The 144,179-nt window shown below is 47.7% G+C and overlaps 1 protein-coding gene across 1 annotated transcript; it reads right to left on the reverse strand.

The window, feature by feature from the left end:
- Window positions 1-14,829: 14,829 nt before the first annotated feature.
- On the reverse strand, window positions 14,830-76,301 carry EAPP (E2F associated phosphoprotein). The gene is made up of 6 exons (XM_085627427.1): window positions 75,948-76,301; window positions 62,516-62,697; window positions 46,531-46,641; window positions 21,885-22,005; window positions 21,437-21,568; window positions 14,830-15,514 (listed from the first exon to the last, which is right to left on the reverse strand). The coding sequence occupies exons 1-6, from the start codon at window positions 76,046-76,048 to the stop codon at window positions 15,250-15,252; spliced, it is 912 nt and encodes a 303-aa protein (XP_085483553.1). The 5' UTR covers window positions 76,049-76,301; the 3' UTR covers window positions 14,830-15,249.
- Window positions 76,302-144,179: the final 67,878 nt, after the last annotated feature.

The raw sequence follows: 144,179 nt of genomic DNA on the forward strand, positions 1-144,179 counted from the left end.
AAGGATAGGATGAGCAATAGTAAGACCTCATTTATGACAGTGACTGACAGTGGCACTGTCAGAATCTCGCGCTCCACTCAGCCTCACCTCCAGAGCGCGCAGTGCTGCTGTCATGACACCAATCCACTTCCTGAGTACAGCCCCAAACCTAAAGCAACTTACTCACAGTATGCGCTCGCATGAAAAACATAACCGCAGAAACAAAACACCTGGGAAAAGACACTGTTACAAGATAGGCAACATATCCCACACAACAAGAAGTGAAAGTGTGAAATGTGACAGAGAACTAATCACTGACTCGGATTACCTAAATAATTCTCGCATACACGGTCAACAAAGAAATCATTGTCTCTGCCCGAACACTTGTAAGACAGGGTCAATTTCAAAGTCTGTTTTAAAATACCGCTGATGCTAACTACCCACCGCATATAAACCCCTGACACACACAGTCACACTCACATTTGTTCTCTTTCTCTCGTTACTCCTCATTCTCGCATCTCACGGTGCCATAAGAGACAATTAGTGTTGTGTAAACAGGGCAGAGCCAGTCTTGCACTGTTTACACAAAACTAACGGGCTGTCAAAAAGCAGCGGTGGGTGTGTGCGTGGGTGGGGGTGGGGGAGGGGAGATTCGTGAAATGAATTCTAGTCCCCATGCTGGCGCGTCCCACCGCCACACACTGGTACAAATTAACCACTGAATGTACCTCAGTGGTCAACTTGATGATGCGCCTCTGAGGAACACTGAGTGGCGTGCCTCATGACAGCACCTGGTGCTGGACATCAAGGCACTGAATGATGTTCAGGTCCATAGGATGTAGGCATTAGCAACTCTGGGATTTGCAGTGAGGGACAGGGTGACATCAAAAATTGTATGAACAAATGTGCTTGTACATGTGGCTTGGCTTCCCTGGGACACCTGCAGCCTAGGGGTCTGATGGGGGGTGGGTCAGGGGGAGGTGTCCTGGGTGCTGTCTCCGTGCAGGTAGCAGATGAGCAGCTGCATTTCTGTCCCATTTTAGCGGGGCTGAGCAGCCCCACAGCCTCATTCCAGGTCAGAAACAAGCATTTGCAATGTAATAGGTCTCGCATTTACAAGCGTTTAAACCATTGGCATTGTAAATGACAATGCTTTTTATTCAGGTTTTAAAAACCAAAACATAAATAAAAGGCAGTGTCATTTACAATGCCAATAGCTCAAACTCGCGTAAATGCGAGACCTATTGCATTGGAAATGCTTGTCTTTTTAGGTCTGACTTGACAATGCAGCAGTTGCCAGGCCTTATGCAGTCATCCAAAAACAGCTTTAAGGACTGCAGAGAGGAGCTTAGGTCCAAACGTGGGGGGTAGGAGCACATGTTCTGAATGGGCCAAAGTTGTATGCTTCCACTGAAAAGTGCTTGTAATGTACTTTTTGCATTGCGGGGAAGCTTCTGCTCAGCACAGCAGGGATGAGTTGGTCATGACAGCAAACAGATTGTAATGACTGTAGGCCAGACCGGTTTGCTATGAAATATTATGTTAAAGGCAGTAGGCCTGACCTATTTACTATGAAAAGTATTTGACAACATCAAACAATTTAACCCCTTCAGCGCGGCGAGAATTCCCCCGCGGTGCTGAAGGGTTCGAGCGCGGGCGGGGCCATGACGGAACGGTTCCGTCATGAGCACAGCGCAACCGATGCTCATGACGGAACCGTTCCGTCATGGGCATGGAAGGGGTTAAGGGTACATTGTTATTACCTTATATGAAAGACTGCCAAGAAGGGTTTTATTTGGAATTACACAGATTGCTGAAGTAGGTAAGAGCTTTGCTTCTGGTCACCCGCTCTGACAAACTGTGACCACAGATGTGCAAAGTGAGAATGCGTGTTAGACCTTTTAAGAACATATAGAATTCTACTCTAATTTTGTATACATTTGTAATTTTATGACCGTATGCCTGATCGTTGTGCCTTGTGGGAAAGCTTAAACCTAATACAGTAAGCCTGAGTTGGTTACGGTGCCAAGCCAGTGCTAAACACTTTAGGCCCGATTGGTTGACTAGGAAAAGATATTTCATATGCCATAGGTCTGATGTGTTTATTTTAACATGTATAGCGCTTAATTATGAAACGTTACATCGAAAGCAGTAGACCTAATAGATATATTTACTCTGTATAACACTTGTAAGGCCAATAGCTCCGTAGGGTGGATTGTCTCTGCACCATGTTCAAGTCTGCAGTCAGGAATTTTGTTTCATGAAATCACACAGACTATTTTGCTGGCGGAGGATTTTGGTGTTTGTTACTCACTTTAACTAATTCTGGGGGAGAAAGTTTGCATATTCAAACCTGTGCTTAGACTACAACATGTTTTCTTTTATTCTTGCAATTTGTAGTGCATATGATGTTGAATTTGCATGTGTTTTATTGTGGCTGTGTCAGATGGTGAATGCAGGAATGAGTCAGTCAATGAATGAATGGTTGCATGAATGCAAAGATGAGTGACAGAGTGCATGTATGATGACTTGAAGGCCTAACCCCATCAAAAGGCAGTCTCATTAATAAGGCAGGCCTACTGGCATTGCCCTTTTTAGGTCGAGCCGGAGTCAGCGTGCATGCGCTGCTCTGCGAGACTTCTTGAACTGGAGTATGGAGAAGCCCCGCCCACTCTCCGCCCATATTTTTAATTGGCTTGTGTCCTTGTACTTCATAAATGTTGGCTTCTGATTCCTTAGTAGGCATGTTAGTCCCTTCCTAGTACCGCATTGTCTAGAATTGTAACCTCCCATGGTGACTGGCCCCTTTACTTCAGTCTGTTATAAGCTGTCATTTTCAGGGAAGAAAAACGAGACCGTGTCTTTAAGAACAGTGTGACCTCCAATATCCCAGCATGCTCAGCCAGAGGCAGTTACCTCAGTTGTTTTTATAGGCTGTACTAGCTGAGCATGACAATTTCTGTCTAATCCACCTGGGAGGAGGGAGGGTTGCTTATGACTATCATGGAAATACCCCTGCGAGAGAACAGAAGTTACAGGTAAGAAACTATACCTTATCTTGCAAGGGAGTTACAAGTATAGTCATAAGCACTGAATAGAGTAGCAAGCCTATCCCCCTGAAGCGGTGGAGTAGACAGAAACAATAGTTAGTTAAGCAAAGAGATTTCTAGCATCAGTCAAGGAATTAGTGCCTAGTAAATGTGTGGACTGATGCCCATGTAGCAGCGTTGCAAATATCTGCCAAGGGAATATTTCTCATCAAGGCCTTGCCCCAAGTGGGGTGTGCTCTGGGGTTGCCAGCCAGAGTCTTATTAGCCAGCTGACAGCAGAAGAGTATGCAAGAGACAATCCACCTAGAAACGGACTGCTTGGAAGTAGCCAGACCTGTTCGAACTGGGCCATAATTGATTAACAATTGTTGCGGTTTGCGAATAGATTTGGATTTATCGACATAAATCTTTAAAACTCTATTTACATCCAGTGAGTTAAGGGCTCTCTCTGCTGGAGTAGATAGTTTTTGAAAAAATCGGGTAACGATATAGTCTAGTTTACGTGAAAATCAGAAATAACTTTAGGGAGGAATTTGGGATGGGTCCTCATCACAACTTTGGAAGAGTGGTGACTGTGTATGGCTCGTGAGCACAAAGGGCCTGTATCTCACCAACTCCACGCGCAGATATTATTGCCACAAGGAAAGCAGTTTTCCAAGTGAGGTGTTGGAGAGATGTTTTATGTATGGGCTCAAAAGGAGGCAGTTTCAGATGTAAAAGAACCACGTTGAGTTCCCATGGAGAAGAGGGAAGCCTAACAGGAGGAAAGGCCTTCTTTAACCCTTCCAAGAAATCTTTGATAAGAGGAATCTGCAAGAAAGAGGTTTGTGAAGGACGTTTCCTGTATGCAATGAGAGCAGCAAAGTGGAATTTGATGTAAGAAAATTGCAGGCCTGATTTAGCAAGGTGCAAAAGATATGGGAGAATTACATCCTCCTGGCAAGATGTAGGGTCCATCTGCCTGGATGAACACCAGATGCAAAATCTCCTCCACTTGAAGGCATATGCAGACTGTGTGGATGGCCACTTTGCTTCCTTCAGAATCTCCATACAGCCCTGAAGTAGGTTCAGATGGCCACATTGTACTATCTCAGGAGCAATGCTGCCAAATTCAAGGAGGAGAGGTTGGGGTGTAACATTTGTCCCTCGAATTTCATTAAGAGGTCTGGCCTACATGGTAGCCCAAGATGTGGATGCAGCGACCGTGAAGAACGTCCGGGAACCACAATTGTCTCGGCCACTCTGGAGCGATGAGGATCATCTTGACTGTCGTGGATGCAAGCTGGAGCAGGACTGCCATGATCGGGGGAATTGGTGGAAAAGCGTAGAGAAATTTGTTGGACCAGTCGATCCATAGGGCATTCTCAATGATTCTGGATAGTAAACCTCGCAGCGAAGTTGCTGCATTTTTGGTTTTTCACTGTGGTGAAAAGTTTGGTAAAAGGTGTGCCTCACAAGTGGAAGATATCTTGTACGACATCTTTGTTCAACATCCACTCGTGGTTTTCATCAATAGCCCTGAGTGACGTATCTTCAGATTCCTGGCGAGGAGTGAGTGCTAGATCATCTGGGTCTTTTGTGACAGGGCTCTGGACCTTGTTGCCCCTCTGCTTGTTCATGTAGTACATGGTGGTTGCATTGTTCATCTTAACAAGCTGGTTGTCGGTTGTGAACGACGGGTGAAACGCCTTGAGCACCAAGTGGACTGTTAGGAGTTCGAGGAGATTGATGAGGTATGTCCTCTCCTTCGAAGACCATGAGCCTTATATTTGCAGGTGACCCATGTGGGCTCCCCATCCGAGCAGAGGCATCTGTTACGATAGTCTGTGTTGGATCCTGTTGATAAAATGGCATCCCTTGCTGGATGCTCGGAGAACCCCACCCTTTGAGTGACCTGATGGCATGAAGGGGTAGAGTGATCCGGTCTTCTCAGTTTCCTGACAAATGGTTCCACTGGTCCTCAGGACAATCGTGGAGAGGGCACATGTGAAGGCGAGCATTGGGAGTTAGAAAGATGCAGAAGGACATCAAACCGAGAAGTGAAGCGATCATTCTGGAGAATGGTTAAGCGTTGTTCCTCCAAATGACAGACCCTTGCGTGAAGTTTGTCGATGGTAGTGCCAAAGTAGTGCAATTTCTGGACTAGTATTGACATGGAGTTGAGAAAGTTGACATGAAGGCCCAGCGGATGGAAGAAATCACAAGTCCATTTGAAATGTAGCTGGGCTTCTGGAAAGGGTGATACCTTGATTAACCAGTCATCCAGGTAAGGGTAGTCAAAGATTCAGTGTTTTCGAAGATGTGCTGCCACAGCCTTGCCCTCGAAGAACATCCTGAGTGCTGACTTGAGACCAAATTGTGGAATGGCATTTTGCTATTGGTCTTGCCCCACAACAAATCTTAGCAATGTCTGATGCTTCTTTGTGATGGGAATATGAAAATAGGCACTAATTTGGCACTGACCTCACGTAGTGAGGGGCATCTCCCAGTCGCACTCGTGCAAAAGTAATTGACCGTAGATAAGCTTGTATTTCTTCTTCAGAAGTTTTTAATTGAAGTATTCTTAATCTTCTCAATTTTTCAAGGGTTATTTTTTCATAACAGTGTTCATAATTTTTTTAATTCATTTCACATTGACATGTGCCCAATGCATTTCAGGCAATGGTGCCCTTCCTCAGGGGATTACATCTGAAATAAGAGGAGACAGTGGGGTTTCAGTACAGACAAAATATTTCCACTAGTAATGTTCATAAGAAACCTGGTGCAGCAAAAAAAAAAAAAAACACAAAAGAAAATCAATGGAGAAGTTCGAATTCGGTGACATATATAAAAGGAGTGCCCAAAAAATTCAAACCACAAAAGTCAATGAGAGGTGTACGGTGAACAACAAACTGCGTGGATTGCGAATTTAATACATCCGGTGCTGAACTTTAAGAACAAAATCCGAAAATAGTGCGTAAATAAAGTAAAAAGTGCAGGAGTGATGCCGCTCAATTAACACAAGGTGCAACGCAAAATGTTGTTTCTCTTTATACAAGGTGATGTGGCCAGTAATTAACTATACTAACAGTAATTAACCACACTTACTCCTAAATCGAATGGCGGGGTTATGGTGGTGTGACACGACCTTAAGATATTGTATTTGATGACACACGGAGTCGACAAGCTGAGTGATGAAGTCTGTAAACAAAAAGAAAGCCGTAATGTAAGTGTTACCCATCCAGGTAAGGGTGGGTGAAATCAAATTAAGTGAAAGTGCCTGTTAATGCCAAATGCACTCACTTAACTGGCGTGATTCAAATTTATCATGAAGTCACTCAACGTAGTCAAAGTTTATACGGCGTGATCCGAAGTCATGGCGTTGTCACCAGACATGGTGAAAAAAAATGCCTGTGAACGAGACAGTGCATCAATTTTATCGGTGTACACTTATTTCAAACGCGACTACAAAAACTCAATTCACGCACAGTGCAACAAAAAGCTTACCCGTCCGGGAACCATCTTCCTTCCAGTGCCGTGTGTGAGTCAGGAGTCTCCATACTCCGCATATGAATCAAAAGTGACCTGAAGCGCCTTCTCGAGGCGGGAGTAAAAAATGAAAAACGGACAATAGTTCAAGTCGAGTAGTGTGATGGAGGTAAAGGAAAGACTAAGAAGATTGGTGCTGCGATGTAACCCATTGAAACGAGTGAACAACGAGCCATTAGTGGGTCTGTGAATTCCGCGTAAATGAATAAAAAACGAAAAGTTACAAAAGACTGGACGGTAATCAATTGTATCCCTGTGGTATATAAAACTAACAAAGTGAAATGTTACTCTTGTGGAAATGGTCTACCTCTAGTGCGAGTCTACACATGCTATACTGCACAAAAATTATATGGAATATGCTACTTACCAGTATGCATCTGTTCTTGGCATGTAAAGCTGCAGATCTATACACTGCATAGATCGCCATCTGGTGTTGGGCCCGGATGTTTGCAGTTTGTTTTTCTTCTTGGACAGTCTTTGGAAGTCACGAGTTCGGTGACTCCCCCTTCGGTCCTTACTGCGCATGGGCTTCGGCTCCATCCTCAGATTGTTTTTCGCCAGCAGGGAAAAGATGGAGCGTAGTGATAATAGTGAAGAAACCCATGTGTGTTGTATCTAAATAAGATAGCCTGGAACGGATACAGGTAGCCGGGTGGGCGTGTATAGATCTGCAGCTCTACATGCCAAGAACAGATGCATACTGGTAAGTAGCATATTCCGTTCGAGGCATATGAGCTGCAGATTATACACTGTGCATAGATTATATAGCAGCACCCAACCCTTGCGGCGACCACCGGTATCCGTTGCAGTAGTTTGAAAAAGTGTCTTTAGTACAGCCTGGCCCACACTAGCTTGTTGTTTGGAGTGCACATCTACACAGTAATGTTTTGTGAAGGTGTGCGGTGTTGACCATGTGGCTGCCTTGCAGATGTCATCGAAGGGTATGTTCCCTAGAAAAGCCATAGAAGCCCCTATCTTTCTTGTAGAGTGGGCTTTAGGTGGAACAGATGATGTCCTTTTTGCTTTGTGATAGCAAATTTGTATACACTTTACAATCCACCTAGCTATCCCTGATTTTGAAATGGGGTTGCCTTTATGCGGTGGAGAGAAGGAGACGAACAACTGTTTAGTCTTTCTGAAAGGTTGCGTTCTTTGTATGTAGTACAGTAAGGCCCTTTTAACATCAAGTGTATGTAGAGCCCTTTCCGCAACAGATTGAGGTTGCGAGAAAAAAAACGGTAACTCCACCGATTGATTAAGATGGAAGGGGGAAATGACCTTGGGCAGAAATTTTGGATTTGTGCGAAGTATCACCTTGCTGTGATGTACTTGTAAAAAGGGTTCTTGTATAGTGAATGCTTGTATCTCGCTAACCCTTCTAAGGGAAGTGATAGCTACGAGGAAAGCCGTTTTCCAAGTGAGGAACTGTAGCTCACATTTATGCATTGGTTCGAAAGGCGGACCCATTAGTCTTGTAAGAACTACGTTTAGATTCCATACAGGTGAGGGTGGTGCCCTGGGTGGAATTACTCTTTTAAGGCCTTCCATAATTGCTTTAATAGCAGGCACTGTGAACAGTGATAAATGCTGTCTGTTTTGTAGGTAAGCAGCAATTGCTGCTAGGTGTAGACGGATGGATGAGTACGCCAGGTTACACCTTTGAAGATGGAGCAGATAGCATATGATGTGCTGTATGGATACATCTAAAGGGTTGAGTGTATTGTTACGGCAGTAAACAACAAATCTCTTCCACTTTGCGGCATAGCATGCTCGAGTGGTAGGATGTCTGGCTTCCTTGATAATGTTCATGCAATCAGGGGGAAGGTTAAGGTATCCAAATTCTAAGATTTCAGGAGCCAGATCGCAAGGTTGAGCTGAGCTGGGTCTGGGTGCCTGATTTCTCCATGGTTCTGGTTTAGGAGGCATGGGGACAGGTGCAGTTTTTGATGTGGTACCACCGATAGCTGTAGTAGTGTGGTGTACCACGGCTGCCTGGCCCATGTTGGGGCTACCAGAATGAGTGTGAGGGAGTACTGTTGTAGCTTCCTTACTACTAACGGAATTAGTGGGAGAGGTGGAAAGGCGTATGCAAATCTGCCTGACCAGTTCATCCATATCGCATTGCCTTTGGACAATGGGTGTGGATATCTGGCGGCGAAGTTTGGGCATTTTTTGTTTTCGTGGGTGGCGAAGAGGTCTATCTGAGGATGCCCCCACTTGTGAAAGAATGGGTGAAGAACTTGTGGATGCAGTTCCCATTCGTGCATTTGCTGCGTTTGTCTGCTGAGCAGATCTGCCATGGTGTTTTGTATGCCTGGGACGTGTTGTGCCAGGAGAAAGATTTTTTGTGGAATTGCCCATCTCCATATGCTCTGTGCTAAGCGAGAGAGCGTCCCCCCCTGTTTTTGAATAGAATACATTGCAGTCATATTGTCTGTGCGAATGAGGACTGCCTTGGCTGAAATTTGTTTCTGAAACGATTTCAGGGCTAGAAAGATCGCCAATAACTCCAGATGGTTGATGTGGAGTAACCTCTGTTGTGGCGTCCATAGACCTTGCACCGTGAGGTGTAGTAGATGCGCTCCCCAGCCGGAGAGCGATGCGTCCGTTGTCAGAATCACCTGAGGAACCAGGTCCAGGAACGGTCGCCCTTTGGAAAGGTTTGTGGTGTTCCACCACTGCAGAGATCGATGGGTGCGGCCGTCCACCAACACCAGATCCGTTAGCTGTCCCTGGGCCTGGTTCCACTGGCGTGCTAGGCACTCTTGGAGTGGACGCATGTGAAGTCTTGCATGGGGCACTATGAAAATGCAAGACGCCATCATCCCTATTAGTTTCATGAACACTCTTGCTGGGAGAGAGTGCTGAAGAAGGAACTTTTGTCGCAGGGCTTGCATGCTTGCGATTCTGGCTGAGTTGGGATAGGCTATAGCTTTTGAGGTGTCTATAGTGGCACCGAGGTATTGCTTTGTGTGAGACGGTATCAAGTGGGACTTGGTGGTTCACCGTAAAGCCTAGCTGGTGGAGTAGTTGGATGGTAGTGTTTGTATGTTGCATACACTGGTGGTAGGACACAGCTTTTATGAGCCAGTCGTCCAGGTAGGGGGAAGACGTGAATGTTTTGTCTTCTGAGGTGTGCTGCCACTACTGCCAGGCATTTGGTAAACACCCGTGGTGCGGTTGTGACCCCGAAGGGGAGAACCTTGAACTGATAATGTTGGCCGTCCACCAAAAATCGGAGGTACTTTCTGTGAGCAGGGTGTATTGGAATATGAAAGTATGCGTCTTTCAGGTCCAGTGTAGTGAGAAAGTCGCCCTGACGGAGGAGTGGGAGAACTTGCTGAAGAGTTACCATATGAAAATGGTCTGAATGGATATATGCATTTAGAGGCTGGAGGTCTAGAATGGGCCGTAGGGTCTCGTCTTTCTCCGGTATGAGAAAGTACAGAGAGTAGACCCCTAAATTTTGCTGATTGACGGGGACCTGCTCTATAGCTTGTTTTTGCAGGAGGGAGAGTACCTCTTGTTTCAGAAGTGTGGTATGTTCTTGTGACATCGCACGGTGTCTGGGTGGAATATTTGGGGGGGTAGAAGTTAGTTCGAGACAGTACCCTGACCGAATAATTTGGGTCACCCATTTGTCTGACGTTATGGTCTCCCAGGTTTGAAGGAAGTCTTGTAGTCTGCCCCCGACCGGAGTGGAATGGTCTGGGGGGAGCGGGGGAAAGTCATTGTGCGGGCAGTGTGACAGAACGGGCGGTGTTGGTTTTGCCCCTGCCTTTATTATTGTTTCCTCGATATCCACCTCTTTGGTAGCCCTTTGTGAAGGTATTCTGAGGAGGGGACTTATAGGACGTGGAGGCGTTATCGGAAGAGTAACCTCTGCCAGAGCCTCGAAAGGAGGAACGGCGAAAAGAGCGTCTAGGGGAGTGTGATTGTAGGGCTCCCATAGACTTCGCCGTATCTGTATCCTTCTTCATTTTTGGGCCAAATAAGTGTTGTTGGTCAAAAGGGTGGTTTAATATAGATGCTTGGACCTCTGGTTTAAAGCCTGAGATCCTGAGCCAGGCGTGGCGGCGAAGCAGAACACTGGTGTTTATAGCCCTGGACGCCGTGTCTGCTGCGTCAAGTGCACATTTAATAGAGGTGTTGGTAATAATCTTTCCCTCTTGTATCAGTTCATGAGCCTTATTCTTATATTTCTCTGGGAGATGTTGCATGAGAGCCTCCAGCTCATCATAGTGCGCTCTATCGTACCTCGCCAGCAGCGCCTGCGTGTTGGCGATGCGCCACATATTGGCAGCTTGCGAGGCAGTGCGTTTGCCTGACGCATCTAAGAGCTTGGACTCCTTATCAGGCGGTGGAGCCTCACCAGATGACAGAGTTGAAGCGCTTTCTAGCTGTGGAAACCACTGAGTCTAGGGGCGCAGGTCCTTTAATATAGACAGGATCTGTGGGGGCTGCCTTGTACTTCTTTTCTATTCTGGGGTGTAAGACCCTAGCTCTGACGGGGTCTTTGAAAACCTCTGTAGCATGCTTGGTCACCCCTTTAAGCATGGGTAATATAGCGGTGGATTTATCTGCGATGTCAAATGTGTCAAGTAGGAAGTCTTCCTCAACTAGATCACTGTGTAACTCCACCCCATGATAATGTGCCGCCCGTTGCAACAAGTGGTGGAACCCCAGGGAGTCCTCCGGTGGAGATGGCCTGGATGGATAAAGATCATCCTGAGGCACATCTGGGACATCTGGATTGTGATAATCCTCCCATGGGTCAGGTGTTCCCGGAGGAGTGGGGTCCTGCGGGGCATCTGTTGGATCATAGAATGGATCCCCTTGGTCATCAGGGTCTGGAGACGGGGTTGGAGAGCGATGAGGCAAGGGTGGAGAAGGTGGGGGCGGAGATGGAGGGAGTGGAGGAGGTGGAGGAGGTGGGGAGGGTACTCTGAACGGGGATGTGGCAGAGTCCTTCCGTTTTGGTGGTGTAGTTGGCTTGTCCAAAAGTCTTTTCTTGGAAGACAAAATTAAATGTCCAGTCCTTGGATCCTTTGTTAAAGTCTTTTGAAGAGGATCCTGTGTGAAAAGCTCCTCCGGCACCGATTCCTCCGTCGGTGCCGATGTTTTCTGAACCGAAGGCTTCGTTGGTTTATCCGCGCCATGCTTTCTCGGGGTGTCCGATTTTTTGGTCGGCGCCGAGGCAGGCTTTGACACGGAAGCGTCGGTGCCGAGGGATTTGTGTTTGGTCGGCACCGAGAGGCCAGGTTTCGACACCGATGGCTTCGGAACGGAGCTTGTTTTCTTCGGTGCCGAAGAATGTTTTTCGGCGCCGCTAGGAGGCTGGCTTGAGCCCGAGCCGCCAGGAGACTTGTGATGCTTTTTCACCGGGCCCGAAGGTGGGGTGATGGAAGCAGTATGCTTGGCTTTCCCTAGGCCCGGAGGCGAAGGGGTAACCGGAGTCTTTCGGTATGGGCGCGGGAGTGGGAGGGGGTAGAGTACTCACGACCCTCTGCGCCGGTGTGATCTCCTCCACGTCGGAGTCGTCGGCCTCGGAAGCGCTGACGACATCGTCCTCCTGCTCGGTGTGCTGCTGTCCTGAAGCTCCAGTGTCTTCTCCGAAGATGTCAGGTGGAGCCGAGGTTGATGAGTGCGCCATGGTGCGTCGAGCTCGTCGATCCCGAATAGTCTTTTTCGAATGAAAATACTTGCAGGCGGGCCAGTCTCGGGCCTCGTGTTCGGGAGAGAGGCAGAGGTTGCACACCTGATGGAGGTCAGTGTGGGGAAATTTAGACCCACATTTTGGGCACTTCTTGAAGGGAGTCCTTTCCATCGGCCGAGACCGGAGTCGAGATAGGCCCGAGGGCCGCTGCCGATGCCTGGAATCGAAGAAGTGCCGAAGAGAGAGATGAAGAAGTCGATTTCGTCTAAAGAATCTCGATGGACGAGGATTTTCCGTCGAAGGTCGAACTGGAAAGGTTCGAAGCCGGAGCACGAAGTATTACATCAGAGCCCGACGGCGGAAAAAAACTATCTGAGGATGGAGCCGAAGCCCATGCGCAGTACGGACCGAAGGAGGAGTCACCGAACTCGTGACTTCCAAAGACTGTCCAAGAAGAAAAACAAACTGCAAACATCCGGGCCCAACACCAGATGGCGATCTATGCACAGTGTATAATCCGCAGCTCATATGCCTCGAACACATGTTTATATAATCACAATTGTGTAACCCAACAAAATAAAGATCGATATATTCAATTATGACTGGGTCTGAACCCTCTGTAACGAGAAGCAACTGTGGTAGGGTCAGAACAATGGGCACTGGTCCATGGATTTCTCAAACCCTATGGCTTTTAAGGTGTCCATCTCAGTTTTCATCCTCACCATTTCGTTATCAGCATGAGAGCCGAACAGTGTTGACCTCGAAAACGGGTAGTTTTGGATATGCAGCTAAGCGTCAGCTTTTAATGATGTCAGTCGGAGCCATGCATGTCTGCACAAGGACACTCCATAGCAGTAACAGTGAGCAGCTAGAATCCGCCACCACACTAAGGATCTGGTTAGAGACAATGGCACCTTCTTGAACGATTTCTAGAAAATCCTCCTGAAGATCTTTTGGGAGGTGTTCTGCAAAATGTAGAATGGAATCACACAAGGCTCGTATTTGCTCAAGAAGGCAGTTGTACTGGTCGCCTTCATTGAAGTAGCCACAGTATTGCAGACTTTGCGACCCGAAGGATCCAATCTTCTACTCTCCTTATCTGAGGGGGAAGTGGCAGAAGGAGACGTGGCGTGAGACTTGCATGCAGCCAGAATTACCACAGAGTCAGGTGGTGGGTCTGAACGCAGAAATAACTGATCTTGATCCGGAGGCCGATATTTTTTCTGGAGCTCGGAGGGCACCGACTTTGCAACAGCTGGGGTAAGAAACAAAAAGTCCATGGCTGGCTCAAGAAGACCAGGCACTAATGGGAGCACAGGACTCGAGGCCATGCGTTGGTGGAGTGTCTCGAAGATCACCGAGGTAGATGGTGTTGGAACAGCCATTGGTATGTTCAGCTTAGCTGCACCTCTCAACAGAACTTCTTGAAAGGTGGTTATGTTGTCAATCAGTGAGGAGCGAGGTTGAGGAGAATCCAACAAGGTGGGCGAATAGTCTCTGGTAGAAGAGGATGTATCCCCATGGTGAACATGACCTTGATGTATGGCGTGATCTGCGATGTACACAGGGTTCGCTTGGAGAAAGTCTTGCAGATTTCACAGGAGGCAAATAGATGTGAAGATGGCCGGCAGATGATACAGACCTCATGAGGGTCTGTTTTGGCCTTTTCCTACCACTGCGAGGACATTTGTCAAATGAAAAAGGCATTTTAATGCAGAAAAATACCTCCTTTTTTGTCAGAAAAACACAAAAATCACTAGAGGAAGACCAACGACGTTGAGTGAAACAGTAGTGTCTGATTTTTAAAGCCAAAGTTTGAAGAAAAAACCTAAAACAGTTGACTTCAATGCTCCAAGGGTCCTGTCAGCAGGAGCTGGAGAAAAGAACTGATGTAACTGCCTCTGGCTGAGCATGATGGGATATTGGCGGTCACAGTTCTTAAAGGCTCAGTGTACTTTTTCTTCCTTGATAGGCTCTGGACTACACTGTCCTGCAGTTCTTCACCCTGCTCTCACATAACAAAAGCGTTTTTGAAGGACTTTTTCTGTTACTTTACACAGTTTTTCATGCATTGGTTGCATGTTTCATTGGATTTTCACCTTTGTTGCAACAAGATGAAGAATTTTGTTCACTGTTGCCTAATTATGTAGGCTGCATAATGACTTTAAGTGACTATTCAAGGCTTTCCTGAAGAAAGGCGAACTTAATCACTTAAGAAGATATGTTGGAAAAAGTACTCTGGGGTCCCCGCAGGCAGTGGGACTATTCAATGCTTATGACTATACATGGCAATTCCCTGCAAGAGAATTAATTTTAAGTCTCACTTCAGTACTGGCCAGACCAGCTGCCTTGCCTACCGTGTGCCTTGAAACATTATTGTGCTTTTCACAGACATTTAGCAGTATCCAGTCATTTCAAAGTTCAAGATGCAACCCTCTGAAAACCTTGCTGAAGTTCACAAAAAAGCTTAAAATAGGTCTCTAAAGAAGATTTTTAGCTGCCTATTGATTTTATGCACCATAGTTTCTCTAAACCCACGATACCTCTTCGGCAGTGTATGTCTGTGCTTTATAAGTGCATATTTAGTAAAAACTCAAGCAATTAATACACACTGACTTTTGTAGGACTATAAAACCTATTTAATTGCAGACACAAGCAACCTGGTTTGATGGCAAGACCGAACCAGTGTTAAAGGACTTTATTCCTGGCATCAGCCCCCAGCTCTTGTCCCATTACAAAAGCACCTTGCCCTTCATCCAAAGGCCTTTGTTAGTCCCACCCCTCTGCAATGGAATAAGGGCAGAGGGCGGTAAATCTCCAGGTTTTCTCCACAGCAGAGTGACCAGTTTGTGGGTGCGGGTTACACATATTTTCAACCGTCCTTCTCGTGTCACAAAACGATGAGCAAAGCTCCCAACTCAATGCCATATACACAAGTCTCTTGATAGAGGGATACAGACTTTTTACAATATTAGCACGAAAAGGTGCAGAAGGTCCATGGAAGTGCGGAGCATTTCTCCCAGCAAACTGCTCCACTCAACAGTGGCTGGCAATCACATTGAAGAAATGATAGACCTCTTCCTTATCATAGACTGCAACTTCGGTGGAGCACTCGGAACATTTCACAGGGTGATACAGCTCCTGCACTGCTGGCTTCTCAGCGGTTTCAGCCATGCTCTTCTTTTTCGGCCTGCGCCGCTTTCGTCGGTCCAAGGCGTCTTGGTATTTTAGGACTTCCTCTTTGTTGATGGTGCAATTCATCACAAACATGGCTCGGTACTGAGTTCTATATGATTCATGCCTAAGGAAAGAGAAACAATCATTGGCAACTCTAACAGGTCTGGCTTGTAAATGAAAGATTCTTCAGTAAATAGTGAGTTTAGGCGCTATTATAACTCAATTCATTCACTCCTCCATCCATTTATTCATTCATCCACCCAATGACTCGTACTGGCATTCATCCACAATAAACAAATTGGATGAGAATATGCAAGATAAATTAAAAGAATGAGTAGAAAGAAGGAAAAATGCCACAACCTGAAAAGGAAACAATGCTACGGCCTAAATGTGGTGGGAATTTGCTTGCAATAAAGGCCAAAATGCATTTAGCCACAGTGTGTCACCCGGTGAACAGCAGATATCACATTGAGGTGGAAACCCCTACACACAGTTGTTTTTCAGCTTGTGTTGGAAGTTCTGCACCCTTCAAGTCCATTAATGTTTTGCATCCTCTAGCCTTTGTTTTTGTTTTCTGAAGAGAGCAAAAGAAGTCTCTTACTCAATAACTGCTCCAAGCCCTTCTTTACGGCAAGTGCCACCCCAGAGTTTACAGGCAGTAGCGAGTGGAAAGCCCTGCACACCCTCCAAGCCCGACCCCACACTCACAGAAAGTTTTGTATGTTGGAAGGTCTGCAATAAAAAATAAATAACACAAACACAGCAGGTCTAATGTCCCAATATGGCCACCACTTTTAGAAGTAATGTGTCAGCCATCTTGGAAAAGAAAAACAATGATAGTGCGCACAATGCCATTGAAAGAAGTCAGCTATGGAAATATTGCAAAGGCAGCCATCACTTGTAATGGTATTGTGCCTATTGTGTCATCGTTGCCCCTATCCAAGATAACAGGCATGTTGCTTCTGAGTATCACTTCTAATCAGTGTGGGTACTTGTTCCTATGTGGAGAGGGTATAGAAAACGTTAAAGAAAAGGTTTGGTTGGAATATATAGTTCCAGGGGGATCTACCTTATTTGGAAGTGTTGCCCTCACACAGGCAGGCAGGACGAGGGGTAGGTGACGGCTGCTGACCGTGCATGGAACTAAACCGCAATAATCTTGCGTCCCCTGCCTTGAGCTAGGGCACATTATGGCCTATGAATAGGGGTTGATGTATGGATTCATACTGGGGTGAGTATGACAGATACCTAGGATCTACTGTCTCACTACCAGGGATTGAGTATAAGAAGACTCTAGATACCCACCCGAATTCAGAGGTAGGGAACATTTTTTTGGGTCCAGAAGAAACGCTAGGGATCCAGTACTGGACCATCATAGCGTGAAACATGTCGACCTGAATAGTGAAACCTCGATAGCTCACTACAAAACACACACTGAGCAGTGGTGTATCATAACCTTGCGCACACCACTGCATCTCTGTTTTTAACCTTACCAAAGGGTCTCAGAATAGATCACACTCTCCACCTTAAACATTATACCCCACACACTCGAAAGCAGTAACGTCGGATGCAAGAAAAGATCTCTGACAAAGAGCCCTCTTGCGGGGACGTGGGGCATTGCAGCGTCAGCCCCACGAGGAGCAAAACGCCTGATGACGAAGCATGACACCCACAAGGGTGTGTGAGGGCAACACTTCCAAATAAGGAAGATCCCCCTGGACCAATATATTCCAACCACACCTTTTCTTTAACGTTTTCTATACCCTCTCCCGTAGGAACAAGTACCTACACCGATTAGACGAGTCCATTATAGTGAGGACCACGGGTACTGGACCTTAATCTGGCTCCTATTCCCCCTCTTTTTGATTCATGTTCTAAATATCACTGCCATCTTAAAACAGTAAAGATATGATACAGTCTTGTCACTAGCATTCCAAGATGCCACCTGGTTTAAAAGCAGTGGACATGGCACACTGCAGATGGTGTGGCAAGAGAATGCTCTAGCAGTATCAGCTGGGAAGCTGCTAGGCACACAAAACACATTATGAAAAGGGTTCCATCAAAGGAGAAAATGAACAAGCATTTGCAATGCAACAGGTCTCGCATTTACACGAGTTTGAGCTATTGGCATTGTAAATGACAATGCCTTTTATTTATGTTTTTGTTTTTGAAACATAAATAAAAAGCATTGTCATTTACAATGCCAATAGCTTAAACTCGCGTAAATGCGAGACCTATTGCATTGCAAATGCTTGTTTTGTATACTGTGCCGCAGTCCAGAAAGTTTTTAGTCCTTTTGTTTTGTGCATTTGCTCTCAGTAAAAATCCCAATGGGGCAACTAAGGGCCTTGTGGAGTTGGGGAGGGGGCAGGCGGGTGGCTAAAGAATGTGGTCTACTTCTTGGGCGAGTAATGCACGATTGTTTCTAGAAGTTTGGAGGTCTGGTTACATCAGTCTCGGGGGGGGGGGGGGGTTATCTGGTAAATGGGGTCCAATAAGGCCTTTTTGTGGGCTGTGGGGAGACGCTAATTTGAATAATCATTGCACTGTTCCTGGCTGTAGACAAATTCAGATTTGTTGAGCAAGTTTCAGCTTCCCGTGCTACTTCAGTTAAAACAACGACTTCCATCTTCTTGCAGCTTACTCGTATGTCCTGCATGAGCAAAATCCTTAACATTTGTAAATGTATGGCTCACCGCTGGATACACTCCAGTGAATGTTTCAATACAGAAAACACAAGAGAGGTAGTGGTGGATACAGGGTCGCACCTCAAAGTCGCTGGATAAATGGGCTTGCAGAGTGGGTGTTACAAAGTAACCTACACACAGACAAGTAGGATTGGTGCCACTCGGGCTAAGACACCCCACTATCTAAGGTATCGATGACACTAGAAACAACAGTAACTTGTTTCTTTGCAACCATCTTGTAACAGTAAGTGACCATTAGTGGAACAGCCGTTACTGATTTAAGATGTGACATACTTATCCCTCTCCTAAAGAAGGCATATGACTTTTCCCGCAGGTCTGTTGCGCAACAGACGAGTTGCAAATTTCTCATGTATGAATAAATCCCTAAGAGCTCAGTTCAGACCTACTCTGAGTTTATCTACTTATCGGATGATTATTAAGCAGGTGTTCAGCTTTCTCACAAAGCTTAAGTTATATCTATTCCTATAATAGGTGATCTCTCGTTGATCGCAAATAGTGGTGTAGTGGAAGCCTTGATCGTGCTGCGCTATTCAATACAGCCAGCCCATGCTACCCTCTATTGTTGATTGACTGCACGCGGAGAGACAACCATGGATTGGTGGGAGTGCGAGTAAGACTTTGAATCAATACCTCTTGATGGAGCCCATCAGCGAGTGTTACTGTGCCTTGAAGTGCCTACCTTTTCTTTCGGACTTAATTTTTTTAAAAATTTTATGAAAACATGGGGCATAGTGTACATCCTTGTTGATTAATCTTGGCTTATTCATTTTTGCCTTCCACCTCTGGTGGAACAGGGAGCTTTAGGAGTAATCTTTCTCTAAATAGAAGTCGTGTTAAACACAACCAACATTTAATCCTAGCAAAACTGAAATCATGCTGCTGAGAGCCTGCTCTACAGTTTGACAGTGAAAGTCTGCCCTGCTGCTGCAAATGCCAGTCCCATGCTTACCCCCGACACTGTGGTTTGGGAGGTCCTTGGTCGGCCTTGATCTTGTTGTGCTGCTTCATAATGATCACAGAAACCAATCAGAAGGTGAGATGTTCGAGAACAGTTTTTCTACAGTCGGTGATTTAGTCTTTCGGAAAAGGACGTTGCTTGCCCAGCAACGTAACATATGCACAGTCATCAGGTTCAATCGATCTGATAGTACTCTATCCTAAGATCAGACAGGCCAGGCAAAATTGGGGGAGGAGTAGCAATAATCTTCAGAGAATCTCTTTTCTGCCACACATCAGACACATCCCTGCACCGCTCATTCGAATGCATGAAAATAGCCCGGGTTGTCAATCCTTCCTTGACGATCTACCTCCATATAATCTACAACCAACGAAACCCTCCAATAACTTTGTGGAACACTTCTCTGAAAAGTCACCGACAAACAGATGCTATTCCCAAAACCATTCACATGGGAGACTTCAACAGACTGGGGGAACCCAAAATCATACATATACCAGGAACAAGATAATAGCATGCGTCTGTCCAACCCCATTCAAAAGATCCACAATACCGATTCAGAACCGGAGGAAAAGAAAAACAGACCTCTCATTCACATTCATCGAAGGCTGCGTTTTACTTGCCTTCCCCCTACTGAAGTAGATGAGACCAATCCTTTCCCACTACAGCTCAGCTTCTCAATACAACTTTACACATAAGAAACTTCCCAAAATCAAACCATGGGTCAGGAACTGCAAATTAATCAAAGCTGAGTCTCTGAAGAAACAAACTACCTAAGCTCAACAAGACTAAAACATTTGACCACATAGATACTATCTGCGCCCAATACATGAAAATTATTTATGAATTTGCCAAATATACAGACCCAGCAAAACTAAAAGCTCTGAATAATTACCAGCAATCCACAGTCTGTAAATATCGCCATAATGGAAGTTAAATGCCCGAAGTCTGTAGGTGAGAGCTGTCAAAAGCCTATACAAATCTTCTAGATAGCGCAACAAAGAGGTGTTTATTGAAGGTGGAGAGAGGAACCAGGTCATGTTGAAGTATGAATATAGGGACACAAACCAAGGCCAAACAGGGAATTGGTCATGGCCAATGGGGGGGGACTTATGCACAACACAATGTACTGAGGAGATTACACTCAAGAGTGAGGGACATTAAGGTTAAATTTAGGAGCGCAATCAAGCGAAAGGTCACAACAAAAAGGGGGAAAGCAGAGAAGGCAGCAATGCCTAAGAATAGAGACAGAGGCAAGATGTGAACACAGGTACCGGGCAAGGGAGAGAGCTGCACACAAAGGCAAAGTCATGGCTGAGAGGACGGTAAGGGCTCGACCTCTACAAAGCTAATAGCGAGATTATGGAAAATGTTTTCAGGTCAAAGATCTTGACGTATGGCAGGGGATGGGGAAATTGCGCACTTACGGAATAGGGGGGTGAAGTAGGTGCATCTGATGGTTTAGGGAAAGCTAATCCTATGATAAGTGGCCTTTAGAGAAAATCATCCGTGAATGACAAAAAAAAGGTTCCCACTAGGAGTTAATTGAGAGTTATGTTATGCTAATATATTTTCTACAGCACTCAATTACCGTAGGGTGTCTTAGCACTGGCTTTGATACAGGAGAAGAGACGTGAAGGAGTAACAGCAGGCCTAGAAAGTACTGAAAAGCAGATTTTTAAGAGATTCATGAAGGTAATAAGATTAGGTGCACTCTTAACATGGAGGCAGGGTATTCCAGGTTGCTGTCGCTCCAAAAAAGAAGCTCCTGCCTCCCCAGGTGGAGCGTTTAAATTTGGAAACAATTACGTGTTTGGCCGTGGTGGAGCGTAGAGTTCGACTTGGGGTGTACCATTTAAAGATTTGCTGTAAAAAGTCGGGACCTGAGCAATGGAGTGCTTTAGGCAATGCAGAGTGTCTTGAACGTGATGTGCTGTCTGATAGGGAGCCAATGGAAGTTCCTAATTCCAGAGGCTACAGAGTGATGTCTTAGACTTTTTAGGAGAAGTCTTGCTGCAGTATTTTGTAGTATCTACAGTCTGTTAATAATGTATTGGTGTGCATGCAGTAAGTAAGGCTATTGCAACAGTTCAATTTGGTCATTATAAGAGTTGCTATAAGAGTTTTCTGAAGATGGATTTGAATAAATGGAATACTCTTTTGGAGCATTTTCAAGATGAAAAAAGTGGAGAAGGATAGGGCGCTGATATCCTTGCTCAAAGCTATATTCCATACAGCTTCTGCAATTTGTTAGACAGCTCCCTTAACCCACTGATTACTTAGGAAAACTCAAACTATACTGGTTGTAAATGATAAAACATAGTGAGCGGTCTGCACTGGTTCAGCAGCAGGCACACATAAGAACCACATAAACAAATGTCACCTCTGGCAGTCCAAGCACAGTGTAGTCATGCAGGCGGGACAATTCAAGATGGCGTCACTGTTGGGAAGGGTCTGAGGCAAAAGCTGTGAATTCTGAGGCTGGCCAGGAATTTGTCTTCTTGAGTTAAAGTACCTATGAAATGAGACATTCAAGTACACTGTGAGAAAGAATCCTCTTCTACAGAACAGTCAACCCTTTACCACCGATAACACATCAAGATTTAAGTTTCTGCAGTGGTTTATTAACGACAGCCAGTGCTATGGACCCCCACTCTTCTGCACCTTCAATGTGCACTGTTGCAGATTGAAAGGACAATGTTTTGACTAATAGCACTACATAATACAAAAAAATTAAACAAAAGCTATGCTTCCATTTTACCAGGTCACATCACTGAAAGGCCGGAGGTTAATGAAAAACACCCTTATTTGAACCATTTAGTGCCTCTCACCCTCTCCGCTGCGCATCCACCCAAGCTTGGTCCCGATCATCCTTGTGGGGGTCGTACAACAGCTCATCATTAGTAAGGATCCGATGCTTGTGCTTCCGTCTTTTCTTGGTCCTCGTCTGACCTGGGGGGGGTGAGAGAAGACTACAATGACACCCAGCACATCAGCATTCCACACAGAAACCCAAGACTGAGACGCAAAGTGAAGTGACTGGATTAATACAGAAGACACGAGTCCTACAGAACCTTAGTACGGAAAGGAGAAATAGTTAACACTTTAAAAATATAGAAAACAAGTAAAATTACAGAGCAAAGGGCAAAAATTCAACAAAAATGATAGAGAGGACAACAAGCATGTAAAATATAGGCTGCAGAGAGCAACAAAGCAGATGGAACAATCTTGGGCATAAAAGTGACCTGAGGCGAGGAAAAGGAAATTTGGTCTGAGCGTGACATGTAATGTATGAAGCACTTTTTGAATGACTGAAATTGTTAAAACGCAATTGAGAGATTAAGAAAACAAAGCTCTGGAACAACAGAAGACATAATACTAAGGACATGGACGATCTAGAACCTATGGGTAGAGTGCGCAGATATGTGAAGGAACTGAAAGAAGACGCAAATCCTGCAGACCCTTCGGATACAGACGGAGACTCAACAGTAATGATACTGAACATAAACATGCAGAGCACACAAATCTAACACACCATCAGGGAGCAGGGCATCTTTTGAAGAATTCTTGTCATCACAAGGCAAACCACTCATTGTTAAACTCGCTCAAACATCACTTCACATCCATAAGTCAGATGACATACAGAAGAGGAAGGCACTCTTATCAATTTTTTCAAATTATTCGTGTAGAAATGCTGCTAGAATTTTCAGAATAAACAATTCATCTAGAAGGAATGAAAGGGTGCATAAACGTTGCACCATCTGGCAGGGAGAAAGCTAGTTTGGGCATTCCCCGAAAACCTTGGACAGGCTGTGATGAATTTACGCCTCCCATGTATGGTCCAGTGCACGGCCCAGTAATACTTTAACAAGGATATTTTTTGTCTAAAGACCAGTATTTGTACCACGCCAGGTGGACGCAAGGCACAAAACTCTGCATGCTGGACCTAGTCTCTCCTCTGTAGCAGTACGCAAAATGCAAACAGTAATCACAGAAATGCACTGCAGCACCTGTGGATAAAGGAGAGCAGAAATGACAAGGAATAAAAGTTCAAACATCCTGCAATTTAAAAAGCAGGACGAAGAGACTGAAAATCTCTAGCCTTTCCAGAATCTTAAGGGGTTGCCTCACATGAGAAAACAAGCAGACAATGAGCCCGTTTTTATACATTCAGGTAAATCAAGACTTCTCCCCTGTAACTCGACATGTTTTCTCATAGCAGAGCAACAAATTCACCATTTGACCCAAGGCACTTACTAAGACTCTCCGTATTTTCTGCATGTTTGCAAAACTTTCAGCGAGCTTTAAAGAGGCTGAAAATCAATATAATGGTGCACTAGGCAACACTTCCACAGGCAATAATGGTATTCCAAGTGCAGAAAAGAGAAGTCCTAATTGATACAAAGAATAACACTTAACTCTACAAAACATAAGGGTGTAAAGGATACTGAATCCATATAGAGGCCAACAGTCTACAGAACATGTGTAGAGAGAAGGGACTGATTCACTTTTCAGAACAGAAACTGCACAGAACATTCAAACAGAAGAGAAGCGATAGGAGGGTTGGGTGGTGGGTACAAAAGTGTTGTGTTGAGATAGTGTGAAACCGTTTGCTATGTTATGATTCTAATGCGTTTTTGCAGTGGGACAGCTCGATGCTGATCATATAGGAACATAGTCCATGTGTACAAATATAGTAACAGCGTCTGGATTGATGACAGCGATTGTCAAATAAATTATATACACACACACACACAGAAATGTCAATAAAGATTTATTTAAAATAAAATTTAAAAATAATGAAGGGAAGCGACAGAACAAAAGTGCAGAGAAAAACGATTGTGCACCTAATTGTGACCAATGCAAAGAATGAACAAAGTGCAGCAAGGGCTAAGGTGCAGAGGGGAAGTTACAGCTTCAGGGTGGCTAATGGGAGGTCAGGGATGTTTAAGATCCCCCAGACAGGTGATCTCTCTTCTCTCCACCATAGGCTGATCGCTAAACCAATGCCCCCCCCCCTGCACTGCATCGGTCAGTGGTTAATTACAACCCTGTCTTCCACAGCACAGCTGCATGCAGCCTCATGTTACAAATGTTCACACCATCTTGCTATCCAGTTTTAGAGGTTCACTGACACTGCATCTTTTTAGTCATATCCTTCCGAACCCTTTGTTCTAGAAGTTCCTTGACTGTTTGTAAAGTTTCATCTTGTGGAATATTTGTATATATCAATTCCACATCGTGGGAAACCAGACAATGTTGCTCAGAATCAAAGGGGATGTCAGATAGTACAGTGAGTATATGTTTGGTGTCCTGCAGGTACAAGGGCATTTTGGTGACCATCGGTCCTGAGAACCAGTAAACAAACTGGGAAAGTGGCTTGAGCGAGGACCCAATCCCGGAGACAACGGGTCTACCTGGGCGTGGTCGTCCTGGTTTGTGGATCATCGGCAGGATGTAGAAATAAGGGATCTTAGGGTGAGTGTTCAACAGAAACTCTGACTCAACTATGATCCACCCGGCATCTTTACCCCTCTCTACCAAGATCTTGATTGTCTTCTGTGGTCTAGGAGTAGGGTTCCCTCCAATCGTCTGCAGTATTTAATATTGTTCAGTTGGCGATGACATTCTTGTTGGTCAATGATAACCGTAGCTCCCCCTTTGTCTGCTGGTTTTATCACAGTCACACTGTCACTTCCCAATGACTTCAGACACTCCCTACTAATATCTGCTCCTCATTTTTCATAACACATCAGCTCCTCCCCCTTGGGGATTTGTAGCCCACACCAGGTACCTTGCGGTCCTGGTGCGAGGAGGGAAACCAATGATGAAGCATGTCACCCATGGGTGAGTGGAGGTTCTCGTCCTTGAAGTGACTCACTTGTAAGTCCTTACAAGATGGTATAAGAGGTAGCCAGGGCTCGTACATTAAAAGTCACTAGTGGACTGCAGCACTGAATTGTGCCACCACAGCTGTGAAACACTGAAATAATAACTCTAGGCCTGCCACTGCAGCCTGGTTGGGCAACTTAAGCCTGCCAACTCTACATGGCCAAATAAACCCGGTCGTTAGGCCAATACCTTCCTCTTTAGGTCTCGCCTGCGACAGCGCATGCACTGCATGCGCTCCTGCTTGCATGAGATATTGTGTTCAAGGGGCTTGCAGCCCACCCATTGTTTAACATTGCCACTCTTATTTGCGGTCTTCTAACTAGCCAGACCGTGCTGGCTTCACTTCCTCTTCTCTCGGATGGAGCAAGGAGAAAGTACTGCCTCCTTCTGCTTGATTGTGCTCTTTCCGCTGTTCCTGCTGTGATTGAGGCACTGCTTTCAGTTTTTTCTTCTTCCCTGCCGTTCTTGTCTAACCTCTTGCCTTTTGTAGCTATGTTTTACTATGCACGTCACAGAAGCCTTTTTCTTCTTTGAAATGGATGTTTCATGTGGCAACAGATGTTGGCTGCTTTTATTCTGACAACATATTCTCTGCTTCCAAATATATTTTCACTAAGACAAGGGTACAATTGCTTTTATCTGATAGAATTTTTTGCCAAATGTCCTTTTTTCCCCCTCTTTTTCACGCATGGGGAGATCGACTGATTTGCTCAGAATCAAAGGTGGGTTATGTCAAGCCCGAAAAAGCATAGGCAAAGCCAACAGGGCTCGCCTTTGATACCATTGGCTCGGACATTGCCTTTTGTTCATTCTGTATAGCATGGGCATTGCCGAGATTGGCAATGATTTGTACACATGCTGTATAGTAATGTGGCTGCTGTGCAGCATTGGCAGTGCCGACTCTGGCAATGATTTGTACCCATGCTGTATAGTAATGTGGCTGCTGTGCAGCATGGGCAGTGCCGACTCTGGCAATGATTTGTACCCATGCCGTATAGTATTGTGGCTGCTGTGCAGCGCAGGCAGTGCCGACTCTGGCAATGATTTGTACCCATGCCGTATAGTATTGTGGCTGCTGTGCAGCATGGGCAGTGCCGACTCTGGCAATGATTTGTACCCATGCTGTATAGTAATGTGGCTGCTGTGCAGCGCGGGCAGTGCCGACTGTGACAATGATTTGTGCCCATGCTGTATAGTAGTGTGGCTGCTGTGCAGCGCGGGCAGTGCCGACTCTGGCAATGATTTGTACCCATGCTGTATAGTAGTGTAGCTGCAGTGCAGCATGGGCAGTGCCGACTCTGGCAATGATTTGTACCCATGCTGTATAGTAGTGTGGGTGCTGCGCAGCATGGGCAGTGCAGACTCTGGCAATGATTTGTACCCATGCTGTATAGTAATGTGGCTGCTGGGCAGCGCGAGCAGTGCCGACTCTGGCAATGATTTGTACCCATGCTGTATAGTAATGTGGCTGCTGTGCAGCGCGGGCAGTGCCGACTCTGGCAATGATTTGTACCCATGCTGTATGGTAATGTGGCTGCTGTGCAGCGCGGGCAGTGCCGACTCTGGCAATGATTTGTACCCATGCTGTATAGTAATGTGGCTGCTGTGCAGCATGGGCAGTGCCGACTCTGGCAATGATTTGTACCCATGCTGTATAGTACTGTGGCTGCTGTGCAGCGCGGGCAGTGCCGACTCTGGCAATGATTTGTACCCATGCTGTATAGTATTGTGGCTGCTGTGCAGCATGGGCAGTGCCGACTGTGGCAATGATTTGTACCCATGCTGTATAGTAATGTGGCTGCTGGGCAGCGCGGGCAGTGCCGACTCTGGCAATGATTTGTACCCATGCCTTATAGTAATGTGGCTGCTGTGCAGCGCGGGCAGTGCCGACTCTGGCAATGATTTGTACCCATGCCGTATAGTAATGTGGCTGCTGTGCAGCGTGGGCAGTGCCGACTCTGGCAATGATTTGTACCCATGCTGTATAGTAATGTGGCTGCTGTGCAGCATGGGCAGTGCCGACTCTGGCAATGATTTGTACCCATGCTGTATAGTAATGTGGCTGCTGTGCAGCGCGGGCAGTGCCGACTCTGGCAATGATTTGTACCCATGCCGTATAGTAATGTGGCTGCTGTGCAGCGCGGGCAGTGCCGACTCTGGCAATGATTTGTACCCATGCTGTATAGTAATGTGGCTGCTGTGCAGCGCGGGCAGTGCCGACTGTGGCAATGATTTGTACCCATGCTGTATAGTAATGTGGCTGCTGGGCAGCGCGGGCAGTGCCGACTGGCAATGATTTGTACCCATGCTGTATAGTTATGTGGCTGCTGCGCAGCGCGGGCAGTGTCGACTCTGGCAATGATTTGTACCCATGCCGTATAGTATTGTGGCTGCTGTGCAGCGTGGGCAGTGCCGACTCTGGCAATGATTTGTACCCATGCTGTATAGTAATGTGGCTGCTGTGCAGCGCGGGCAGTGCCGACTCTGGCAAGGATTTGTACCCATGCTGTATAGTAATGTGGCTGGTGTGCAGCGCGGGTAGTGCCGACTGTGGCAATGATTTGTACCCATGCTGTATAGTAGTGTGGCTGCTGTGCAGCGCGGGCAGTGCCGACTCTGGCAATGATTTGTACCCATGCTGTATAGTAGTGTGGCTGCTGTGCAGCGCGGGCAGTGCCGACTCTGGCAATGATTTGTACCCATGCTGTATAGTAGTGTGGCTGCTGTGCAGCGCGGGCAGTGCCGACTCTGGCAATGATTTGTACCCATGCTGTATAGTAATGTGGCTGCTGTGCAGCATGGGCAGTGCCGACTCTGGCAATGATTTGTACCCATGCTGTATAGTAATGTGGCTGCTGCGCAGCATGGGCAGTGCCGACTCTGGCAATGATTTGTACCCATGCTGTATAGTAATGTGGCTGCTGTGCAGCGCGGGCAGTGCCGACTCTGGCAATGATTTGTACCCATGCTGTATAGTAGTGTGGCTGCTGTGCAGCGCGGGCAGTGCCGACTCTGGCAATGATTTGTACCCATGCTGTATAGTAATGTGGCTGCTGTGCAGCGTGGGCAGTGCCGACTGTGGCAATGATTTGTACCCATGCTGTATAGTAATGTGGCTGCTGCGCAGCGTGGGCAGTGCCGACTCTGGCAATGATTTGTACCCATGCTGTATAGTAGTGTGGCTGCTGTGCAGCATGGGCAGTGCCGACTCTGGCAATGATTTGTACCCATGCTGTATAGTAATGTGGCTGCTGCGCAGCGCGGGCAGTGCCGACTCTGGCAATGATTTGTACCCATGCTGTATAGTAATGTGGCTGCTGTGCAGCGCAGGCAGTGCCGACTCTGGCAAGGATTTGTACCCATGCTGTATAGTAATGTGGCTGGTGTGCAGCGCGGGCAGTGCCGACTGTGGCAATGATTTGTACCCATGCTGTATAGTAGTGTGGCTGCTGTGCAGCGCGGGCAGTGCCGACTCTGGCAAGGATTTGTACCCATGCTGTATAGTAATGTGGCTGCTGTGCAGCGCGGGCAGTGCCGACTCTGCAATGATTTGTACCCATGCTGTATAGTATTGTGGCTGCTGTGCAGCGTGGGCAGTGCCGACTGGCAATGATTTGTACCCATGCTGTATAGTAATGTGGCTGCTGTGCAGCATGGGCAGTGCCGACTGGCAATGATTTGTACCCATGCTGTATAGTAATGTGGCTGCTGTGCAGCGCCGACTCTGGCAATGATTTGTACCCATGCTGTATAGTAATGTGGCTGCTGTGCAGCATGGGCAGTGCCGACTCTGGCAATGATTTGTACCCATGCTGTATAGTAATGTGGCTGCTGTGCAGCATGGGCAGTGCCGACTCTGGCAATGATTTGTACCCATGCTGTATAATAATGTGGCTGCTGTGCAGCGCGGGCCGTGCCGACTGTGGCAATGATTTGTACCCATGCTGTATAGTAGTGTGGCTGCTGTGCAGCGCGGGCAGTGCCGACTCTGGCAATGATTTGTACCCATGCTGTATAGTAGTGTGGCTGCTGTGCAGCATGGGCAGTGCCGACTCTGGCAATGATTTGTACCCATGCTGTATAGTAATGTGGCTGCTGGGCAGCGCGGGCAGTGCCGACTCTGGCAATGATTTGTACCCATGCCGTATAGTAATGTGGCTGCTGTGAAGCGTGTGCAGTGCCGACTCTGGCAATGATTTGTACCCATGCTGTATAGTAATGTGGCTGCTGTGCAGCATGGGCAGTGCCAACTCTGGCAATGATTTGTACCCATGCTGTATAGTAATGTGGCTGCTGTGCAGCATGGGCAGTGCCGACTCTGGCAATGATTTGTACCCATGCTGTATAGTAATGTGGCTGCTGTGCAGCATGGGCAGTGCCGACTCTGGCAATGACTTGTACCCATGCTGTATAGTAATGTGGCTGCTGTGCAGCATGGGCAGTGCCGACTCTGGCAATGATTTGTACCCATGCCGTATAGTATTGTGGCTGCTGTGCAGCGCAGGCAGTGCCGACTCTGGCAATGATTTGTACCCATGCTGTATAGTAATGTGGCTGCTGTGCAGCATGGGCAGTGCCGACTCTGGCAATGATTTGTACCCATGCTGTATAGTAATGTGGCTGCTGCGCAGCGCAGGCAGTGCCGACTCTGGCAATGATTTGTACCCATGCTGTATAGTAGTGTGGCTGCTGTGCAGCGCGGGCAGTGCCGACTCTGGCAATGATTTGTACCCATGCTGTATAGTAATGAGGCTGCTGCGCAGCGCGGGCAGTGCCAACTCCAGCAATGATTTGTACCCATGCTGTATAGTAATGTGCAGCATGGCTAACAATCATAATAAAAAATAATTATGATGCATTCAGCGCTGTTGCACTTAAAATAAATAAATAAATAAATACATTTTAAAAAGCGCATTGGCCCTGGCTGCTTTGTAATGCTTTTAAAAATTAGTTTTGGCCACACTGCAGAGCATACGCGCTGCTGTACAGCATGGCTACAAAACACTGCCTAATATTAGTAAGTCACCCCTAAGGAAGTTCTTGGTATCCCATCAGGCAGGGTGCTTAATATTAAAAAAAGAAAGCCATGATCCTTTGGTGTTTACTGTGAGAAAGTGGGTTTCTGTTGCAGTAACCCCCCCTTTTTTTGCCTAATAGCTGATGCACTTTTCCTTGTTGTGCCCTGGGCTCCTGCCAATCAGGTGCCCAGGGCCTATGTTCCTTCCTTAAAACACACAAACTCCCAATTGGCAAACCCTGGCCACATGTCAGCCCCTGGTAAATGGTACCCTAGGTACCCAGGGCCTTGTGACCAGGGAAGGCCTCTAAGGGCTGCAGCACTCCTTGTGCCACCCTTAGAGGCCCTGTACCCTTACACACACACACTGCCTTTGCAGGCTGAGTGTCTGGGTGCAGGACAAAACAAAGAGTCGACATGGCACACATCTCTGTGTGCCATGCCCATCACCTACACTGCCAAGGAATATGTCAGCCACCCCTCTGGCTGGGTGCCTTATGCCTATGGTGTGGGCACAGGAGCAGGAGCCCTGTGCCCCTACAGTACCCAGGTCCATTCCTGGGCACTGTAAGTACAGTGCTGCCTTTCACAAGTACATGGTGCTGAGAGCTCGTCAAACACGAGCTCCACAGCACCATAATGGCAACACTGAAGACTGGGAAGTTTGGTATCAAACTTCTCAGCACATTAAACCCACACTGATGCCAGTGTGGGATTTAATGTACTAAGCACCCCAGAGGGCATCTTAGAGATGCCCCCTTACAGCTAACCTACAATCCACGTCTGCTCTGAGGCTGCCCAGGCTGCCACACAGCAGACACGTTGCTGGACCCCTGGGTGGGAGAGCCCCTGCTCTCCCAGGCCTGCAACAATGCACATCCTGGGTGAGGTGAGAAATCTCCTCCCCCAGGATGAGCAAAGGGAAGCTTCAAAGGCATGCCGCCAGTTGGAGTTTCCCCAGGCCACTGCAACCCCCCACTCTGGCAGGAAGCTTGGCCGGAAACCCCATACAAGGACAGGGGATGTGCCAGCCTGCCCACCCCACCCCTCAGGTGGGGGAGGCGAGGTGAAGCACATCTCCGGGCTCTCGCCATCTTGAAGATGGGAGGCCCTACCCTATCAGGATTAGGCTACTGACCCCCTCCCACAGGAGAGAGGCAGGATAGGGGGTGTACCCACCCCAGGACAAGGACCCATTGGTCCCTGGCCTTCACCTACCTGTAACGCCCCTAAATCTAGTATTTAGGGGCCCCCTGAACCTTCCTCCCCCAGATCCCAGATTCGAAACTACAAGAAGAGCAAGAAGAACAAAGACCTGCCCTGCAGCTGCTAAAAAGAGGAAGACACCAACTGCTTTGGCCCCAGCCCTACCGGCCTGTCGACCCTCGAACCTGCTCCTGCTCCAGCGCGGCATCTCTTGTGGCCAGCAACCTCAAAAACCCCGGAGGACCTGGCTACCTTTGAACTCTAAAGCCCCTGGGACTCCCATGAGTAGAGGCTCTACTCAGAAACCTATCTCTAACCCCTGGCAGCAGCCCGGAACCGCGAACCCAGCACACTCTGCACCAGCCAAGCCTGGCCAGTGCCGGAGTGAACAAAGACCCTGAGGACGACCCCACGGCGACTGTGACCCCGAGTCCGGCACCCAAGGACCCCCCTCGACATTCCGGAAGAAGCCTGCAGCCTCAGAACAGAGTGCCACCTCAACCGCGATCAACAAGAGGGTAAGATTCCCGACATCAAAAGGCACCCCTGCACCCGGCGCCCTGCGGCCCCCTGTGCCCAATCCCGGGGTACCCACCTAACCTACAACTACCCAACTTACCTCTCGAAGTGGTGGTGGCATCTGAAGCATCCTCGTCCCCGAGCTTGCAGCCTTTTTCCAAACCGGAACATTCCCATTGACTTCCATTGAGCGCCCGAAGGCTCAAAAGCACCCTGCACCCAGCCGCCCGAGTGGCCCTGGCAGTGCACTCTCTACACTAACCTACGTCCCCACTTGCCCTGAGTAAGTGACCAGGAGCCCAGCTCCCACAGCCGCGTGGCTTGCCAGACAGCAGCCACCAACCAAGGCCCCCCTATCCCTCATAGGATAACCTTGGGCCTAACTCTCTCTGCACCTGGCCGTCCTGAAACCGCTGAGGGTGAACCAACTGTACCTACCTGACACTGGGGGACCCCTGAGTCTATGCCCGGAATTTCAACTCTGCCAGTCGGGTACTTACCCTTAAACCGCTAACTTCATTTTCCTCATAGGGTAACATTGACTGGCTTTTTCTTGAAAAATCTTTTAAGTGTGAACTTTTCAAAACTGCAAATATTCACTAAAAATCAGCCAAGTGACAAAAACGAATTTACTCACCTGCTCTTAGGTGAGCTCCCAGTGCTGGATCTTGGTGCCCAGCCCTGACTCTGAAAAGTGTCCACAACTGTACTTACCTCTAACTCATTTTTCTTCCATAGGAAACCATTGTCTGCTTTTCTGTGAAATTTCTTCTAAGTGTCTATTTTTGCAAAATTGAAATATTCTTTTAAAATCGTACCATTTCTGCAAACGAAATTACTTACCTGTTTCTGATAAGGACCCCAGTCCTGGGTCTAGGTACCCAGTCCTGGATTACTAAAGTAACGATAAAGTACTCTACCTGCAATTTGAATTTCTTGCCATAGAGATCCATTGAATGTTTTCTTTGAAATATTTTCTAAGTGCTAACTTTTGAAATAGCTAAATATTATTTAAAAATCATTACAGTTATTAAGTCGACTTTCATCACTTGATTCTGAGTACTGACCCAGAGCTGGATCTAGGAGCCAGACCTGGAATTTCAAAAGTAATCTGAAAAGTAATTTATCACAAGATAACCTGAATTTACCATTGAGCTCAATGCATTGTTATGTTTAGGAAATAGGATTGTTTATTGCAACCAACTGTGACTGTTTACAAAAATCCATTGCTTATTGCAAAAGTATTTATATTCAATCTCTCATTCTGAGAAAAGTATATTTTTATTCCCTTTGTGGTTCTAAAAATAAAACAAGCATATATTTTATATATATAAACCATTGGCCTAGAGTTCAGTTATTGAGTGTGTGAAACCATTTGCTGACTGAGTGTGTACAATAAATGCTTTACACTGTCCTCAGGTACTGCCTTACTGCTCGACCAAGCTACCACTTTTGAGAGTAAGGTCATACCTAACTTTGACCTCTATCAGCCTCTGGGGGACTGTGGACTCTGTACACCCTGTACCTATTAGGGAACAGTATATACAGAGCCACTTTCTCACATTTACCATGCCCCAACAGTAAAAACACAAAATAGCTGTTTTCACTTTAACAAGGCTGATGGTCCTATTGGCTAACATGGAGGTAGGTTCATTAGCCACCGCGCTAAGTGCTAACTTCCAATTGTGACCACCAAAGATATTAAACCAGGTTCAAATTACATTAACTAAAACTCATCGATGAGATCGGATTTAAAGCAACTTTTAATAGCAAGGTGTCTTTAGAAAGTCACCAAACTTCCAGTAGCTTTTTTGGTTTATCTGGAACAGTTGTCAACAGAGACAACATGCTGCTCCCCTGCTAGAAAGTGTGAAGAACTCTCAGGAACAGGGAACAAAAGAGAATAGCTGAAGGGAGGTGGTGTGACCTCCTCCAACAGGATTACTACTGGGCGGTGGCCACAGATGACGCAGCTTCAAAAAGGCTACCACATCAGTGAAGCAAATTACGATCACACCTTCGGCTGTCCGCTCTTCTGTGTAGGCAGACTGGCTGGCATCTTCTCCAGAGGGGGGAAATGTGTTGCTGAACCAGTTTTCCAGGAGGAGTGGCTCAATTATGCTGGGTACACACCCAGGGGTGTGCCCAGAGCTCCTCCCAGTAGAAGAAGGCTGGCGCCATTTTGGTTTAGAGTCGAGGGGTATCCTGAGATTCTTTGAGGGCCACACCCCTAGTAAGTGAAGTAAAGTTGGGAGAGTAGCCTTGTGGGAACCATTGCCCCATTAGATAGCGAGTACTCCCCAACCACAAATGAGAACATGGCATAAAATGGCACACAGACCAGCAGTTCTCAGATCACTGCTGGACTGGCAAGGAGAAGGGCTGCCCTGCTGCTCTCTGGCACACTGACCAGCAGTTCTCAGATCACTGCTGGACTGGCAAGGAGAAGGGCTGCCCTGCTGCTCTCTGGCACACTGACCAGCAGTTCTCAGATCACTGCTGGACTGGCAAGGAGAAGGGCTGCCCTGCTGCTCTCTGGCACACTGACCAGCAGTTCTCAGATCACTGCTGGACTGGCAAGGAGAAGGGCTGCCCTGCTGCTCTCTGGCACACAGACCAGCAGTTCTCAGATCACTGCTGGACTGGCAAGGAGAAGGGCTGCCCTGCTGCTCTCTGTCCCAGCAAAGAGAGGCTGCACCAAGGAAGGACGGCACCTCCTGAACTCAAGGGATTGGCAAAGAGGACGGTGGCAGATGTGCTAACTTTTTTTTCTTCTTTTTTTTTTGGGCCCAAGCTTCCACCCTGGGGGGCAGGAGCTCATCCAGTGTATCGCTATCCTCCTTTTGGCTAGCACTAGTCCCAGTTGTGATTCCAAAACTTCATCCCATCAGGCCTGGATCGGAAGTGGGCGTGCAGTGAGATCCGACCTTAGTGCTCAATAGATATGAGACACCAGTCTATGACCCCCAGCTAGAGTCACAAGGGCTTGAAGAGTGGCGGTTATAGGCAAGTCCTCCGAGAAAATTGGCCAAATCCCCCTAACCACCGCCGAAAGTTTATTGTATTTAAGTTATTGACATCTGCCCAGGTCAAATGCGGATTCCGCCTCCTCCCTGGTTAGGAATTGCTAATTCAGGTATCTAGCACCCATCATCCTACAGCCACCCTCCACCCATCTGGAGACAGACATAACTTTGCCAATTTGTCCAAAGGAGAACCATAGACAGCAGGCTCTCCGGGGCATAGGGCACCCTACATATCGCTACTCTAACTGCAGTGTCCCAGGTGGAGGCCACATGTCTCAATATACTGGAGGTGCTCAGGTACACGAGAGCTTATCATCAAAAGGTCCGGGAGGGGAATATCCACATTGTTTCATATTATGCTCTAAAGTAAGACTCCTGTGTGTGTGTGTCAACCGAACTCCTAGGTATCTTACAGAGTAAGTAATCCAGCTCATCCCCACAATGGGCAACTCATCTGCTGCTCTGTCCCTCAAGTTTCCCATGGGGAAAAGCTTAGACTTCCCCGGGTTAAGGCAAAGACCCGAGATCCCCCCAAAAGTAGTGAACACCCGAAGGAGCTCAGGGACCACCTCCCCTGGACGATGGAGACCTACCAGTGTATCGTCGGCATACATTGACACAACGTGCACTGTGGGACCCAATTGAACACCCCATTGTGTAATCCTGTGCCGCAACGCAATCGCCAACGGCTCAATCGCCAGGGCGAAGATGAGCGGCGACAGGAGGAAACCCTGTCGTGTAGCCCTCTGAAGTGTTAAACAGTCAGACACTTGGTCGGATCCGAGCCGTCTGTGTGTGATAAAGAAGCCTCAACCAGCTCAAATATTTGTCCCCCAATTCCATTTCAGTAAGCACTGTCCAGATATAACCCCATTCAACCGTGTCAAAGGCCTGCTTAATATCTAAAAGACATAAGGCCCAGTCCCATCAACCGTGTCAAAGGCCTGCTTAATATCTAAAAGACATAAGGCCCAGTCCCTATCTCGCAGGCGCGGTGCGTGCCAGATATGTGCAAGTCATCTTAAATTATGCATAGTGTTTCGACCAGGAATGAAGACAGCCTGGTCATGGTGGACCAGTCTGGTCATATAGTGCTGGCAGCACTCCGCTAAGTATTTTCTCGTCGACATTTAAAAGTAAGAAGCTGAGGACAAGGGATCTCTCTCCGGCTTAGAAATCATAGACACCAGAGCCTCCATCATAGTTTGGGAAGTGCCTTCCTCTCAAGAGCCTCGTTGTACACCTCTAGGAGATGATCCACCGACTATGGAGCAAACGTTTTATAAAACTCGGTAGGGAGCCCATCACTACCAGGGCATTTCGCAGACTGCAGGCTCTTAATCTCAGTTAACACCTCCTCCCTAGTAAGTGGTGCTCCCAAGGTCTCAGCGTCCGTCTCCTTTAGGGTAGGAAGAATCACTGCGCCTAGATAGTCCGACAAGGCGCGTGATTGGACCGGGGGGGCCTATGCATATCCGCTGCAAATAAGCCGCAAGGACTGCAAGAATTGCAGTTTGAGTTTGCACCACCGCCCCTTTATCATTACGGAGTTAAGTACTGGGATCTGCTCAGTTTAGGTACGAATCAGTCGCGCCAAAAGTGCCCCTGATCTATCACCCTCCATATAAAGCCACTGCCTATAAGTGCTGTGTTTATGTTTCTCCAAACAGGACCATGCCTCAAGTAATTTCCCCTCAACTCGCATCCATTCAGCCATATCTGCCGGGGTCTTGTGGAGTGTGGACTCTATGGTTTTTAATCGTGTTTCCAGGGAGTCAATATCGCCATTGAGTTGATGTTGGACCCCAGAGGTAGTCTTCATACAGATGTCTCTAATCACAACCTTTAGCGCCTCTCATTCAGTGGCTCTATTGGAGGCAGGACCCCAATTTTCAGCGAAATAGTGTTGAATAGCCTCCGCTACCGTCTGCACATATGGGGGGTCCGTAAGGGCCTCCACCCGCAGTCTCCAGAGTGGAATGGATGGACGACTCGGTCCGCTAGACACTTAACAACAGCGGAGCATGATCAGACATATAACGCGGCAAATAGGAAATGGCTTCATTTGCAGCAGAAAGGCCCGCTGAAAGTCAATAATGGTCAAAACGGGAAAAGGTATTTGTCGCTGGGGTAAAACAAGAGAACTCTCTTCAATTGGGATGGCAGGCTCTCCATTCATCTCTCCAGTGCATACCCTGAAGAATTTCATTGAGGGAGTTCACCATACGAGGTTTAGTACGTGCTTTTGGGGGCTCTCTATCCAAACTTCCATCAAACACACAATTGAAGTCTCTAAAGAGGAGAATCCCAGCACCCATATAGGGAGTTGCCGCCTTTAAAACAGCCGGGTAAAAATTGGGGCAATCCGGATTGGGGGGCATAAACGTTAATAATGCAGATCTCTTTTCCTTCCCAGCTGCCAAACACAATAACAAATCGCCCCTCAGGATCTAGCACATATTGTATATGGGGAAAAGGAACTCCGGGTGCCACCCATACTAGTGCCCCATGTGCAAATCCAGAGTATGATGTAGCATATAACTGCCCCCTCCAACGTTTGCAGAGACTCACTATTGTATTTCCCCAAATATGTGTTTCCAGCAGCCCAGCTAATGCTATTTTAGATCTCTTCAGGAAAGCATATATTTTATGACGTATATCTAGAGTCGCCAACCCCGAACGTTCAGCTAAGAAATCTTAATGTCTGTGCGGTCATGGTAACGTTGAAAAAAGTGTTTAACAAGTAACACACCCCTGATAAAATCTCCCCCCCCCCACATGGTACAAAATATGTGAACTATGACCTAATATGTCGTGACCTAAAAAATCTCCCAGTAAACAAACCAATTTTCAAAAAACAAACATTAAAATCCATTCCCCCCACCCACGGGCAGTAGTAAAGATTCACATGCGCAATGAATAATACACATAGGAAACAGTACGCACCGCCCCACACCACCCCTACCTCGCCCATTCCCAACAATGCTTCAATGGCAGCACGACCGCTCTAGGGTCACGACCAGAGGTAGCCATACCCAAGATAGTAATACGTACATTGAAGTGAACGCTGTGCAAGAGAACAGGTAACGCCAAGGCGCGAGATTGCTCTCAAGCGACCTCGGCGGATCTGGGCTCTAGTGGGGATGTCGCCCTTCCGGCGGCCACATATTGTTCAAATATTAACAATATAAAGCAGAATGGCTCTCAACCTGTACGTGCAAATTGAAGTAAGAGGAGGTGAAAAGGTTAAGTAGTCACCCCTGCAGTTCGGAATACAACCTCCTAGGCATTTCTGAAAGGCAAAAACATTACATTTCACAGGACCCCGTAGTTCAGTTACTCAAGGACAACGTATCTGTACAGTTTAGCAGTCAGTGTTCACTCCGGGCAAGATAATTTGCGACCACTGCCCGGTCCTCTATCTTCCTGCACAAGATCTGGCGTCGGCGAGTCCGGAACCACCTCCGAGTCCGAAGCTTGTAAACGTCCCATCACGACAGACCATGACACGTAACCAGGCTCATTGTTCTCCTTTGCGATTTTTGGCGGGTGGACTGTCTGCGACCTCCCAACAAGGACTGTAAGGACGGTGTCTCCTCAGAGCTCGTAGAAGGGACCAACTGCCGTTTCTCTGGGGCCCTAGTGTCCAACTAGTCTCTCGCCTCCTCTGCTGAAAAGAAGAACAGGGCGCGGCCTTCACTCACAACCCGGAGTTTCGCCGGGAACAGAAGGCTATATTTCAAAGTTAGATCCTGAAGGCGCCGCTTGATCGCCACGAAGGTCTTCCTCTGCTCTTGAACACGTTGTGTGTAAATCGGGATACGCCGTAATGGAGTGGCCTTCAAACAAGAATCGTTGTCCACTGCGCGAGAGCTGGAGCAAAAGGTCCCGATCTCTGAAATTAAATACCTTTGCGATGCTAGACCGAGGGGGCTCTCGGGGGATGGGCCGCCAATGCTTGATGTGCCCTCTCCACACTGAAGAACTTAGATAGCTGTTTAGGGGCCATCTCTCGAGTGACCCAGTCCTCCAAAAACAGGTCTACTGCGGGACCCTCCGCTTTTTCAGGAAAACCCACAAATCGTAGGTTCCCCCTGCGCAACCGCCCCTCAGAATCCTTTCCCCGGTCATCGAGTTTAATTACCCGACGCCTCAGCTCCACCACCATGGCACTAAGACTCCTAACTTCTTCTTTCAATGCGTCAGTATTTTTTTCCGTGATTGTTACTCTGTCCGAGACCTTCCGGAGGTCACAGTGCAGGAGGTTGACATCTATGGCCATGGCATCAAGTTTTTTTTATCATTTCATCCCTGGCGGACTGGACGGCGTGGTGGACATCCATCAGCGCCTGTGTCTCCTCAGCTCCTCTTTCCAGAGGACCTCTGTCCATTACTTGGTTCCCAACGTTATCCTCACGGCTATGGAAAACCGGCTGAGCATAGTTTAATATTTTTTTTAGACAGTCCAAGAGAGGAGTTGTGGTTGTGGTGCTTGCCCGTTGTCTCAGGTAGCACAAGGCCAATTACAAAGACTTATTGGAACTTAAAAGAATTTACTTACATTTAAAACTCATATCTCCCCTTGATAGATTTTTGTTGATTTGGCATCTAATTGAAGTTAAAAATACACTATTTTTATAAATTGGTGGTGGGTTTTTATTGTGCTGCGCTTCTTACTTACCTGTTGTTTTGGTACTTCTAAATGTGTTACACTTGTTCTTTTGACTAAGTCTGACTGCTCTGTGCCGCAAATACCCAGTACTGAACTAAAGGATTTGTGAAAGAAACCTAACTGGACCCGATGGATATTGTGACATTACATGGTGAATCTCAAAACCTCAACACACAATAATACACTTTACTACAATCATCTGCAGAAAATCAAACATCTTCTCTCCTACAGCCAGCTATGAACAGCAGCTTATGCTTCGATTACCTCAAGAATCATCTTTATCATCCCAGGCAATGCCATGCTGGCAGGAATTGCCATATCAACAATGGCTCCACTCAAAGCCATCTTCCATATTTATTTATTTATTTATTTATTTAACTTATATAGCGCGTTATAACCACCGGGGTCTCTAAGCGCTGTTTGTCCAGATTACGTAGTGAGGTATGGCATTCACTTGATCCCAGCAGTGCGCCTAGGGTCTGCTCCATGCTTGCTTAAAAAGTACAGTTTTTAACTTTTTCCTGAAGGATAGCAAATTTCATTCCTTCCTAAGTTCTGGGGCCAGTTTGTTCCACAAAGCTGGGAGTGTGTTGGAGAAAGCACGTCCCCCCACCGTGGCCAGTTTGAAACGGGATTGGGACAAGAGGGTAGCGTCCGACGAGCGCAAAGTCCTGCCCGGTATATATGGGAGTAGGCGGGATTTCAAATATCTTGGTGCTTTACCATACAGCGCCTTGTGTACGATGCACAATCCTTTAAATACAACCCTCTGCCGAATCGGGAGCCAATGTAGCTCCTGCATCAGGGGGGAAGAGTGGACAGTCCTGGGTTTCTTATAGATCAACCTGGCTGCATCATTCATAACCCCCTGTAGTTTATCCAGCAACCGTTGGGGTAAACCTATATACAGGGAGTTCCCGTAGTCCAGCCTAGCCAGGATTGTGGCTGAGACCACGTGTCTCAAAGTAGAGAATGAGAGTAATGCAGAGATCTTCCTTAATTGTCGTATCAGGCCTATACAAGTACCCACTACCGTAGTGACTTGATTTTTCATGGATAGTTTGTCATCCACATATAGGCCCAGACTTTTGACTGCAGTCGCCGGTTTCGGTGGCACACCCAGCTCCACAGGCCAAAATTTCTCGCTCCAGGGGTTGCCCGAGATGGAAATGGGCAACACTTCCGTCTTGTCCGGGTTGATTTTTAAGGAGTTCTCGGACATCCAGTTAACCGTGGCTTTGAGTATGTCCTGTAACCTGGTGGACGCTCCCGGGCCATCATCCAGCCGGATGATTATCTGGGTATCATCGGCGTAGTTGTATACTAGGCAGTCCATCCTATTCAGGAGTGCGATTAATGGCTGCAGGTAAATATTAAAGAGTAGGGGTGACAGGGCAGATCCCTGTGGAACCCCGCAGGTGATGGGAGGAGAGGTGGAAAGTAAGTCCCCCAACTGTACTCTTTGTGTCCTGCCCTGCAGGAATGATGTAAGCCATGCATGTGCTGTACCCCTGATACCAAAAGATCTCAACCGCGACAAAAGCTGTTCATGACACACGGTATCAAAAGCCGCGGAGAGATCCAGTAGTACCAGGGCGCTCGGTGTTTTTACATCAACCCGAGTTCTCAATTCATCCAGGATTGATAGCATGACTAATTCCGTGCTATGGTTAGCACGGAACCCTGCCTGATTGGACTCCAGCAGGTTGTTGCTCTCTAGATGACCTAGGAGTAATGTTAACACATGCTGCTCAATCACCTTAGCCAGGAAAGGCAACTGGGAGATGGGTCGAAAGTTCTTCAAACACTTCGTGTCCGATCCGGGTTTTTTTAGTAGAGGAATCAGGCGAGCCTCTTTAAAAGCTAGAGGGACCTGTCCTGTGTGAAGGGAGGTGTTCAGCAAATGCAAAACCTCATCCTCAATTCCTGGCAATGCCAACTTGAACACCTCAGGAGGGCATGGATCCATCAAGGAACCCGATTTGACTCGGTCCGTGATCGTAAATAATTCTTGTTTTGAAATTGGGGAGAACTCAACTAGTGGTGAAATATCTGGCGGGACAGTGAGGTCCGGTGGGTCAGGACATTCGAGGGGTGTAGTTGCAGCAATTTCTCCCAGAATATCGGAGATCTTATTCACAAAGAAATCCTGAAACCTCTGGCAATCCTCCTGGGTGAACTCAGTACTTTGCTCTTTATTTATCCTGAGCTCCGCCAGGACCCGGAAGATTTCCTTCTGTGGATTTCTAGCTGCAACTATTCTTTCCTCAAAGAAAGCAGCCTTCCTAGTTTGGATGGCTAGTTTGTAATTCGCTAAGGATGAAATGTATTCTTTCTTGGCAATGGCGTCATACTCTTTGCGCCATGCCCGTTCTTTCTTCCTCACCCCCCGTTTCATATCACGTAGGGAGTCATTGTACCAAGGGGCCCCAGCTCCTCTCTCCACCTTCTTCACCCTACGAAGGGGTGCCACCAAATCAATGGCGCTCCCCAGTTTATGCTGAAGGTGACCACAGAGGGCATCAATGTTAGCATCCTGCTCCTTTACTGAAGGAGACTGTTCCAGGAGGTAGACCATTTTTTCCCCATCAAAGTTTCTCCACTTCCGGGCCATTTTCCAACCTTCCCCAGGCTTGGACAAATGGCCACCCAATAAAATTCTGCCCTTTATTAAAAAATGGTCGGACCAGGCACAAGGCGAGATCTCTGTAGAACCCTGGGCAGGCATGGTGGTCCAGACTAAATCAAGCATATGTCCCTTCTCATGTGTCGGTCCCTTCACCTGTTGGGTGAAATCCAAGGAGGAGATAGCCTCCTCGATCTGTAGTGCTTGTCCCTCTTTGGGGGATTTTTCCCAATGGTAGTTGAAGTCCCCAACCACAACCATTTTGTCATATCTCGAGCGCAGATCCTGAACCAATCTAGTAAAAGAACCGGAAAATCAGGCGACGCCCAAGGCGGTCGGTACACCACCAAAAACACCACACATACCGCCCCCCGCCCGAGCTTTACCCCCATAACCTCTGCTCCCCCTAGGGTTTCGGAAAGAAACCTTTCGGCGCGGAGACGTGCCTGATAGAGGAGAGCTACTCCACCTCCTTTCTTAGCTCCCCCCCTATTGAAATGGAGTGCCAGATAATTATCTGGTAAGGCCGCCACTAAGTCCGGCGCCGAGCAATCCTCCAGCCATGTTTCGGTGAGCGCAAGGGCATCTAGCTCCCCGTCTTCCAGAAGTGAAAAGACCTCCAACTTTTGGCCCTGCAAAGAGCGCGTATTCAGCAGGCCATAGTTTAGAGTATGAGTATTAGAGTCGCGCTGCCGCGCTCTTGTGCTCTTGGGTGAAATCAGCAGGCCCTCCTGAGCCAGCAGATGTATACAGTCCTGATCAAGGCGGGACTTACCCATATTAAGCTCCAATAATTCACCTCTGGAGGAGGGCAAATTTGGACCAGGGGTTCTGGCCCCGGGTCCCGGATGGTCACTGATGGGCAAAGATGGGCTCGCCTCTGGCGAGCCTCCGGCGCGCCCGCTGCGCGTCACCGCTGCGCGTCATCATGGGGGCGTTTAAATAGCACCCAATCGTGCTATGTCTGCAGCAGCAGCTAGAGCGCCAACAAAGATGGCGTCTCTTGCCGGCACTTCCCCTCCCAAGATGGCGCCTAACCCCCAGTCCAGCTAACGGGCCGCCAAACAGCGGTGCAGATTACAACAAATTTTAGATGCAGGTATGTCCTAAGAAGCCCCCTAATTGCAGCCAAGCCAAGCCAGAAATGAATTTTGCATTTAAAACGCGCTAAAAATAAAACGCACAGAACCGCGCTTCAAGCGCCGAGCATGTGGTACAATTTAAAAATCAATTTCAAGATCCACGATTGGAATTAATTATAGGCAGGTAAATGGCAGTAATCATGAGATAGCAAGCGCAGCAGCAGGGAGTCAGAGGATGCTTCGCCTACACTAGCGCTTACCTGAACCATATCACTGCAAGACTTATCTCGGACAAAAAAAATATTCAACCATATATGCCAGATTCTGAGAGACTTCCAATGGCTACCTCTTGATGCGCAAATCAAGTTCCAGTTAGGCTGCATCACCTTCAAAGCCTTACACTTCAACAGACCTACATACTTAGCCAACCGCCTGACGCTGTCCGGAGGAATAAGTATCTAAAAATAAGATCTCCTAAATCCAAGTCTGTTTAGCACTGAAGCAATCCATTTCTGGAGAGGCACCAAGTTTTGGAACTCCTGACCTCTTAACCTAACATGCAGATAAGACATCCTAACTTTCCAGGAAGGCCTGAAGACTTACCTCTTCAAATCTTAATTGTGTGGTGATTAAACAAGCATCTCAGCGGCCCACACGGAACACCACTTTTGACCTCACTCGTTTTCTTACTGCCATATGTGAAGAGACTATATGACTTGTAATCAGCTTCTAAATATTGTTGACTTCAACATGTTCCATTCTATTGCCCCTTGCACCTCCCACCTCTCTCCCCTCCTCTTATTTCTTGGTGATCCTTGTCATACCCATGTAAACTGTTTGGCTTTATGTAAAGCACCATAATACCGGTTAAAAAAAGACAAACATTTATAGTGCGGATTCTTGTATGTATCCATTATTCACGGAGAAAGGAGTTTCGTAATAGGTGTTTCGTAATTCTAACAAATAATCGTGCAAGTCTCACAGGATTGATCGTTAGGCAGAAAGCACCATCTTTATGTAATGCGAAGGGTATTTGTGGGCTACAGTTCACCAAATTTCCTGTCTCGAGTTGGTAAACTGGCACTGAGCCTGTACTTGGCCAGAGAGTCCAGAGGGGATCTAAAACTGGCTGTATTTTGCAAAAGATTGTAAAGAATTTATCAGCTGCACCCACACAACGAAGGCCAATGCAAAAGTAGAGTCCAGTGGAGAAGTGGAAGTAGATGCTGGGCTCAACTGCATGACCTGGCTAAAGTTGGTTTCCTGCACCCACAGATTGTATATAAAACTTTTTTTTTCTTTTATATACACAAATCACAACAATCACATCTCTGGAGTGAAAAGAAGGGGAGCACTAGAAGAAAATTCATGCAGCATAATTTTAGGTCCTCTTGCTGTCCTTGCTATTCTGGAGTACAGCCAGTATCCTGTCAATGGGCTGGAATCGGAGGTGGGGAGACAAGAGAATCTGTGGAGGATCACTGGATCGGCTGCAGCTGCTTGTGCTGCTCTTCTTTCTTCCTCTTACTCAAATACAGCAGTGCACCCACGTCTCACCTGAGCAGGGTACCCGCATCTCACCTGAGCAGGGCACCCGCGTCTCACCTGAGCAGGGCACCCGCGTCTCACCTGAGCAGGGCACCCGCGTCCCACCTGAGCAGGGCACCCGCGTCCAACCTGAGCAGGGCACCCGCGTCCCACCTGAGCAGGGCACCCGCGTCCCACCTGAGCAGGGCACCCGCGTCCCACCTGAGCAGGGCACCCGCGTCCCACCTGAGCAGGGCACCCGCGTCCCACCTGAGCAGGGCACCCGCGTCCCACCTGAGCAGGGCACCCGCGTCCCACCTGAGCAGGGCACCCGCGTCCCACCTGAGCAGGGCACCCGCGTCCCACCTGAGCAGGGCACCCGCGTCCCACCTGAGCAGGGCACCCGCGTCCCACCTGAGCAGTGCACCCGCGTCCCACCTGAGCAGTGCACCCGCGTCCCACCTGAGCAGTGCACCCACGTCCCACCTGAGCAGTGCACCCACGTCTCATCTGAGCAGGGCACCCGCGTCCCACCTGAGCAGTGCACCCGCGTCCCACCTGAGCAGTGCACCCACGTCTCATCTGAGCAGGGCACCCGCGTCCCACCTGAGCAGTGCACCCGCGTCCCACCTGAGCAGTGCACCCACGTCTCATCTGAGCAGTGCACCCGCGTCCCACCTGAGCAGTGCACCCACGTCTCATCTGAGCAGTGCACCCGCGTCCCACCTGAGCAGGGTCCTCGCGTCGCAACACATGCATTTGTATGAAATAACATGAGCAATAAAAGCATAACGCCCCGCAGTCTCATTCATGCCCGACTACCTGGGGGTAGGATCCTGAAACAGTACAACAATGTTTTTCAACCAATCCCAAAGTAGGTCTGCCACGGCCCCTGTACCTTGACAAACGCACATGGACATAAATGTTCTCTTATATTACTATTATGCACATTAATCCACCTCTAACATCACTGTACAATCAGAGTCTGTGGTTCTAACACACTCTTTCAATATTTTAGTCAGCAATCCTAAGAACCATTGGAAATAATGTCAAGCCATATCCGGACAGCTCCAAGCACAGCTGACCTGAATATACCCAAAACTGCAATCCCGTGTATTTGTACGGCTTCTCTTATGCCATCAATGATGTCATAGGTGATGTGATATGTGGTATCCCCAGTGCAGTCTTTGTGATGCGATCTGAGGGATGCGGAGGGAAAGTTACGGCTGCAAATCTCACCATAACTATCAAATTTCAGTGGTTTTAAAGTTTGGACCATAACCATTATGTTGCTTCAGCTGAGTTTTATAGACAAGCATAAGTAACATAAGATGCCAACATGAAAAAATATGATTTCAAAGTCCAGTTTAAGAGTAGAAATCAGAGGAGGAGTTCGAGACCTAAGCGAGAATACCATCATTGAAAGACCGGTAGAAGAGGACGTTAAATAGGACACCCAACTGGCGGAATCACTACGACAAGCAGTTGATTTTACTTCTGGTGCCCTCAGTGACGCTAGGAATCCAGGGGCTTTGGGCAAGATAATTAGAGTTGGTCTTTTACGTCAGGCAGCAGAAATGAATCTATTAGCAGAGGGAACTGAAAATCTCAATTAACAAAAATGAGTTTTCACTACTATCAATACCAACTACGATCGAGGTGAGAACTCGTGCTAAAAGGGCCACGGTGAAACCGAGGAGTGTGAGAAAATTCAGTGTGTAATGGGTTCAACACTGAGAAATACAATCCTGCACAATATAAAGATTGTCGCTTACTATATATTCTCAATACTTCACCACTACTATAGTCCCAATCACATTTCTGCAAGAACTGTAAATCCATGTGAGCTCATCTGTGTTAGCACTAGCTTTGCTGAAACATACATATAACAAACCTTCAGATATATTTACCTTGTTCTTCATCCTCTGAGTCGGAGTCAAAGTAAACCTCATCGTAGAATTCAGGCTGCCCACCTCCGGTCAGCCCTGCTCCAGATCCTGGCCCAGCCTCAGAAGAAGCCCCTATAGAAAGAACAGAAAGCAGCGTTAGTGCCCATAAGACCTGCCTCAGCTTTGGCACAGCGGATGGAGGTGCCCATGTATCGCACACGAATGTATGTTACAACAACAAAAGCCTTTAGAACGAAAGCTTCTACAGTGGCAGCGGAAGAACGACAGTACCAGTACCATTACCAAGACTATTTACATAACGAAAGCCATTATCACCCCACATAGGGTATCAAGTAAAATACCGTAATCATGAATGCAAATCTCACCCATCGTTTTCCTATCCATACAGTTAACAGCCAATTATAAGTTAACATTGTAAGCTGTTTTAGTAATCTGAAATATTAAAGTTTTAGAAATTATATTTCCCATATTTAAAGTTTTAATAAATGTCAAATACAGCATCCTTGTTTACCCGTTGATGCTGTAGTCCTACCATTTTGTTTATCATTTCTTTTCCGTGCTTCCCGATTGTAAATATCTTTTATTGTTTGTCCTGCTTCTTGTCAGTTATTATTCTAGAGGCCCACATGCTCCTGTTGCAGTTATTCAGATATGCCCTCTGCCTCAAATCACGTCACGTGGGGTGGAATATTCCAATGGAGGACATTCAAACAAGCGGAAGCTCCGAGCCTCCGTCCTTGCCAGCATGTCAACAGAGGTAATTTGCCCACTTGACACCTAATGCAAGTTCTTATCGGACCCTTTTTCATATTCATTTGTGTTAAAACTTCACTTTTTTTATTGATTTACGAACAGTTTAGGTGGGGGATCTGGAAAGTGATGTGACCCTAGCAAAAGGGCCAGTAGGGCAACACATTATATTTCGTAGTAATGCCATTCATTGTAATGGCAGTCTCGTTGATGAAGCTTGCTTTGTAATGACTCCCTCGTACTTCTGGATTCTTTGTAAAGGCTTCTCGTACTTAAGTCTTCGCAGTAATGGATGTTTCCCACCACATACAAGCAGTTGGCCGAGGTTAAGATAGGAGCATGTGGTCTTCACACCTAGATTTATTACAGAGGGCCAATACACGCAAGGCTGGGAGAGCACTCATACTACCCAATTAGGTGGTCTAGTGAGACAGGTGGCATAAGGGCACCGTACATTTTATTTATTTTGGAGTTTTCTATAGCACACACTTTTGCACGAGGGCAACAGAGCACCTTACAATAGGACAGTGCAAGTTACAAACAAAAAAAGAGCAGATAGACCAGCAATAAAGACTAACATAATGGCTAACATAAGTTACCACAAAAAAAACAAGGTTAATTGGCTATTTATACCATTCCAAAAGCTCATTAAGTGTCGAGAAGGATCAGGTTTAACATAGCACCATGGTGGTCTACAGGAGAAATACCTTATCCAATGGATAAGGAAGGGGGGAGAGAGCGAGACCAATGAGCAACAGTTGGGGAGCGAATCAAAGATGGGAAAGATTAAACTCACAAGGAAGCCAAGAGGAGAGGGCTTACTATATAAAGTATTTCTGGAGCAACAGGGATTTCAGACCATACGATATGTATGGAACAAAAGGGCTTTCAGATCTCTTTTTAAAGATTCAAACAAGGGGATGGACTGAATCTCATTTGGGGGTGGGGGGAGAGTTGGGGGTCTGGTGTTCCATATTTAGGAAGCGCTCCCCAAGCAGGAGCAGGAACCAGTCTTTTGTTTCATGAATCTTAGTGGTTCTAGCAGGAGATAGTTTGAACTATGTGTGGCACGGGAACCACCTGATGGTTTGAGTTTCTTAGCTAGATATTCTGGAGTGCCCTTATGCAGGGCTTTGAGTGTAAAGAAAGCAATTGTGGAGATGACAGGTAGCCATTTAAGGGCAATGAGCATTGAGGACATGGGACTGAAACTCCTTGTCTCCGACATGTCTGGCAGCATAGGATTGCCTTTACAGGAACCAGGTCCCTCTTGGGAATAACCATAAGGAGGGCATGGTCGTAACCCAGCCTAGCGATGACTGGGGTTTCCACTATCTGTTTAAGGCCCAAGTCCAGAATGAAAGGTTTAATGTACTTCAGGACTTTGATTGGCTTGGCACTCTTGGTTATGGAACTCACGTTTGCATTAGGATCCAGGTTCTTCTTGAGGCTGATCTCAAAGTACTCAATGGGGTTGCAGTCAGGCATGTTTAATGAGGTTAGCCATACTTGGATCCAAGTAGATGCATTGGGGTGCGGGTATGGGTCCTGGGGAGGAATTCTATCTTGAAAGGAGTTCGTTTCAGGTGATTTGCAAACAGCAGGCTTTGATGTAGGCAAGGATTTAGTTAAGATAAGGGATATTGTCTAGAGTCGTGGCATTGAGATAAATCGTAATCACATCAGCACAGGGTTTATATGAGATGTTTGTCTGTTTTAGGATGGTGGTTAGAGAGGATCTATGCGCAGACTGAAGAGAAAGGAAGAGACAATGAAGCCCTGAGATACTCCCCGAGGATGTGCGAATATTCCACCACGTTGCAAACACCAACTCTCTCTAGACGCCTGTGATTGCTGTTTTCTTTTATATTTTAATGGGGGTGCCGCTTGCCAACTTGTTGACAGCAATTTTGCAACCTACAATTGTATCACTATTTAATTATACAAAATGTCAGTCGGCAAAAAGAATGTGGCCTGAAGTTTGCATACCCTCTCCAGATGCCGACAGTTGGTTCCAGAAGACACTGGTCTAATTTGATTTGTTTATATCCACTGTCTAAATAACAGGCAAACCTTCTCAGTACTGGATAGTCTATTCCCATTCTTTCTCGAGAGGTAATCAGGATTTTGTGTTTGTCAATGAGACACAGTTTTAGCAAGATATCCCATGACCACATGTATTCTCATTTTTGGATAGTACATGGCTCACTGCTTCGCATACATTTCTACAGTCCTGATGATGACCCATTACACTGTTGGGGTCGAAATGCCTTTGGCATATATGGCAAATGGAACTTACGTTGGCTCATTCATTGGCTGACTTATAATCAAATGTTTATGCAGTATCATTATTTGTCTATTCTTCTGGTTCCATTGCCACACAGTTTTTTGTACACACTGTATTTGCGTACTTGTTATTGATCTCACTCAAAAACACCGAACACCTTTTTATATAGCAGTAAATGTTGGATACTTGCAATGTTCGTGTCTTTTCTCATTAATTGAATACCTAATTTGAATGTGTTCTAAATTGTTCATTGTTTCTCCACATGCAATACTTATTGCATTTATGTCAATTGCCCCTGGTTCCAGGTGACTATGTTGTGGGCAGCCTCAGTTTTTGAAATATCACAGTGCTAAAGGTGGAGGAAAGATCCAACAGTATGAGTAGGCAACAGTCGCCCTCATCCCGGAGGTGCAGTGCATAGTCAAATATTTGAAGAATGGATGCTTCCGTGCTGTAACTCTGTCTGAAGCCCAACTGGAAGTTGTCTAGAAGGCTGTGCTTCTCAATGAGCTACTTCAGTTCAGTAGCAATAAACCGTTCTAGACCTTTTTCTTGGAATGAGAGGTTTGTAACTGGGTGGATGCTGTTCATGTAATCTGTGTCAACTCCTGGTTTCTTTAGGAGCGGAATGACATGACCCAGTTTCACACAGTACAGGACATCTCTGGTGTTAATCAGATCTGGCCAGAGCAGTGAGATGTCCCAGCTGTACTCTTTGATTAATGAAGTGGGAAACAGATCAGCAAAATGAGTGGATGATTTCACGTTCCATGGTCACGGTAACCATCCCCTTCTTGGACTTGGGGGGTGGGTCCTCCAATGCATCACCAATGACACAGTCCACTCAACTTGTCAATGAAAGGGAGGGGTGGGTTCTTCGATATACCGGCAAAGGCATAGTCCACTCAACCTGTCAATGAATGGAGGGACGGGTTCTCCTACGCACATCGATCCAAAACATTAAAAGGTAACGCCAGTTTACGTTAAGGAGGGTACCGTTTGCTGTGGCACTGAGGAACATGCACCTCATTGGTATGCCTTCAGAACATATATATGAATCTAAAACCACCCGAGTTAACAAATGTTAGGACAAGCTTGCAAGGGAATTAAACATCAAAGTTATATCTTACAACTTTTATTGATCACAAAAACACGATTCAAAGACGGTGCAAATGCTATTCAAGAAGTATTTCCACTGTAAATGATGTGGGTGTGTACATGGAATCATTGTTATTTATTATCAAGACAACACAGTCAAGGAATTAACAGCACCCAATTGACTTACAGGTGGTTTGTTTTTTAAGATCTACAGTATTACAACACCTCTCACCATGGCTGAAACTTATATGTTCACCAGTTCATGGTACAGTTGGTATGAAGGTTGGTTTTGTCCCGCTTGTGGTCCTAACTCTTCTGGTGGCTTTAACCCTGCTTGCTGTAGTCTTTGCGGGTGGTTCTGCTCATGGTACAGTTTAATCTGGGGCCTTGTCACATGGTGAGCCTGGCCCTGGTACGGGTGTACAGTGGTAGCTTTTAGCCTCACTGTGGTAGAGTCGATTCTGGGGCCTATCTCAGGATGGAATGTGAAGGCAGCAGTGTTGGGGTAGGTGCATTTAGATCCACCTGCAGCCGTAAATAATTGCTTAGTTAACCTTCCTAATCATCCATCTTAGCATGAGCCGAGACCCTGTCCTGCACTAGGGTGGCTCTTTTTAAAATGGAACTAACCAAACAGTGCCTTCTTGTCAAAGGCAAACAAACTGCGTAGGAGCAGTTAGTGAGGGTCAATGTTAGCCTTTCATGCGACTCATTCGAGTGCAATCTAGGGCTTTAGTTTTCCTAACTATGCCTATGCCGCACTCACTTCATATACCCTTTCATTACAATGAGCAAGCCTTTGTTGAGAAGATTATGGAAAACCAACTACGTTCTTTATATTAAGGTGCAAAATCAGGCACTCATGACAGGCCGAGCTTTCACAGTCCAAACAGTCACTATAAGGCTGTCCTTTGCCATTCAGGGAGACTATCAAAACGTGCCTATGTGATCAACATACTTGCCCTTATTCAAAACGTTAGCTCATTTACCCATCCTTAGTGCCAAGAGGCCACAAACAGTTCACACATGCTTACCTAAAGAAATAACACAAAAGTCTAATACCCAACAACCACTCCAAAGCTTTCCTGGCAAAGTGTCGTAGGTTGAAGCCGTTGCCAAACGGCCAAGATGAGCCACCAAGAATGGAGTATAACAACCATAAAACGTTTTCATGCGTTCAGTGAATTGACTATTGTTCCAGGTTTGCTTTTCATAATTATTAAACTGAAGATTAGCTTCTAATATACTTTTTAAAAGTTGCAAGAAACAGTTACAAAATCAGTCTCTCCAATTTCTCAAACCAAGGTGGTCCATTACACCGTGCATGGGAAGTTACGGTGCTCCTATACTTTTCATAGCACATTCAGCTATTTTACCGACAGCCCAATGAAGTTACAGTTCACACATTTTTCAAAAAAAGGTTACCCATGGGTTTGGTTGAGGAGATGCTGCTGTAGTTTGAGCAGATCAGAGAACCATAACAGCTATGGTACACATTTTGATTACTGTGAAAACATTCTATTGAAAATGGAGTTCTAAAAATTAATATGTCCCAAAATCCTGCACTGGTTCATCCCGGAGACCTGCAAACACAGGGGAATTTTGAAATACAAGATGTGTGTGTTTTACTCCATAAGCTTTAGCACACAAAATAGATCGGACATCAAATGAGCCACTGATGAAAGGGCCTGGATTCATCGCGAAGCCAGTACTGAAATAGAATATGCTGTTTAAGGACTATGCTTTGAAGCTAGCTTTAGAAAGCCAACAGAGGCCCGTGGTGGACTTCCATGAGGAAGTAGGGATGATGACATGTACAGGACATTAACAATTCCGATCAGATAGGTGGTCATGGTCCAGCACTTGAAATTGAAAAGGCCTGCCAAAACATCATCTGCTCCCCAGTACTCAGACGGCTGCTGCCGCGTGGGGTATTTGCAGAACCTTCTGGCGTCATGCAACGTCGTGTAGAATGTTTGGGTCACAATGTAGATCTCCTTGAAGACAGGGTCTGCGCAGCTGGGAGGTCAGTTAAGGCAGCGTTTTTCAACCGCTGTTCCGCGGCACACTAGTGAGCCGCGAGATGTTGCCTGGTGTGCCGTGGGAAAACGTGGGAAAAATGGAAACATTCCCAACATTTAAAAAAAATAATAATAATTTCCCCCACTAGGCCGGGCGGCGGGCACTGGACTGTATCCTGGGTATGGGGGGGGTGGGGTTTTTGGCGCTCCTCGGATGTCTGGGCTGTGATTGGTCCAGACTCCAGCCTGGACCTATCACAGAGCAGTATCTTCGGACTTCCTTCCCGCCCGAGCGCAGTGTGCGCAGCAGCGGAGAGAAGAAGACGTCGCGTCACCAGGAGGACCGGAGCAGGAGGACTGACGGACGGAGACCAGGACTCGGCGGGAGTCGGCACTGAGAGACCGCATCCGGATCCAGACCAGGCCGCAGGTATTTAATGTTTAATTTCCTCCTATCCAGAGTATTCTTATGCTAGTTTGTAGTTGTACAACAGTAATCAATTGGTGGTGCACTGTATCGTTTGTTGGTATACCGGGGCGTATGGCTGAGGCCGGGGGGAGCACTTGTGGTCAGGGTGCAAAATCTGTCACCTAATAGTGTTTCTTGTGTAACTGTATGGTATGCTGTTGTAAACCTTAAATAAAGTTTTAAAAATTCAAGTCCGTCCTCCGCTGCTGTCCCACATTCACAAAGGCCCTATCACTGACGATGCTGTTTCTCTTTAGCTTTATGGCAGACGAGCAATTTGAGAATATGGTAATGGGTTACAAACAATATTATGACGGGAAACTATTGATCCAAAAAGGCCTGCAGTATTATTAAAAACGACTTAATCTATATAGAATTTATAGAGATCACCGTTAACCCATGCACACGCAGCTGTCAACCAAACTATTTCCAAGTCTATAAATAAAACTAAATGACAATTGATACGACAGATTCGATGTTAATGTGGTTATGGCGTAAAGGGGGGGCGTAGATCGTGCCGAAAACGTGATGAAACACAGGATGTGTCTGTGGTGACTGTACAAAATCTAGTGCATGCATACACTGCCGTTTTTTGAAGTCAGTAATATGAGGAGCGTGATCGGTTCTGTGGTAAGTGCGGCGGTGTGCCAAACGTAATGGTGAACTTCGCTAAATCAAGACCGTGATCGTAAAAAAGTGCCGGGTGCATGCTTGTGTTTATTTGATTCCTATTCAAGAGAATTACTTTATATATAGTCAATATATAGGCACAGAGTTAAATTTTTTAACATTTTCTAATGGTGGTGTGCCTCGTGATTTTTTTCATGAAACAAGTGTGCCTTTGCCCAAAAAAGGTTGAAAAACACTGAGTTAAGGAGCCCAGCAGCTAGTCCTACTACATGCCTAGTCGCTAATAAAGTCTTACCACTTGCTTCTGTGTAGCGTCTTCATAACAATTTTGTGGCAACGATTTAGCTACTAGGTGGCAAACACTATGCGTGCTGTGATTCCGGTTACATCCTACGTGCTTCATCTCGATTTTGAAATGCGTTGCTGCGGAGGCTCCGATGCTGGATTTCCTCTTTACGACCAGACGCGGCCTGGATGCACGTGGTCATGAGAGAAAGGGAAACCTCGTTTTCCTCTATTAATTACTGTCTCGGCTGTTAAATACTGTGCGTGCACACCCCGAACACGTTGAAATGCTAGGCTTGTGCATTGCCTAGCACCTAATTGGCTACTCTGTACTGCAAGCTTTTGCCTGATCGATCTTCAAGGTTACCGCTGGTTGCCTGGCAACCACTTACTATAAGTGTTGCTCCCAAGGCAGGTATTTACTATTCTGTGCGAGCCGGTTGCCGAGTTCCACATGCAGGTTGGCCCAGCTTAATTGGGGCAGCAATTCACTACTTCTCCTCCGAGTGCATTTCCTTGCGGTTTTTCCAATGCAGGCTGTTTTCAAGCCTTCTCAAGGTGTTGTGTGCAAACCTGTAGGGCTGTACTTTCACACGCTGATTCACACAGCTTAATTGGGGCAGCATTTCTGCATATTACCTATCGCTGATTCGCACAGCATATGTGCGGTTTATCAGCTTAGATTCTGCCGATTCGCACAGCAGGCTAATGTTGCTTCTCTTTATTTGCCCAGCTACCCACAGCAAATTAATAGCCCATTTAAAGGTGTGCAGTAATAGTATTTCGCTGATTTGCACAGCATAAGTTTCAGCATTCTTCTCAGTCCTACTAACAGCAAGTTCGCTGATTCGCACAGCACGATACAGTATTTTTTAGTACAACCCTGTATTTTATGTTGATGCTGATCCACAGAGCTGATTGGTACATTATAATTTTTTTAGTCGCATATATGCGGTCCAGGAGTATTTTCGCTCTTTCTTTTACTGTTTTGTGCAGCTTAGTGTCGTCATACTATTTAATGTACTTTACTTACTGTAGAGTTTTTTATTGTTTTTTTCCCGAAAATTTCAGTGTTTGCTTTGTTTCATAAGGAAAACCTCTCTAACAATGGCAGCTCTTGCCCATAATAGTATGGTGAATCCACCTAAAGAATTCCTCTGTATTCCAGGGGATCCACCAGTTCCATGGTTACCAGTGGAAGGAATATTTTTATAATTAGATTTCCACTATTGAGCATACCAACAAACTTTCTGCAGAAAGAAAAAGGGATTATTACTACACTCTTTAGGACACAAAATTGCAGCAATTGTGGAAAATGGGGCATTTTGCTTGTGTGTGTAAAACGAAGATCAATTCAAATGTATAGAGGAAGGTGCAACAGCTTACTCCAGTGAAGATGTTGATGATAATTCGGGTGCTTTGAAAAAAAGAGAGGAAGTAGTTCTAAACGCTGAAAATAGGAACGACAAATGTAAACCGATGCATTTTATTAAAGGGGGGAGGGGGAGTAGGTATTCGCAATGATGCAGCCTCGTTGTTCACCATTCACTATCATAAAGGAGTCAGTATGGAAAGATAAATTAGAGGAAAAATAAGATTCCAATCTTCGTGAAACAGACATTGCACCCGAGACTTACACAGGTGAAACCATAGAGATGTTAGGTTAAAAAAAATCTAAACCTTAGATTCAAGAACAGGAAGGCACTGGGTAAAGTGTATATTTCCAAGAAAGGTTCTTCAGTCCTGAGATGGAGGGTCAGAGGAATCTTAACATTTTATAGCCCAATGGAATAGAACAAGTATTGTTGCTTGATGGGGGAGAGGTTTTAGGAAAAAGAATGTGTGATGTATTTCCTAAAGTTTTTGCCGGCAGTTTTGGGAAGATGGAAGGATTCAAACACAAAATAGTTTTGAAGGAGAATGCTTCTCCCAAAATACATAAACTCAGGAATGTTCCCATATCTATAAGGGATGACGCAGAAAAAGAATTGGAATGATTAGTTAAGGATGGTGTGATAAAATCGATTGAGTCAAGGTGTGGATAGCTCAGTTAATGGTTGCAAGGAAAACTAATAGAAATATCAGATTATGTACTGATCTATGCCATCTAAATGCTAATATTTTGGTGGACCAATTTCTGTAACCCAAAATCAATGAGATGGTGACTAAAACTAGGGGCATGGAGATCTTTTCCACCATAGATTTATCCCAAGTGTACCACCAAATTAATCTGTGTTAGGATAGTAAGAAGTACACAGCTTTTTTTTGCATATGGGGACGTTTTCAGTTCACAAGATTGTCAATGTGAGAAAGTGGCTCTGTATATACCGTTCCCTAATAGGTACAGGGTGTACAGAGTCCCCAGACCCCCAGAGGCTGATAGAGGTCAAAGTTAGGTATGACCTTACTCTCAAAAGTGGTAGCTTGGTCGAGCAGTAAGGCAGTACCAGAGGACAGTGTAAAGCATTTATTGTACACACTCAGTCAGCAAATGGTTTCACACACTCAATAACTGAACTCTAGGCCAATGATTTATATATATAAAATATATGATTGTTTTATTTTTAGAACCACAAAGGGGATAAAAATATACTTTCTCAGAATGAGAGGTTGCATATAAATACTTTTTGTCTTAAGCAATGAATTTTTGTAAACAGTCACAGTTGGTTGCAATAAACAATCCTATTTCCTAAACATCACAATGCATTGAGCTCAATGGTACATTCAGGTTATTTGTAATAAATTACTTTTCAGATTACTTTTGGAATTCCAGGTCTGGCTCCTAGAACCAGCCTTGGGTCAGTATTCAGAATCAAGTGATGAAAGTCGACTTAGTAACTGTAATGATTTTTAAATAATATTTAGCTATTTCAAAAGTTAGCACTTAGAAAATATTTCAAAGAAAACATTCAATGGATCTCTATGGCAAGAAATTCACATTGCATGTAGAGTACTTTATCGTTACTTTAGTAATCCAGGACTGGGTGGCTAGACCCAGGACTGGGGTCCTTATCAAAAACAGGTAAGTAATTTCGTTTGCAGAAATGGTACGATTTTAAAAGAATATTTCAAATTTGCAAAAATAGACACTTAGAAGAAATTTCACAGAAAAGCAGACAATGGTTTCCTAAGGGAAAAAAATGAGTTAGAGGTAAGTATAGTTGTGAGTACTTTTCAGGGTCAGGGCTGGGCACCAAGATCCAGCACTGGGAGCTCACCCAGGAACAGGTGAGTAAATTCGTTTTTGTCACTTGGCTGATTTTTGGTGAATTTTTACAGTTTTGAAAAGTTCACACTTAGAAGATTTTTGAAGAAAAAGCCAGTCAATGTTACCCTATGAGGAAAATGAAGTTAGCGGTTTAAGGGTAAGTACTCGACTGGCAGAGTTGAAATTCCGGGCATAGACTCAGGGGTCCCCCAGTGTCAGGTAGGTACAGTTGGTTCACCCTCAGCGGTTTCAGAACGGCCGGGTGCAGAGTGAGTTAGGCCCAATGTTATCCTATGAGGGATAGGGGGGCCTTGGTTGGTGGCTGCTGTCTGGCAAGCCACGCGTCTGTGGGAGCTGGGCTCCTGGTCACTTACTCAGGGCAAGTGGGGAAGTAAGTTAGTGTAGAGAGTGCACTGCCAGGGCGGCTGGGTGCAGGGTGCTTTTGAGCCTTCGGGCGCTCAATGGAAATCAATGGGAATGTTCCGGTTTGGAAAAAGGCTGCAGGCTCGGGGACGAGGATGTTTCCGGTGCCACCACCACTTCGAGGGGTAAGTTGGGTAGTTGTAGGTTAGGTGGGTACCCCGGGATTGGGCACAGGGGGCCGCAGGGCGCCGGGTGCAGGGGTGCCTTTTGACGTCGGGAATCTTACCCTCTGGTTGATAGCGGCTGGGGTGGCACTCGGTTCTGAGGCTGCAGGCTTCGTCCAGGATGTCGAGGGGGGTCCTTGGGTGCCGGACTCGGGGTCACAGTCGCCGTGGGGTCGTCCTCAGGGTCTTTGTCCACTCCGGCACTGGCCAGGCTTGGCTGGTGCAGAGTGTGTTGGGTCCGCGGTTCCGGGCTGCTGCCAGGAGTTAGGAATAGGTTTCTCGAGTAGAGCCTCTACTCATGGGAGTCCCAGGGAATCAGAGTTCAAAGGTAGCCAGGTCCTCCGGGGTTTTTGAGGTTGCTGGCCACAAGAGATGCCGCGCTGGAGCAGGAGCAGGTTCGAGGGTCGACAGGCCGGTAGGGCTGGGGCCAAAGCAGTTGGTGTCTTCCTCTTTTTAGCAGCTGCAGGGCAGGTCTTTTTTCTTCTTGCTCTTCTTGTAGGTTTCTATCTGGAATCTGGGGAAGGAAGGTTCAGGGGGCCCCTAAATACTAGATTTAGGGGCGTTACAGGTAGGTGAAGGCCAGGGACCAATGGGTCCTTGTCCTGGGGTGGGAACACCCCCTATCCTGCCTCTCTCCTGTGGGAGGGGGGCAGTAGCCTAATCCTGATAGGGTAGGGCCTCCCATCTTCAAGATGGCGAGAGCCCGGAGATGTGCTTCACCTCGCCTCCCCCACCTGAGGGGTGGGGTGGGCAGGCTGGCACATCCCCTGTCCTTGAATGGGGTTTCCGGCCAAGCTTCCCGCCAGAGTGGGGGGTTGCAGTGGCCTGGGGAAACTCCAACTGGCGGCATGCCTTTGAAGCTTCCCTTTGCTCATCCTGGGGGAGGAGATTTCTCACCTCACCCAGGATGTGCATTGTTGCAGGCCCAGGAGAGCAGGGGCTCTCCCACCCAGGGGTCCAGCAACGTGTCTGCTGTGTGGCAGCCTGGGCAGCCTCAGAGCAGACGTGGATTGTAGGTTAGCTGTAAGGGGGCATCTCTAAGATGCCCTCTGGGGTGCTTAGTACATTAAATCCCACACTGGCATCAGTGTGGGTTTAATGTGCTGAGAAGTTTGATACCAAACTTCCCAGTCTTCAGTGTTGCCATTATGGTGCTGTGGAGCTCGTGTTTGACGAGCTCTCAGCACCATGTACTTGTAAATGGCAGCACTGTACTTACAGTGCCCATGAATGGACCTGGGTACTGTAGGGGCACAGGGCTCCTGCTCCTGTGCCCACACCATAGGCATAAGGCACCCAGCCAGAGGGGTGGCTGACATATGCCTTGGCAGTGTAGAAGATGGGCATGGCACACAGAGATGTGTGCCATGTCGACTCTTTGTTTTGTCCTGCACCCAGACACTCAGCCTGCAAAGGCAGTGTGTGTGTGTAAGGGTACAGGGCCTCTAAGGGTGGCACAATGAGTGCTGCAGCCCTTAGAGGCCTTCCCTGGTCACAAGGCCCTGGGTACCTAGGGTACCATTTACTAGGGGCTGACATGTGGCCAGGGTTTGCCAATTGGGAGTTTGTATTTTAGGGAAGGAACACAGGTCCTGGGCACCTGATTGGCAGGAGCCCAGGGCACAACAAGGAAAAGTGCATCAGCTATTAGGCAAAAAAGGGGGGGGGGTTACTGCAACAGAAACCCACTTTCTCACAGTCAATCAGATTGACTTTCAAGGCAGCTGTTTTTTAACGGCTAGTGTTCAATATTTTTGGAAAATTGGACCATGTCATAGTTTTTCCAAGATGATATTCTTGTGATGGGAAAGGATAGCAATGACCATGAGGAGAAACTCAAATGTGTTTTATCTTTGTTCAACAAACATGGTTTAACTGTAGAATATGCTAAATGCAGATTTTCTGAAAGCCAGGTGACCTATTTAGGTCATGAGATCAGTGTGGTAGGGATCCAACCTAAGACTAAACTAGTGGAAGCTATTAAAGATGCTCAGAGTCCTAAAATTAAGGAAAAAAGCAAATCTAATCTAGGGCTCAACTAATTTTTTTCCAAATTTGTCAGAAATTTTTCTATGAGAACTTTCCACATTAAGCAGAGTAAGTTTTGAATGGTCTTGGAGAGTGAAACGAAATTTATAGATGCGAAAAATGCAATTGCTGCAGCTCTTGCATTGCAAGGATTTTACCCCATGGGAAAAAGTGTGATCAAAACGGATACTAATAGCATAGGTTTTGGGGCAGTATTATCCCAATACGATAAAAACGGTAAAAAAAGAATCCTAGCTTAGGCTTCAAAATCATTATCAGCAGCTGAAGAAAAGTATGCATTAATTGAAAGGCGCTGGCGAGTGCTGGGCTCTAGGACATTTTCGTTCATTTATTTGGGGAAGAGAGGTTAATATCAAGTGTGACAATAAGCCTTTGGTTACGGTATTGACAACAATGTTTCCTCAAGGTTGGCCAGAATTTCTCTGAGATTACTAGATTTCATTAACAGAATGGAGTATTTACCTGGAAAAAAGAATGAGGTGACTGATTTTCTATCAGGGCTGCCTATTCTGAGTTCAGAAAACCAAGATGTAATTGTTGGATGACATCCAGGTTGCATGGGTATAGGGCAATGGAATGATTGCTTTTACAAAGGAGGAGTGGGATGTTGAATATAACATGGATTCGACACTAAAGAAGGTGACCGAGGGCATAAGTAAGGGTTGGCCACCAAAAGTAGAGGTGAAAGAACTTAGACCATTCTGGGAGGTAAGCAATGAGTTAACATGCAATGCCCGGAATATCGTGAAAGGAGAAATAATTGTTTCCCCTGAATCTTTAAGAAAAAAAACTTCCCTCTGTCATGAAGGGCATTTAGGGATCATTAAGACAAAGATGAATGTGAAAAGTGACTACTGGTAGCCTGGTATTGACACCAAACTGGTGAGAGTAGCGAGAGTGCGGCATATGCATGTCTGCAGACAAAACTCTCAAGACATTAAGGCCCCCTATGGGTGCCTTTATATGTCCCAAATCCCTGTGGGAGCAGTGGACATTATAGGATCAGTACGACGTTCTGGAAAGTACATAAGTTCTATTATGGATGTGTTTTCTAAGTGGCCTATTGTGAAAATCATTAAGAAATTAGAAACTGATACTGTGATAAATTGTTTTGATGAGATTTTCCTAAATTAAGGTACTCCCGCTATTATTATTAGTGACAATGGGGTGCAACTCACGTCAGATCGGATGAAACAGTATTTGAGCAAGTGTGGAATTATACATAGAACAACCTCATTGTACAATCCCAGTTGAAATGGTATGGTGGAGCGATACAATGAAGTATTGAAAGAGGTCATGAAAGAGGACATTCAACTGGCATGCAAAAATAATATTCCCTGGGAAATTCAAGTTTTTAAAACAATGTGGTCATACAGAGTCACGGAGGTTGAAGGAACAAAATTGTCTCCTTTTGAACTTATGAGAGTAAGGAAGCCCAGATCAAAATGGAATCCTCTATGGTTAAACGCTCCAGGTAATGAAATGTTGGTCATCGTTAGAAATTAGAAACAATCTTTTGCAACAACACGACAAATATAAAAAATATCATGATGCTAAGTACAACTCAAAACACACTGATCTTAAGGTAGGACAATGGGTGAGGATTCAAAAACCTGGAATAGTAAAAAAAAATCTAAATACAAGTACATTTTTTTAACCTCTGCATATTCTGGAGGTAATAAAAAATTCAGTGAGACTAGAAAATGGGAGATGCTGGAATCTTAAAAGAGTAGCACTGTGGGGACAAGGACAAGTAGACAACGGGAGCAACAAATGGTTAGAGTTAGAGCCTAATTTAGGACAGCATACGAATCAGGAAAGTCTGGAGGGGACTATTGGTAGGATGTGGCCTAACGGCTACAGAGGTCAACCTCGAAGCTGCAGAACCGGGTTAGAGTCTAGGCAGGGACTCTCAACATCCTATGATTCTGGGCAAAACTCACTCAATCTCCCCTTGCCTAACAAAATTAATGTGTCTGTGTGTAACGCAACTAGTGCTCATATAAAGCGCTCTGATACCTTCGGATCGAAGTCGCGTTAAATAAAACTCCCAAAAAATAAACTAATGGTGTAGTCACAGGAAACAGTGCTGATGAAATTACAAAGGACTGAAAAATTAAGGAGGTCGTTTCTGAAAGCAGTATAGTTGAGAATACTGGGGAAAAGAGTGAGGATGCTACTAGAAGGTCGAGAAGAGTCACCAAGCGACGTGTTGCACTGGATGATTATGTGTGTGATTAAGTCATGGTTTGGTATAGGTACTATTCATGCTGTATCATTCTCGCAAGGATATGTAGTGCTTCAATGGAATATGCAACCTTCAATTGTATGTTCAATGTTATTTTGTTTTTGTTCGTTTGTAAGGGGGGAGAGGTGGGTAGTGTGGGGTATTTGCAGGACCTGGTGGCATCATGCGACGCTGTATAAATTGTTTGGGTCACAATGTAGGTCTGCATGGAGACTGGGTCTGCACTGATGGGAGGATGTCAGGTTGGTTAATCCAGCAGCCGGTTCTACTACATGCCTAGTCGCTAATAAAGAGTTACTACGAACTTCTGTGTAGAGTCTTCACTACAGCTGATCAAGTCAATGCACACTCACCTGTGCCTGGAGGCTTCCAGCTTCCCTCCAGAGCCTTCATGGTGGAATTTAGCTCTGCCGCCATCTCTTTCTCAAACTCGTCATCACTGGAAGATTCACTCTCACCCGTCAGACATTCCCGGATCAGCTTCCTCTTCTGATCAGGCGTGCCATGCAGAAGCACGTCCACCTCATCCTCAGAGCTGCAAACACAGAAGATCAAGCACAGAATTATCAAAGTGCATTCATTGACAGTTAAAAGATTCCGGAAGGGAAAGTAACTTCCTGGCCAGATTCAAAGGAGTGACTCTAGTATGTAGAAGGTCAGTGACTGCAATGAACATTGCATTTGGTGTGAGAATAGTGGTTTACATGGCTGCTGTGCAAGTTATGGAGTGTGCTCCTAACCATAACTTATGAATTTCAGTGTTTTTTTCAGTTTTTAATTTGTAATTCTAATTACATTTTAATTGTGTTTTAGGAGAATTTCTCTGTTTTTATTTTAACATACAGTAAGACAGGGGTCTTCAAACTGGGGGAGCCTCAAGTGATCCCAGAGAGGCGTCAGGCTCTGGCTAAGAGCAGCATTATGCTGATAAGTGTTTTGTTTAAAGCGGCGGGTGAGCGTCAGTAAGCCACTCTGTAATAAGTCATCACTAACATCTTTTGTCATTTATATCCTAGCTGAGCTTATGTGTTAAAAGGGAAGGGACTACAAATATTCTTCAAAACCCCCACCCCCATTTCTTATAATCACACTGTGAATACTTTTACACTTCAGTGATGTCTGCCTGACCAGAATAGTATGTTTGGCAATCAGGTATTCACTGGCTTTTTCAAAACGGTAACAGAATGTAACTGCAATGTTTAAATATGTCTTGTGTTCAAATAAGTCAACACTTATTTAAACATTACCAATTTAATAGAATAATTGTGAAAAGTTCTGAAGGGGGGCCCTAATGAATTTTATGTTTTCACAGGGGAGGGGGGCAGCATTAAAAAGTTTGAAAACCACTGCAGTAAGGAGTTCTAACCATCTCAAACCATAACTTCACTTTAACCTCTTTCCAGTGAATTGTATATGTTTTTTCAATCATATACAACATCCAAGGTTTCCCTGAACCTAACATTCGGCAGGCAGCCGTCCCGAGCTGTGTGCAGGCTTGAGCCATGAACAGTGGGAGGTTGGCTGCAACGCCAGGCCTCGAGCCAGGCCTGTGCCCAACCCTCCCAGACAGCAATCCCCGCCCACCCCAGCACAACTCTTTGGCAGTGAGCAGCAGGGGTTGCCAAGAGGGCCTGGGCAGACGCCCAACATGTGGATGGCCAACCTTCGCTGCACACGGTTGAAGGTTGTGCACAGCGGGACTGGCCTCCTGGCCCTATGCCAAAACCTCTGCAAACAGTCAACCACCCCTGTGCACCAAAACCTGCAGCATATGGCCTTTGGCCCTGTGACAGTGGGTCTTTACCACAGGTCCTTGCCACCAAACAGGCATTGCGCCCAACGCACCACAGGCAGCCAACCCCTTTTCTCACAGCCTTTAGCCATGGGCCTGGAAGGATGGTAGTAGGTCTTTGCTTTCGGCCATCTACTGTGTCAAACTCTTCGTAGGCGGCCAAACACCACAGCACATGTCCTTAAGCTGTGAACAATGGAATCTTGTTAGAGAGCCTGGCCTCGGGCAGGTCCTGTTCCCAACCCACCACAGGTGGCGAACCCCTGCTGCAGAGTGCCTTCAGCCATCTGCAGTGGGGTTGACCCAAGGGCCTTCCCTTGAGCCAGGCCCGAACCTTCTCGCTTTGGACAGCCAACCCCTGCAGCACATGGTCGCAGCCAGGCAGTGCTCAGACCCAGATATGTGCAGTCAACCCATGCGTGTGGCTTTTAGTCAAGATCAGTATTAGTGCTCTAAATATTTCTTTTAAGTTTCGTAGGATTTGCAGTAACCATGCTGGATTTGCAAATCTTGAGGCCCAGGAGGGTCTGCAGGACCCAGGGAAGGTCGGGGAACCGCACATCCCTCAAAAATCATTTTTTTTTTTTTTTTTTTTTTTTTTTAAGGCACCGAAGTTTACTCATAGCACAACCTGGCATCCGTCTACCTCCACGACCCAGCTGCAACTGTCAGCCGTGGAGTGCCGTCAGCCTCACATTCTAGGCACGAGCACAGAGAACACAAAGAGCATGAACGCTCGAAACAAGGTAAGAGTATCCAAAGGGCTCTAACAAAGGTAAGTATACCAAACTACATAAGTATACATCACAACACATCCTCTCCCTTTAATGATAAATAAGAACAGGAAAGAGAAAGAGAAAAGAAGAGGAAGGAAGAAGAGAAAACAACAAATAGATAAAGAAAGAGAGAGACCAAAGAAATAAGATGCACAAAAGTAAATATTCATGATCTAACATAATCCTGTCATGTCTTGAACAAGACGACTGGGAGACAATCCGTTGGCTAAAGCAAGTTGCAAAGTACCTTTGATGAGTCTATTTGCCCTTTCCACAATACCATTACCCATCGGATTGTAAAGAGAAGTACATGAATGTTTCACACCAGACCTTTCCAAAAAACAACGCATTTCACCGGAGGTGAGTTGAGTCCCATTATCCGTAAGGAGAACTTGAGGAATACCTTCACGTAAAAACAAAGTCTCCAACACTGTAATTGTGGACTTCATTGTAACATCCTTCAAAAACTCAAGATGTAACCATCGCGAGTGCACATCCACAACTACAACAGCAAACCGCATATCCAAGGACAATTCCGAAAGAGGCCCAATAAAATCAAGACAAATGGTATGCCATGGTTCACCAGGATCCACAATGTGACCCATACAACTCTGTGGACCAACTTTTAATCTCTTCTCGCTCTCTTTACAGAGAGTACAATTAATCACCCATTCTCTGATTTGATCATCCATGGCAGGCCACCAAAATTCTTGTTTTATGCGCTTGATGGTCATACCTTGGCCCAGATGACCCTCATGGGCAAGTTTAAAGATGTGTAACCTAATGGCACTCGGAGGAACAAATCTCTCACCTCTCATAATCACATCCTTACCACTCAGGGAAAGTTCATCTAGCAACTTACAGTAGGGCCTAAGTGGAGCTGAGACCATACTTTCACGGGGTGAACCTTTCTTAATGAGAATTAAAACATCTTGCAGAACTGAATCTTCAGTCATGGCTTCGGACCACTGTGCCTTTGAAAAAGAACCTAAACTGCATTCACAAACATCAAAAACAAAGGCAACAGCCTCTCCACTTTCCAGCTTGTTGACAATTTCCTTGTCTACAGTTTCCCAATCAAGTGAGATGCATGATAAGCAACCAGCTTGTAAGTTTCTCCAACCCTGAATAAACTCAATATCATATAGGTATTCCTGTAATCTTGCGGAAAACCTAGCTAGACGTGCTGATCCCTTACCCTCACCCCCTGCAGACAAAATTTTCATTAAAGGTTTGTGATGAGTCCTTAACACAAATCGTGAACCCCACAAATATACTCTGAAATATTCCACACCCCAAGCTGCAGCAAGAGCTTCACGCTCTATTACCGAATAATTCCTCTCAGACTGGGTGAGAGTTCTCGAGGCAAATGCGATGGTTCTCTCAACACCTCTCTGAAATTGGGACAAGACCACGGCAATACCAGTTAGACTTGCATCAACCGTAAGAAACGATTTACATGAGGTATTAAAAGGCGCAAGGATTCCTGCATTACAAATCTGCATTTTAATCTTTGAGAAAGCATCAGACTGATCACTGGCCCACTCAAATTTGCACCATTTGCGAAGAAGTCTCCTAAGAGGCTCAGAAATATTTGCAAAGCCACGCACAAATTTGGACTCAACAAGACCTAGAAAGGACCTGAGCTGGTCCTTGTCCCTCAGGGAAGGAGCATTTTTTTTTTTTTTTTTTTTTTTTTCCCCAAAACCTTTATTCGTGCATCGTAAAAGAACAAATACGGGCCTACAACCGTCAGGCCGGCCACGATACAGTAAAGCACTGATACCCACATTACATCCCCCGTGCGTCAACGGTCAGGATTAACAACGAGTTATGAGTCACATACTGGAGATATCTTTGACACCCGGGGAAGGAGAGGTGAAGGTTAAGTTTGAGTTTTTTAGATAATTTTATCAGAGAAAAAAGTCAATGAAGGATAAGAACAAAGGAGATTCGAGTCCGCAAAAAAGCTTCACCACACGGGAGAGCAGCAACATCAGTAAGAACAACAAGGGAAGTAAAATCTCAAACAGTGAGGCGGTGCAGAGATATAACCGGATAGTCACATGAGCAAGTACGCACCCCTCCAGAGCCGCCCCCACTCGATCCACCCCACACCCGGACCCCGAATCGAAGAAAGTAGAGCGCAGAGACAGAGAAGAATAAAGGCCCATAGAACTAATTAAGAACAGCGTATTACCCCCCCACCCTACACCAATGCGGAGGCTACGGCCTTCCCCCCCCCCAGCATAGTGCCTGTCGCCCACTGAACCCGAAATATAGAGAAGAGAGAAAGTAGGAATAGAGTAAAGAAAGTAAGAAAACAAGAAAAGAAGGTGGGGAGGAGCCCACGGGACACCAGAGCGCCCCAAACCATCAGCCAGTTATGGCCCCCACACACTGAGAGCCCACTACGCCAAAAAACGGCATGCGAAGATACCATGGCACCACAGTTTAAGCGAAGGGATACAAGTCGCAACGAGTGTGCGCAAAACATACATACAGTTCCAGTCCCAGGCCAGTCCGTCCATAAACCATGGCGATAGAAGTCAGTCTAGCCCTGGCCCGATCGCGGGCTTGGGAGTAAACCAGCCCCTGCATGAAGGCCCCGTGTCCCGAGCAGACAAAGACAAGATGGCCGCTTGTGAGAGGATAGTGAAGTAGGAGCACGAAATGGCCGCCGACCATCGATTGAGGTCCCTCTTTGCACCACATAAAATCCAAACCTGGCAAGTAAGGTACAGGAGTTCCACAAAAAGGAAGCAGTGGGCCATTGCGGACGGTTCCTCGAAGCCGTTAGGTATCGCTCAGCAGGATAGTCTTGCGGACGCGGTGAGGCAGGCAACAATGAAGCAGGCAACCATGACCAGGGGGACAAAGTATCCGCAGTTGAGGTGGAGAGCGGTGGACCCTGGGCGCCGGGAGCGCCAGATGAAGGCACCAGTGTAGCACAATCATACACCGCCGTTGCGTCCCCACAAGAGGACAAAGGCACCGGGAGACCCACGCCCTGTGGATGACAAACAGTGCGCTCGCGACCCGCAACCGACAGTATGGGGTCAAACCGCTCACTCAGCGCCTGCAGGCCAGCGCACATCTGTAGTTGGAAGTCCCGCAGGACAGCCAGAACGGAGCCGCATGTCAGCGGAAGCTGGGCCCCCACATCGGCAGCAATCCGGGACGGCACTGTGGAGCTGGTGTCCGGAAGAGGGAGGGCGAAGTGGGCAGCGGGCGAGACCGGAGTAACACCCCCCAGCCACGAGCAGGCACTCAACGCCATGTTTCGCCGCTATACGTTGCAATGGCCAGGGGGGGGGGTCATGGCAAGGAGTCAATTCCCCTCAGGTCTACGCCGCAACAGGAAAGGCCGACAATCGCTTCTCTTCTCGCAGGTTCCCTTCGCCGCTGGCTAGGCAACAGGTGAAGGGGGCCGCAGCCTCCCACAGCGCGGTCCTCAGAGCGGGGCAGGAGACCCGCCGCACCGGGGCTCACCCCACAGCTCCATCTCGTCAGGCACAGGGTGAAGAAGGTGTCCGGCCGTCCCTCCCCGGGCTCATCCGGCAACGATCCGTGGTGCGAGGTGAGATCTGGACCGCGGGGCTCAGGTTAGCGCTAGCTGGTCCGGTAACTGCGGAGCGTCCAGGGGGCCGGCAACGGCCGTAATGGCGCAGGGTTTCAGTGCAGAGGACAAAAGCACCCAGAACTCGGGCCTCCGGGCGGGCTGAGACTCCGGGAAAGCGGCAGCGCGGTCAGCGCGTCTTCGCACACGTTGCACCTCGAGACTCGGCGAGGATGGGCATCAGGATAGTAGTCCGAGGCCACGGACCGACGGAGCCGGGCGCTCAAGCGTCTGCTCCGGTCGCCATCTTGGCTCCTCCCCTCAAAAATCATTTTTGATTTCAATATCAGAACATAGCATCTGAAAACCCATGGCTGGATTCACAAATCTGCAATGCATGAAGGGAAAAAAGGCTCCCTAGTCCAAAGGGGTAACGATTTTTAATGGAGTTGCAAATTTTCAGTTGATTTGCAAATCTGCAAAGGATTCATAAATGAATGTTTCAGATGGCTCTGGTGTTTTAAAAAATTCTTGGTTGTGTATGAAGAGGTTATGTTTTAATTTCCTCAAAAAAACTGAATGGATTTACATCAAACCAACAAAAGCACAATCTTGAGTAAAGTTCTACCTTAATGCCAAATATATTGAGACACTGTTCAGCCGTTTTTTCTGAATCAAAGAGCAGAGAATCCAGTGGGAATTAAAATGAGAAGTGACCCCCCCACTTGATGGTTCTCAAAACTGTAAGATATAACATATAGATATATTACACAGTGGCGGTTGCTACTGTATAGTTATAGTTAAGTCACACTTTCCAGAGGAAGAGTGTTTTTTGTAGTGAGTAATTTTGGTGCAATTTGATGAATTTTCACAAAACTTTCATTTAAAAAAATGTCATCATCCTCACCTCCTTCCTGGAAAGTTTTGGAATGATCCATCACGGGGGTGGCTGGGTTGCCAGTGAGTAAGGGGCAGAGTCTCAAAATACAATTTCCATAGAGAAAATTAGAGATGCAGAAAAAATAGCTAAACAGAATTACACCAAATTTGGCGGAAAGCTACATCTTTGCCCAGAATGTGTGCTTTTTTTGTGATTTGGTGTAAATCCATTCAGTAGCTTTGGAGAAATTTAGGTTAGAAAGCAGAGGTACACTGACAGTTGGTCCAACAGGAGTCCTGCGGGACCGAAAATTTGTGTAGTGTAAATGGCCGAGCAGGCTCTTTCTCCCATCAGTCATTTGCCGCCTGCTGGACCATGATCAGTCCAGTGGGAGCCAGCGCTCCAATTGGCGGGCTGCAACATCAGAAGAAGAAATGGAACCAGACATTCCAGGACACAGAGACTCGGTCCACATGTACTGAAAAGTTTTAAAAATACCATAAGGGGGCAGGATAGGGGTACTGTGATCCTTTGGCCCTTGTGAGGGGGAGGGACATTTTAGAGTGTGGGGTTACAGCGCCTAGCCTGCAACCAGGCCATTTGCCCAACTCCATGAGGGTGGTTGGCCACCAGTGGAGACTTGGGTATGGCTATAAGATCTTACTTTATGTTGGTGGGGGCGTGGGGGGGGGAATCCCTAGGAATTCACTGAAAAAAACAAAAGGAGCATGTAATGTTACAGTTTTGTTTGGCAATATCTTACTTTACACAGAAAAAATCTCAGAATTCCCTGAAAAAAACTAGAGATTAGAGTCACGTTAGTTAGCTTTATAAACAACCGCAATGGACCGCACTCCGCTAGCTCCTCCTCCGGGTCGCCCCAAGGGAAGCTGGTACATGAAGTTCTTGAGTGGTTCACCCCAGTGGGTGCAAGTAAGTACTTGTTGAACTGATGATCTCTGATGGAGTTCTTGAGTGGTTCACCCCAGTGGGTGCAAGTTAGTACTTGTTGAACTGATGATCTCTAGACCCGATACATGTCCCGGGTTTTAAAATATCGCCCGAGACATGGCTCGGGTTTCGGGATAACTTCCCTCCTCAGTAGAGAAAATAGTTAGGGGTGGAAGAGAGGGCCGCCAAACAACCGTCAAGGGCCTCAGTGCCCGCACAGGCACGCAGGTGCGTCGTCCAGGAGCTCGTCAGCCCAAAGCTCAAAGGAGCCATCTTTATAAACAACCGCAATGGACCGCACTCCGCTAGCTCCTCCTCCGGGTCGCCCCAAGGGAAGCTGGTACATGAAGTTCTTGAGTGGTTCACCCCAGTGGGTGCAAGTAAGTACTTGTTGAACTGATGATCTCTGATGGAGTTCTTGAGTGGTTCACCCCAGTGGGTGCAAGTAAGTACTTGTTGAACTGATGATCTCTAGACCCGATACATGTCCCGGGTTTTAAAATATCGCCCGAGACATGGCTCGGGTTTCGGGATAACTTCCCTCCTCAGTAGAGAAAATAGTTAGGGGTGGAAGAGAGGGCCGCCAAACAACCGTCAAGGGCCTCAGTGCCCGCACAGGCACGCAGGTGCGTCGTCCAGGAGCTCGTCAGCCCAAAGCTCAAAGGAGCCATCTTTATAAACAACCGCAATGGACCGCACTCCGCTAGCTCCTCCTCCGGGTCGCCCCAAGGGAAGCTGGTACATGAAGTTCTTGAGTGGTTCACCCCAGTGGGTGCAAGTAAGTACTTGTTGAACTGATGATCTCTGATGGAGTTCTTGAGTGGTTCACCCCAGTGGGTGCAAGTAAGTACTTGTTGAACTGATGATCTCTAGACCCGATACATGTCCCGGGTTTTAAAATATCGCCCGAGACATGGCTCGGGTTTCGGGATAACTTCCCTCCTCAGTAGAGAAAATAGTTAGGGGTGGAAGAGAGGGCCGCCAAACAACCGTCAAGGGCCTCAGTGCCCGCACAGGCACGCAGGTGCGTCGTCCAGGAGCTCGTCAGCCCAAAGCTCAAAGGAGCCATCTTTATAAACATCCGCAATGGACCGCACTCCGCTAGCTCCTCCTCCGGGTCGCCCCAAGGGAAGCTGGTACATGAAGTTCTTGAGTGGTTCACCCCAGTGGGTGCAAGTAAGTACTCACGTTAGTTAGCTGAACATGTCAGTTAAAACGTAACAGTATAAACTCAAAAAAAGACACTGATATTCACCAGTTTTACTTTACTTAGCTAACTAGAACTTGTGCCCCCACTATGGTCTGCTTATGATCTCACAGATAGCATCACTCATGATATGTTCAATGACATAACTGATAACATCTCAAATGACATCACTGATGACAACACTAGGCATGGTGGTAGTACAAGTTCTAGTTAGCACGCTATACTTTAACTGGTGAATTTAAGTGCAGTTTAAAATGTTAGGTTTCAACAGACATGTTCACGTAACTATAACAACTTTAACCTTTGCTTTGTTCAATATACACACACACACACACACACACACACAGTCAGGTCCAACAACACCTAGTATTAAGAGCAACCGTAGTAATAAATTCAAATTCATGTTTTCTACTACAGTGCAAAGCTCAAATTTGAATGTAGCCCCACAACACAGCAAAACTGACGTTATAGCATCACAGATTGCATGTACGTTTTGCTTTACAAAGGGAAACAGCTCAACAAAATCTGTAACAAAAAAATCATCAATTACAAACGGAGTCATGTTTTCGTTTTTAAAACCACACTTTATTGACAACACCACTAAACTCTACAGCGAGGTTTGTCACAGGCATTGGTCTACGGCCATGCCCTGCGCTCAACCTACTAAAGGCAGCCATCATCTGCGTCCAGCACGACAGGGCCAATGGGTGTGGCCAGCAGGGGTTTGTCTATTGCCTACGTCCCAAAAAAACTGTGTGCAGCCAACCCCGCTACGCACATCCTCTTAAGCTTAACTTCTGTGTAATTTATTTCTGCCCCTGTGGCCTTTTATTTAACACTTTGTGAAAGTTGTGAATGAAATCCGAGGAGCGATTTTTTCGCAAAATGGTAGTCAAACCCATTACTTAAAATGATGCCTGTCAAGATCGCAACTGTTTTGAGTTGTGACTCACACGGTTTCCTATATTTTTTCCTGGTCCATTAATAGAGTTTTCCAAGTCTCTGGTTCTCACCTACCACTATCACAGGGTCAGACACTTGTTATAATGAATCTCTTTCCTGTGGATTTTTTTTTTCCACAGGGAAAGTCATCAAACTTGATTCACAATTTTCAAGATGGCAAAATAAAATTCTATAGAGATATTCACCAGCAATCATATTTGTGTAAAAACAAACTTGATTGACAAGAGTTGAGAATCTATGTATCACAACTTCAAATAAAATGTCATTGTTATAACACAGTGAAGACCCCGAAAGAAAAATAGCATTTAAGTTATAAGCTCGTTCAGCCATCAAAATCATGGCCAGTCTATAAACAACGAATGTATGATGTTACATCGCGGTCTTCACACCGCGATACGTTTACAACCCTGTCATTACAACGCAAGTCATTTACAACGACTTGCGCTGGAGGGCGCTGGACTTAGAAATAGTATGATTTACTATTCCAACTCCAGCCTACGTAACAGTAGGGAAGGTGCTGGAATAGTAAATCATACTATTCCTTAGTCTATAGCGCCATCCAGAGCAAGTCATAACGACTTTCGTTGTAATGGCCACGTTGTAAACGTATCGCGATGTAAAGACCGCGTTGCAACGGATGTCTCCCATAAACAACAGCTCTCCAGCTTCCACTTCACTGCCCTTCTGTTTGATGAGTCATTTTCTAAACAGCGATCAGATTGGCCAAAAGGTATGGTGGATAAAACTGTAAAATCTATCACTAAACTGGCCCCTAATGGGTCACCTCCATGTTCTGGGTTTATGTCCAGGCATCAACACTAATCAGAATAGAATAAATTAGGCTAGTCCAATTTCCAGATCTAAAGGTTTTCTGGCAGGGGTATCTGAGGCTGTGCAATGATTTTTTTTTTTTAATGTAGGCGACACTTCAGCAGCTCTCGGGCAAAACGTTTCCCTTTCTGAGATTTTCGCCTCCAACACAGCACCAGTTCTGGAAAGCCTGAGACTGTATCCTTATCTATGATGTCCTTTTTTTAGAGCTCTTTAGGTGGTGAAGTATTAAAGTCTCCACAAATCAGTAAAATGAGATTTTCGAAGACATTTAGATCACGTCCAAATTGTTAGAAAGCATGTACTAATGCTTTTATAATAGACATCATATTGGATTTTTGACCGGTAGAACATAAATATTCAATTTATCGAAAGCTTCTGCCGTTGATGTAGCTGTCAGTCAGTCTTACACGCAAGAGTGTTCATGGGGGCATTTATAACAGGTAGCCGGTGGGATTTAGTGTGCAGTGTAGCGGAAACCCATGTTACAAGCGCCCCCGTCCCAGGAGCCACCTTGTTTGGTGGTTGAGATAGGATTTTGTGAAGCAGTGCAACAAAAGTTCTGCTAAAGCCCATATCTCTTGAAAGCCGTCAATATTGCTTGGCTTGACAAAGGGATGCCAGTCAGAGATATCGATCTTAGTGCATATTCCTGTAAAGTACTAAGTAAGAAGTGGCTAGAAGTTGTTTTTACTCTCCCCTATTTTACTGGAGAAATAACCACACACTGTGTATTCAAAGATGCACAGTGAGAATACTAAACAGACTGGGCAGTGGTGTTGGCAGGTTAATTTTCCCTACAGTGCCCAAGGCGGTCTGAAACCATGCCTACAATAACTTTACAGGACACTCATATGTAAAATCGATATTGGTTTTCAAGAACCACGTTTTAACCACTCATTTTCTGTCGCATTGTGGCATCATAGTCCTTGGCTTCTTAAAAAACCCAGAGGGTCAGTGAGATGAAAGTTTCTTTTATCCACCTATATTTTATTCTTAGTTTATTTCCGGTGTACTATAAGTGTGGGTGAGATGTTGGAATGAATTAGCTGTTTTAGTACGACTGCCTGTAGAAGGAATCATGTCAATAGTTACTATGCGTAGTTAGTCCACATCATCAGCAACTATGTTTACATATGTTATGCGAGAAACTCCACCTTAATGACCTAGGGAATGATCACACATCTATTAGTCAGCTATGGATTCTCTTGTTTTAAGTCATATAACCGTACAAGTCTCACGCAAGGGATCGTATAGAATATATTAAGAAGCCACGATCTCTTCTAAGGGTTGAACGGTTAAATGTGAGCCAAAAAATCTACAAGCGCAGGAGTAGTGATTCTATACGGCAGAGACATACAAACGTTTTCGCCCTTTCAAACCTACCTGGCACCTTTCAAATGCGTATTTCTCAAATATCATTGTACAGATTTACACCGAATCAACAAAAGCATACGTTGGGTAAAATTCTAGTTAGCCCTGCCCCCTCACTAAGTGTTGGGGGTTCTCTTGGGTGTAGGCTCTCCTTATGGGACTGACAGTGCTCCCACTGCCTCCTCATTCAGTGTGTAGAAGCTCTTCCTGGTGTACTCGCAGCACTCTCCCTGTTATACTCACAGTACTCTCCCTGATGTACTCTAAGTGCTCTCCCTCTTCACTGAGTGTGTAGCGGCTCTTCCTGATGTACTCACAGCATCTCACTCGATCTCTCAGGTGTGCAGGGGCTCTCCCTGTGTGTAGGCTCCCCTTGAGGGGCTCACAGTACTCCCCCCGCCCCCTGCACTGTCAGCAGGTGTGTAGGGGCTCTTCCTGGGTGTGGGCCCTCCTTGAGGGGCTCACAGTACTCTCCCCACCCTCTCAGCAGGGGTGCAGGGGCTCTCCCTGGGTGTAGGCTCTTCTTAGGGAACTCACAGTACTCTCCCCACCCTCTCAGGTGTGCAGGGGCTCTCCCTGGAGGTGGGGGCCACAGTACTCCCCGCCCTCTCAGCAGGGGTTCTCCCTGGGTGTAGGCTGTGCTTGAGGGATTCACAGTAGTCTCCCCACCCCACCCTCTCAGCAGGGTCTCTCCCTGTGTGTAGGCTCCCCTTGAGGGGCTCACAGTACTCCCCCCTGCACTGTCAAAAGGTGTGTAGGGGCTCTTCCTGGGTGTGGGTCCTCCTTGAGTGGCTCACAGTACTCTCCCCACCCTCTCAGCAGGGGTGCAGGGTCTCTCCCTGTGTGTAGGCTCCCCTTGAGGGGCTCACAGTACTCCCCCCTGCACTGTCAAAAGGTGTGTAGGGGCTCTTCCTGGGTGTGGGCCCTCCTTGAGTGGCTCACAGTACTCTCCCCACCCTCTCAGCAGGGGTGCATGGGGCTCTCCCTGGGTGTAGGCTCTTCTTATGGGACTCACAGTATCCTCCCCACCCTCTCAGGTGTGCAGCGGCTGTCCCTGTAGGGTGGGGGAAGGCACAGTACTCTCCCCTGCCCTCTCAGCAGGGGTGCAGGGGCTCTCCCTGGGTGTAGGCTCTCCTTAAGGGACCCACAGAACTCTCCCCCACCCTCTCAGATGTGCAGGGGCTCTCCCTGGGTGTAGGCTCTTCTTATGGGACTCACAGTATTCTCCCCACCCTCTCAGGTGTGCAGGGGCTCTCCCTGTAGGGTGGGGGGAGGCACAGTACTCTCCCCTGCCCTCTTAGCAGGGGTGCAGGGGCTCTCCCTGGGTGTAGGCTCTCCTTAGGGGACTCACGGTACTCTCCCCACCCTCTCAGCAGGGTGCAGGGGCTCTCCCTGGAGGAGAGGCTCGCACTACTCTCCCCCGGCCTCTCCTCGTCGTGCGGGTAGGCTCACCTGCTCTGCCCCCGCTCCTCGTCACTGGGCTCTTCCAGCTCATAGGGGTCCGAGTCCCGCAGGAGGCGGCTCAGGGTGGGCAGCGGGACCCCAGGCTCCATGGCAACTACACTTCCGGGTCGCGATGCCTGTCTGACGTCACTACCGGACACGCTTCTCGTGCTACGACATGAGCTATCTGTTCTCCACAAACCACCCTCGGGGGCCGGAACGGAGACCGGAGACCAGAGTCCCGAGACCAGAGTCCCGATACAGCCACCGCCCGAAAACAGTAAGCGGACTTGGGAAGGCACCCGGAGGAAAGACTGACACTGACGAAGGACTGCAAGCGCAACCGGGAAGCTGAAAACAAAGAAAGGACTGTAAACAGTAGGCTAAACACTGAAGATGGACTGCCAACACAACCGGGGCGCTGGAAACAAAGAAAGGACTGTAAACAGTGTGGCTGAAAACACAGAAGAAGGACTCGACAAGAGCTTTCAAAGAGGACTAGAAGCCACAGAAAAACATGTCAGGACTAGAGGCGAGGATTATGCACATCTTTCTTCCCTTTTTTTGCATAGCAGTATTTAAAGAACATTAAATAAAAAAAACAGTTAAAACATCACAGACTACACATCATATGACCCACAGGGGAGCACATAGTCCGATCATATAACAGTCCAGAACATATAATCAAGTGACGTCTCTTCCGTTTCATCTTTCTTCACTGTTCGTCAGTTAAGTGACACCCCTAGCATTCTTCTCTTATCTGGTGTACTTTATTGTATTGTGTGTAGCATTTTTTTGCTCTGTGATAATATATTACAACTTTATTCATTGCGCAGCACGCTTTTGCCCGAGCGCTTTCTTCCCGCTGTCGCGGACCTCCAGTGTGCGCACGTGCACTGTGGGAATTAAAAATTTGCAAACATTCGTGACAAGAATATTCAATTCTATTAAGGACACGGAGGCGAGGATTATGCTTCTCATTTTCTTTACTGAAAATCTCAGCAGCCAATCAGAAGTAGAAAAAACACAATAAGTACTACAGTACCCATAAACCTAGTGGGTATCACGTCACAACCATAGAGTAGTCCCCTATAAATGGAGCACAAGAATACCACTTCCTCTTTCTTTGTGTGAAAAGTTAAGTCAAAATATAGTCACAGTCTGGAATGCGAGGAAACTGGAAAAGTCCATTCAACCAAAGGAATCCAAAAGCCAAAGGCAGCAATGAAAACGTGAAGACAACTTCAAAGGAACAGCATGTCCTGGAAGACGACGAAGAGCCTTCCTTAAGATGAAAAGGCAGCAGAGCTCACTTGAGATCAGAACCTGGAAATAGAAATATAAAGCCGTAATACCATATTCCCAAGAAGGGATATAGCAAAAAAGGGAGGGGAAAAACATGAGCATAAATATACATTTCATTATAAAACAGTGCAAATCAAACAGTACAGTACTGAGTATGGGTGGGATAATCCTCGCCTCCGTGTCCTTCATAGAATTGAAAATTCTTGTCACAAATGTTTGCAAATTTTTAATTCTATGTCAGGACCGGAGGCTCCGATTATGCTTGTTCAAAGCTGTGCCACCACAACAGATGCAACATTTACAATAGGTTTATAATAAAAAGTTTTAAATGTAGATTCAGAAGACCAATCAGCAGTCTTCATAATGTCCACTAAAGTGACTCCCCTAGAAAAGGCCTTGGATGCCATAGCACCACGAGCAGAATGAGCACCAAATTTGGAAACATCAATACCAGCTTCGCTCATGAGCCAACGCACCCAACGTGCCAGTGTAGCTGGGGTCACTGGACGAAAAGGTTTCTGGAGAGCAATCAACAGTTGACCTGTCAAATCTTGACGAAAACCTGCAGTACTTACCTGTGAGAAGTTGGCCTGGCATATGCTGTTCCTAGTTATAGGGACACCTTGCACCAGTCCAAATCGACTCCTATTGATGGTAGGTTTAAGACAACCTTTAAAGAAAGCTATCCTAGTGGTAGCTGTGGAGAGCAGCCTTCAGGCTAAGTCTTGAAGGAGTGTTAAGCTTATTGTTTTACCATAATAACCTCTTGAATAACCAAATGAAAGAGTAGCCCACACAGGTATATATATAAAATATATGTATTTATTCTAGACAGAATCCCACAGTCACTTTATGTGGCTAGTGGCAAAGTTACAATTCAAACAAGCATTTCTAAACACAATAAATAGCACAGAAATCAATGGGCCCCAGGGGGGGACCAAACCATATACTAAAATAGTGGTATAAGAACCACGACAATTCTACAGGCAATGCCTAGGGCATTCAGGATCGCTGGCCCCTTAAGAATCCACCCACAGTTAAGAGGAAGGGGACCCACGGGAGGCGTGTGCAGTGCGAGAAGTTGCGGTCGGGATCGCAATGTTAGCCTATGGAGAATGTCGCGGTTGAATAATTAAGGTTTAAGGACACTTCTAACAACAGTACAAAGTTAAGGCTTGAGACTTAAGGCTTTGGAGAGCCCACCACCACGGAAGTACCGAAGTACCACTGTTACCTGCCCCAGGGAAGCCGGGTGCATAGGTCGATTCTGGTGTCGGGTCGCGGGCTGATTTTCTATGGAAAAGGAGTCCAAACTGCTGCTAGCTGGAAGTGTCGCTGAAGTCGTGAAGATTGAAGTTGAAGAAAAGACAAAGATGAACCTGAAAGCAGAGGGGACAGAGTCTGGGTCACAGCAGAGTGACCAAGGAGCTCACAGGAAGGAGCTCGTGGATGTCGGGTGCTTCAGGTGTGGAAGGTACAGCTGGGCTCTGCAGTCACGGGCTCCGGGAGGCTTCAAGGAAGGCCAGCTTCTGGAGGGCGACTGTCCCACGTCGGCTGATGGTCGCTGCGGTGTTAGTGTCCCGATTGGATCCACTAAGCATTGGCAACCGCAACCCACGCAAGATGAACAAAGTAGCTGCTGGTGCAGACCCACGTGGTCTGAGGGTGCTCTCCTTTGCAGGGAGCGTAGAGCAGGCCTGGAGCAACCAGGGGAACTCTTAGAAAAGAAGATTGTCCTCCGTCAGGGCCCACAAGTCGAGAGACAAGGGACCGCGGAAGGCAGCAAAATGGAGTGCGTAAAAGGGCTCCCACGGGCCACCGGAGCGGGCCAGGGAGCTGAGGGTCGGCACAAATGCTGCTTGAAGGTTGGCTCAAGAATGGGCCAAAGCACAACTTCCCCACTGGTCGGGGTCGTGTGCTGGACAAGAGGTGGCCGGTGTCTCGGGGTATGCGGGGATCTCGACACCCACGTGGTCCAGGGTGCTCAGACTTGCTGGGCACGCTCACAGGACGCTGGAATGCACTGGAGACCCACCTCGAGGTTGCTGGAAGGTGTCGAAGGTCGTGAGAGCAACGAAGTTCCAACCGGGTATCTTGTAGTCTTTTAGGTGCCTGCCAAGCAGGGGGATAACTCCTTTATCCCAAGGGAGATTTCTTCAGTCAGCTGGGCAGCAGCTCGTCGAAGGTCAGTTCTGTGAAGTCCTGTCCGAATCTAAGGCTCTAGGGCAAAGTTATTCCCATATATCCCCAAGATTAGGGGATGGTCCAAAATAGAGCCTACCAATCAGAGTAGAGGCGGGAAAGGGTGGCTACACCCACTCCCCTTTGTGTGTTTCCCGCCTGGGCGAGGGGCAGGATGCCCCTGAACCGGTTCCAGGCGGTGTATGCAGAATTGGGGCTCTGCAGCTGCCTACGTGCAACTCTGAATGGACTTTTGGTGCACCCACCCTGTTCCAATCCACATATCCTGTCTGGGGAGGTGCTGGCACCTCCCTGCCACAGGAGCCCTATTGTCCAGATGGCGAGGCTGGGGTTTTCCCCAGCAACAGCCAGCCAGAGTCGTGTAGGTGGCGAACAGTAGCCATTTTGTGGTACATGTGCACTTTTAAATTGGTTTCCAAATTCTACCGCTTTTCCCATATCACCCTCCTAGCAAGGGGGAATCGTGCCCCCATGCCCATGGCTGGACTGGGGGTATGATTCCTTCATGTTTGACACCAAACACGATATGGTTCTGTGTAGCCATTCCTAAGTTACAGCGATGACGCAATAACTTATAATGCGGTTAAGAGTATATGGTATGGCTACACTACAAACAACCCAGTAACGATTTTACGAAGGTTGCAGAGAGGTCCTACTCACGTAGGGGTCCCCCCTCACACATACCTCAGCACCCAGCCCTGTAGGATTACCAGGGCCTGCCATAGGGGTGACCTATGAGAGTATATGTGTTGTATGGTATGGGACATAGGGTACCTACATCCCTGTAAGGGGTGCTAGCACCACCTTACCCAGGCTACAGTAGTGGCCTGGTGGTGTCAGTTGGGGTGGCTGTCCCAGGGTGGCACAACAAGTGCTGCAGCCCTGGTAGGCCTACTGGGGGCCCCATGCCCTGGGTACCTAGGGTACCATCTACAAGGGACTGGTAGGGCACGCCCAGCATCCAATTATGTTTGTACCTAGAGTACTCACAACAGTTTTAGGGAGAAAGCAGATAGGCTGGGGTCCTGGATAGCAGGATCCCAGCCAGACTAGTCAAAAACCACTTAAATACCAGGCAAAAAGTTGGGGGCAACCATTAGTCAGATTCCACTCTCCTACATAACCCCCCCCCCAAACGAAAGGAGATAAGGCTAACCTTGTCCAGATAAGCCTTTATTTCCTGAGTGGCCATATAAGGAAGAACCTGTACTAACATGGTTGCTCCCTGTGTCATGGTCCACTTGGGAAATCCTACCCCAAGGGGTTCTAGAGTTTCTCCAAAGTCTAGGGAAATTACCTGTATTGGTTTTTGGGTCAGAGGTGGGCTGGTGGGGTGTCTGAGTCTGGAAGTGAGACCCTACTTGGGTTGGTCTCAACCTCCTCAGATCACTGGCCACTATGGAAGCCTTTCTGCCCATGACTGTGTCATATCTGGCCCTAAGGGTCAACCTCTGGCTGCCTACAGCTGGGGGTTGGATCCCTTTGGCTGGAATAGTGGAGGGCACTGGAAGGTTTGGGGCAGCTAGGCCCCAGGTTTCCCTGTGCTCAACAACATCCATTTGAGGGGTGCCTATACCTAGGGGTAAGGGGGATCCCTCAGTTTGTAGAGGAATATTCACCTGGCTGAAACTACTCTGCTGGGTGTCCCTAATCTGTTGATGAGGGGGTTCCTCTGGGCAGGGGCCCAATAAGGGTCCACTGACCTCCCTGACCTCTGCAGCCCTGGGCTGACTGAGGCAGGGTAGAGAGGGGCAGGATACCTGCTCCAGACTGGGTACCACCTTGGAAGGATCCCCTGCCATCAGAGAGGTGGGCAGGCCAAGCCTGTCCACTTCTGGGGCAGTTACTTCACAAGGGGCAGGGTCAGTTCCCTGAGAAACTGGACCTTTACCTGTAGTCTGGTGGGGGGAAGACTGCTCTTCCTCCCCTATGCTCTCTGTTTGTGTAGAGTGATCCATAGTTTCAGGCTTCACTCTTTCTATTTCCTCCTGGGGTGGAGGTGAGGCCCTCAGGGTCTCATCCACTCTCTCAGGAATTCCTACCATTTTCAAATGGGCCTTGTGGTCAACCTCAGCCCAGGCTGAGATTTCTAGATCATTCCCCAGTAGACAATCTACAGGCAAGTTTGGGGACACTGCCACTCTCTTGGGGCCAGTGACTCCTCCCCAGCTGAGATTTATCACTGCCATGGGATGATCTGTCCTGATTCCATCAATATTGGTCACCTGATAGCTAAACCCAGGTAAAAGCTGATCTAGGGGCACTAGCCTCTTGGTCACCATGGTGACACTGGCCCCTGTGTCCTTATAGGCCACAGCCTTCTGACCATTGATTATTGGTTCTTGTCTGTACCTGCCCAGAATACTGGGGCTCATGGTAAAGTTGGCAAACCCCATGCCACCATCACAGACCATTGTTGCTAATGCAGGGGACCTGGCTAGGCCAGAGTCCACTGGTGTCCCCAAAGAGAACCCAACTAAGTTTTTGGGTGCACTCCCACCGCCTGGGGGATTACTACTAGTAGTAACAGGAGGTGTTGGAGCTGGTTTTGGAGGAACACTTTCTTTATTGCCATTCTTAGGACAGCTGGAGTCAGTTTTCCAGTGGCCAGGTTTCTTACACACATGGCAATATGGTTTCTTGGTATTAGAGGAAGTATTTTGGGACCCACCCCCAGCACTGGTTTGTTGGGGCCCTTCAGAGGACTTTTCTTGTTTATCATCCCCACCTTTCTCTTTGGGCTTAGTGGAATCCTTCTTCTGGTCACCAACTTGGTTCTTAGGCCTAATCCTGGTTCTGACCCATTTGTCTGCCTTCTTTCCCAATTCTTGGGGAGAGGTCAGATCAGAGTCCACCAGGTGCTGGTGTAAAAGTTGGTTCTGACAATTATTAAGAATCTGCTCCCTCATAATGAGATTATACAATCCTTGATAATCATTAACTTTACTGCCATTTAACCAACCTTCCAGTGCCTTGGTTGCACAATCCACAAAGTCTACCCAATCTTGATTCTGTGCTTTCTGGGTGTCTCTGAACTTAAGTCTGTATTGATCAGTGGTTAAGCCAAACCCATCTATTAAAGCAGCTTTCAAGATATAATAATCATCAGCATCCTCTTCTCTTACAGAGAGGAGCTTGTCTCTCCCTTTATCTGAAAAGGAGAGCCACAGGATTGCTGCCCACTGCTCTACAGGGACCCTCTGTACTCTACAGGCCCTTTCAAGAGCAGATATCCATTTGTGGATATCATCCCCATTCTGATAGGGGGGCACAATCTTGTGGAGGTTCCTATTGTCAGGGACTCTCTCTCTAACTCTAGGGGTTTCATTACTGCCACCAGGGATCTCTAGACCCCACTTTCTTGAAGCTTTCTGAAGCTCCAGGGTTTCCCTGTCTAATGCTAACTGTTCTCTTTTAAGCTCAAGCTTAGCCTGCTCAAATTTGATCAGTCTGCATTTCCTCTCATGAGAGGTTTCTCTTCTCTGAGAAGAGGCAGAGGACCCTTTGGATCCCTTAGAATTGTTGGATCCCACTGAGGGGGATCTGTTCCTTCTTGGACCCACCACTCCCCTTTTAAGGGTGGAGGGAGTGCCTCTTGGGCCATCACCTCCATGCTGTGAGTGGTTTGTTTCTTCCAGGTCAGGATTTTCATCCTCTTCCTGTTCCTCTTCAGATTCCACTCTGGGAGTGTCCTCTTCTGAGGGGTGCCCACCCACTCTGTCCGTCCCTCTGGATCCTATGGACTCCATAAAGTCTGCTATGAGCAGGATCTCCTTGAGACGTTTTGTGTTGGCACCTCTTTCTGTCTTCAGTCCCCTAAGGGTGCACATTTCCCTGAGCTCTGCAAAGGTGAAATTATCATACTTATCTACTGGGACCCTCTGGGGTCCTTCCATAGCCTTAGTGCCACCTGAAGACATGTTTAGTGTAGTGATGTATCTACCTACACTAAGTGTGGCCTACTGAACCCTCTCTTGAGTTGTAGTCAAGGTGTGCTAAACCCTCTACACACAACTCCAAGTTCAGTAGAACTTATTGTATTCTAGCTTGAATTTATATGTACCTTTGGTACCTTGTGGCTTTCACTTTAGAAATTCAATTTGTTATCTGGTAAAACAATGGCAAGCTTGAATCCAACCGCTGCACACCAATGTGAGAAGTTGGCCTGGCATATGCTGTTCCTAGTTATAGGGACACCTTGCACCAGTCCAAATCGACTCCTATTGATGGTAGGTTTAAGACAACCTTTAAAGAAAGCTATCCTAGTGGTAGCTGTGGAGAGCAGCCTTCAGGCTAAGTCTTGAAGGAGTGTTAAGCTTATTGTTTTACCATAATAACCTCTTGAATAACCAAATGAAAGAGTAGCCCACACAGGTATATATATAAAATATATGTATTTATTCTAGACAGAATCCCACAGTCACTTTATGTGGCTAGTGGCAAAGTTACAATTCAAACAAGCATTTCTAAACACAATAAATAGCACAGAAATCAATGGGCCCCAGGGGGGGACCAAACCATATACTAAAATAGTGGTATAAGAACCACGACAATTCTACAGGCAATGCCTAGGGCATTCAGGATCGCTGGCCCCTTAAGAATCCACCCACAGTTAAGAGGAAGGGGACCCACGGGAGGCGTGTGCAGTGCGAGAAGTTGCGGTCGGGATCGCAATGTTAGCCTATGGAGAATGTCGCGGTTGAATAATTAAGGTTTAAGGACACTTCTAACAACAGTACAAAGTTAAGGCTTGAGACTTAAGGCTTTGGAGAGCCCACCACCACGGAAGTACCGAAGTACCACTGTTACCTGCCCCAGGGAAGCCGGGTGCATAGGTCGATTCTGGTGTCGGGTCGCGGGCTGATTTTCTATGGAAAAGGAGTCCAAACTGCTGCTAGCTGGAAGTGTCGCTGAAGTCGTGAAGATTGAAGTTGAAGAAAAGACAAAGATGAACCTGAAAGCAGAGGGGACAGAGTCTGGGTCACAGCAGAGTGACCAGGGAGCTCACAGGAAGGAGCTCGTGGATGTCGGGTGCTTCAGGTGTGGAAGGTACAGCTGGGCTCTGCAGTCACGGGCTCCGGGAGGCTTCAAGGAAGGCCAGCTTCTGGAGGGCGACTGTCCCACGTCGGCTGATGGTCGCTGCGGTGTTAGTGTCCCGATTGGATCCACTAAGCATTGGCAACCGCAACCCACGCAAGATGAACAAAGTAGCTGCTGGTGCAGACCCACGTGGTCTGAGGGTGCTCTCCTTTGCAGGGAGCGTAGAGCAGGCCTGGAGCAACCAGGGGAACTCTTAGAAAAGAAGATTGTCCTCCGTCAGGGCCCACAAGTCGAGAGACAAGGGACCGCGGAAGGCAGCAAAATGGAGTGCGTAAAAGGGCTCCCACGGGCCACCGGAGCGGGCCAGGGAGCTGAGGGTCGGCACAAATGCTGCTTGAAGGTTGGCTCAAGAATGGGCCAAAGCACAACTTCCCCACTGGTCGGGGTCGTGTGCTGGACAAGAGGTGGCCGGTGTCTCGGGGTATGCGGGGATCTCGACACCCACGTGGTCCAGGGTGCTCAGACTTGCTGGGCACGCTCACAGGACGCTGGGATGCACTGGAGACCCACCTCGAGGTTGCTGGAAGGCGTCGAAGGTCGTGAGAGCAACGAAGTTCCAACCGGGTATCTTGTAGTCTTTTAGGTGCCTGCCAAGCAGGGGGATAACTCCTTTATCCCAAGGGAGATTTCTTCAGTCAGCTGGGCAGCAGCTCGTCGAAGGTCAGTTCTGTGAAGTCCTGTCCGAATCTAAGGCTCTAGGGCAAAGTTATTCCCATATATCCCCAAGATTAGGGGATGGTCCAAAATAGAGCCTACCAATCAGAGTAGAGGCGGGAAAGGGTGGCTACACCCACTCCCCTTTGTGTGTTTCCCGCCTGGGCGAGGGGCAGGATGCCCCTGAACCGGTTCCAGGCGGTGTATGCAGAATTGGGGCTCTGCAGCTGCCTACGTGCAACTCTGAATGGACTTTTGGTGCACCCACCCTGTTCCAATCCACATATCCTGTCTGGGGAGGTGCTGGCACCTCCCTGCCACAGGAGCCCTATTGTCCAGATGGCGAGGCTGGGGTTTTCCCCAGCAACAGCCAGCCAGAGTCGTGTAGGTGGCGAACAGTAGCCATTTTGTGGTACATGTGCACTTTTAAATTGGTTTCCAAATTCTACCGCTTTTCCCATATCACCCTCCTAGCAAGGGGGAATCGTGCCCCCATGCCCATGGCTGGACTGGGGGTATGATTCCTTCATGTTTGACACCAAACACGATATGGTTCTGTGTAGCCATTCCTAAGTTACAGCGATGACGCAATAACTTATAATGCGGTTAAGAGTATATGGTATGGCTACACTACAAACAACCCAGTAACGATTTTACGAAGGTTGCAGAGAGGTCCTACTCACGTAGGGGTCCCCCCTCACACATACCTCAGCACCCAGCCCTGTAGGATTACCAGGGCCTGCCATAGGGGTGACCTATGAGAGTATATGTGTTGTATGGTATGGGACATAGGGTACCTACATCCCTGTAAGGGGTGCTAGCACCACCTTACCCAGGCTACAGTAGTGGCCTGGTGGTGTCAGTTGGGGTGGCTGTCCCAGGGTGGCACAACAAGTGCTGCAGCCCTGGTAGGCCTACTGGGGGCCCCATGCCCTGGGTACCTAGGGTACCATCTACAAGGGACTGGTAGGGCACGCCCAGCATCCAATTATGTTTGTACCTAGAGTACTCACAACAGTTTTAGGGAGAAAGCAGATAGGCTGGGGTCCTGGATAGCAGGATCCCAGCCAGACTAGTCAAAAACCACTTAAATACCAGGCAAAAAGTTGGGGGCAACCATTAGTCAGATTCCACTCTCCTACATTACCTCATAATCTTGGATACATTGTACCACACACAGTTTGGGATTGTCAGGAAACGCGGGATATGTGACAGAAGTGGTGTTAGTTTTAGTGCGTCTTGTGACCAAAAAAGCAACACCCTCAGGGGAAAATCTACGACCCGCTAGATCGAGAGCGCGAATGACCGATACGCGTTTACATGATACCAAACAAAGTAGCATCGCTAGTTTGGCAGAAAGCTGTTTGCGAGACAAACTCTGATTGACAGGCCAGGAATCCAAGAAACGTAGTATAATGGAGACATCCCAGAGCTCGGAATACTTAGGACACAGAGGTTTTACCAACCGGATACCCCTAAGTAATTTACACACCAAAGGATGATCACCAATCGGTTTGCCCTAAAGGGCCACGTGACCTGCCGAGATGGCTGATCGAAAATTATTAACAGTACGATAAGCAAGACCTGAAGCGGCTAAGGACGCTAAGAAGTTCACTACCAAGGAGACATCTGCTGCAGAGGGATCCACATCCCGTGAAGAGCACCAATCACACCATTGTTTCCATGCTGAAGCATAACGTTTGTGTGTGTTGGGCGACCAAGCCTCATTGATAAATCTGGTAGCGTCTCCCGAAAGGCCAGGGACTTTCCAACGATCCCCGAAATTCGCCAAGCGACCAGCCGTAGTTGACCTGATGTTATCAACGGATGTGGAGATTGGAGAGGGTCTAACAATAGATTCCAACGAAGGGGAAGAAGAACCGGAACTGCACATAACATTTCTAGAATTACTGGGAACCATGCTTGTGCCCTCCAAAGAGGAGTGATCAGAATCAATTCTGAGCGATAACATTTGGTTCTGGCTAGTACCCTGGGAATCATTACAAACGGAGGGAACGAATAACACATCACTGGAGGCCATATTTGCAGAAAAGCATCCGTGGCAAGAGCCTCCGGATACGGATGCCAGCTGAAAAACTCCGGAATTTGTTTGTTGAGTCGGGAGGCAAACAGATCGATCCGACAAGGGCCCCATAACCTGTCCAACAATCGAAACATTCGAGGGTGAAGCCGCCAATCGCTGAAATCTCGGAGATGTCTGGAATTCCAATCCGCAACTTGGTTGCTGCACCCTGGAAGGTACTCCGCCACTACAAAAAGACTGTTCTGAAGGCAAAAGTGCCAAAAGTCCTTGGCAATTTCTGGCAGAAGACGGGACCGAGTCCCCCCCCCAGCTTGTTGACATACAGAACCGCCGACACATTGTCCATGAGGAGAAGGATGCAACAATTTGTCTGGCGGGGAGAGAGACAACGAATCGCAAAGGAGCCCGCTAATAGCTCCAGACAATTGATGTGAAGGTTCAATTCTTCCGGAGACCAACGGCCGCCCGTCGACACTTGACCGCATCGGGCTCCCCAACCCCACCGACTGGCATCGGATTCGATTACTACCTCCGGAGTGGTGCCGAATAGGGCTCGACCGTTCCAAGATTCCATATGTTCCAGCCACCATAACATCTCCCACCTCGCCTCCTCTGAAAGAGGAATCTGATCGGAATACTTGAGGCCTTTCTGGAGATGGCGGATTTTTAGGCGTTGAAGCGCTCTGTAATGAAGAGGACCCGGAAAAATCGCTTGTATAGAAGAAGCCAACAACCCTACGACCCGGGCTACTGACCTCAAGGACACAGTCTGCTTGTTCAAAATCAACCTCAACTCTCTCTTGATCGATCTGATCTTCTGTTGGGGTAAGAGGAGTTGACAAGATAGGGAGTTGACAAGAAAGCCCAGAAACTCCACCGACTGAGATGGAATCAACATTGACTTTTGAGGGTTGATCAAGAATCCTAGATCCTGCAAGAGATCTGTGGTCCAGGCAAGATGTTGTAAAACAAGACGAGGACATTGACCCATGATGAGGATGTCGTCCAGGTAAATAATGAGGTGAACGCTCCTGACCCGAAGAAACTCGACCACAGGCCTCAGAAGCTTCGTGAATCACCAAGGTGCTAACGAGAGGCCCAAAGGAAGGACTTTGTACTCGTACCATAGATTCTGCCATTGGAATTGGAGAAAACGACGATGAGGTCCGAAGATGGGTACTGACAGATAAGCATCTTTCAGATCTAGACGGACCATCCAGTCCCCTTCCTGAAGAAGATCGCGAAGAAGATGGATCCCCTCCATCTTGAAGTGACGATATGCGACCCATCCATTGAAGTCCTTGAGATTTAAAACAAGCCTGGATCCACCCCCCTTCTTCTGAACTAGGAAGACGTTGCTGACAAAGCCCTGAGGGTGACGAACCGTCTGCTCTATGGCCCCTTTTTGGATAAGCGAATCTATCTAGCTGGAAATGAAGACCCGATCTAGATGGGAAAAAACCATTGGACGTGGGGCAAGACTCTGAGAGGGAGAATGAAGAAATTCTATTCTGTAGCCCTGCACCGTATCCAGGATCCACGCATCCTGCGAGATCTCTTGCCATTTGTGGAGAAAAAACTGGAGACGGCCCCCCAATAGAACCTCTGAAAAGGGAATTAAGCTCACCTGAAGGAGTGGCATTGCGGTGACCTCCTTGGTTGCCTCCAAAACGTCCTTTTTTGCTGGAATTACGGGATCCCCGTGTGGGGTAGGAATTGGCGGATGAAGTGGACTCCTGATATTTTCCACGGTGAGCATCATAGCCTGACTGGGTGCCTCTTTGGAAACCTCGGCCGAACGACCGCCCCCTGTATCGTCCGGCCCTTCCAAAAACCGGGCGGAAAGCCCGCTTTAAGGAGCCTTGTGCTTTATCCAGACCACTGAAGGTCGCGACAAACTTAGTTAACTCTTTTAAAAAGGGTTGACCAAAAAGGAGACTGTAAGAGGGAGGACGGCTCGGCTCAGCGGAAGTCGGAAAACCCGGACGGAGCCATGAGGAAAACACCGGATATCAACCGCGTTCTAGTCTCCCTTGGAACACGTGACGTCAGGACGCAGCCGCCAATGGAGCACAAGAGGGGCGGAATCAGGAAGGAGGTCGAGAGGAGCAGGACGGGGAGCGAGTGGATCGAAGGTGAATGGACAACGGAGCAACGGGTATCCAGAGCAGAGGACAGCGAAGTTGGAGAGAGGAGGACCGGAGGCGCTGCCGGAGAGCAACAGCGGACGGGACGACAGAAGAAGGACGGAGACCCCAGCGCAGGTGTCCCAGAGCCCGCAGCGACGACAGAAAAGGAGTTTACTGCTTTCAAGCCCGGCGGCTCACGAGAAGGAGAGGATGCCCCGGGTCCGGCTGCCGCGGCCCGGTACACGGGTCGTGGCCTCAGGCAAGTGCCGCTTAGAGGGTCTTTTTGGTGGGGTAGCTGGAATACCTATTAGAAGGCACAACCTACCGGAGCCCACTATTCCCTCACGAACCTTTTGAAAGGTTCCCTCCCTGACATCCCCATTCCCTCCCTCACGTCGTTATGGTGAAGGTGGCACAACTTAAAGAATAGGAAGGGTAAAGCCTAACCCGAGTGTTTTCTGTTCTTTGTTTCTTTTTCAACCCTGGTGAGGAGAACCCTGGAGACAGCCAGATCCCGAGGAGGGAGAACCAGGACAACCAAGAGTAAAGAGTGGTAGAGGGACATATATCCCTTTGCAACAAGGAGAGGACACAATCCTAACTTCTTGGAAGCGATTCTTATTTTCCCTTTGAGCCTATTTTGTAACACCGACTGTCTTCCTCTTACTGTGGCGAATAAACAGTATCCCTCTCATACGGGGAACAACCTTTACAACGCAACTTTTACAACGCACTACCTTTACAACGCATTTTTTACAACGCATAATCCATTACAACGCATGATATTACAACGCATGACACTACAACGCATTTTTAAAAACTACCTTTACAACGCATTCCATTACAACGCATACTACCATTACAGCGCATACCATTACAACGCATAATATTACACTACACTATCCAACACTTACCCTACTGTTGCACCCCCTGGAGTTAGAATAGTAATTTTTACCCCCATACTATCCAACACTTACCCTACTGATGCACCCCCTGGAGTTAGAATAGTAATTTTTACCCCTATACTATCCAACACTTACCCTACTGATGCACCCCCTGGAGTTAGAATAGTAATTTTTACCCCTATACTATCCAACACTTACCCTACTGTTGCACCCCCTGGAGTTAGAATAGTAATTTTTACCCCTATACTATCCAACACTTACCCTACTGTTGCACCCCCTGGAGTTAGAATAGTAATTTTTACCCCCATACTATCCAACACTTACCCTACTGATGCACCCCCTGGAGTTAGAATAGTAATTTTTACCCCTATACTATCCAACACTTACCCTACTGATGCACCCCCTGGAGTTAGAATAGTAATTTTTACCCCTATACTATCCAACACTTACCCTACTGTTGCACCCCCTGGAGTTAGAATAGTAATTTTTACCCCTATACTATCCAACACTTACCCTACTGTTGCACCCCCTGGAGTTAGAATAGTAATTTTTACCCCTATACTATCCAACACTTACCCTACTGTTGCACCCCCTGGAGTTAGAATAGTAATTTTTACCCCTATTCTATCCAACACTTACCCTACTGTTGCACCCCCTGGAGTTAGAATAGTAATTTTTACCCCTATACTATCCAACACTTACCCTACTGTTGCACCCCCTGGAGTTAGAATAGTAATTTTTACCCCTATACTATCCAACACTTACCCTACTGTTGCACCCCCTGGAGTTAGAATAGTAATTTTTACCCCTATACTATCCAACACTTACCCTACTGTTGCACCCCCTGGAGTTAGAATAGTAATTTTTACCCCTATACTATCCAACAATTACCCCACTGTTGCACCCCCTGGAGTTAGAATAGTAATTTTTACCCCTATACTATCCAACATTTACCCTACTGTTGCACCCCCTGGAGTTAGAAAAGTAACTTTTACCCCTATACTATCTAATACTTACCTTAAATGTAATTTAATATTATGCGTTGTAATGGTATGCGTTGTAAAGGTAGTATGCGTTGTAATGGAAATGCGTTGTAAAGGTATTTTTTAAAAATGCGTTGTAGTGTCATGCGTTGTAATGTCATGCGTTGTAATGGATTATGCGTTGTAAAAAATGCGTTGTAAGTGCATGCGTTGTAAAAGTGTGCGTTGTAACGTCATACATCCCTCTCATACACGTATATTCTGACTGCTTGTCCTTCTGTACCACTACTCTGCCCTCGAGCATCCTTACAGAGACCCTGAGCCAAAGGGCTGGACTCCGAGGAAGATAACTCAGCTAGTTTGGGATCAAGTTTTAAAAGGATAGAGCGGCGGCGCTCACTGGACATGGCACAGTTTGCATTGCCTAATAAACATATTGCCCGTTGGGCCCAACCAATTAAATCATCTGGGTTGATAATCTGCCCTGAGGCTTTGGCAATATAACCCAAATCCAAAATCTTTGTGAGGGGGCCAGACAAATCCAGCAACTTATCCTGGCAGGATCTCCATGCCCGATCAAGACCTCTCTTCGGATCCTTTGTATATTTTTTAAGATATGTAAGCATGGAAGGATCCACATCAGGAGTATCCGCTACCTTGTCCGCTAGGTCTGGGCGTGGACATTCAGAACGCAAACGCGCTCTAACATCCTTGTCAAAAGGTTGACGTAAGTGGGAATGGACGTAGGTCGCAACTTCATCTGAGGGGAGCCATGAAGAAGAGTTCAGATGGACAATTGTAGAAGGCTCAAAGGTCAATAAAGAGGGATGCGAGGGGGCGTCCACAAATCGCTGCTTGCGCGATTTCTTTGCTGGAGGAGGAGAAGACTCGGACTCCGACGAAGTACCAGAGGAGGTATTACCATCATCTCCGGGAGGGGAGCTAGAAGGAGTAATTTTGGACGTAGATCCATAAGAATGGTCTGAAGCCATGGTTTTAGCGAGTTTCTCAAAGTCTGAAGAGTGTGGGTTCTTGCGTTTAACCCCAGAAGAAGTGCGGGGCGATGAGGCTGGAAGCCATCCCTGCTGTAAGGCATAGTTACATAAATGGCGCTTCAAGGGTTCAATAGCCCTGACCATCGCTTTATTAACGGAGTGCTGAACTCCCACATCAAGAGCTTTGACAAGCTCATACTCCAAAGACCCAGAGGGTTCCTCCTCAAAATAGTTCGCCTCATCATAATAAAACTCGGACATTGTAATCACTAAAAAGTGACAAAATCTACCCACAGGAGGAAATAAATGGAGTAAAATGCACTGTCAGAGGTATCAAGCTGTAAAAATAATGACAGTGATAAATAAGGGGAGTGGCCAAACCCCAGGCAAGCCGAACAACATAGGAATGAGGAGATTCCAATGTGAAAATATGTAAATTTTTAAAATGTGGAGGGAGGGCTTGCCAAATAATGCCACTCTAGGCAGAGCCTATGCAAATTATACAGCCCAAGCCCTCTGGTGGACTTGGACGTCACTGGGGAGAAAAAACTGGCAAGTTTTGTGGGTATAGAGCACTTAAACGCTGCCCCTGCGTTCAAACACCGGTGCTGTGTGAGGAGAAAGTCGCCGGTAATGTAAATATGTAAATATGGCCGCCACGCATGCGCGGATGGCCAAAACAAGCCAGAAGAAGGACTGCGCTCTCAACGCGCGCGCGTCCTCACTCCCCCTGCTCCCACTCCACTATTAAGCTAAACGGGCGAGAAGCGCCCGTAAGCGGGAGGCGAAAAACGCGCTCCCAAGGCAACCGAAGCGGCCGTAAGAAACAAAGCGGGAAGCTCAGACACTCTGCCCGAAGTGCGAAAGAGCGCGGGGCAAAGCAGGCGTTTACCGCCGAAGCTACAAAGTTCAAGAATAGACGGCAATGCGAGCAGCGCACACCGCAACTACAAAGCCACAATAAGTAAGCAATTTTTTTAAAACACTCATCAGAGAAAAAAGGTGAAAGTACTTAACTGGCTGCGGAGCAGCAAAGAAAGAGGAAGTGGTATTCTTGTGCTCCATTTATAGGGGACTACTCTATGGTTGTGACGTGATACCCACTAGGTTTATGGGTATTGTAGTACTTATTGTGTTTTTTCTACTTCTGATTGGCTGCTGAGATTTTCAGTAAAGAAAATGAGAAGCATAATCGGAGCCTCCGGTCCTGACATAGAATTCTGTGAGGCGTGCATAGCCCGAACGAGGCAGCTCCGTTGAGCGCTCTCGCCAGCACTCTGCGCACGTTTAGGGATTAGGACTCTGTGCCTCATAACAGGCTCTTCTTGACCCCTGAGGACCTCCATAAGTTCCAACTGACAAACAATGCGAATTGCTGGTCTTGTTCTCACGATGAAAGTGATTTTTTACACATTATTTCTTTGTCCTTTCGTTAATAGGCTCTGTCAGCTCATTTGGAAGAAACTTAATGAAATTCTGTCCACAGCGTTCTCTTTTGATCTTTCACATATGTTTTAGGCAGCTCATCCTTTCTGTGGCGTTCTCAAGGGAATATAGGAAAGTTTATTGATTTGGCTATAGCTATTGCCCTGCAGACTATCACCACAAATTGGAAAGATACCACTAAAATTACTTTTATTGCCTGGTGGAATCTTTTATTTCATCATCACAGATTGGATCCCGCATATGCCACCTCCACTCCTTTTCTAATTAAAAAAGATTTATTATGGTTGCCACTCACAACATTTCTTTTTGTGTTGTAATTTTTTATTAGCATTTCAATAAATACAAGAAAACAGATTTTAAGATGCTTTTCAATATAGAGAAATAGATGACTGCAATTATAAATAGAAAGACAAATATAGCACAATTTAAGAATTTCATGCGAGGAAGCAGTTGCAATTTAAAAGATATTACAACAAATAAGATTAATACACATTTCTATCCAGACGAGCTGTTCCATCCAAATCTATGGTCACTAGTTATTAACCTCCATAAATGTCGGTAAATCTTCATTAAGTTAGTATGGCTATTATTGCAATGATGTTATTGGTTATCATTTCCTTTTTCTCTCTTTCTCCTTTTCTCTTTCTTTTTCCTTCTCTCGCTTTTCTTCTCTTACAAAATCTCCTAAAAATGCATATTGTTTTGTAAATAGTTTATATTGTTCAATCCGAGTTTGGTTATATTGAATTGCTTGCATATATTTCTTTTATTCACCATGCTTGAATTGTATTGTTTTGAACATTGTGTTTACTTTATATTTGTTTCTCCATATAATTTCAATAAAGCGTTTTAAACAGAAAAAGGACTCTGAGCTGTGACGGGTCCTATCCCTAAGCAACCCTCGTCGCACTCACACCGCAACGCGGTGATTCCTCCCCACACGGTCACGATCGGATGACTTCAGAGCTACCTGGTGGTGACTGCTAAATTAGTGCAATTTGGCATCTTTCTTAAGGCAGTTTCAGCTCAGCTGTTAGAGCACCGGCAAGGGGGCTGCCAAATAAATCTAAAGGGCGTTTCTTTGTGCTCACTTTCTCATTTTTATTCCTCATTCCAGGAGGTTGAAGCGGAATGGCCCCCCCAAATGCCGTCTACCCGCGGTAGACCAGGCTATTTCTAGGGCGCTGGCTCCCCTTAGGAATCAAGTGGATAGGCTGGCAAAAAGCATCCCAGGGGTATTCAGCAATCCTGACCATGTGGAGGACGGTCCCAGTGACTCCCAGCTGGGGAATAAAAGGGCCACACCGGGCACTTGGAAGGGGTTGACAAACTCAGGGAAACCTTCCTTAAAAGTGTGCGAACGCCAAAACATGCACCCTGCCGGGAGGAAGATGATCCCGGAGAAAATTGTGACACGGTCGTCCCAAATTCTGACCCCAATGGTGGGCTTCCCTTTGAGGGGGAGTGTGTGTCGGAGGTAGAGTTCTCCGACGACGATGATACGGACTGGGTCGGACTTGGGTCGCCCCTGGTGGCCAGGTTCCCACTCCTCTGAGTCCACAGAAGGGGACGGGGCCACTCCGATATGTTCGACCCATCTCAGATCTACCATCCTAGGTAGGCAGAGTGGATCCCTGACGCCAAAGTGGCGGATTATATGGCTGGGAAAATCCATCAAACCCTAGAGAAGGAATTCAGGACTAAGATGAGGGGAGAATGCCCCAGGCCCTCCCTCAAGGGGAAAGTGGCAAACACACCAGAGATAGATGAGAAACTATGCAATTTGTTTTCGAAATACATGAGGGATCACAGAAAAGGAATAGATAGATCCTGGAGAAATTGCCAGGACAAACTCCTGGATGTGGTGGGCCCCTTGACCCAAATTATACAACTGGCGGAACATTCAAAAGCTTCTGGATACCCTTTGTCTACTGACATAGTTGCTGGTTGGGCGCAAATGGCGATATGCCTTCTCAGCAATGCGAATTGTGCCCTTGCAGCTGAAAGAAGAATGTCTCTCCTTATAAAGATTGCCCCAAGTTAGGAGACCTAGTTACCTCTGAGACGGGGCCCATACCTCAGGGTAAGCTGTTTGGCTAGCCTTTTGGTAAAGAACTGAACAAGTTTGTTACCACCTTTTTAGCCCTGGATAAGGTTCAGGCCTCGATAAAAAAGATTTTTCCGGGGCAGGTTTTTGCCGGGGTTCTAAGAGGCAGGTGTCACTCTTCTGGCCGCATCCATCAGCAAGGCCTCTCCAACAGAGGTCAGCAATGAAGGAATAATGGCTGGAACGATGGCCGCTAAGTAACCTATCCAGCAGAGGTTCCGGCAGAGGGAAAGGACGGAATAACAGAGGAGGCGCCAATGCTCCAGGGGGATCCTCTGGTAAGAATTACCCTTTCTTTCCCACAAGATCTAGGGGGGAGGCTCCTACGCTTCTCACACTATTGGGGAAGGATCACAACAGACCTGTGGGTGTTGCAGACTGTGAGGGGCTTTCACATAGAGTTTTACAGTGCCCCTACTCAGGAGGTACGCCCCAAACCCTTAGTCTTTTCAGCAGAAGAAGAGGGTCTGATAGAATCCGAGATTTCAGAACTCCTAAAGAAAGGAGCTATTTGCAGGAGGGTACTCCACCCAAACGGGTTTCTAAGCAACCTCTTCCTAGTACAGAAGAAGGACAAAGGCTTCCAACCAGTTACCAATTTAAAATAATTCAACGAGTGGCTGGTCTATCACCACTTCAAGATGGAGGGGATACACTTGCTCCGGGACCTCCTCCTGTCAGGGGATTGGATGGTCAGACTATACCTGAAGGACGCTTACCTAGCAGTCCACATCTTCCCTCCTCTCCGGAGATTTCTCCAGTTCGCTTGGAATTACCAAATCTTTTAATATCGGGCTCTACCCTTCGGCCTCTCTTCATCTTCACAAAGCTGTTGCGCCCAGCGGTGGTGATGCTCCGCGAGAGGGGGGTGAGAATGATCATCTACCTGGACGATATCCTTAATATGGATCAGTCTTTGGTGCATCTTACCCGCAATGTGAACATGAGTATTGCATTGCTCCAGGATCTGGGCTTTGTCATCAACGAACAAAAGTCGGAACTGCGCCCGGCGCAGCAGATGATCTTCCTGGGATTTCTCATAGATTCAGTCTCAGCGTCCCTGAGCTTGCCAACTTCAAAGTTGACCAAGATAAGGAAAGAACTCTCGCAAGTCCTCCGGAGGGACAGAATCTCGCTACGCCAGCTGGAAAGGCTAGTGAGTTTTCTCTCCACTTCTATCCAGGCCATATTCCCGGGCCCATTACACTACAGGGCCCTCCAGAGACTAAAAGCTAAGCATCTACAGAGGGGTCTTACCTACTTGGAAATCATCTCCCTGACGGAGAAAGCCAGGACGGAACTCCAGTGGTGGATCGACCACATGGCAGCCTGGAATAGGAGGGCGATCTTCGGCTTGACCTCGGACATGGTGATAGAGTCGGACGCCAGCAGATTGGGCTGGGGAGCAGATGCGGAGAAGTCTCATAGGGAGGCAGATGGTCAGAGGAGGAGTTACAATTGCACATCAACTGTCTATAGTTGCTGGCGGGATCCTTTGCGGTGAAATCCCTCACCGAGGACAGAGTCTCGTGTTGCATCCTGTTGAGGACGAACAGCATCTTGGCGGTCCAGTACATCAACCGCCTGGGTGGCCCTCGATCGAAGGTCTTATCCAACCTGGCAAAGGACTTTTGGCACTATTGCCTCCAGAAACAGATCACAGTAACAGCGGAGTATCTTCCCAGCCTGCAGAACGTGGTAGTGGATTGGAATTCCAGGAACTTCTCTGACTACAGTGATTGGCAACTAGATCATGCAGTCTTCCTGGCTTTGATAGACAGATTGGGCGCCTGCAATCTGGACCTTTTTGCCTCACGATTAAACCACCTACTTCCATGATTTGTGAGCTGGAGACCAGACCCGGTAGCCACTGCAGTGGACACCTTTCTCCAAGACTGGTCGTGAAGGAAGTGACCTGATTAGGGCAACCCGGGTCACTTTCGACCACCTCTCAAGCTTCCATACAAATGAAGAGTCGGTCAGACAGTAGAGAATGCAAACCAAGTATATTTTCTTCAGGTACACTCGAGCGGAGTCCAGTCTGACCAGCCTCCTAGGATTGCTGCAGAGAGACTGACTTAAGCAAACATAGAGATACATTATTTAAGTTTCTGAAACAAGAATGTCCCGCCCATAATGGAAATCTACAAGCAGGTGCAGCTAAAACAAAGAAGTACAATAAGACGAGTCTCGACTCTGAGACCGGGCACACATTATATTTATGCCAAGGTCGTTCTGTTCGTGTCTATCGCTAGGCTGGTGGGAGAGAGCCTCTATCTATGGGAAAGGAATGCGTTAATAAGAACAGTGTATTCATTAGCAGAGCAAGGCCTAACCTTGAAGAAATCAACATTTCCACAGCTTGCTTCTAGAGTCAGAAAATACGTAGCTGACAACATGATTCAAAATGTCGGCTGAACATAAAATGTTGCCGCAAATGCTAATTTAACACGAGAACAAAGCACAAACAAAATAGCAAAACATTTTAATTTCATTAGACCCTCCTTTTAGCATTCGCTGAACCATTTGATATTGTGAAGGAAAAAAGGGGTAGTATTCTGAGAAGCAAAGGACATCAACACTTGGAGCAATCCATATACTCACTATCAGGAATAGAAGTAGCAAGGGATGATGTGGAACATAAAAAAAATGCCCTCATCGATCTGCATCATGTCATTAATGTCCTTTTGCAACATGATGGCAGCACTCTGTCTTGTATTACATGGTCTTTCATAGTGCCAGGACACTCCCTGGTGTAGCTGTGTGCTCTATAAATAAACATAACATAACACTCATGAGCTGGCTTTTTCTGTTTAGGGGTGAGAACGTTTATACAATAAGTGCAGCAGGTCGGGAGACAGTGTATGCAAAGACAAGATAATACCAGCAATCACAGCGAGAAAGATAAGTATCTTCCAACCCCAGGACGTGAGCATACCCCAGAACCACCCAGAGAGAGTCCAAGTACTATTTTCTTGGTGTATGTCTGATGAAAGTCTATGCAATTTCTGTATGGCAGCATACACATTGGGGGCGTGGTCAGGTATGTACACACAACAGCTACTGCCAATGACGTGACAGGCCCCACCCCTATCTGCAAGTATGACGTCTAACACCATCCGGCTCTGCAAGGTAACTAACCGCGTAGTCTGAAGCTCAGTAGTGATGTATACCAGCTGTTCAACAACGCTTGATAACCTACAAATGTTAAGGCTATTGGACATGGGGTCCCAAAAGGGTATGATACCCTTCATAGCATCCTCAAACTTTTGTAAGGTGGTATCCGTCTGATCTGTATCCTTCGTGTCAATGACACTTCTGACTCGGGACAAGTATACACTCCTACGCTTCAGCTGATGAACCTTATGGTAATTGGGCGGAGCAACATACACCGGGGGAAGAAGAAAAGAGAGGTGCCATCTGCCTGGGAAATCAGGCATAAGCTTGGGATTCATAGACAAAATAGACATGAGGGGGTAAGATCAAAGGAGGACTGTTAATCGTGCTGAGTGGTAGGTGATATTGCATTTACTTTCCCCACCTCTATCCCCCACCGGACACAGAAAGCATCTGCTGAGCTGACTACAGACACCGGTATTGGTTTGTGCTTAGTGACATTACGATCTTGGAAAGATTTGAAATACTTTGATGTGGTAAACTTCTGGAAATCAGCCATTTCCACTCAAAAGCCATGTGTTGTTCTTCACCTTGTCATATTTGCTCATACAGGAGTTTGGGGACAAAGTACCAGAGATGTTTAGTCCTGCCTTACCTATAGGAGTGAACCCATGATGAAAACGTATATAATCAATCACAGTGCGAGAATCAGCAGGTGTCATAACCTGCGCGGAGTGGTGGAAATGGTAGTGTACCATGACAAACAATGCAAACCATCCCTCACAACTTCCTAGATATGAAAAAGGCATGGACAACAAATTATCACTTTTATGAGTAACTGAGGGGAGAAATCCACAAACCTAACAATTTGTTGTATAGGACACATCATGAGCTTGATGCAGCATTTGTATGAAAACATTATCAGTGTAAGTCATTCGGTGCTCCCCTTTGTGATGAGCCAAAGTAACGTTCAGGGGGAATGGGCGTTGTACCAACCAAGGAATGTACAGGATACTTCTCCTCTAGAAACCAAGATATTCCAAGTATTGCTACTTGGGCAATCCCAACTATTATTGCAAAAACTATTTTACTCTTTGTGTACCAATCCTGTTATGGACGCAGTGGTGCAAATGGCTGTTCCTCCTCATTAATAGGCTGACCAAACGATACATTATGAAGCAAAAAGGGGAATGCAGTAAAAAGTAATAACAAAGGCAATTGTTCCCAGTGTCCGTCTAAGCCTCACTGGTACAGGCTCCTATTGTTCATCAACGTTGGCGCTCTTGAGCACCGGCGGTGGAGCTGCTCAGTCCTAGCTCTCGAGGAATCGCAGAGGATAATGTACCCCCTCCAAGCGAGCAAGTTTGATCTATTCCTCCCAATGTCAGAACAATTCACCAATCTCGCCTCATCCTAAACTAACACCGTTGGTACTATGTCAAAGTTCACCCTGACTTGCACAGTTCATTCCTAACTAATCTGACTTCTCCTTTGGTGCACCGTTCTTCAACTGAGGGCGCCAATTGTACCTGGTGACTCCAGGCACAGACGGTTCAACGAAGAGGGGCTCATTTATTGCTCGGATCTCCGGGGGGACTGCTGCATTTAGTACATCATCCTTCTCAGCATCCGTTTGGGTCCATGTAAGCTGTGCATCACTGAAAGGGACGAACTGAGGTATCTTTTCTCTGTCAGCATCCCCAATACCATCCCTCACCCACTGGTCAAAGGGTAAGGGAAAGGGTACTCTGCGGCAATGTCTGGAATGAATCCAATTATTACGCCCAGTGACTTTCACAGCGGTCCTGGTAGCGAGGAGGACTAACTCGAGCCCCTTCCAATGGGGCTCCAAGCTCTTCTTCTGCTGAAAATTGCGAAGCAACACCCAGTCCCCCGGCTGGATGTTATGACCGGGCCCCTCTGGTGTGGGCGGAAGACATTCTCGAATCTGTTGGTGAATAGAACACAAATTTTCAGTTAACTGACACAGGTAATCGGTCAATAAAGGGTACTCAATCTCTGAGAACCTGCTCGGGCGCAGGACGCCCCAGACATTCGCTGGGCGTCCGAACACGACTTTGTAGGGTGCCAATCCTGTTCTACAATGTGCTGTAGTTCTTGTGAATGAAAAAGCTAGTGGTAAAGCATCTGGCCACTGCAACCCGGTGGTCTCCTAAATCTTTGCCAATTTCAGTTTGAGAGTACCATTGTACTTCTCAACCAAACCTGCTGACTCGGGATGATTCGCAGCATGAAACTTCTGTCTGATGTGTCGTCCCTCACAAACTAACTGAATAACCTTGGCATTGAAATGATTTCCGTTATCACTCCAGATCAAACGGGGCAAGCCGATGCGAGGAAAGAACTTCTTCAGAAGTATCTTTGCAGTCGCAATGGCTGTGTTCTCTTAAGTGGGGTAGTCCTCAAACCATTTACTGAACGCACAGACAACCACCAACACATACTTCAAATTATTGACCCTGCCCATCTCTATGAATTCCATTTGCAGAACCTCAAAAGGGAAAGTGGGAGGTGCAAAATTACAGGGTACTCTTGCCAGGATTGTGCATCATGCACACCATGCAGTATTTCACTAAATGTGCAGCTGTCTTTGGGATGTTGTCATTTTGCCATACGGGATCTAACAACTTGCAAATACCCTTAGCACTGATATGAGCCGGGCCATGGGCCATTGTCACTACAGGAAGAACATGCGATGTGCATCTGGCAACATCCATCTTTGCTTCCCTGTTTTATCAATCCAACATCTCTCATCAATCAAGTTTGCTGTACTTTCTTGCCACACTGCTAATTCCTCCACCGTGGCCTCACTCTGTATTTCCTTCACGTTGTCAAGTGTATCCTCAAACATGGAGAACCTGGGCACCCACCTGGCGGGACCTGCTACAAACATTCTTTTCATCTTAGTTTGGGCTATTTCCTTAGCTGTCTGATCTGCAAAAGCGTTCCCCTTACCCACATTGTCAGTTACTTTCTTATGGGCGCTGCACTTTACTATCGCCAATTTCTTAGGGAGGGTCAAAGCAGACAAAAGCCTATGTAGGAGAGGGCTGTGCTGTATTCTCGTCCCATGGGAAGTAAGGAACACTCTTTCTGCCCAGAGTCGCCCAAAATTATGCGCGACCCCGAAGGAACACTGGCTGTTAGTATAAATATTGACAATCAGTCCAACACTCAATTCACAGGCTCCTATTAGGGCCACTAACTGCAGCTTGGGCCGACTGATAGGGAACTTGTGATGTCTCAACTACTGTGCGCAGCGTAGTAATCGCATACGCAGCTGTTGTGGTGCCATCTGGTAATTTAGAACGAGAGCCATCGACATATAATTCCCCATGGGGGTCAGATAAGGGAACATCAGTCAGGTCTACCCGTCCTTTCGTCTCTTCTTCCGTCTGGAAGATACAATCATGTATGTCAATTTCATCATTATCAGAAGGGAGGGGTAGTAACGTGGCTGGATTCAGAGTGGCACAGCGTTTGATCGTAATGTGCTTTTGAAAGAGCGTTAGCTCGTAACCGGTCAGACGTGCACTGGTGAGGTGCTGTGTCCTTGTCTTATTCAAAAGTGTATCCACAGCATGGGGTACCATAACTGTGAGGTCATTATCGAGCACGAGTCCCGCCGATTGTCTTATTGAGAAGGCCACAGCCGCGACCGCTCTTAAACAGCTCGGGAGGGCTCGGGCGACAGGGTCAAGCACAGCAGAGAAATAAGCACATAGACGTTGCTTATCTCCAAATTATTGTGTTAAAACAGAAAGCGCACAACCACCCATCTCATGGACGTACAATACAAAGCATTTAGCATAGTTATGGGTACCAAGCACTGGAGCAGAGCAAAGCGCAGTTTTTAATTGCTCAAAAGACTGCTGACACTCTGGCATCCAAGGCAAGGGTTCATGCACATCCTTAAGTGTTAGCGCAAGCAGGGGCTTAATAAACACTGCATAGCCAGGCATCCACTGCCTGCAATAGGAAGTGATACCTATGAAAGCACGCACGTCTTTCTGAGTTTGCGGGAGAGAAATTTTAACAATGGTACTGATGCGCTCACGGGTCAATCTCCTACCCTCTTTCGAAAGTAGGTTACTTAAGTTGGTGACCTCCTGTCGACAATACTGAAATTTAGAAAGGGATACGTTATGGCCATGTTCAGCTAAATGTAGCAGCAACCTTGTTCTGTATCCGAGGCGATGAGCAAGTCATCGACATACTGAAGCAATACATTACCTGTAGGGAGTGACAAGGAATCCAGCTGACCTTTTAATGCCTGAATATAGATACTCGGACTCTCTGTATAGCCTTGAGGAGCGCGACAGAATCTAAAGCTTCTACCGGCGAGGGTGAACCCGAACAGATATCTGTTATCAAGCTGATTGGGAATATTGAAAATGCATTTTTAAAGTCAATGACAGAAAATGATTTAGCAGAAGAAGGAATCGTCAAGAGAGTCGTAATGTCAGGGACCACCGGAAACTGGGGAATCACTATTTTATTAATTTCATGCAAATCCATCACAAAACGATAAACATCTTCTTGATACTCAGAGCGACCCGAAGGCATCCTTTTAAGAATGGGAAGAATAGGGCTATTGCAAAAATTAGCAGTCGTCTCCTCAACCACTCCTTTCTCAATCAAATCCTACACAATCTTTATCAAAGCTCGCTCACCTGCCTGCGGTATCTTATGCTGAGGAATACGGGGTAAAATAACACATTCCTTGACACGAATCGAACCAGGTGATATCTGCAACAAACCCACATCTGTGTCGCCCATTGCCTACAATGTGGGTAGCACATCTTTAAATTCAGCAGGGAGGGACGCATCTTTGGACAGACACTGCTTAGCGCACACCACATCAAGACCCATCGTCATATAGACGCCGGCTGGGGAGCAGTCAATTGTAGCATGCAATTTCTTCAACAAGTCCAAATCCATCAAATTCTCTCCACAATTGGACATCAACAAGAATGGCGAATCCACGATAAAAGGACCAATAGTCAACACAAGAAGCTTTGAATTGGGGCTCACAACCGGTACACCAGAAAATCCTACCAAAACATTGTTATGGCCAGACAGCGTCGCCCCAGGGGCCAAGGAATGAGAAATAGAGCTGTTCATTGCACCTGTATCCACCAAAAACTCCTTAGTCGAACCATTCACATCCGCACTAACATACTGACCTCGCTGGTCTACAGGTATCAAAACTGGCCCCTCACCCTGCCCCCGGCTGCCCTAGCTGTAAGACATCCCAGTCACCTCATCCGTATCATTGTCATCATGATAATACTGTTTGCCCCGAGGGTTGTCAAAGTAGTTCTGGTCAGTACGACCCTGAGATGCCACAGCATTGTGGCCCTGTCCTGGCCATGATCTTCACGATCCCATCCATGAGACCCTCGTCCTCTTGGGACCCCCACTTTCTGCAAATGTACAGGACACTCACTGCGCCAGTGTCCCTCCTCCTTACAATACACACACTGATTTGGCCCCACCGGCGTAGTATTCCTGCTAGTACGGGGAAGCTGTCGGGCCATACCACCACGTCTTCTACAATACCTCCAGAAGCCTGCTGCAACAACACCTTCGTCTTCAAATCCTTATGCTTCTTTTCCGCCTTTTCCTTATCCTCATTGTCCCTGTGCCAGAATACTGCGCCATATTCAAGATAACAGAGGGAGTAGATGTGGACCAGGTACTCTCGGAAGCCTGCAATCGAGTCACAATCTCGGGGAGCAAGTTTGAAACAAATCTATTAACAAACAAATACACACCACTTCGATCGACAAGTCCTGCCCACTATAATCTAGAAGCACACCTTTAAACTGAGTGAAAAAATCAGACACACACTCATCTTTCTTCTGACGACAAGCTTAGAGCTGGTCCCAATCATCCTTTCTGGGCGGGATAAGAGAATGCATGTACGTAATGATACGACCGGGCAAAGCAAGTATTTCTGCTTTAGGCTTGCCACCAGGCTTCCTCTCCTGGTCCCATACTTTAATTTGATCCCAGGTACCACCCAATTCCGCAACATGATCCTGTGTCTGTACCTGTCTCCAAATATCAACCGGAACCAAAAAACCAAAGATCATTTCAATATCCGCAAGTTTCATTACAGCCTCAGTCAATTCTTTGTAATACGCATTAGGATTTTTCTTAGGGTCAGGTAACTGAGTCTTAAGGGACAAGACCTCACTCCTTTTCCATGGAGTATAAACCCACTGTTCCTGGAACCAGGCCGCTACCCGCTAGTAACAACATTATGCTGATCCCGCAGCTCTGGTTTTTCAGGGTGATATATGGGGTGGACCTCCCCCATTGGAAACTGCAATACTGTCTTCAGGCTCTTCTCAAACAGCCTACCCCGATCAGCAACCAACATCGCAACATTACTAAAAACTTGACTAGGCGCCATGTCAGCAACGTATACGTGATCCTTAATATCATATGTAATCTGTGGCGCTGCATCATTGAAACACTGCTCCCAAAGTCCGATCAAAGTAGCCGACATGTGCTTGAGGGCATGCTGTTGTACAAAAGGCTCAATCTTTCATCACACTCCACACATCCTCCACACCATAAATGGGGTTTCGGGCCCACTGCGCTGCCTGATTAGTCACTACCTGTTTCTCTGCCTCTCCAATATCAGATCGCACCAACGTTCGTCCCAATTGTTCCTTAAATTTCGTCCAGTCTCTATCCTCAGGGCCGCGTACTGGTGTCCCACCACTCTGTAATGTCGGCGGAGACAAAGAAAGGACAGGAGGTGCTGTGGCCAAGGCAGTCTGATCAACAGTAATAGAAGCAGAAACAGCAGAGACAGAAGAACCGGGTAGTTTGGCCTGTGGGGGAAGAGCAGGATATACCCTCTGCGTGGCATATGGAGGTGGGGGTCGAGCATCTAGCAATTCTTCCACAAAAGCATAATTTTCTTCTGGGGCTACATACGATTTATCAATAGTCAGTTGAAAACTCCTATCTTCACGTGCATTTCATATCTTCTGCTTTCCTCTTTCATGCACTACAGCTTTCTGAGTCAATCTTTGCATTCTCCCCTTCCGGGCCTCTTTCTCTGCTTTTATTCGCCTCTGTTTAGCCTCTTTTTTACCAAGTTCTGAGGGAATCAAACATAGACCCCCTGCTTCCTGTCGCCAACAACTTCTCCTGTAAAACCCCAATTTTTTGTTCATCAAAACTGTCTGTCAATGGCCACTGCAACTCGGTATTGTCCCTCGTATATTTATGCCATAACGTACTAAACATAATAGGGCCAAGGCCATGTTTTACATACATATCAAAATTCGGAGTGCCTTCCGGAGGTGCTGGCTGACTTTCTTCCAGTCGAGCATTAGCAGAACAACAACGACAACAAAAAAACAAAAAGCGACTGGACACCGGCATTTTCAAAAGTTATGTTGCCGGGCAAAGTGTTCACAAACACTTTGTATCCAAATCGGTCCCAGACCATACCAAATGCAAACCAAAATCGGTCCTCAGACCGTACCAGAGACAAACCAAAATGATACCATATCCACAAAGAACCAAAACAAACTCACCTGGTGCACACAGTTCAAAAAATTTATTTTACACTGCCGACTCTTTGGGCCAAACGGTCAAATGTTTCGCCGTTCAGGACCATTGTTTCCTCTAATTGTTTTCCTCTGTGTGCGGCAGAGTAAGGTCTCTGTGCGCTGCAGCGAAGGCTATGTGCGCCAAGAACCCGACCGCTCTTGTAGACCAGGGCTTTAAGTGGGATGAAAAAACTGGGGGTCTCTCAAAGGGGCGTGACCGATGCAATTAAGGGCGTGGCTTAAAAGCAATTAAGCTAAAAATCTGTGCTTAGCATAGTGTGCCCCCCGACTGATATTTTGCTTCCTCTGTCATTGCATCCAGATATATAATACAAGTAACATTACACCTACAAGAAGCCAGGACTATTGGCTTTTCCAAGGGTTGTTTGTGGCTTAAAGTGGTATATAATATTGAAAATAATTCTGCTCTTGTGGTAGAGGTTGTGGCTTAATGCTCGAGCTGCTGATTTAGGAGATGGGTTTTAAGTCTCGGGTTAGATTAACATCCTGTGATTCTCAGCAAAATCAATGAATCTCCCCATGCATAAAAATAAATCAATAAATCATGTAAATCGCTCCAATACCTTGGGGTTGAGTTTGCAATATATAAAACTTGCTGCATTTCTTTTCTAAATGCGGGGATGATGGTTTGCCTTTTGATAGAATTTATGTTAAATGCAGCCCATGACGGACGCTGTGATCAGGGGAGCAAATAGACCCGAACTTTCGGGGGGGGGGGGGGTTTACACTCCCAGCCAAAATTGCCCTAGCACTGGTTGTACACTGCAACAGTTGCGCCCTCTCCCCAATTTCCTTCTCCTCCATGAATTCCCTCACTACCACTCACCAACAATGCACCTCATCTCTCTATAGCACCTTTCTGACAAACATTTAATTTTTTAATAGTGCTGCTCCTAGTTTACTCGCACTCAGTTCTGTGATCTGCATGGTACATGTTTTTTGTAGCAGGCACACTGACCCTCTGCGCTGTGTGGGTCCATGGAGAGGGCGAGAGCTGCTTCGCGGAGGTCCCTCGCTGAACACAATACATGCGCCAGCATGTTGAGATAGTTGCACGATGAGTACCCATGGACAAACCCTAAACTCTGCCCCACCAGCAGTTTTGCCACTCCACATTTCGACAAAAACTCTGCCTGCCTCTGCGTAGCGGAGTTTAGCGGTGTCTACCCCTTTTCTATGCCTACGATATTTTGGCTGTATTGTACACTGACCAATAGAGAGAGCACCCTGATTGTAGAAACAATATACGCTGCATGGTTTTCAGAAGGACACAGCAGAGCTGCAATCAATGAAAGCTTTTAGCTGCAGCTTGAGTGACTAAGCAGAGATGACTTCTTGTCTCTGAAGTCCTAGCTGTCTCCGAGTAACCAGCAGGTTATTGTCTGGCTAGCAGCATGCTGGGCTCAGCTGCGAGGGTTAATTTTCCCATCATGTATTATTTATACAGCTGTGAGGAGCTGATTGAGGAGATGCTTGTGTGGAAGCATCGGGGGGTGTTTATGAGAACATAGTCGACCACTGTCAGCCACTGACCATCCTGTCGCCAGGCCCCTCGTGATCTAGTAAACTAATGAGGCACCAGCCGGGGGTTATTCTGCACAGCATCACTGTGTGCTGAAGGGGTTAACTTGTGTTTGGTCTTGAGGTAGCCATGCATCACAGGTTTGTAATGGTGTGAAAACAGTACCGCTCACCACAAACTCACCTTATTCCTCCTCCACCCAACCCCAGGGACTAATCCTGTCCTAAGGGTCTGAGAAAGCCATGCTTTGCAAAAATGGTCACTATTAACCACAGACCATCTTATCACCAGGCCCCCTGGCACTCTTATAACTATTCATGCACCAGCTGCAGTTTCCCTAGCCCATCTGAGATGTGCACTGTCATAAGGACAGGAGCATATCCGTGGAAACATTGGAGTCGGGTTTATGTGGAACTATGTTCCAACCATCATAAAGCACAAAGCACTAATCTAGACTCACTGTGCTGCTGTCGGGGTTAAATGTCAGATAGGGATTGGAAGATGGCAGTGCACTGCACACTTGTGTGGAAATAGATGGTGTGTTTGTGTGGAAACTAGTGCCCTAGCCTTGTGCTTCACCTGCCTCACTCTGCTGTGCAGAGTTTAGCTGCTATGTGGAGGTTAGCTGCTGTTCTAAAGGAACCAGGACACCAGTCATACTCTGCAGAATCTGTCAGGCGCTGATCAAGAGCGCCTACCGAATGTACAGTCGTTGGAGGACTACAACAACCAGAATCCTCGGCTGTACGGAGGAGGGGCCAAAACCGGGTAAATACGCGGCTCAGGAGCCAATCGAGGCGCGTAATACTGGAGAGTGATTCATGTTGGTGCCGACGCCCAGCGCAGAGCAAGGAAGACGCGTGTTCTAGCGTCTGCAGCTTTACGGAGGACTGGGGGCTTCGTCGGGAGTGGAAAACGCCGTGGGCATTTCGGAGGATTGAGTGGTTCCATCTTACTGGAACTTCGACGTGGGACGCTGACGTAAGCGTCGCCGCGTTTTCATGACCAAAGGATTATCGAGGGGTGCAGTGAGAGGCAGGGTCGAATCAGCGGACTACGAGACTGATTCCGTGGAAACTCACCAAGGCATCCGAAAGAGAGAGGGAGAGAGAGACAGTTCGGTAGCTCGTAAGTACGAGCGTTGCGCTCTGAGGCTTGCGAGACATTGCTGTGATTTACGTTAGTGTTGCGAAAGAGAGAAGGAGCGTTCAGGGGGAGTGAGACATTTTGGTTACCTGCGCTCTCGTTGTACACAAGAGAAAGAGTGTTAGGCTTCATTTGGATTTGCAAGACATTGTCATGTTGGCGCCATTCAAATTAAGTAAACAGAAACCCTGCACCTCGACTTGAGATAAACTGGAGTCGCTACCAGGGGAGGTGGAGCTTAATTCAAAGGCGCTCTGTGGGGTCAATAGCAACAGAGGGGAAAGGTGAACAGGGGGAGTGTCAGCTCGTTTTGTGGTTAAAGCTGATGGTGCAGCGGTATGCCTGAGTTGATACATGTTCTAGACACTTAGTGAGACCTAAATGAGAGTAGGTGGTTCTGTCATTTCTTGTCATTCCAGATCTCCCTATCACCGCTGACTATTACCTGTCCTTATTCCCTCGCCTGATTGCTCTGGTACTCTGTGTTTCTATAACCAGAGCCGGGGACGTCGGGAGGTGGAACCATTGTGCTTCGCTCGAATCTACAGGAACGACGGCGGACGTGACAGAATTACGCGCCCACAAAATATTCCCTGGGGATTCGAGTGACGCACGAATATGGCCTCATTAGACGAGGTGTTGCAGGCTCTCCTGGTGGTGCAACAGGAATTGGCTGCCTCAAGGGCAGAGACAGCCGCCCTGAAAGAAAGGTTAGATCGACAGGGCAGGAACCCGTTTGACGCCACACTATCTTCGTCACCCATACAGGTGAATGTGTCTCCACCCATTCCCCTGGCTAGCCCGGAGAGGTTCTCAGGGGATCCTCTAAAGATCCAAACCTTTTTGACGCAAATTGCCTTGCACTTTTCCTGCAAACCCGCTTCCTTTCCTTCCAACCATTCACGAGTGGCTTTTGCAATTTCGTATATGACGGGGGACGCCGCCAATTGGGCGATGCCCTTGGTCAAATACGACGATCCCCTACTATCAGATTGGAACACCTTTCGTACAGAGTTCGAGAGGGTGTTCGATAGAAGGGCCACCACATTCTCGGCGGACCGAGAATTGTTGAAGCTTCGACAGGGTAAGCAAGACCTAGTGACTTATCTGACCCAATTCAACCGGCTCATTGCGGAAACCGCATGGCCAGAGGAAAAAAGAATGTCCCTTTATTACCAGGGCTTAAGCGATGACATGAAGGACGTGCTGGCCCAAATTGACCCACAGCCCACCACCTACATGGATTTAATGAATCTCACGTTAAGGCTAGACCATAGATTAGCAGAACGCAAGGGAGAAAGGGTGTATTCTCCTGTCGATAAAATAGAGAGAGAATCCCGACGGGTCGGGGCCTCTTCGGAGGGTCAGGCAGAACCCATGGAGGTGGGTGCAATCCGAGCCCCGTTATCTAGGGCCGAAAGAGAAAGCCGCAGGAGTGCAGGCTTATGCATGTACTGCGGAAAAAAGGGGCACTATGTTAGGGAGTGTCCCGTAAAACCGAAAAAGAGTGGGTATGCCGGTATGAAGAAAGTGGCGGTAGCCGCGTTACAGGCATCTCCCCCAGAGACTCCGACCAGAGGAGAGGGAGGCAAGAGGTCCGACGATCATACATTACAGCTGCCATCTTTGGCGATCATAGATTCAATAGCTTCTGAATCCCACGTTATGATAAATATGAACTTAAGGGTGGGTTCATATGAACACATGGTCAGAGTGATGATTGATTCCGGAGCCACCGGGAATTTCGTGGATAGTGGGTTGTGAGGATGCTCGGGTTAAGGCGCTGCCCGAGACAGAGTCCGGAAAAAATATGGGCAGTAGATGGGAAACCTCTTAAATCAGGACCCATCACCGAAGTCACGGAATCTTTGACCCTAACGAAAACAGGGTGTTTTTGGGATCATGTGGAAGAAGTCGCCTTCAACATCATTGAGGCTCCCCAGTATGAGTTAATACTGAGAATGCCTTGGTTAACCACCCATAATCCCACTATAGATTGGAAAAGCAAAACAGTGGAATTCGAAACCACCTTCTGCAAAGAGGAGTGCGCGAACGCTCACCGAACCCATCTTCTAGCACTTTCCCAGGGGTATCACGTTCTCACCGCAGCTGAGAAAGAAACGGTCCTCCCCGCAACGTATGAAGAGTATAGGGATGTGTTTAGCGAGAGCGAGGCGGAAATCCTACCACCACATCGTGTGTATGACTGCCAAATAGACTAGATCCCAGGGGCTCAGATGCCTGCTTGTCGAGTGTATGCCCTCTCTGAACTGGAGACAGAACATCTGCGACACTATTTGGAGCACTATGTGGACATAGGGTTCATCAGGCCTTCCCGTTCTCCTGCCGCTTCGCCCCTGTTCTTTATCAAGAAAGCTAATGGTGATTTGAGAACATGCATCGATTATCGCGTTTTGAATAAAAACACGGTGCGGAACAGGTACCCTCTTCCACTCATCCCGGTCTTGCTGGACCAGGTGAAGGAGGCCGCCATTTACACCAGACTGGACTTGAGGGGCGCCTATCACCTGGTTCGGATAAGAGAGGGAGATGAGTGGAAGACGGCGTTCAAAACGCGATATGGTCTTTTTGAGTATAGGGTAATGCCGTTTGGGCTGTGTAACGCCCCGGCGGCGTTCCAATACTTCCTAGATGACGTGCTCAAGGAGTATATCGATAAAACAGCTGTGGTATATATAGACGATATACTAATTTACTCCATGAACCCTAGCGCACACCACACACACGTGTCACAAATCCTGCAGAAATTGAGAGAGAACAAATTGTTTTGCAAGTTGAGCAAGTTCGAATTTGATGTAGAGAGGGTGGAATTCCTGGGGGTGGTTCTGAGTCCAGCAGGGTTGAGTATGGCTGAGAGAAAAGTGACAGCAGTGCAGGAGTGGCCAATCCCAAAGACAGTGAGAGACGTCCAGTGTTTTTTGGGATTCTCAAATTATTACCGGAGATTCATCTCTCACTTCTCACAGTTGGTATCCCCTCTTACTCGTTTGCTGAGAAAAGGACACCCGTTTTCATGGACTCAAGAAGCAATGCAGGCATTCAGCGAGTTAAAACATGCGTTCACTACAGCCCCGATCCTGCAACATCCCCGCTCAGAAGCGCCTTTCATAGTGGAAGCCGATGCTTCCGACATAGCAGTGGGGGCGGTACTCTCACAGCGAGAGGCGCAATCAGGACAACTGCATCCCATAGCCTTTCTCTCTAGGAAACTGACACCCGCGGAAGCAAACTACACCATCGCGGAGAAAGAGTTGCTCGCCGTCCGAAAGGCGTTTCAGGAATGGAGGCATTACCTGTGGGGAGCCAAACATCTGGTAACTGTTTATACTGACCACAGGAATCTGCAATTTCTAAAAACTGCCAGACACCTTACGCAAAGACAGATGCGCTGGATGCTGTTTTTTGCAGGATATGACTTTGTCATCACCTTTCGACCAGGGTCGGAAAACAAGAAAGCTGATTCGCTATCTCGACAAGGCGGAGAACACATGTCTCACAGGGAAGTCCCCGAGGCGATCATCTCCCCGGCAAAAGTGATATGTGTTATCCGGGCGGATACGTATTTGCATGCAGTCCGAACACATTACACCATCGAGCAGTGGCTTCACTGGGAAGAACAGGGGGTTGATCGGCGAATTAAGGGAGGATTGCCGTTTTTCCGCAACCGTTTGTTCGTGCCGTAAGGGGCGCTACAGCGTCAAGCATTCAGGTGGTGTCATGAGTCACTGATGGTAGGTCATCCCGGGTGCGCAAAAACTCTTCAGCTTCTGCAACGACACTTTTGGTGGGAACACATGAAAGAGGATGTCAGAAGATGGATACAACAGTGCGACGTGTGCGCCCGAGCCAAGGGAGACCGCTCGAAAGCTAAAGGCAAGTTGGTGCCGCTGCCTACTCCCGCTGGGCCCTGGCAAAACATCAGTGTCGACTTCGTGGTGGGTCTGCCGATGGACCAAGGATGCGACGCGATCATGGTCGTGGTGGACAGTCTCACGAAGATGGGCCATTCTATACCATGCAAGAATCTTCCCTCGGCCAGCCAGACCGCCCAGCTGTTGTTGTCTCATGTGGTGCGACTGCATGGCTTTCCGAGAGTAATCGTGTCGGCCAGAGGCCCGCAGTTTATCGCACGTTTTTGGAAAACCTGGTGTACGGCTCTGCAAGTGGAGGTGGCCACGTCCACCAGTTTCCACCCTCAGACGGATGGTCAGACGGAGCGTCTTAATCAAACACTCAAGACGTATCTTCGCTGTTACTCCAAGGAGGCAAGCGCTTCGTGGGTGTCGCTGCTCTGGCTGGCGGAGATCTCATACAACAATGCATGGCATTGTTCCATCAAAGAAGCACCCTTTTGGGCTAACTACGGTTATCATGCCAAAGTTCTTCCGTTGTCCTTCCCGGCGGATGTCCAGGATCAGCCGGCGCTGGCGGCCCAGTTGCAGGTACTGGGGAGACTACATAAACACCTAAGGACGAATCTGGAGCATGCAAAAAGCGTATACAAAACCTGGGCAGACCGCCACCGGCAGGACGGTCCTTCCTATCAACCGGGCGATCGAGTATGGTTGTCTACGAGATGTCTCCGTTTCAAGTTGCGCAGTATTTTCCATCCTCGATTCATTGGTCCGTACCCCGTGGTTCGCCGTGTGGGCTCGGTGGCGTATAGGTTGGCGTTGCCCGCCTCGTTACGCATCCATCCGGTGTTCCATTGCAGCCTGTTGAAGCCGGCGGCCGGGGCTCGGAGGATGGCGGCTCCGCCGATATTCCGCGACGGCCATATGGAATACGAGGTGGGGAAGGTGTTGGATTCCCGATTTCGGAGAGGGAAACTGTGGTACCTGCTGGCCTGGAAGGGCTATTCAGCGGAGGAGGATTCCTGGGTGCCTGCCTCGGATATCCACGCACCGGAGGCTGTGCGTTCGTTTCACGTCCGCTTCCCGGCCAAGCCAGGTCCTAGGAGGCGCTCGGACGGGGGGGCATACTGTCTGGCGCTGATCAAGAGCGCCTACCGAATGTACAGTCGTTGGAGGACTACAACAACCAGAATCCTCGGCTGTACGGAGGAGGGGCCAAAACCGGGTAAATACGCGGCTCAGGAGCCAATCGAGGCGCATAATACTGGAGAGTGATTCATGTTGGTGCCGACGCGCAGCGCAGAGCAAGGAAGACGCGTGTTCTAGCGTCTGCAGCTTTACGGAGGACTGGGGGCTTCGTCGGGAGCGGAAAACGCCGTGAGCATTTCGGAGGATTGAGTGGTTCCATCTTACTGGAACTTCGACGTGGGACGCTGACGTAAGCGTCGCCGCGTTTTCATGACCAAAGGATTATCGAGGGGTGCAGTGAGAGGCAGGGTCGAATCAGCGGACTTCGAGACTGATTCCGTGGAAACTCACCAAGGCATCCGAAAGAGAGAGAGAGAGAGGTAGCTCGTAAGTAGGAGCGTTGCGCTCTGAGGCTTGCGAGACATTGCTGTGATTTACGTTAGTGTTGCGAAAGAGAGAAGGAGCGTTCAGGGGGAGCGAGACATTTTGGTTACCTGCGCTCTCGTTGTACACAAGAGAAAGAGCGTTAGGCTTCATTTGGATTTGCAAGACATTGTCATGTTGGCGCCATTCAAATTAAGTAAACAGAAACCCTGCACCTCGACTTGAGATAAACTGGAGTCGCTACCAGGGGAGGTGGAGCTTAATTCAAAGGCGCTCTGTGGGGTCAATAGCAACAGAGGGGAAAGGTGAACAGGGGGAGTGTCAGCTCGTTTTGTGGTTAAAGCTGATGGTGCAGCGGTATGCCTGAGTTGATACATGTTCTAGACACTTAGTGAGACCTAAATGAGAGTAGGTGGTTCTGCCATTTCTTGTCATTCCAGATCTCCCTATCACCGCTGACTATTACCTGTCCTTATTCCCTCGCCTGATTGCTCTGGTACTCTGTGTTTCTATAACCAGAGCCGGGAACATCGGGAGGTGGAACCATTGTGCTTCGCTCGAATCTACAGGAACGACGGCGGACGTGACAGAATCTTTTCAGGAAACAGAGGTAGTGAAAACTAGGGCCCCGGTCTTGCGTTACACTTGCCTCTCTCTAGTTTGAAAGGGTTAGCTGCTGTGCAGGATCTAGCTTTTGTGCAGGGTTTAGCTGCTGTGCTAAAGAGAGAAGGGCACTAGTTGTGCTCTGTGGACTTGTGTGGAAAAACAGGTGGTGAAAACTAGTGCTCCGACTTGCATTGTACCTCTCTCGCTCTGCTGTGCAGAGGTGAGCTGCTGTGCAGGTTTTAGCTGCTGTGCAGGTTTTAGCTGCTGTGCTAATGGAACCAGGGTGCTAATAGTGCTCTGTAGGCTAGTGTGAAAACAGATGTAGTGTAAAGTAGTGCTCCGGCCTTTCGCTGCACCTGCCCCACTCTGCTATGCAGTGCATGGGATAGCTGCTGTGCAGGAGTTAGCTGCTGTGCTAAAGGGGCCAGTGCACCAATCATGCTCTGCAGACTTGTGTGGAAACAGAGATAGTGAAAACTAGTGCTTAGCGTTGTTCTCCACCTGCCTCGCTTTGCTGTGCAGGAGTTAGTTGCTGTGCTATGGGGACCAGGCCGCTAGTCCTGCTCACAGACGTGCATGGAAATAATGGAGTGCTTGTGTGTCAAGAGAGGCGCCCAATAACCAACCACCGACCACCTTATCCCAGCCCTGTCAGTGAACTAGAGTTGCACCTACATGTTGTGCTACCAAAGAGGTTAACGGTTTTAGCCCTATGGGCGTTGCAGCAAGTTTAAAAGCATAACGTGCTTTCAGGATCCAGGATCATCTGAAAGCACACGTTGTGCTTTTAAACTTGCTGCATTTCTTTTCTTAATGCAGCGCAACTGCGGGGCTGATTGTGGGCCTTTTGAAAGTATTTGTTAAACATGGCGCCCATCAAGGGCTGCATTTAACATAAATACTTTCAAAAGGCAAACCATCAGCCCCACAGCTGCGCTCTATTTAGAAAAGAAATGCAGCAAGTTTGAAAGCACGAACGTGTGCTTTCAGATGATTGTTTGTAAACTTGCTGCATTTCTTTTCTAAATAGAGCGCAGTTGTGGGGCTGATGGTTTGTCTTTTGAAAGTATTTGTTAAATGCAGCCCTTGATGGGCGCTGTGATTAACATAAATACTTTCAAAAGGCCCACAATCAGCCCGGCAGCCACGCTCTAATTAGAATAGAAAGGCAGGAAGTGCATAAGCATTTTCTGCCCAGGAAAGCTCTCCCGGGATGTGCTGTGTGTGCGCGCTTCACACACTGCACTGCGCGCTCTGGAGAACAGAGGTGCTCGGGCGCGCAGGCACGCACCTTACTGGGAACAGTGTTCAGGACCCCAGTCAGGATGACCACTGGTCAAGGCACCGCCCGGCCAGACAGACGGGGCAGCTGCGAGTTCAGGACTCTCTTGTGCAGGGATCCCTGGTCCATCCGTCCGACCCGACGATGACCCCAACCTCCACACCTGTCCACAGGCAAGGATGGGTTACCCAATGGAGTCCCTGTTCGGCTGCCAATTGAAAGAAGGGACCCAATTAGGGCCACCCGGGTCACTCGCGACCACCTCTCAGCCTTCCATACAAATGAAGAGTCAGTCAGACAGTAGAGAATACAAACCAAGTATATTTTATTCAGGTACACTCAAGCGGAGTCCAGTCTGACCAGTCTCCTAGGATTGCTGTAGAGGGACTGACTTCAGAAAACATAGAGATACATTATGTACGTTTCTGAGCCAAGAATGTCCCGGCCATAATGGAATTCTACTAGCCGGTGCAGCTAAAACAAAGAAGTCCAATAAGACGAATCTCGACTCTGAGACAGGGCACACATTATCTTTATGCCAAGGTCATTCTGTTCACGACTATCGCTAGGCTGGTGGGATAGAGCCTCTATCTATGGGAAAGGAATGCGTTAATAAGAACAGTGCATTCATTAGAAGAGCAAGGCCTAACCTTGGAGAAATGAACATTTCCATAGCCTGTTTCTCGAGTCAGGGAATACGTAGCTGACAACATGATTCAAAATGGCGGCTGAACATAAAATGGTGCAGCGAATGCTAACTTAACACAAGAACAAAGCACAAACAAAATAGCTAAACATTTTCATTTCATCAGTCGATGGAGTACCCTTATGCATTTCCCCCGTTCATGATATTACCCCGAATAGCTGCCCAAGTTTGGTGTCAGGCAGCGTCCTTACCTTAGTATTTATCACGCCGATTTGGAGAGCACAAGCCTGGTTCCCAACGTTGATGAGGCTGTCGTGGGATTGCCCGATACAGCTGCCCTCATTCCCTTCAATTCACAAGGACCCCCAGGGCGGCCTTCATCTATTGGTACTTCAGGGTCATTTGCAACTCATGGCATGGAGGATTTCAGGGGATGCTGGAAGGACAAACAACTTTCGTCAGACGCTGCAAACCTCATCCAGCAAGCATGGGCAACAGGTACAGTCAAGAGGTATCGCTCCACTTGGAGACGACGGCACCATTGGTATCTGGAGAGACACATGGATCCCATGGGGGCAAAGGTTACTCACATTCTAAACTTCTTTGCTGAATTGACCCAAGCTGGTCTGGCCTATCGAACAGTTAAATATTTTTGTTCGGCCGTCTCAGCAGGGCACTGTGAGATTGATGGCACACCGGCAGAGGAACATCCCAGGGTTTGTAAGTTAATGCGAGGCATGCGGCTCTCTAAGCCTCCAGAGCCTAGATATCGGGCCAGTGGGAAGTTAATCTAGTGCTGAGACTTCTTCTTGGCTGGCAGGATAATCAATATCTGTCTCGCAAGGAGCTGTCGGCTAAACTAGCCATCCTGCAATGTCTCATTTCATGTAAGCGGGTTTCAGATGTCACAGCACTGGACATTTCAGCGAGAGGTTTTACACCGGAAGGGGTCACCTTTACCATATCAAGGAGGACAAAGATCAATACCAGGTTGGTATCTTATCCTTCCTTTCTGGAATATCCTAAGTTGTGCGTGGTGAGGTGCAGTAAGGCATAGGAGGAGATGACCTTGGAGCTTCGCCCCCTGGGGAAAGGCAATTACTTATCGCCATGCAGAAACGTTTCAAAGCGGTTTCCTCTCCTTCCATTGGCAGGTGGGTACGATGGATCATGTCAGAGGCAGGTGTGGATGTGAGTAAATATGGTGCACATTCCACAAGAGGAGCTATGGCATCGAAAGCCATTCGGGGAGGTGGTAGGCTGGAAGATATTATGAATGCGGCTGATTGGTCGTCTGATTCTACCTTTAAGAGGTTCTACTTCAAGCCCTTTTCGGAGGTGGCGTATCTGGTCGTAAGTAAGCTTTGAACATGCATAATCCTCGCCTCTGTCCTGACATAGAATGAAACATTTCCTAGCTAACGAGAAGGAAAGTTTCAATTCTATTAAGGACTAGGAGGCGAGGATTATCCCACCCTGAGATTACTCTCTATCTCAACCCGCCCAGGATGATTCGTTATCAGTAAGTACTTTTCTTCAATGCTGATGTCTTTGATGAAATTTTAATGTCATTGAAATTTTATACAGTTGGAATTTTGCACTCTTAATGGTTTTCTCTTTTTATGAATAGTGTTGCCATCCCAGTATACTGAAGAGTTTGATAACGGGGACTCTTTTTGTATAGCAGGGAATGACCAAAAGTTTGAAAAAGTCAGCAATCCCAGCATAACATCCTCCAGTAAAGAAAAGGAAACGATAGGGATGTTACATGAGTATATGTTATGGACTGTTATATGATTGGACTGTGGTTACCATGGAGACTGCTCCCCTATGGTTCATGGGAAGTATAGTCTGTAATGTTTTTACTGGTTTTTTATTTAATGTTCTTTAAATACTGCTATGCAAATAAAGTGAAGAAAGATATGCATAATCCTCGCTTCCTAGTCCTTAATAGAATTGAAACTTTCCTTCTTGTTAGCTAGGAAAGTTTTCATTATGCATTACTTTCTTCACCTTTATTAAATAGCACGTTCAAAGGTAAAAGTGAAAAATAGCACCAAACAATACTACAACTCCCATGAACCACAGGGAGTAACCATGACAACCATCCACCAATCCAGTAACAGTCCGTAAGTTTATATAAAACATTCCATGCCCTAGTCCTTCATCTTTCTTCACTGCTCTATGTCAGGTAAGTCGCCTTTTCATTCCTTTCCTGACTGTATAGTTAGTGGGATAATTGGGCTGTCTGGCATATCCTTGCATAACTGGTATTGGTTATCCTGCGAGCACTCACTCTTTATTTCAGCAGTAAACAAACCATCCGAACGTGTCTCTTTATATTGGGCGGGTGCACTAGGTGGTGCTCTTTCGCACTTCCTAACGCATTCCTTCGTGCCTTGGAGCAGCTCTGTCAGGGCTCTGGCGTTCGCATAGCGCTGAGGGCATTAGAGCGGTTCTGTCCCGCTTTGTGCCTTATTTCCCTCCAACCCTCGCTTGACAACGCATGGGCGGTACGACTAGAAAGGCTTAGTCCATTTTTTGTTTGGTTTGACCGCTTGGCTGAGGTCTTCCATAAGAGCGCGCGTACGCTGAAGGAAGCAACCCCTCCCCCCCGGGAGGAAGACACACCCAAGGTAATGGGCGACAACGTCGCAACGGACTTTGACCCCGAGTAGGAGTTCACAGATTTGGGGAAGGGTGACTTAGAGGATGACGACGTTTCTTCCGAAGAGACCCAGGACTCGAGCAGATTCTGGTGTCCACATTCCGTATCACCTGAGGGGGATCATGCCCCTGGTGATATGTTTGACCCTGAGGGAATATATTGACGATGCTCCGCGGAGTGGGTCCCTGAGAGAAAGGTAGCAGAGTATGTGGCGAGTAAGATCCGCCAACCTCTTAGCAAGGAGTCGAGAGCCTGCCTGACCTCTGATATTGACCCAAACTGTGTACTTTCTTCACCAAATACATGAGGGACCCCAAGAAGGGGATAGACCAGTCCTGGAGGGGGTGCCAGGACAAACGTCTGGACATAGTGGGGTCCTTAACTAAGATCATTGAGCTGGCAGAACAGGCTAAACAGTCGGGGAGGCCACTCCCCGCGGACGATGTAGCTGCCTGGGCGCAGATGGCAATCTGCCTCCTTGGCAACGCCAACTGCGCCCTCTCTGCAGAACGTCGTGGTTCCCTCCTAATCAAGATCAATCCCAAGCTGGGGGAGCTTTCATCTTCGGAGGCAAGTCCGATAGCGCAGGGCACCCTTTTGTAAAAAGAATTGGGAAAGTTTGTCTCCACTTTTTCATCCCTTGACAAGGCCCAGTCATCAATGAAGAAGATCTTCCCGGGGAAGGTTTTTGGAGGGGCCGGAAGAGGCAGGGGTCACTCCTCTGGCCACCAGTCCTACCAAGGCCCTAACAGAGCCCAAGGAAAAAGGAACAACGGATGATCCGATGGCCGTCAAGAGACCTTCTATCCTCCTGTGGCAGTGGAAGAGGAAAGATCAGCCGGCCTGGGGAGGGGCCAACAGCAGCAACGGATACAACAGAAAGCCCCCCGTCCACGGGTACCACATCGAGTTCTATGGAACTCCAGTGCAGACAGTAACACCCCGTCCACTGTTCTTTTCCGCACAGGAGATGTTTCTGATAGACCAAGAACTGCAGGACCTTTTGGCCAAGGGCGCGATATGCATTTCAGACCTTCATCCCAGAAGGTTACTCAGCAATCTGTTTCTGGTCGAGAAGAAGGACAAGGGGTTCCATCCGGTGATCAACCATAGGTCCTTCAATGAGTGGCTGGTTTATCGCCACGTCAAGATCCGTGATCGATTATTACAGGACAACTGGTTAGCGCATCTAGACCTCACGGACGCCTACATGATGGTCCCCATTTTTCCTCCACATTGCAGGTTTCTCCAGTTCGAATGGAGAGGGCAGATCTTTGAGTTCCGGACTCTCCCGTTCGGCATGTCATCAGCACCTTGGTGCTTCACAAAGCTCCTCAAACCGGTTGTGGAGCACCTCTGGACGCTGGGCATTAGGTTAATCATCTACCTGGGTGACATCCGACTGATGGACCAGTCGCGAGATCTTGTAGTAGCCCACCTCAACACCACCATATCTCTTCTTCAGGACTTGGGGTTTGTCATAAACCAATAGAAGTTGGATTTGACGCCACAACAGAACATGGCCTTTCTAGGGTTCCGAATAGACTCCAGGGGGGCGACCCTGAGCTTGCCAGGCCAGAAAATAGCCAAGATCAAGAAGGAACTGAAGAATGTCCTCAAGAGGGACAGTCTCTTCCTGCAGCAACTGGCCAGGGTTGTTGGTTTATTATCATCCTCGATACAGGCTATCTTCCTGGGACAATTACACTGCAGAGCCTTACAGAGGCTGAAGGCAGCGCACCTTCGGAGGGGCTTTACATATTCATGCTGGTGACTTTGACGTCAGAGGCCAGGACGGAGATGCAGTGGTGGATAGACCACATGGAGGCATGGAAAGGGCGAGCGATCTTCGTATCCCACCCAGACCTGGTGATAGAATCAGACGCCAGTCGTCTGGGTTGGGGAGCCAGATGCAGCTCAATCTCCATGGGAGGCAGGTGGACGGAAGAGGAATTAACCCTCCACATTAATTGTCTCGAGCTACTGGTGGGCTTGTTTGCTCTTCAATCCCTTACAAGGGTCAAGGTATCCTACACTGTACTGTGAGGATCGCTCTGGAGGAACTAGCCAATTACTTCTGCCACTACTGCCTCCAACGACAGATTTCAGTGATGGCGGAATACCTCCCAGGAGCGGTGAATTCAGTGGCACACTGGAACTCCAGGTACCTCAGGGACGCCAGCGATTGGAGACTTTGCTGGGGGGTATTTCAGGCTCTAATGATGCAGTTGATCCTGTCCAGGTGGACCTGGTTCCCTCCAGATGGAACACACAACTTCAGCGCTATGTCAGCAGGTGTCATGCCTAAGACGAGATAGGTACACTGAGCACGATTACATTACACTGTATGAATGATGGGGCACAAAAACTACGACTCCCACAGTCCTCTGAGAAGACTGTGGGTACTTAAGCCCCGCCCTTTCTGTGCTCGGTGCTTGTCAGTCGAGCAAACTTCCTGTAACGAAGAGACTACGTGATACCTGCGCATCTGATATGCTGCTGAACTCGGTGTTTCTTGGAATCCCAAATGCTTCCGCCTGAAGGACGACTCCATTCTTATTTGGTCCGGGACACTCCTTCCTGCTAAACCGCTGCATGCCGGCGTCTCAGCGCGCTGCTGCGGCAATCGTTTGAGACTCTCTGAACGCCTCCCTGCGTTCAGGTGGCCGCGTTCAAGGCGCGCTTGATTGCTTCAAGCCAAACGGAACTTTCAAAAATCCCGAGCGTTTCGTGCTTCCTGACAGAAGGTTGTGGTTTACGCGGAAAACAACATCTCAGCGATATTGAAATTGCTTCTATTTTTCCTCGAGCATACAGAGGACGAGCCTCCGCGCTGGTGAAGCGCTTCTATATTTGTTTTTGTTCATCACAGTAACTCACCCAGAAAAGTGAGGAAGCGCTGGGCTATTGTTATTCTTTTCCGACAACCTCCACGAGAGAGGTTGCTTCAAGCGTCTCAGTGTGGTGATCAAGGTGGGCATTGACATATCTGTATTTACAGGAGGCTCAGAGCAGCCAAACGAGGGAATATTCACCAGCAAAGAGAGGATTATCTGCGATAAGATAAGAACCTCAATTCTTGTGAAACAGAACTATGTTTTTTTCCATTTTCTTTATTGTTCTCTTTTGTGCCTTTTTAACTTGGGAGAAGCACAGCTATAAGTAAATCAGACATAGGGGGGCCACGGATATGGGGGCGTAATCTCATGTGTGTACTGTGTTTCCACTTACAGGGCAGATGGGGTGGACTGTAGGAGAGAGAGGTCTACATCTTCTGACGACATCCCTATTCTGAATCTAGCAGCGGCAACGTTATTGTTTCTTTTGTCCCTTTTTTCCCTTTCCCCTATGGTGGTGTTATCTGTGGAGTGTTAGGTATATCTACTCATGGGTATCTCCATATAGGGGAAGGGATTAATTAGCTTCAACCATTGTTCCTGCTGTATCCGGCTGTAAGGTTAGTGTTAACCATCCTCTGTGTGTGACAGCAGGAGACCGGATCCGGGGGTGGAGTCGGTGGATGCCTTCCTACAGGACTGGTCGATGGATCAATCCTATGCCTTTCCTCCCTTCCTATTTATCCAGCAAGTTGTGGCTGAGGTCAGGCGTCAACGGGCCTCTCTTATGTTGATCACTCCGGTATGGCGCTCATAAGCATGGTTCCCTTCTCTCCTGGAGCTTGCATGGGCCGCTCTGGTACGTCTACCATCGTTTGTCGAGATCCTGACAGATCCTCTGGTTCTCATGGCATAGCATATTTCAGGCGACGTTGGCAAAACGTCAGACTTTCGCAGGGAGCTGAACTCCTCATCCAACAGACATGGGACCCAGCGACTTACCAAGAGTCACAGATCAGCTTGGAGGAGATTGGTTTGTTGGTGTGTGGAGAAACACCTGTATCTAGTGGCCACCAGCGTTGCCAACGTCGTAAATTTCCTGGCAGAACTTTTCCAGGAGGGGTTGGCATACTGCACATTCAACTCCTTCAGGTCGGCTATCCCAGCGGGCCATATCCCGATGAACAATGTTCCCATAGGTGAACATCCCTGGGTAAGTAAACTCCTCAAGGGTATCAGGATGTCCCGTCCCCCTCAAGCCCCAATACGCAGGCCTATGGGACGTCGAATCTGGTCCTGCGTCTATTTCCATCTTGGCAAGACAATCAATACCTTTCAAGGAAGGAAATATCAGCGAAGCTGGTAATGTTGCTCTGTCTCATTTCTTGTAAGAGAGCTTCGGATGTACAGGCTTTAGACCCGTCAGCTAGGCTTTTTACCCCTGAGGGGTCCCCTTCAACATTTCCAGGAGAACGAAGACAAGTACCAGGTCGGTATCATATCCAGATTTTTCAGATAACCCCAAACTGTGTGTGGTCAGGTGCCTGAAGGCATACGAGGATACGACAATGGAGGTTCGACCCTCAGGAGAACAGCAACTGTTGATTGCCATCAAAAAGCCTTTCAAGGCTGTGTTCTCTCTCCGACTATTGCCAGATGGGTGAGATGGGTCATGGCAGAGGCCAGCATTGATACCACTGACTTTGGGGCTCATTCTACCAGGGGGCATATGGCTTCCACAGCTGTCCAGGTAGGGGGCAGACTGGAAGATGTCATGAATGCGGCAGATTGTGGCAAAAGGTTTTATTTTAAGCCAATCTACAACTCAGCCGCACTGGTGGTAAGTAAGCTTTAAACATGTATAATCTTTGCCTCCGGTCCTGACATAGAATGAATCATTTCCGAGTTAGCATAAAGGAAACTTTCAATTCTATTAAGAACGCAGAGGTGAGGATTATCCCCCCTAGTGTGCTTTCTCTATGCTATCTCACCCTGGGGGGGAATTATGGGAAGTTCCTTACATTGACTTTTGGACTCGGAGAACTGGATTCTGCAATTAACAGATAAGTATTGTGTTCTACTCGGAAAAAGACTGTTGTTCTGTATTGTTGTTCAGAGCTTGTTTCTCAACCCGATTGGTATATATAGGTTGTAAGATGTTTCACAATGGTGACTATGTTGAACCTACAATTTTCAGATTAATTGCGTTCATTATGTATTACATTCCCCTTATGGTAATCTAATGAGATTATGGATTAACATGTCATTATTAGTGGTCGATATGGCTATGTGGTAAATTACAAACGTAAATGGCAATGGTAAGGGGCACCCTCACACTTAGAACCGAGCACCCTGCCTTTAGGATTGAAAGGCCTGCTTTCGGGGTGACTTGTAGGTTTTAAGTGCAGTGACCTCAGATATAAGCAAATTTATATCTGTTGTAAGTGGTTCTAGCACCAGCTGCAATGCCAGGTCTGTAGTAACAGTTTGAGTGGTCTCCCATGGGTGGTATAATACATACTTCCGCCCATGGGGGACCCCTGGTGTACCTATGACCTGGGTACCTCAGTACCAGATATGAGGGATTTACAAGGATACACCAGTAGCCATTTTGGGATGTATAAGTACTCGCCATAACCAATTTAGGGGAAAAAGCACAGAGACTGGGGTCCTGGTTAGCAGGATCCCAGTTAAATTAGTCAGAAACAGCATAACACCAGGCAAAAAGTGGGGGTAACCATAAAAGCAGATCCTACTCTCCTACAACACCGCATCCATCTTGCCAACGTAGCAGCTGCCACGGGCTTGAAAGGTTTCTCAATGCATTGAGCACTTGCCCACCAGGGTCTGCTCGGAATTCACTGGTGGCTACCTTGTAGGCCCTAAAGACAATGTACCACACACAGTTTTGTCCGGACGTGCATGCTGCTGCATCAAAAAGGCCTGGAGGAACTCCAAATCCACAGAGGCCCACAACGACTTCAGAGCCGCCACCAACGCCCAGCACCAACTCATCAGAAAAACGAAAAAAAGATCAATTGAAGACAGAATCTCCACCCACGTGCACAACAGCAAAGAACTCTTCAGCATCTTCAAGGAGTTCGCCCAACCCACCAGCGAGTCTACTGACATCCCTCCCTCACAAGACCTCTGCAACAAACTCAGCACCTTCTTCCACCACAAAATCAAGAACATCTACGGCAACTTCGACTAAGGCAACCAACACAATGAACCCTCACCTGCCACCCCGACACCCTGAAGCCAACGATTGACAACTGGACAGCCCTCACCACAAAAACACACACAAGACGATGAAGTCAATCCACTCCTGGGCCCCCATGGACCCCTGCCCCCACCACATCTTCAACAAAGCCGCCAACACCATCGCACCCATGCTCCGCCACACCATCGACCGCTCCCTGACGAACGCCTTGTTCCCCAAGGACTGGAAACACGCCGAGATCAACCCCCTCCTGCAGAAACCCTCGGGTGACCCCCCCCAACCTCAAGAACTACAGACCCATCTCCCTGCTCCCGTTCCCAGCGAAAGTCATTGAGAAAGCCATCAACAGCCAACTCGCCACCTTCATCGAAGAGTACAACATCCTCGACTCCTCCCAATCCGGCTTCAGAAAAAAACACAGCTCAGAAACCGCCCTCCTTGCCGCAACAGACAACCTCCGCTCCCTACTGGACCGAGGAGAAACAGTAGCCCTCATCCTCCTCGACCTATCAGCGGCGTTCGACACAGTCTCTCACCGCACCCTAATACGCAGACTCCATGACGCAGGAATCAAGGACAAGGCCCTCGACTGGATGCACTCCTTCCTCTCCAGCAGAATGCAGTGGGTCAGACTCCCCCCTTTCCTCTCAGACCCTACACCAACCTCCTGCAGAGTCCCCCAGGGGTCCTCCCTTCGCCGCACGCTCTTAATCGTCTACATGGCCCCGCTCGCCCCCATCATCAGAACCTATGGACTCAACATTGTGTCATACGCAGACGACACCCAACTCATCCTCTCCTTATCCAACAAACCCAACACTGCCAGACACAACTTTCAAGAAGGCATGGAAGCCATCGCCAAATGGATGAAAAGCAACAACTCAACATCGACAAAACAGAAGTACTCATCATGGGCCCAAACCACGACGCCTGGAATGACACCTGGTGGCCCCCACCCTCGGAAGCCCACCCACCCCCATGGACCAAACACGCAACCTTGGAATCATCCTGGACTCAGAGCTCAAAATGGACTGCCAGATCAACTCTGACGCATCCCCCTGCTTCCACACCCTCCACCTCCTACGTAAGACCTTCAAATGGATCCCCCTACAGCACAGAAAGACTGTTACTCACACCCTTGTCACCAGCAGACTCAACTACGGCAACGCACTCTATGCCGGAATAAACAAAAACCTCACCCGCAAGCTACATAACATCCAGAACGCCACCGCAAGACTGGTCCTCAACCTGCCAAGACACTGCCACATCTCCCAGCACCTGCGCACACTCCACTGGCTCCCCATTGAGGCTAGAATCACCTTCAAGATTCTCACCCACACAAGGCCCTCCACGACACTGGACCAGCATACCTGAACAGCCGACTCAAATTTCACGTACCCCAAAGTACCCTACGATCAGCCCAGCTCTCCTACGCCGTGGTCCCCCGCACCAGAAAGACCAGATCGGGAGGCCGCTCCTTCTCCTTCCTCGCGGCCAGAGCCTGGAACGCCCTTCCGCTCCACCTCAGACAGACAACATCACTCCCCATCTTCGCGAGAAACCTCAAAACCTGGCTATTCGACAGACCCCCTCCTTGATGGACTGGAACCTGCCCCCCCCTCTCCCCCCCCCCCCCCCCCCACCGCCTTGAGACACTTATGGGTGAGCAGTCTCCCTTAAGAAACACCTGATTGATTGATTGATCTGCATAGGACAGGCCCTTCTGCAAGTGTTGTATCTTGAGCCTCTGCATGGCCCAGTAGTGGAGAGGAACCATAAAAATGGCTTGAGTGGATGAGGCTGGGAGACACACAATCCGAGCCACAGATCTCAACGAGATTGTCGGGCTGGCTAACGCAGCTCTCAACTCCTTCTTGATATTCCGTATTTTGGAAGCCGGAGGGACCAATTGGGATAACACTGAATCTATCTGGAACCCCAAAAATTCCATGCGCTGTGACAAGATCATGCAAGATTTCGGTTGGTTGATGATAAATCCCAGGGGCTGAACTGCCCAGTTCGGATGCTTGGTCACAGTTTGGGGGTCTTGAGCCAGAATGAGGAGATTGTCAATGTAGACGATCAACTTCACCCCTTTGGCGCGAAGGGCATCAACTAAGGGTCTCATTAACTTGGTGAATCACCAAGGAGCTGATGAGAGACCGAAGGGAAGGGGCCTTGAATTCGAAACAGTAACCGAGTCAAGTGAATTTGAGGAAATGTCTGTGGGGGGAGAAATGCAGAATGTCAAGTATGCCTCATTCAGATCCAATCGGACCATTCAATCGCCTTCTTGTAGAATATCCTGTAGTAGATGGTTGCCCTCCATCTTGAAATGTCTGTATACTATCCAAGCGTTGAAGTCTCTCAGGTTTATCACCAAGCAGGACCCACCCCCTCTCTTTTCGACCAAGAAAATGGTGCTGAGAAATCCCCCCGGGTGAGGGGAAGCATGACCTATGGCTTTCCTTTCCAAGAGTGCATGAATTTCTGCCAAGATGACCTCTTGATCTCATAAGGAAAAAATAAAATTCCTGAAGGAGCCGTAGTTGGGTTGGAGTGCTGTAAAACTCTATTTTTTTATCCCTGGACCACCTCGAGAACCCAAGAGTCCTGGGTAAGACCTTTCCAGTTCTGTAAAAACAATCTTGTCCTGCTCCTATATGCCACCTCGGAGAGAGGGATAATTCTCACCTGTATAACTTCTGACCTGGGAGGCTCCTTGGTGACCTCTGTTGCATCCCTTGTGGAAACGTTGTCATCCCCCACGAGCTTGGGTGGGACAGAAGCTGTTGTCGGCAGACTGGCCCTGCGCATACCCACATCTGCGGTAGGAAAAATCTCTCTGGGAGCTCTGGTAGGAAATATGGCCTGACAATTGGCACCCGAATCGTTCAGCCCTGCGAAAAAGAGAGTGAAAAAGACCGTTTTGGAAAACCTTCTTAAGGGACAGTTGTGCTTTGTCCATGGAATTTAAGGTAGCTGCGGAGTTCACCAAATCTTTAACAAAGGGGGCACCAAAAAGGAGACCCTGCACCACTGGGTCCACCTCCAACGAAGCCAACTCATTGAACTGCAGATCGATCCGCATCAGGATGGAACAGCAGCTCTCGATGGAGATGGCCACATTAACGTTTCCCAGTTGGCAAATCGCCCGTTGTGCCCATGCAACAAGGAGATCAGGGTCAATGAGCGTGCTGGATTCCTTAGCCTGAAAAGCGAGCTCTAGTATCTTTGTAAGGGGCCTATGACGTCCAGAAGCTTGTCCTGGCAGTTACGCCAGGCACTATCTAGGCCCTTATTGGGGTTCTTATCCCATTTTTCATAAAAGTCACCATGGCGGGTTTCACCTCTGGAGTCTCAGCGACTTTCCCTGCTAGGTCAGGCCTGGGGCATTCAGAGAGCAACCTGGCGCGCACCTTCTTATCAAAACCCTGCCAGATGTGCTCCTGCACGTAATCAGCCACCTCTTGGGAGGGGGTCCTGCTAGAAGACCGAAGGCGAACGATATCCCTCAGATTGAAGGTAAGCGCCTTCGGTGTCTTGAGTCGTAGTGTCATCATCATCACTGGAATTGGTGGACGAAGGGTCCGAGTCTGTCAGGCTGGAAGCATTAATGGAGTCATCAGCGTCCCGGGGTTGATTGGCGCTATAACCATGGTCCCCCCTGATTGCAGAGGATATCATTTCAAGGTGCCTGTGTGCGCCCACCGTTTTACGATCGCCTTCCCTTTACCAGGATTGCCAAGAGGTGCCTGTAGATCCCCAGGTTCACGAGGAGGAAGCCACCCCTGCTGACGGGCAACATCCTTAAACTGGTGGGTGAGGGGGCCAGAGCCCTGGCCAGGGCCTTATCCAGTGACAGACCCTGTTATCCAGGGCATCACCAAGGTTCTCTTCTAAAGAGGTCTGCATGTTGTCCTGGTTGTAATACCCTACTCAAAGAGTTCATAGTTGGCCATTATGAACACTCACTGGGGCCAAAAAGGCAGCAAAGCCCCAAAATCAGGGTAGTCTTAGGCTACAGGTAGGGGGAGTGCAGAACCCCAGCAGGTGAATGAACAAACTATAAAACGTGGAGGGAGGCGCCTGCAATGCAGTCTAGGCAGAGCCTATGCAAAATTTTACCATCCTTGGCAACCCAGATGCACCAGGGCGTAGTGGGAGCGTGAATTTGGCAAGTTAGAGGGCACAAGTGATGTCCAAAAACTGAACACTGGGTCACTTGTGGTAAAACGCGCCGCTGGACGCATCAATTTCACCCAGCTGGCGGCCACGCGCATGCACGCATGTGCCCTGCCCCGAAGGGCCAGAAATGGGACCGCCGTACCCCGCTCCACAAACAGAGGCCATGGAGGAGACCACCGGGCTTGGAGGCAGACGAGCGCCCCTACTAGAAACAAGCATTGGCATAGCCAATAGGTCTCTTTTTGGGACCTTATAAGTATTTAGTTATGCAGCACAATATCATTGGTGCAACAACATAACCTGTTGCATGGCTAAACCTTGTACCTTATAAGTGTTTAGCCATGCAATAGTTCATGTTGTTGCACCAAGGATATTGTGCTGCATAGCTAAGTACTTATAAGGTCCCAAGACCTGTTGGCACATGACCTATTCTGAGCTTTAACACAATACAGACTGTAGTTTGAATGAGTCCTTTTAAAAGCATGGTCTATCCCCAAACTTCAAATAACATGCAGTGAGGAATGGAATCTTCCAACTGAAGCCGTGACCTTTGCACCCGTTCAGATCATTCTATTAATTTATTGCCCCCCGGGATAGCGGGAAAGTGTTTTTTGTTAGCGACAAAAGCGAGATCTAAACGCTTATGTCCAGAAAACAAAAGTTTCCGTTCTGCATCTTTTTGAAAGCGATGCAGCCCCCTGGATCACATCTGTTCTGAACCTTTCCAGGTGCAGACCGCACCGGTAGTGCCGGTGACGTCACTGAGAGCAGTAGCAGAAGCAACGGTAGGGTTCTGAGCGGAAGCAATAAGGGATATAAGCCCACAGCTGTGCTGTCTGGGTTAAATGGGAACTGTATTTAGGGCCATTAGTATTCCAATTGCATTCATACTGTGCTTTAGAGGAACTACATTTTTTATTCCCTTTTCATTTATCCACTGGAAGAAGTATAGTGATTGTAGTTTTCATATTTCTCAATTGTCTCAACATTTGAATTGCTATGCTTCCTGAATAGAATCTAGCACAGTGAACAGTTTCCAGAGATTTCAAGAGTGTCCCTTAAGGGTCTAAAGGTGTGCGAGTGGGTTGTATATGGGGGTTTTCCAATCTGTGATATGAGCAGAGGGCATTCAACACTATCATGTAGTACAAGCCTAGAATTGAAATCCATCAAATTATTTTGGATGCACCTTTGGGGCCAGTGATCTGAATGGTGTGTTATTTAAATTGTGCATTTTTGCAGACATGTTGAATGTATACTTCAGTCATTATGGCCATTCAGCAGCATAAATTTCAAACAATTGCACCGTGGTACAAATAGCCCATTGAACTCCGAAGATGGTCAGTGGTAACTGTGGGTATTCACAAATATTTTCAGTATTCCCACACTGTCTAAATGAAACCATGTAACTGGTTCACTAAATGTTGTATAGTGCAGCAAAGGATATGTGTGGCAGATCACCATGTAGCTGCACGATTTTTTTCAACCTGCACGTATGTAGTGGGTTGTTAGAAATACTTGAACAACCTAACTGGTACCATCAGCAGTGCTGAAACCTATCATATAGCATAAAGATATATGAAGAAAAATATTTGGTACTTAACTAGCTGCGAAGCAGCAAAGAAAGAGGATTCTAAAATGGAGGTTACGGGTATTGAAGGACTGGATTACCTGTGATTGGTGCATGTGGCTACTGAAGGTTCAAGGGCTATGTAGTTTTTTCTTCTGTATTGTTTTATTTGGCTGCTGTGATTTTAACAATAAAGAGAGAGAAGCATATTCGAGCCTCCGATCCTGACATAGAATCACAGTCTCTCAATCCTTATAAGAGTAACAATTACCATATTGCGAGGCTCTTTCTTTGCGTCAAGACGATCATCAACACCAACATCGATAATTCCCCAGCGACCACCATCTCAGCAGACCTCTTTGACGACAGCAACAGCTCAAACTTGAACCAGAACACGAAGTGCCACACTTGACCAGAAACCTGGAGCAGGACCACTCTTCTTTTTGCTCCGAACCTGAAACGAAAATCGGAACCAGGAATATCCATGGAAACCACCCAGTTTAAGGGCAGGTAATTACATCATAGCAGTCATAATAATGACATAATGGGCAGCATAATCCTTGCCTCTGTGTCCTTAGTAGAATTGAAAATTCTTGGTGTGAATGCTAGCAAATTTTTTATTTTATTACAGGACCGGAGGCTTCATATTATTGCTAGTTTAACGCTTTTGAAAAACAACAGAAGTAATATCGCCCACAGGCTTATAGTAAAACTGTTTAAAAGTAGTTTCAGTGTCCCAGTCGGGGGGAGTGTCGCTGGTGCCAGAGCCCAGGCGTTGTCTCCTAAACATGTGGGAACCCAACGACCTTAGCCGACAGGCTCAGAGCTGGGCCACGCTGGGGATTGTGCTTGCTAAGCGGAACATAGCTCAGAAATGGGGATCGGGAGAGGCACCGCTGCTGTCTGTATGGGGAAGAGACATGGATAGGGCTATGCTGGCTGAGAGATCGGTGTACATCGGGCGGAGGTGTCCACAAAAATGGAATAAAGTGTGGGGGGCATGGAACAAATACAGAGGGGGCATATGTGAACCACCGCCAGCACAGGAAGATGAAGCCTCCGACACTGACTGATGATAAGGACTTGGGAGCAACTATCGGTGGTAGGGATGCCGGATTTGGAAACCAGGGCGGAGGCGCTGCGGGAGGATTGGATGTAGGGCTAGGGGAGGCGCTGATGTCTGTTGGGGAACGATTTAGTTATTCTCATCGACTGTACTGTACCGTTTTGTGTGAAAACAATAAAAAAAATTCTATACAAAAATGTAAAAAAAAAAAGTAGTTTCAGATGACCGATCAGGTGATTTCATTGTATCTTGAATACTGGAACCCAAATTATAGGATTTAGACGCCATTGCACCTCTAACAGAATGAGCACCAAACCCCTGCGCTCTGGACTCTGTCATGACCGATCTCACTCATCTAGCAATTGTGGCCGATGTGTTAGGTTTGCAACCTTCCAGCCTCACAGGATGGGTGCAATCTTCATACCCGTTTAAACATTGAACTACACATAATTTCTCAATAGAAGGAAAAGCATTATATTCAATACAACATTAAAAAGTTTTAATTCTTGCAGAAATAGTAAACAAAACTCCTTCCAGAATAAATCCTCTACCTGTCAAGTCGAGAACTCTCACATCATAAGTGCAATGACAAACAGACAGACACAAAACCATAGCCAATTTGGCTGACAACTGTTTCCTAAATAACTGAGAATTAATCGGCCATCGGTTCGACAAAGCCAACACCCTCAAGACATCCCACAAAAAGGAATACTTATCCTTATGAGGATTCCCCACTTGAATACTTTAAGGAGTTTGCATATCAAAGGATGCATACCTACCGGTCTCCCGTCAATCTGGGTATGTCCTGAAGAAATGGCAGATCAAAAGTTATTTACTGACCTGTAAGTGAGACCCTCAGAAGCCTTGTGCAAAAGAAAATGTATCACTTGAGATAACTCCACGGGATCCAAGTGCCGCTCCAGGCACCAACCCATCCAGCATCGCCATGCCGATGAGTACCATTTCCTGTTGGAAGGTGCTCAGGCCTGTTGAATGCAACCTGAAGCTGCTTCCGAAATACCTGGCAATGTCCATTGTTGCCTGAAAGCCTCCAGGCCATCAGGGACAGCTGCCCCGACAGTATCAGTGGATGCAACTCCCCCTGAGGGCCCTAGAGAATTATCGGGGACCAAGGAAGAAGAAGGTAATTGCACGCTAGTTCCAAGGGCATCAGGGAACCAAGACTGCGTTTTCCGTTTTCCACGGGGGGTGGGGGGGGCGACCAAAACCACCTCTGCCAACTGGTGGGATATCCGAGTCGCCACCCCGGGGATAAGGACATATGGGGGAAACGCTTTGTAGGAAAGTAGGATCTGCTTTTATGGTTACCCACACTTTTTTTCCTGGCTAGTCTGACTGGGATCCTGCTAATCAGGACCCAGTCTCTGTGCTTTCTCCCCAAAATTGCTTTGGTCAGTACTTGGGTACATCTCAGATTTGACACAGGTGTAGACTTCTCAGTCCCTAGTATATGGTATAAGGTACCCAGGGCATAGGTACACCAGGGGTCCCCCATGGGCTGAATACACCCATTGGAGACCACTCAGTTTGCAACTACTGGCCTGCCATTGCCGCCTGTGTAAACTGGTGCTAACACCACTTACGAAAGATATAGGTTTGCCTATATCTAAGGTCACTGCACTTAAAACCTATAAGTCACCCCTAAGGCAGGCCTTTCAATCCTGAAGGCAGGGTGCTTGGTTCTAAGTGTGAAGGTGCCCTTGCATGAGCAGGACACCACTCCAGCATACGGAGTCCATTCTCCCGGGTTGTATGTGAGACAGCCATATGACATATAGAGTGGCACCACATCATTACGCAGTGACCATCTCGAAACTGGCTGTTACGAATCCTGTCATGTTTGGTATCAACCATGTTGGAATCATACCCCCACACCATGAACGGTGTGGGCACCGTAAAGCTCCTTTGGGGGGCCCTCGGTGCTCTCGGTACCAGTTTTCCAAACCCAGACAGCAAGCCAGGGCTGCTGCCGGCCAGAGGCACGTTTCTGCCCTCCTGCTGAGGAGCCAAGCTCGGGCAGAGGAAGGCAGAACAATAGGTATCCTGTCACAAGGAGGTGTGACCACCTCCAGAGAACGTTTAGTGTATTGGGGCAGGGTGGGAGCGCCTGCCCGCGCCACATAATCTGCATGCAGGGCACACTTGGGGCCCTCCATGCATAGTCCAGTTCAAACCAGTTCATGGATTCGTTGGCTCCCGCTCTGACATGAAACTGAACAAAGGACAGGGGAGTATCATCCCCCTTGTCCAGCCCCTCCTTAGGGAGGAACCCCTGAATCGTCCCAACCCTTTCCTTAGGGTATTTAAGGGCTTACCTGTGGGTAGGTCCCTAGCAGGGCCGGACTGGGAACCGAAACCGGCCCTGGCAAACTGCTCAGCTGCCCCCCTCACCCCTGGGGTGAGGGGAGGTGCAGCCGAGCAGTTTGTGAGGGCCGATTTCGGCCGATTTTGTTACAGGGGGCCCATATTGCTGACCCCTGGCCCTGGTCGCTAAATTCATCGCGGGAAAAGATTCATTTCAGACACCACTTCCTCTTCTACCATCTGGACGCTCTTGACTTCGCTGGACTTAGCTCTTGGCATCAAGGCTGCAACCAGGAAGACTCCTGCTACTCCTGATCTGAACTAGTTGCCCTGATCGTCTGCTGCAACATCCACACCTGTGCACCATACAGGAACCCTCCAAGCCCTGTGGGCTTCCAAGACACCTGAAGGAATCTCCCTTAAAGTGAAGGAGTCAATTCCCTACATCTGCAGGCCCCGCAACCAAGCTGACCGGTCTGCTGCTCCTGGGCTCCCACGGACTCCGAAAGGCCTGCCCTGTCCTCTCACCAAGTTTGAGGCTAGTATCACTCGTCGGAGCTGCAGCAAATGAACCCCTGTGCACCGCGTCGACTTGCAGTTGCAAAGCCTTGTTGGCTTCCTTCCACCAAGATCTTCGGGCTCCAAGTAGTCCCAACCTCAAGCATCTCCGGTGACCATGATCTTTGTCCTCACCACATCACTTGCACCGTGGGCCTGCATCTTTGGTGAGCTGCTCGAGTTCCTCTCGAGACTCCAGTGCTTCCGGTCTGTGGATCCTCTTGAGGGTAATCTTTGAATTCTTTGGGCTCTCCTGATTGCTCGGGGCCTGCCCTGACTCCCCTGCTTGTGGTGAGTCTCCTGGATCTTGCTGGTCTCAACATTGCACCTTTTGCAACTTCCACGTTGGTAGCAGTTGCCAAGGCTTGTTGGTGCTCCCGCCGGACACCGACCCCTTAACTCTTGATATCCGGTGTGGAACGGCTCGTGTACAGCTCCTGGTCTTCCACAGCATCACCTGGTCTACACAGCTGCAGTCCTAAGGTCACCATCATCTCTCCTGCAACACCCGACATCGGTGGACATTCGTCTTCCGTACCTCCTGGTCACTCCTGAGTGGCATAAACTCTGTCCCATCTGCTTGCAGATTCTTCACATCTTGAATCCACCTTTGTGTTTCGCTGGAAAGTTTCACCTTCTCCAGCATCCACTGGAATCGACAACGGTTTCCGACGCCACTTCACAACTATTCACCCGGCTTCCCTGGTGCATGTATCCTGGTTCCTAAGATATCCACGGGTGGGGTGTCCTATCCAACCTTCTGTCTTCCATGGGGTTTCTTCATGGTCCACTGGGAAGGGTCCTTCTTCTTTAAAATTGCAACTGCGACTTACCCTTTGACTTGCATTGATCACGCGGTCGTGTTCCCACTTAGCACCCGGCCTAAGTTGGGCTCCTGGTTACTTACCTCGGGTGGTTCCTTGGGTCCTCGGCACTTCTGACTGACTGAAACTCTTTGTTTATTTAGACCATGGTCTTTAAACACTGCGGGAACCACAATAATAAAATACGATCAATGCACTTCTACATCTTCTGGGTATAGTCTTGACTCAAGTAGTGGTTTGCACTGTGTATTACGTGCTACTTACCTGTTTCTATTGAAAAGTATTGTGTGTATGTCCGGCTAGGAGATATCTGTATGTGTTAGTGAGTGTCTTATAATAAATGTATAATTTTATAAATACACTGTGTGGTTCTTTTTCACTTAATCTATATCAATAAGATCATGTCCTGGTAAAACAAGCTGCTTTACACTCCTTCTGGACTAAGCCTGAAGGCTGCTCTCCACAGCTACCACTTACAGAGCTTTCTAAGGTTGTCTAAGACCTCTTAAATCACCATAAGGGTTGTCTGGATTGGTACGGGTGCTCGATTACATAAGTGTGCATCATATACCAAGCCAGCTTCTCATACGCGTAATTCAGAGTCACAGACCAATCTTGCGAAAAAGTATCCATGGTCCTCGCTAGAAGATCTGGCCTCCAGCTGAAGAAAATCTCCAACTGGCGATCCAATCTGGAGGCCAAATTGAGTGAATTATCTGGAACAGTGATCGATGGAGCTGCCAATTGCTGTAATCTTTCGGGTGTCAGGAGTTCCAGTCCACTACAGTGTTGGACTGACCCGGAATGTACTGCACTATCACTGAAATCTGGTGAGTGAGACAATATTGCCAGAAATCCTTGGCAATCTCCACCAACATCAGGGACCCCGTGCCCCCCAGCTTGTTGATGTAGCGCACTGCCAATATGTTGTGCATCCAAAGAAGGATGCAACAAGATACCGACTTGGGAGAGGCAATTGATGTGGAGGGACAGTTCTTGAAGACACCATCTGCCCCTCTCCACAACAAGCCCCCCAGCTCCAACGACTGGCATCTGACTATATCACCATTTCCGGAAGAGATTCGAAGATAGTTCTGCTGTTTCAGCTCCCTGACTGCCTCCGTCAGGAGAACCTGATCTGTGTATGACAAGCCCTACTGAAGATTGCGTATCTTTAAACACTGTAAGGCCCGATAATGAAGGGGACCCGGGAAAATGGCCTGGATTGAGGAGACCAAAAGACAGAACAGGCGAGCAATAGCCCGCATTGAAATCACCTGCTTGGACAGCTCTAACTTCAGTTTCTCCTTCAGGTCGTGCAACTTGGATTTGGGAAGTTTCAACTGTGCTGCCTGAGAGTCGATCACGAAGCCCGGGAAACTCTATTGACTGAGAGGGGCAGGGGACTGGCTTGGACTCATTGATGATGAACCCCAGTTCCTACAGTAGGGACATTGTAATCTGCAGATGAAGGGAGGCCATGGACAGTGATGGAGCCATGATAAGAATATTGTCTAGATAAATTTTCAAGCGTATTCCCTGTTCCCTGAGATTGGCCACTACCAGCTTCATCAGCTTGGTGAAGCACCATGGAGCTGAAGAAAGCCTGAATGGAAGGACCAAATATTCCAGCCACCTGCCCTTCCACCGGAATTGCAGAAAACGCCGGTGTTGAGGGAAGATCGAGCAGGTATGCATCCTTGAGGTCCAACCAAACCATCCAATCTCCTCCCCGCAGTAAATCAGCCAACAGATGGATGCCCGCCATCTTGAACTGCTCGTAAGTGACTAAATGATTGAAGTCCCTCAAATTCAAGACCAATCTGTGTCCACCCCCTCTCTTCTGTACCAGGAAAACATTACTGCAGAAACCCCCGGCTTTGTTGTTGCAGTACGCCACAGCGTTTTTCTGCAGCAAGTCTCCTTTTTCCGCATCTATAAAAACACTGTCTTGTTGGGAAAAATGTACTGTATGGGGAAGGAACTCCTGACGTGGAGTCTGATAGAAGTCTATGTGGAAACCCTGCACTGTTTGCAGGACCCATGCATCTTTTGTAACAGACATCCACTTGTGTAGAAAACATTGGATACAACCCCCAGAGGAATGGAAGAGATACCAAGGATCCTTACCTGAGGTAATTTGTGGCTGGAAGCCTGCTCTGTGACCGCCTCGATTGAAGCGGCGGCGAGAGAACCTCTTCCTGGTGGGGTAAAAGGTGCCACCTCTGATGGTATCCTGCCATTCTAATCTGCCACGACCAAAGCCACCTCTTGGGGGACCTTGATAGTAATATCGGCCTGGCCAGCGTCCCCTGCCTGGCCCAGCTCTTTTGATGTTGGTTTGGGCCTTAGCGAGGGACGTAAAAGTGCCCACATACTTGGACACATCATTAACAAATGTGTCCCCATAGAAGAGACCTTCAGCTAACAGACCCACTTCCAAGTTCTGTGAGATTCAAGTCTATTGTCATCAGTAAGGACTTGCACCTTTTGGTTGAGACAGCGCAATTGGTGTGTGTCAGGAATGGGGCCACAATTGCTCTAATATGCCCTAGAGATTGTGTGTTGAGTCATAAGGTAAGGTATAAGAGGGTGGGCAAATGTTCAGTTTCTAATCACTGGAAGAGATCTCTAAATTGGATGCTCAAAAGACCACTTCAAGATGGCTCACATTTAGCTTAAACTTACACTACTCTCGATTTTAACAAACTCTCGCAAGATAGAACCCTAATATCAGAGACACGCGAGCTACTCTCTGCGCACTTCAACAAGAAAATTCCTAAAGAGAGTAGCGTTTTCGTACTCTCCGTCACAGTTATTTCCAAGATTCCAGAATAGCATAGTACTCTTAGTGCTCACCTGGTTCCTGTTTGGAAACTCTCTTCCTCAGTGTTTCTCGTCTAATTTGTCGTGAGCAAGTTGAGACAATACGAACTCTGTCAGTGTAAGTCCGGTTCCAGCTCGTCTTGCAGAGGAGTGTCCCAATACAGCGCACGGTTGATCAACACTGCCTTCATTTCCAAATCTCTCGTTAGAGACTAGTGTTTAACCAAAGCACAAACTCTGGGCCAGATGTATCAAAGAATAGTTTTGCGATTCTCAAATAGCAATTTTTAGAGAATCACAATTTGAGAATTCCAAAACTATTCTTTCCTTAGGTTGGAGCGCCATCTAGAGCAAGTCCAGTAGGGAAGATGTTGGGATATTCCTTAGGTTGGAGCGTCATCTAAAGCAAGTCCAGTAGAGAAGGTGTTGGGATATTTCTTAGGTTGGAGCGCCATCTAGAGCAAGTCCAGTAGGTAAGGTGTTGGGATATTCCTTAGGTTGGAGCGCCATCTAGAGCAAGTCCAGTGGGGAAGGTGTTGGAATATTCCTTATGATGAGCGCCATCTAGAGCAAGTCCAGTAGGGAAGGTGTTGGAATATTCCTTATGTTGGAGCGCCATCTAGAGCAAGTCCAGTAGGGAAAGTGTTGGAATATTCCTTAGGTTGGAGCGCCATCTAGAGCAAGTCCAGTAGGGAAGGTGTTGGATTAGTAGCGCGCAATGCTTTCCAATGGGGAGACCAGATGGCCGGGCCGCCCTTGAAGTCCCAATGAGGGCTCATGTACCTCCCCGATCCCAGCCAGGGCTCCAGTAGGTCGGGCACGTCCGCGCCGTGGGGTCACCTCAGTCTCGGGGTGCGCACGGGTTACCAGAATGAGGGGTAGCTTTCCTCCGGATTACTAGGGGCAGGGTATGCCGGAACACCTCCCAACAGTCCAGGGTTCCCTCCTTCGGCCCGTGGCGTGGAGATGGAGAACGGGACAGGCTCCATCGGTCCTGGGCAGTCCTCCAGCGGGCGGCCGGGCGGCCGGGCCCCGGGAGCTCCTGTGAACCTCCCCGTGCCTGAGGCCCAGCCGGGGGTCGCAGAGCCCTGTATGGGCAGGCAGGAGCCCTCCGACGAAGGCTCGGGGCGGGCAGATTGACCTCCTACGGGCCTGGCCATCAGGTCGCGCTTTTCCCCTCGGCCATCTAGTCGCACGCAATGCTTTCCGATGAGGACCAGATGGCCGGGCTGTCCTGGAAGTCCCACTGGGGGCTCATTTGCCTCCCGGACCCCAGCCAGGGCTCCAGGAGGTCGGGCTCATCTGGGCCTACGGTCCCCTGAGTTTCGCGGTGCGCACGGGTTCCCAGAAAGAGGGGTAGCTTTCCTCCGGATTAGTAGGGGTGTGGAAATTTAGCTTGCAAACTGAACATTATCTGCGCCATCTTGTCTCTCCCCAGCGCGACACACAGGAAAGCGCACGGCAGCCATTTTAGGCACCCTGGTCTCTCCCTGCTCATTGCCGATCGCCAGCGCGTTCCCCTGGCGCTGCAAGCATCCCCCGCGTGCCGGCCACCCCCGCTCTCTCATACACGGGCCATAAACCCTCTCCTTCTGCGCGACCCTGCCATAGAACCACATCCCACGCCTGACCGACATCCCATACATGGTCATGCATCTCTTTGATAACCCCCTACCTCTGCGCCCCATTGTCCGAACCGATCCCAGGCCATCACCTAGCCCTGCGGATGCAGTTTATTACCCCTACTGTAAGGGAAACACCCCACATCAAAGGGATTACAGTAGATCAAAGCCCCTACCCCCTGAGACCCGGCCGGTCGCACCCACCCCCGGGAATTGGCGGAATGTCCAGCTGTGTGATAGCCATCTCCTACTGTGGATGGGGTGGGGACTTCCACTGTAGATATGTGTGGGAACGAGCTCGAAGTGGGGATTCCGAGGATGTTCTTTCATGTTCCAAAATAATCTCAAGAATGTGCCATGTATGATAAACCTGCAATAAAGTCATAAACCTGTGTATAAGAGGCCAGGCCTCAGAGATGCAGTTAGAGCACCTCGTGACGATACCTTGCGGTCTGATCTGATGTGTTCTGCTCCGACGGAATAAAAACTTTGTTTCCTGCCTTCCAGTCTCCGGCGCCTGCCTCTTTCATTGGTAAATTATCGAATGGTATGAGAGGCGATTACCGCCGGGCAATACTTGAAGGGTTATCGACTGAAACTGCCGCTACCATTTAACAATTGGCGTCCCAAGCGTGGGGCCCATCAGAGACACGTGGATCCAGTGGGAGAGGTCCTGACGACAGAGTGAACGACTGCAACGATCGGGAGAGCTCCTGCCCAATAGACCCTCGTCTGGCAGCCGATCATCCGAACTTCACTGGTTCCGAGCAGACCTCTCTCGAGTGATCTACGGTCCTGACTGGGAACCATCAGGAGTGCCGCGGCAATAACGGAGAGTAGAGGACGATCGGGCGCTGGAGGCGGAAGACGAGAAACTGTCCACGCGGTCCGGGTAAGGTCGTGATACACGACAAATTGCGAAATAATTGATTGATTGTTTGAAGTTTTGAAATACTAGTATTGCTCATTGATTGTTCTCTTTGAGATATTCGCTGTCTACAAACGGGGAGGAGTAGAAATACTCTCTCTCTCTCCTTTTGCAGATAGTGAAGGGTAGGTAACGCAGACTTTTGTCCCCGTTGAAACCCGTCGTGCCTATCTTTATCTCCCCACTGATTGATTGTCCGAACATTGATTGTTTTGAAGAATAGTGCTCTTTGAGATATTCTCTGTTTGCAAATAACGTAGAATAGAAATATTCTGTCTAGTCTTTGCAAATAGTGAAGGGTAGGTAACGCAGACTTTTGTCCCCGTTGTAACCCGTCGTGCCTATCTTTATCTCCCCATTGATTGATTGATTGATTGATTGTCCGAACACTAGTTGTTCGATATTGGTTCTTTGGAGGTATTCTCTGCTTACAAATAACGAGGAATAGAGATATTCTGTCTAGTCTTTGCAAGCAGTGAAAAGATAGGTAGTGCTGACTTTTGTCCCCGTTGAAACCCGTCATGCCTATCTTCTCCCCACTGATTGGTAGTTGGTTCTGCCCGGACCGCTTATTAGAGGTGGACCATCCGGCTCCACTGGAAGGCACCCCTAATAAGGACATGTTCACTAAATATGGACTAGTCGCCGTAGCTTATAGCAAGCTATGGCATAAATATACAAGGAAGGACCCCGAGAGTCAGTGGCCACTGATGGGATCCTTCGACGACCATAAGATAGAAATGCTAGAAATAGCTCTGCGTAGTAATAAAACGACTCCTACTATGCTCGACAGTATCGGCATGTGGCGCAAAGAAGCAACGCAACGGAAAAAGAGGAAAGAAGTAAAAGCAGAAAAGGAATTACGAAAGGCAGCTCACCTTGCCGCTAGAAAGTTAGAAGAAGAAATAAAGGAGAGAAGGGAAACTAAACTAAGACAGGAGCCCGAAACATCAGGCCAGTACGCTGTTAGGACCCCCTCTATGCTCTACCCTGAGTTGTCCTCTAAGCAACGAACGAATGACGAATTACTATTAGGTCCCCCGATTATTTACATGCCCCCTCCATACGCACCCTCCCAATCAATAGTGCAACACCCACAACCCCTAAACACGAGCGAAAGCAGTACAGGGGCCTCGGTCCTCACGGCCTCCGCGCCGGCCGAGCCTCTTGTACTGAACACAACGTCGGCAGTAACGTTGGATGACCCTGAGATGAGAAAGAAAGATTCCACCAGAATGAATCGACTAACAAAGGATGAACGAGCAGGAATCGACAAGATAGTAAAGACACTGGTGGAGCGTAAGGAAAGTGAGGAGTATATAACAGACGTATATAACTCGTATGCAGACAGCCGCAGACGACACTTTGTCGTACGACTTTGTTATCACGCTCTGAATACATATGAGGATAGGTACCGCGATAAAGGTCCCGAAGGCTTAGCGGCCCTATATAGGAAGGTAGACATTGGGGAAGAAGGAGAGGGCGATGTGATGAACCTCTTCACTCGTACACTCGAGGTCTATCGACACCTTAAAGAACACGGACAGACAACCAAAGCAGAAACCCCCATAGCGACTAAGCCCCAGGAAGGAAGGACTGATACCATGATGCCCATCAAAGAGGCCGCCCCCTACTGGGTCCCCCCACGAGGTCAGGGAACACATGACGACATCAACCACCAAGATGCGAAGGGAAGGGTTGTATATAATTGGGTCTACCAGCCATGGGACCGACAAGATATTTTGACCTTTAGAAAAACTCTACCCGACTTAAGAAAGAACCCGACTGCCTTCTACACCGAACTGGGTACAGCCTTAGGTTCAACAATAATGACTTTAGCAGATATCGACTTGTTCTTCGGGCTATGTCTGCCGGCTGATGTGTGGAAACAAATCCGGAAAGTTGACCATGCTGAGCCGTTTGGATATACCTGGGTACAACTCGATACCATAGATAAACAGCGAGAACCGGGACAGAAACCCCCGAAAGCCATATTGGAGCTCCCAGACAAGATTGTACATAAGTTGAAGACTCTAATCCCAGAAAGAAAAGTAGACTGGTCGATAGTGACGGCTTGTCGCCAGAAACCCCAGGAGGATGTGTCTGAATACTTCTCCCGATTCGAGACTGTGTTTTCCGATTATAGTGGCCAGGACATGTCCACTGCAACCGGACATCACCTCTTTGTCCAGAATTATGTGAAAGGTCTGTCACAAGAAGTCTCCCAGAAGCTACAGACCAGCGAGAGTAGTTGGGCAGCCTCCAAACCCGCAGCAATCCTCCAGATGGCCCAATACTACGAAAACCAAAAGAATGAGAACGATAGGGCGTCAGAGAGGAAGAAAAAGGAA

Source organism: Triturus cristatus, chromosome 9 (genome assembly GCF_964204655.1).
Source record: "Triturus cristatus chromosome 9, aTriCri1.1, whole genome shotgun sequence".
NCBI lineage: Eukaryota > Metazoa > Chordata > Amphibia > Caudata > Salamandridae > Triturus > Triturus cristatus.

Excerpts from the sequence above, each read along its gene's own strand:
- EAPP (XM_085627427.1), bottom strand. The coding sequence starts at position 76,048 with ATGGAGCCTGGGGTCCCGCTGCCCACCCTGAGCCGCCTCCTGCGGGAC. Across the intron at positions 62,698-75,947 it reads GAGGAGCGGGGGCAGAGCAG|CTCTGAGGATGAGGTGGACG; the intron begins GTGAGCCTACCC and ends CTGTGTTTGCAG. Across the intron at positions 46,642-62,515 it reads CTGGAAGCCTCCAGGCACAG|GGGCTTCTTCTGAGGCTGGG; the intron begins GTGAGTGTGCAT and ends TTCTTTCTATAG.